Source organism: Nelusetta ayraudi, unplaced genomic scaffold (genome assembly GCF_046127955.1).
Source record: "Nelusetta ayraudi isolate G7.1 ecotype Tasmania unplaced genomic scaffold, CSIRO-AGI_Nayr_v1 ptg000083l, whole genome shotgun sequence".
NCBI lineage: Eukaryota > Metazoa > Chordata > Actinopteri > Tetraodontiformes > Monacanthidae > Nelusetta > Nelusetta ayraudi.
Genome location: NW_027466133.1, coordinates 585,437 through 719,861, shown reverse-complemented (window position 1 = coordinate 719,861; position 134,425 = coordinate 585,437). Strand labels below are relative to the sequence as shown.

At 47.0% G+C, this 134,425-nt stretch overlaps 15 protein-coding genes across 24 annotated transcripts in view; 9 read left to right on the top strand and 6 right to left on the bottom strand.

The window, feature by feature from the left end:
* The first annotated feature begins 615 nt into the window (after positions 1–615).
* mat2aa (methionine adenosyltransferase 2Aa) lies at positions 616–9,115 on the top strand. The gene is made up of 9 exons (XM_076044821.1): positions 616–992; positions 2,764–2,841; positions 4,409–4,531; positions 5,332–5,444; positions 5,529–5,672; positions 5,912–6,130; positions 6,345–6,527; positions 6,626–6,759; positions 6,988–9,115. The coding sequence occupies exons 1-9, from the start codon at positions 899–901 to the stop codon at positions 7,088–7,090; spliced, it is 1,191 nt and encodes a 396-aa protein (XP_075900936.1). The 5' UTR covers positions 616–898; the 3' UTR covers positions 7,091–9,115.
* A 497-nt stretch (positions 9,116–9,612) lies between these two features.
* sftpba (surfactant protein Ba) lies at positions 9,613–12,646 on the bottom strand. Its single transcript, XM_076044834.1, has 10 exons — positions 12,455–12,646; positions 12,315–12,370; positions 11,890–11,964; positions 11,476–11,598; positions 11,262–11,378; positions 11,101–11,181; positions 10,828–11,011; positions 10,245–10,303; positions 10,092–10,145; positions 9,613–10,018 (listed from the first exon to the last, which is right to left on the bottom strand). Exons 1-9 carry the CDS (start codon positions 12,504–12,506, stop codon positions 10,101–10,103), a joined length of 792 nt encoding a protein of 263 aa, XP_075900949.1. The 5' UTR covers positions 12,507–12,646; the 3' UTR covers positions 9,613–10,018; positions 10,092–10,100.
* Positions 12,647–17,962: 5,316 nt separating this feature from the next.
* Positions 17,963–24,180, top strand: mpx (myeloid-specific peroxidase). Its single transcript, XM_076044800.1, has 16 exons — positions 17,963–18,111; positions 18,199–18,264; positions 18,380–18,464; positions 18,592–18,767; positions 18,907–19,039; positions 19,394–19,520; positions 19,613–19,819; positions 20,170–20,536; positions 21,018–21,178; positions 21,288–21,546; positions 21,758–21,928; positions 22,015–22,252; positions 22,610–22,818; positions 22,909–22,931; positions 23,033–23,254; positions 23,776–24,180. Exons 1-16 carry the CDS (start codon positions 18,039–18,041, stop codon positions 23,785–23,787), a joined length of 2,529 nt encoding a protein of 842 aa, XP_075900915.1. The 5' UTR covers positions 17,963–18,038; the 3' UTR covers positions 23,788–24,180.
* A 4,953-nt stretch (positions 24,181–29,133) lies between these two features.
* loxa (lysyl oxidase a) lies at positions 29,134–34,447 on the top strand. Its single transcript, XM_076044802.1, has 7 exons — positions 29,134–30,026; positions 30,234–30,342; positions 31,143–31,280; positions 32,257–32,413; positions 33,384–33,479; positions 33,719–33,834; positions 33,919–34,447. The coding sequence occupies exons 1-7, from the start codon at positions 29,402–29,404 to the stop codon at positions 33,923–33,925; spliced, it is 1,248 nt and encodes a 415-aa protein (XP_075900917.1). The 5' UTR covers positions 29,134–29,401; the 3' UTR covers positions 33,926–34,447.
* An 821-nt stretch (positions 34,448–35,268) lies between these two features.
* snx24 (sorting nexin 24) lies at positions 35,269–40,377 on the top strand. Of its 3 annotated transcripts, none has more exons than XR_012928904.1 (9): positions 35,270–35,511; positions 36,649–36,732; positions 36,958–37,062; positions 37,975–38,069; positions 38,217–38,246; positions 38,447–38,511; positions 38,649–38,715; positions 38,798–39,623; positions 39,688–40,377. XR_012928904.1 is itself a non-coding variant. In XM_076044973.1 (7 exons), the coding sequence occupies exons 1-7, from the start codon at positions 35,443–35,445 to the stop codon at positions 38,717–38,719; spliced, it is 519 nt and encodes a 172-aa protein (XP_075901088.1). In that variant the 5' UTR covers positions 35,269–35,442. The 3 variants fall into 3 exon arrangements, 1 of the variants encoding a protein (XP_075901088.1); XR_012928905.1 differs by having other exon boundaries at positions 38,798–39,635; XM_076044973.1 differs by lacking the exons at positions 38,798–39,623; positions 39,688–40,377 and having other exon boundaries at positions 35,269–35,511; positions 38,649–38,719.
* Positions 40,378–40,510: 133 nt separating this feature from the next.
* Positions 40,511–45,976, bottom strand: ggcx (gamma-glutamyl carboxylase). The gene is made up of 15 exons (XM_076044906.1): positions 45,426–45,976; positions 45,085–45,291; positions 44,858–45,016; positions 44,157–44,322; positions 43,997–44,075; positions 43,812–43,918; positions 43,562–43,725; positions 42,953–43,284; positions 42,540–42,671; positions 42,271–42,422; positions 42,014–42,183; positions 41,802–41,932; positions 41,535–41,682; positions 41,215–41,407; positions 40,511–41,138 (listed from the first exon to the last, which is right to left on the bottom strand). The coding sequence occupies exons 1-15, from the start codon at positions 45,448–45,450 to the stop codon at positions 40,979–40,981; spliced, it is 2,325 nt and encodes a 774-aa protein (XP_075901021.1). The 5' UTR covers positions 45,451–45,976; the 3' UTR covers positions 40,511–40,978.
* Positions 45,977–46,429: 453 nt separating this feature from the next.
* Positions 46,430–52,719, top strand: gmcl1 (germ cell-less, spermatogenesis associated). Of its 3 annotated transcripts, XM_076044929.1 has the most exons (15): positions 46,430–47,077; positions 47,312–47,363; positions 47,741–47,921; positions 48,045–48,164; positions 48,269–48,365; positions 48,448–48,658; positions 48,770–48,835; positions 49,187–49,271; positions 49,368–49,458; positions 49,539–49,679; positions 49,868–49,937; positions 50,026–50,101; positions 50,187–50,332; positions 50,725–50,812; positions 50,905–52,719. In XM_076044929.1, the coding sequence occupies exons 3-15, from the start codon at positions 47,742–47,744 to the stop codon at positions 51,043–51,045; spliced, it is 1,512 nt and encodes a 503-aa protein (XP_075901044.1). In that variant the 5' UTR covers positions 46,430–47,077; positions 47,312–47,363; position 47,741; the 3' UTR covers positions 51,046–52,719. The 3 variants fall into 3 exon arrangements, with proteins under 3 accessions (XP_075901044.1, XP_075901045.1, XP_075901043.1); XM_076044930.1 differs by lacking the exon at positions 47,312–47,363 and having other exon boundaries at positions 47,741–47,917; positions 48,041–48,164; XM_076044928.1 differs by lacking the exon at positions 47,312–47,363 and having other exon boundaries at positions 46,431–47,077.
* Positions 52,720–53,130: 411 nt separating this feature from the next.
* Positions 53,131–54,091, bottom strand: fam136a (family with sequence similarity 136 member A). Its single transcript, XM_076044976.1, has 3 exons — positions 53,837–54,091; positions 53,611–53,751; positions 53,131–53,456 (listed from the first exon to the last, which is right to left on the bottom strand). The coding sequence occupies exons 1-3, from the start codon at positions 53,921–53,923 to the stop codon at positions 53,268–53,270; spliced, it is 417 nt and encodes a 138-aa protein (XP_075901091.1). The 5' UTR covers positions 53,924–54,091; the 3' UTR covers positions 53,131–53,267.
* Positions 54,092–54,552: 461 nt separating this feature from the next.
* On the top strand, positions 54,553–60,631 carry pcyox1 (prenylcysteine oxidase 1). The gene is made up of 7 exons (XM_076044815.1): positions 54,553–55,024; positions 55,218–55,362; positions 55,909–56,115; positions 56,201–56,375; positions 56,661–56,872; positions 57,185–57,340; positions 57,886–60,631. Exons 2-7 carry the CDS (start codon positions 55,251–55,253, stop codon positions 58,554–58,556), a joined length of 1,533 nt encoding a protein of 510 aa, XP_075900930.1. The 5' UTR covers positions 54,553–55,024; positions 55,218–55,250; the 3' UTR covers positions 58,557–60,631.
* A 1,295-nt stretch (positions 60,632–61,926) lies between these two features.
* Positions 61,927–65,727, top strand: LOC142900533 (uncharacterized). Of its 2 annotated transcripts, none has more exons than XM_076044870.1 (12): positions 61,927–62,044; positions 62,173–62,226; positions 62,330–62,356; positions 62,530–62,580; positions 62,695–62,730; positions 62,846–62,863; positions 63,396–63,428; positions 63,529–63,561; positions 63,654–63,680; positions 63,917–63,955; positions 64,048–64,080; positions 65,558–65,727. In XM_076044870.1, exons 1-12 carry the CDS (start codon positions 61,990–61,992, stop codon positions 65,569–65,571), a joined length of 420 nt encoding a protein of 139 aa, XP_075900985.1. In that variant the 5' UTR covers positions 61,927–61,989; the 3' UTR covers positions 65,572–65,727. The 2 variants fall into 2 exon arrangements, with proteins under 2 accessions (XP_075900985.1, XP_075900984.1); XM_076044869.1 differs by having other exon boundaries at positions 63,393–63,428.
* Positions 65,728–66,329: 602 nt separating this feature from the next.
* slc20a1b (solute carrier family 20 member 1b) lies at positions 66,330–78,729 on the bottom strand. The gene is made up of 11 exons (XM_076044779.1): positions 78,409–78,729; positions 76,637–77,359; positions 76,312–76,452; positions 75,669–75,754; positions 75,334–75,430; positions 71,986–72,105; positions 70,585–70,863; positions 69,494–70,127; positions 68,816–69,001; positions 68,603–68,687; positions 66,330–67,891 (listed from the first exon to the last, which is right to left on the bottom strand). The coding sequence occupies exons 2-11, from the start codon at positions 76,986–76,988 to the stop codon at positions 67,733–67,735; spliced, it is 2,139 nt and encodes a 712-aa protein (XP_075900894.1). The 5' UTR covers positions 76,989–77,359; positions 78,409–78,729; the 3' UTR covers positions 66,330–67,732.
* Positions 78,730–81,742: 3,013 nt separating this feature from the next.
* Positions 81,743–86,306, top strand: stard7 (StAR related lipid transfer domain containing 7). Its single transcript, XM_076044814.1, has 8 exons — positions 81,743–82,689; positions 82,878–83,041; positions 83,127–83,176; positions 83,601–83,711; positions 83,876–83,958; positions 84,056–84,155; positions 84,242–84,326; positions 84,507–86,306. Exons 1-8 carry the CDS (start codon positions 82,247–82,249, stop codon positions 84,686–84,688), a joined length of 1,218 nt encoding a protein of 405 aa, XP_075900929.1. The 5' UTR covers positions 81,743–82,246; the 3' UTR covers positions 84,689–86,306.
* Positions 86,307–91,985: 5,679 nt separating this feature from the next.
* On the bottom strand, positions 91,986–96,365 carry drg1 (developmentally regulated GTP binding protein 1). The gene is made up of 9 exons (XM_076044845.1): positions 96,161–96,365; positions 95,301–95,424; positions 95,011–95,186; positions 94,848–94,917; positions 94,557–94,726; positions 93,946–94,076; positions 93,256–93,423; positions 93,051–93,173; positions 91,986–92,170 (listed from the first exon to the last, which is right to left on the bottom strand). Exons 1-9 carry the CDS (start codon positions 96,197–96,199, stop codon positions 92,071–92,073), a joined length of 1,101 nt encoding a protein of 366 aa, XP_075900960.1. The 5' UTR covers positions 96,200–96,365; the 3' UTR covers positions 91,986–92,070.
* A 679-nt stretch (positions 96,366–97,044) lies between these two features.
* On the bottom strand, positions 97,045–125,698 carry kcnn2 (potassium calcium-activated channel subfamily N member 2). Of its 4 annotated transcripts, none has more exons than XM_076044914.1 (9): positions 124,436–125,698; positions 123,941–124,033; positions 110,222–110,640; positions 109,175–109,316; positions 108,977–109,087; positions 108,748–108,875; positions 102,766–102,835; positions 98,457–99,222; positions 97,045–97,918 (listed from the first exon to the last, which is right to left on the bottom strand). In XM_076044914.1, exons 1-8 carry the CDS (start codon positions 125,318–125,320, stop codon positions 98,947–98,949), a joined length of 2,124 nt encoding a protein of 707 aa, XP_075901029.1. In that variant the 5' UTR covers positions 125,321–125,698; the 3' UTR covers positions 97,045–97,918; positions 98,457–98,946. The 4 variants fall into 4 exon arrangements, with proteins under 4 accessions (XP_075901029.1, XP_075901027.1, XP_075901028.1 ...); XM_076044912.1 differs by having other exon boundaries at positions 123,941–124,036; positions 124,436–125,696; XM_076044913.1 differs by having other exon boundaries at positions 97,045–97,252; positions 123,941–124,036; positions 124,436–125,696.
* Positions 125,699–134,186: 8,488 nt separating this feature from the next.
* The window catches only part of slc2a11l (solute carrier family 2 member 11, like), a 4,802-nt gene continuing 4,563 nt past the window's right edge, over positions 134,187–134,425 (top strand). For both annotated transcript variants that reach the window (XM_076044927.1, XM_076044926.1), the window contains exon 1: positions 134,187–134,302. In XM_076044927.1, the coding sequence (XP_075901042.1) occupies positions 134,279–134,302 (24 nt within the window). In that variant the 5' untranslated portion in view covers positions 134,187–134,278. The remainder of the gene's footprint in view (positions 134,303–134,425) is intronic.

Below are 134,425 nucleotides of genomic sequence, written 5' to 3'. Positions count from 1 at the left end.
AATTAACCCCCGGGCAGAAACTAAAAAAAGATTGACTGACAAATAATATCAAAGAACTGAAAGTAATATTCTAAGCATACTCCTACCATATTTACGTTTTAACATTTTAATGGTTCTTTTAGTCAAGGGCACTGACTTGCATGAGTCCCAGGATGTTATTATTGCAGACAAGTTTAAAATAAAACCTTATTTTACACATTTACAATTTGTTTGCAGCGCTTAGATTTTGTAGTGTTCAGCAATATGCAGTTGCACTACCCCAGAAAGAAGTACACAAGAAAATGCCAAAATAACGACAATATTACTATATAATCTGAGAGTGAAATAAGCAAAATGTCAAAACGTTTATAAATAACGTTAAGCTGAAGAATGGTCTATAAATATGACATAATTGACAAAAGCATGTCAGTAACGTACCGTTTCTTATTCGTACTTTAGTTACAAGGAATTTGGGGCATCTTTTTTGGTCTTCAACTACAAATATTTTTAGTCAAATTAGTTCGTACGCTCGATAAATACGTTTGATATTTGCTTCCAATCTGGCAAATATCCGCCCTCTTTGGTATAGACCACGCCCCCTCAGCACCACATGGTCTGTGCTCAACAACAACATTGGCTGACCAGAAATGCCTGGAAGGGTCTCAAGAAGTTATCCGGGCTCATAAATACCGTTTCCCGAAGCTCGCTCAGCGTCACCCGCCGAGACGAAACCCGGAGCCGGCTGGTCGTCTCTCCTCCCCTGCCTCGCCGTGGTTGCTCAGAGATTAGCGGGCGCCGAGATCCCCGAACCACCCGCTGCCGCCACCACCGAGCTACGACATCGTCTCCGTGCCGCCTCAACCTCACCCGACCCCGGGCTAACTGACGCTAGCTCGACTGCGAACCGGATCCAGGAAGGATGAACGGCCAGCTGAACGGTTTCCTCAACAACTCGCTCTCCGAGGAGGACTGCTTCCTCTTCACGTCCGAGTCGGTGGGAGAAGGACACCCCGGTAAGTTCGGACGTGTCGTTGTCCCCAGTTTCCGCGGTGGTGAGGTTGGACAGCATCCCCAAACAAGGTCATGTGGCCCCGGCCGCGGCTTGGCGATAGCCTCAGCGGCGTGTTGTGCTCCGTCAGCCGCCCCCCACTTCCAGCCGAGACCCCGCTCACTGTTAACGAACCGTCCTGTCTTGAAAAATACCCGAACTGACCCAGCCTCGTACCAGACTCGCCCTCGGCAGTGCAAACCAAACGGGTGGCTTTTTAAAGTGATGCTAACCAGGCTAACGGCGGGTTTACCATGGCTGTTGCTGCCTGTCAATCAAACGCCGGTCTTCACGTGGTCGCCTTGACGAGACGAAATGGAAACAACCTCGAGGAAATCATGCCAACGCCCCCCTCCGTTACAAAGTCATTTTTAAGCTTCTTCGGAATTTGCCCTCTTATCACCATCAAGCAGTGCTGAATGATTAGGGAGCAAATCAGATGGACATGTGACATGTGCTCAGCAGCTGCGGGATCAGCTGCCTTGGTTCAGTCCTGGAGGAAAGTTTGGCCCCACATGTGCCCACCCCCAACCCCCGCTGTCCTAAGAGATTGTTATTGTTATCTGGGCTCATAATTATTACATTTCATAATCCCCATGTATCCTCACTGGGGATGCACATTATATATTAAGTCATTAATCGTTAATTGATTGACCTTATCATCGATTAACTATTAATTGATAGGTGGCGATTTTCCCTGAGAACCTAAATTTCACAATGAAGAATGTGTAAGTAATTATTTAACCCTTGAATAATGTTGACGGTCCAATGTGAACCATGTTTACATTAAAGAACAATAAAAGCACCCTAAACATTTATCCACTGACTTTAAGTTGACTTGTAATGGGTCACATTTCAACTTTTTTTTTTTTTTTTTTTTTAAAGTTGTTTAAAAGGAACTAGTTCTAGGTGTATTATGACTATCACAGTATCTACAGGTGAATTTCTCTTTCTTGCCACTACACTGTTATAATGATATTAACTACCCGTGTAAAAATGTTCAATTAATTGCAACTCATTTAATTGAATCAATTAAATTCTTAATCCACATTTAATCGACTAATTGTTAACATCCCTAATCCTCACAATGCTTAACATGAATTAAATGTATGGTTGGGTATTTCTGTAGTGTTGTCTTTTTCAATAATTTGTATCATAAAATAAACCGTAAATCCAAAAACGCACAGATAATTCACAATTCAGTCTTTTTAACAAAGGTTTACGTGTCATTAGATGGTGTGTGTGGGTGTGGGTGTGTGGTGTGCGCAGCTCTATTGCATCAGATAATAGGCTTACCAGCGGCCCTAAATATAGTCACTGCAGGGTCTGCCTCTTAGCTGTAGGTGCAACTTGGCACATGCTAAATTGTGGCCTACTTTGATTTTGTTTTATGACAGATTTTGATTAGCAAAACGACTGAAAACTGCCCTTTACTGTTGCGCCAGACGGAGGTTGCAAAAGCAGCGAGATCCTTACAGCGTTTCAAACAGTGGAATGTTGTCACACTCGTTCGGCAGTGTTTTGTCAACCATGTGTTTAAGGCCTGTAGATAATTGCAGATAGATTCAGTCAACCTTTATTGATATTCGTGTCATCAGTATGTCTACACAGATAAATAACAGAGGATCAGAAGATGTCTGTGACACTGAAAGAAATGTTCAAGCAAAAGTTTACACTCCAACAGCTGTATTGTGTTTGTTTTTTTGTGTTCATTAAAATTTTCTGTTGCCCTACAGACAAGATTTGTGACCAAATCAGCGACGCTGTGCTGGATGAACATCTTCGGCAGGATCCTGATGCCAAAGTGGCGTGCGGTGAGTCGTTCCACACTGTTCTCCATGGCCTTTTTTCTGTGTTTGTTTGTTTTTAATAGACTGTGGTGCTGGCAATTTTGGACAAAAATGAAAACCTGATTTTATCTATCTATCTATCTATCTATCTATCTATCTATCTATCTATCTATCTATCTATCTATCTATATATATATATATATATATATATATATATATATATATATATAAAAATTTCCCCCCACTGAAAGCTTGATTTTTATTTTATTTTTGGTAAAACTACAACAGACAATGGAATAAATGATTTTAAATGTTTCATCTTTATTTTTAAAGAAAAACAGCACATCATCAACAACACATTTGCCTATTGGGAATGAAGTGCAACTGAAATATACTGTAAATCCTCCTTGGCTTTAGTAAAATGACAACATTTACGGTCTTCTTGACCAAACAAAGACAAATCCCTTGGGATGAATGGAGTGAGAACCTCACTTTCACCAAACTTCACTTGAAAATGAACAGGTTCTTCAAAAACAACGATGAAGTCCCGTCTGTCAGATCCCACTGTGGATAAAGTGACAACCTTAACTGTCTTTCACCAAATATCACTTTAAAAGTAAAAGGTTTTTCTATCATCTTGAACAACGATGAATGAATGCAGTGCACAACTTTCACGTTCACATCAAGCCCTTGCAATAAAGAGGGATAAACTAGGCACCTGACCTTCCCTCTGATTTTGACCAGTCGCTCAGTACTTCATTGTCTCCAAACAGACGAAGCAGAGTGCAGGATGTGCCGATAAAATTGAACTGAAATCAAATCATTTCTTGCTGCACTGACGCCATAAATCACTGGGACCCATCATGCTGTAAAACCCTCAAGCACACAAATTGTTTAGCAGGAGACGTTTTATTCACTCACAATATTTGCCACATGCCATCCATGTGTGCCAGGATAAAGTGGTTGTTGTGGTTTGGTTTTTTTTGTCTCGTTAAATTCACCCAAACTTTATGACATCGGAAGAGGAGAGCCTTTAAAGCATTGAAGGTTTTATTTTTATTTTTTTTTTCTTTATGACTGTCAAACTGTAATATTGCCCCAATAACATAGGCAACGCTGATTATGCTTGACTGGCCAATGAAAGGTTGGACGGTTGGCAAATGTTTGCGCTACATAATGATTAGCAATATGCTCACAGCTGACTGTGTGGTGTTGTGTTGTGTTGCTCTGCACTGTCTTGTCTGGTTGGTCTGTCCTGCAACGTCCCGTCTTGCCATGAGTCACTTTTAAACAATGTCCAAATATGATGTAAATATTATTTTTAGATGAACAAATGTTTTGATTACCTAAGTTCTTGTGCGTTTTGGAGCCCACGGATGAATGCGTCAAATACAACTGTTCTGTGAGTGAAAGGAAGGAGGGTAAATAAGCGCTGAAGAAAGTTGGGCCCGACCAAAGCTGCAGGCTGTGCAAAATAAAGAAACAAACGGCAACAAGCACAATCATTAGCGTCTGCCTTGTAAAACTCTGTGTATTGGGAACCTGTCAGGCCGCCTCCATGCTGTTGATGGTCTTTTATTCTCCTCCTCAGAGACCGTGGCTAAGACGGGGATGATCCTGCTGGTGGGTGAGATCACGTCCACGGCCATGGTGGACTACCAGAAGGTCGTCAGGGAGGCCATCAAACAGATCGGCTACGACGACTCCTCCAAAGGTAACTCTGTGTCGGGGAGGCGGAAACGGCCTGTTTTCCCTCCCTGGGTTTTTAGTTGGGGAAATCAATGAGTGAGAAATTCTGTTTTTTTGTTTTTTTTTAATTTTTTTATTTCCATTCCATGAATAAGTATGTCATCCGATCATGAGCGTGTGGTACAGGAAGGGCCCCGAGCTCTGCACATTTCACATGCGGTGAAGCAACTCTTTCATTTTCTTAACTCCTATAAATGATTAATTTATTAATTAAAGAATGTGTCTGGATCAACCCGGAGCACACAAGGACTTATTTCCTAATGTTTAATTAACAAATGTCTGCTTTAACAAATGCCAAGTGTCCTGCCAAGATCATCTGTGCACAGTGTTGCAGCGTCGCCACCGTTGAGGTTTCCGTTTGTTTTTCGCCTCAACACACGGAGCGAATGACGCCCAGAATAAAATGAAAATTTCCCTGCGGAGAAGTGCCGTCCTGTTGGCTGCCAGATGGTTTCCAGAACTCTGCTGGAGGGCACAATTAACTTGTTATATTTTTACTAAGCCATGAAAGCTACCTTTGAAAAAAAAAAGTTGGAAAAGCAAAACTGCTCCTCTAATGCAGTTTTCTTCTATCATAGAAAGTGAAAATACCACAAAGACTTAGTAAAAAAGAAAAGAAGATGCTGCTAAACATCATACGCAACTTCCAGACGTCACTCACTCATCACATCTGCTGTACACTTGTTGCCTCGGGCTCAAGTTCAATTATGAAAGTGGCCATTTGCGGTCCCTGTCTGCCTACAACTGACTTGTCTCGATGGACAGGATTCGACTACAAGACCTGCAACGTGCTGGTGGCACTGGAGCAGCAGTCCCCCGACATCGCCCAAGGCGTCCACCTGGATCGCAAGGAGGAGGACGTCGGCGCCGGAGATCAGGTTTGGCCGCTGTCGCACAGAGTTTCGTCTTATCTGGAGTTTTTTTTTCTCTCTCTTAACGAGTTAAGCTGCCGGTTCCCGCAGGGCCTGATGTTCGGATACGCCACAGACGAGACGGACGAGTGCATGCCCCTCACCGTGGTCCTGGCCCACAAGCTCAATGAGAAGATGGCCGAGCTGCGCCGAAACGGGACGCTGCCGTGGCTCCGACCCGACTCCAAGACGCAGGTGAGATGAGGGGAAGATCGTCAATTATCCCCCGAAAAGATCTGCAACGTGTATTTAGCATCAAACGCCTGATTAAATTTGATGCTTAAGGCCATGTCAACTTTTCATATACATATTATACTATATATATATAATTATTACAACTGTACATACATTGGCTGCACCTAACAATTATTATGTCTTTTTTTTTTTCAATTCGATCAATTGCCTGCATTTGGACCCACTGCCATGGTGTCCAGGTGACCGTGCAGTACCGGCAGGACCGCGGCGCCATGGTGCCGCTGCGCGTCCACACCATCGTGGTGTCGGTGCAGCACGACGAGAACATCTGCCTGGAGGCCATGTGCCGCTGCCTGAAGGAGCAGGTGGTGAAAGCCGTGGTTCCCAGCGTCTACCTGGACGACGAGACCATCTACCACCTGCAGCCCAGCGGCCGCTTTGTGATCGGGGGGCCTCAGGTGAGTCAAGAGGCTCCTTTTTCCAAAGTTTGAATGTTGAAGCTGTTTTTTTTTTTAAATATAATATTTTTTTTTAATAATAATTCTGAATATATAATATTGTGGCTGTGTAGCTCTCTATGCAGAAAGCTGCAGGAAACCTCTCACCACCAGGGGGCAGTTGGGAGTCTTTTTTTGTTGTTGTTGGTTTTGCCTCAGCCTGATGTGTCCGCAGGGCGACGCCGGTCTGACGGGCCGTAAAATCATCGTGGACACCTACGGCGGCTGGGGCGCCCACGGGGGCGGAGCCTTCTCCGGGAAGGACTACACCAAGGTGGACCGCTCGGCCGCCTACGCCGCCCGCTGGGTGGCCAAGTCGCTGGTGAAGGCGGGTCTCTGCAGGCGTGTGCTGGTCCAGGTGGGTGCCGCAGGAGCTGCCGAGGTGGAAGCAGATCCTGCGTGTCTGCTGTAAGTTCCACCATCGGATGATCCCCTCCCCTGTTCTACCTGTCGCAGGTGGCTTACGCCATCGGAGTGGCTCATCCGCTCTCTGTGTCCATCTTCCACTACGGGACGTCCCAGAAGAGCGAACAGGAGCTGCTGAACATCGTGGCAAAGAACTTTGACCTCCGTCCGGGAGTCATCGTGAGGTATCCTGACGTTGTCAAATCTTTGTTTTTCATTCATTCCTGGACTCCAACAGCAGCCTGCTGGGCTTGTTGGGCCTTGATACTGTCTTTTTTTGTTGTTTTTGTTTTTTGCATCGCATGGGACTATGGATACAAATTATCTATGAATTCATGAATTGTTAGTTGATTTCACTAATTTGCACTTTAGGTGCAAAAGAAGAAGTCAAACTAACTGTCGTCCGCTTGCAGGGATCTGGACCTGAAGAAGCCGATCTACCGGCAGACCGCCGTCTACGGCCACTTTGGCCGCGACATCTTCTCCTGGGAGATTCCCAAAGTGCTCAAGTTCTGAGGCCCCTCCCCCTAGCCCCTCCCCACTCCCCCACTCCCAGCAGGCTTTAGCTGTTCTCTTGTCAATGGGTTCTTTTTTTTCCCCCTCTTTCTTTTTCTTCTTCTTCTTCTGTCCTTTCTTCCTCACACAAACACAGCCGCTGTCCCACAGATGAAAAGTCCCCCTCCCCTCTCCCCCCACCTCCTCAACCAATCACTGTACATGTTTGACAACTTGCACAAAACAAAACAGAGCATCTCCTGCTTTCATTTCTCGTCCACCAATCTAATAAGCGACAGAGCTCCTTTATGGCTTCTTTTTCTTGTTTTTTTTTTTTTTTTAACCAACGGTTGCATATCTGGAGAAAAAGATCTCTAGTGTTGCATAACTGGGAGCCCGGAAGCAGAGTGGCGACAGTTATCAGGCTCTGTTGCCCGGCCAAACTTCCTGTTTTATCTGAGCAAATGGAGAGGAGAGGAGGAGAGAGGAGAGGAAAAATGGAAAAAAAGCATGTGCTGACTTGTTGGTTCGTCAAAGGCACAAATGTTGATCTGCCGGTTCACTCCACACCCCCACCGATCCCCCAACAAGACCAGCCCCTCCTCCTTTCTGACGTGTTACAGAGAAGTCAGAAGCTGCTAATGAGGGTGCGGTTTTGTCGGGTGGCGCTTATTTAAACCCGTTTATTCCGAGTCATTATTATTATTATTATTATTTGTGAATGTAACCAAAAATGTGAATGTGTCGTCGTTCAACTGACCAAGACGACGAGACGAGGCAGAGGTGGGTTTTCGACTGGCGCTGGGCGTGGCTACAGAGAAGCCCAGTGTGTCAGTCGAGGACAAACGTGTACTTGAATTTTTTTTTTTTTTTCCGAAACAGTGCTGAACCACTCGTGCAATGCAAATTGTTTTTTTTGTCGCTATTTGTTTTTTTTTGGTCTGCACTGCTCACCACTGAGTCATTTCACTTTTTATTTTTTGAGGAAGTGGCAAACGGTCGGTTGTCTTGGTGAACGTGTGAATGTTGCTGCCGTCGTGTCTCTTGCTAAAAAGACGACGCAACGCGTTCATGTTGAAGTGACTCGCTGGAGTTCCGATACCCAAACAGCAAAAAAATGCTCCTGGTCCCTCAGACCGTCTCCACCTGCAGCTCTCGTCTGCATCGACCCGTTTCAGATCTTTTCCATCCCGGCATCCACTCGACCTAATCTAATCCTCGGAGAGAGATTGTTTTCCCCCAGAAAACATCACATTTAGCCCGCTGTTTGTAGCCAGTCTAAAAAAAAAAAAAAACTACTTTTTTGCTTCCTGCTAAAAGCTGATGTGAGATGTGAAGATTTGGTCATCTCAGTGGGCGGAGCCAACTCCTCGCTGGGTGTGACATCACTGGCGCCCTCATGACCTCATCAAGAGCTACACCTTTCAGCACTCTCTGAAAAGTGGAGCTTGTGGTTGAAGGGGAGGACGGACTTTTCTGATTTCTTTTTTTTTTTTTTTTTTTCGAGGCTGAGATTTTTGGGCCCGCAAAGAATTTTTGCAGCGTTTCGGGGCCTTTTCGTTTGTCCCGCGTGGCTCTTCTGTGTCTCCACCGTCGTCTGCAATGTTGTGGCTCGCCGTCTGAATTCAAACGTGACCAGTCTGCTTCCTGTTGCCCCTCTGTTCCCCCCTCACTCCACCCTCCCCCCCCTTTTTTTTGTGCATTTGCACATTTTTTTTTTTTTTTTTTTTTGTACGTGCACCTACAGCTGAGACACATGATTGGTTGGTGTTGTACAGAGAAACCAGCCTGTTTACATTTGCTCCTGTGGTGTGGTTTATATTTCTTTTTTTAACTATATATTTAAAGCGTTGTTCTTCTGTCTGAGTAGAAGTCAGTCTGTGTAAAAGTGCCTTTTCTCGCGATCGGCTCCTCCCACTTTCACCCGCGACCCCTAGGGTTTCTACCAAAGCCGCCGTCTCCAGCGACTCGCTGCCGAGGCCGACTTGTTGCTGTTGTCCAGTCTCAGTCATCACTTCAACAATAAACTGCGTTCCTCCCTGTTCACGGTGACTCTTGTCTCTTTTCCTGTGGATTCGATACAACATTGAATTCATGGTATGCTTCCCCCAGTTAAGCTGGTCTTTTATCCTGTCACCATTGTGTCAGTATGAGGCAGGGTTTGGCAACCTGAGGCTCTTCTGCGCCTCTTCAGCTAAATTTTATTTGATGGCAGATGGGGCAAGGTGGCTCTGTTGATAGTGAAGATTGCTGACCCCTGCTATACGGTTAAGATAGACATCATAAAATGGTTTTGTTGTTGTCGTTTCTCTGTGAAGGTTCTCTGTCATGCAGGTCATTTTAAGGTAGAAGGGTTGCGTTAGATTAGATTAGGTTAGTTTGGGTTCCTGATCACAGGAACAAGTCCAGTCGCCCCAACTCAACCCTTCTACTTCGGAGATGAAGGTCTCGGTCTCTCTCTCTCTCTCTCTCTCTATAGTCACGTAAAAAAGGTGAATTGAAAATCAAAGCTGTGGGATGAATATTGAAACAAGCGAGGCCTCTGCATATAAATCATTGTTTTATTCATATATGCGTAAAAGCAATTTGGTTCTGTATATAAGATTGGAGATGGGAAAACATACGAAAAAGCCTCAGTGTACAGACTCATTGTGAAACATTCTTTTCTTATCGCTCTCCACTCCTTTCATCCTTCATATCTTTACCAACATTCTTTTCTTTCCAGAAAATCAAACAATTCTCATTGTCTGCAGTTTCTGCACCCACCAAGTGGATGCAGGCAGCGACGCTACGCACAATACAAAAAGAATGATAAAAAGCAGTTGGATTCGTAATCAGCACCTGGAGCTTTTATCACGGAGAATGCAGGAAGACAAATATTTGCTTTAGGGGGTAAAAAAAAAAATGTGGGCGACCCCCAAAAGACTGGCTCGGAATTTCAGCCCCGTCCTGGAAAGAGAATTTTGGGATATTAGATAACCCTAACCCTAACCCTAAACGGTCTAGAATGGCTTCTTCCTACCTTCACACTTTACAGGCTGTCGTTCCACTCAAACTTCTGACAGTAGAACAACGTCTGCAAAGCAAAGAAAAGTTTGTTTTATTTTAGACTCAGGGTTGTTGGGCGTTCGAGGTCCCACTAAGGTGGTTGAGAAGGTGTGCAGACTCCACTCACTCCACATCTGAGGGCCGTCTTCATGTCGCTGCACCTGTACGACGGCAGGGTGCAGGGGTCTGAGGAAGAAAGAAAAAAAGGGGCCACTGATGTATAGTTGCAGTTTTTTCTGTGTTGGAATTTGGTTTTGCAATCAAAATGCAAAGAGTAAGAGAAGAAGCAGCGTCACTTCCTGGTTTATTAGACGTTCTATAGTGACGATCATATTTAGCTGCATCTAGGTCGTTATTTATCTGGATTGCAGTGCCATCAACCTTCCACTAGGGGACAGTAAAGAGACTTGCGATTATTCAGACAGTCACGATGCAAAGGTTTGACTGAAATTGTTCCTTCATAAAGTGAGCTGCGCCTGTTCTAGGCCCTAAAGTGTAAAACCTCTGGTCATTGTAAATGCATCAGTCAGGCTGCTTTCATCAGTCATGCATCAATGTTATGTTGATCTTTGACCAGTGATTTCTGACAAAACGATCTAAAGAAATAAAATTATTAAAAAATAAATAAATAAATAAATAATGTAGCTTAAAATGTTGATTAATTGTGACAAGATGATTTTCATTTTTGCACTAGGTTACTGCCGACTGACCTTCAAGAGGAGCCTCCTGCCCTCTGCACTGATGTAAGAGGGAGCAGACGGCCTGCGGCGAGGCGTAGCTCAGGATGGCGTCCAGTATCGTCTTGCTGAACATGCTGATCACTGACTCGCACTGCTTCCTGTGGGAGGGGGGCAAAATCCTGCAGATCTCCTCCAGCAGGTGGATCACGGCCTCCTGCAGAGAGAGAAGAAGAAAGATGAAGGGATAAAACTGGGAATCTTGCGTCAGTGAATGTTGGGAATCGGCTCATAGCAGCCGCAGACCTCAGTCCTGTCTTTGGGGAGGAGCTTATCCAGGGTCTTGACCAGGAAGATACAGAAGGAGCAGTGGGAGGAGGACTGACCCTGTTGACGGTGGAGGACATTAAGTCAGAAACATTGAACCAAATAAAAGAGCCGTTTGAAGTTTGTCCGGTCAAACTGACGGTCTCGGCCGTAGCGGCAGACTGGATGGCCTCCTGGACCAGGTACTGGAGCAGCTTCTCCTGCTGCCCCTCGTCGGAGCTGCACAGGCCAATCATCTTGCAGACGTCAGCAGGTTTCTGTAAGGAAGTGAGGGGAGCAGTCGGTCATCAGTGGTGGCTTCGGCCCTCGTGATGATGCAGACAGACAGAGTGTCTGGAAAAAAATAAAACTCACCATGAAGGTGGCAATGAATGTGATGGCCACTGGCAGCATCCTGTTCACATCGTCTTTGCAGGCCTTGATCAGAGATGGCGGCAGGTGGCTGCACAGTTTGTCCAGACCATCCGTGATCTTTTTCTGAAACAATCGTCGAGATTATAGGAGCTGTAATAGGGAAGTTTTGACGACTTGGCTCGTCTTTTTGAGGAAGAACGAGGTCCAAAAGCACCGTGGAAATGTGAGATATCTGTTGTTGTTGATTAAAATCAGACTAAACAGGAAGTAAGAAGTATCAAGTGTAGCCAGGCGCCTAGTTTTGTTTCTTCTTTTAATTGTCCTCAAAGAACAGGGAAGTGCTTTCGTATCAAACATGATAACTGAAGCTTCCCTACGTGCAAGTGTTTGTGTGTGTGTGCATGTGGAAGCCACCTGGAAGCTTTGTTCAGAGATCAAGTTGACGACCAGCTCGAAGATCTGCGTGCAGTCCTTGCAGACATCACCACGCTGAGGAAACAAAGACGTCAAATTAGGAGTTAAATACATCTTCGATTATTTTGTTGACTTGTAAATGTTAAACATTGCCCCCCTTAATTTAACAGTACGTTCTTTTTTTTTTAATAATAGCAACTTGTTTTAAACTGTCATATTTAATGTAAAAATGATTGAAAATGATGAAATGATAACATGTTGCAATTTCACAAATACTTCTGTGAAATGGGAAGTGAAAATCAACACGTCAAACAACATAAACCACGTACATAAACTATGTATTCATGTTTTTATATTTCCATTGATTTTGAAAAAAAAAGCCTCAAAGAGTGTATTGCTGTAATGGCTTGAGGTGATAAACTCACTGCTTGCACATCTATGACGCTGTGAAAGTCGTCGGTGAGGGTCGCAGAAGTCAGAGCTGGAAGAGGAGAAAAAAGAAACAGTTATTGGAACAGTTTGGCAATAGTTTTCCATTTTTCATTTATATAAACAACAGTCTCACCAGTAGTTTTACTACAAATAAAGAGAAGCAAAGCGATCCTGATCAAAGCCATTGTGTGTAGTTTTTCCAGGTTTGGTTGAGCGTCGTCTCTCCTGTGGTCTGTGCAGTGGAACTGTGACTTCACCTTATATTAGCCAGGGCCCGTCCACTAACCAAACCCCCCCGTTTGCTCAGAGAGAACAACCCCATGCTGACGCGATAAGATTTTTCTTTTTCTTTTTTTTTTTTTACCTGCAAAGCAGAAGTCATAAGCTAATATTAGTCCAGTTTCACATTCACATCCACGCATGGATGAAGTGAAAGCCATTTACTTCGACTGCTGACAGTCAGGTGACTCAAACTTCTCCATTTTTGGGCTATGGGGCTGCTGGACAAATTATTGAAATTGGTATTTTTTCTAAAGTCTGAACAGAACTTATTTGGGCTCTTAAAAACAACAAAACAGTTCCTTATGCACCAATTTGAAGTGAATAACTTTTTGAATTTCATCTATTTTTTAAAGACATGTTTAATTATGGGCTCTTCGTCCTGTTTGTATTAAAATAAAAGCATGTTTTGTGTATTTTATGCTTCTCAGTACACAATCAACCCACTGATTTGGATGTGGGCCTCCTTACTCTGGTGACATCTAGTGGCAGCTTTTATGTAGACGCCAAAGCTGATAGAGAACTCGTATTGAAAGACAAGCCACACACACACACACACACACACACACACACTGAACTGGTGTCACCCTGCCTTCGCCCCATATCAGCTGGAAGAGGCTTCAACAGACCCCTGAGTGCAGGAGGAAGTGGGTATAGAAAATGGATGGATGGATGGATGGATGTCCCTGTTATTAGAGATCCCATTTTGCAATGCTCACATTGCACCTTTTTATTGTTCGGCAATGACCCTGTCCATCAAAGTCCCATCATCCCTCACTTCTTTTACCTGCGTTAAAATCCTCAGTTTTGCATCGCCGCCCTTTGTGATGTCACAAAAAAGGCACTGATAGCTCATCAGATTTGCATGGATACCAGCAATGGTCGGTAAACGGCTTCTGTCCAAGTCTCCTTGTGTCTCTTTTGTTGAGGGGAAATTTTTCCTCTTCTCAATTGCCTTTACCAGCAATGGTGCCACCTTGAGTTTTACTGCCCTCTGGAGGTCAGAAGTTCACTTGACTTCGTCACACACTTTCCTCTTTTGTTCTCCTGGCATTTCCAGTAGGTGACAGAAAGCGTTTCATCTCACTGAAGGTTCGCTGCTTGAATTTGTCCTTTTGCTCTGACTGTTGGCTGTTGTCTGGGCCGCCTTACAACAGAGACTGGTATTTCCTGTTGAGCACACTGATGTTCGGACTGAGGCAAGCCGCTTCTGATTGGCTAAAACAAGCAGGAGGAAGCAGGAGGCTGAAGAAGAGCTGAGGAGGAGCTGAGGAATATCAGCAGCCGAAGCATTGTGCAGTTTGTGTTCATGAGTTGTCTCGTCTGAAAATGCTTCACTGAAAAGCTTCCAATGTGTGTGTCTGCGCATGTGTGTGTGCCCGCTTGGGTCTACACGTGTGTGAGTGAGTGATTGAGTGTCCTCAGTCTGACATCATCCCAGCTTGTAAACAGCAGTGGGAAGTACGTTACCAAGGAAAAACAGTAGCAATCATTACCCGAGGCAATAATGAAATCTTCATGAGCTCCAGGAAGAAGATCTTTGATCTGTCCTGTTGAGTGAGAGCCTGAAACAAAAACATAAAACATGTGCGTCTCTGCTCCTGTGTGCACGTGCACCATTTCTAGGTGCATCCCTGAGTGTTTGCCGTGCACATCAGGAAACAGGTGCAAATTTTGCTTGTCCGGGACAGAATCCTGCAAACGTGGGAGGAGAGCGGAGGGCATTGGAGTGGTGCCTCAGCTTTCCAGGACCAGAGGTGCTCTGACAGCATGTTGAAAGTTCTGCAAAATGAAAAAAAAAACAAAAAAACAACCTCCATACCCTTCTGCCTACTCGCTGACAGTAACTCCTGTGTTTAGTGATTCATGTAATCATCAGTCAACCGACGGCTCCAGTCGCTGTGTCAATATTTCCTTTACGCTCTGAATACAAAGGAGAAGAAAATGAGACTTAAGCGAACTTACATGCCATTAAACCAAAGAATTTCCTCGTTCCAACCAGTTGACGCAGTCTGACCTCTGACCACTGACCTCAACTAGGCCTTTCCGTCCAAGCAGCTGCCGCTAACTGGATGTTCAAACGCGCAAATAAACATTTTAGCGAGTAAATTGGTTGGTGATTCGAAATCATGAGAGGCAATTTGAAACAAATGAATGTGTGTTAAACCGATGAAGACATCCACAGTACATACAAGATCACTGACAATCTCCCTCCACCTGGGGCTCCATGCGCGATCTCACCTGGTGGGGTGCAGATGATCTTGAGAACGGTGAGGAAACAGCCCAGAACTGCACCATTATACAAATATATGCAATATTTATACAAATAAATTATTTGAAAATCATACAATGGGACTCTCACAGTTGAAGTGTACCTACGATGAACATTACGGACCTCTCACATCTTTTTAAATTGGACAACTTGCAGAATCGGTGGCTGCCAAACATTTTTTTTGCCCCACTGTAAACTACTCTTGTTGCTTGACAGATTCAGTTAAAATCCTTGCTCAAAAAATGGGGAGTGTCCAAGTGAGGTGCAGGATGATAAACTGAAAAAAATCCAAGGCAACTCTGTTGTATATAGAAAATAAAAAAAATATTTTGGCATGGCGACACAGATTAAAAATGACTGGACCTACACGTTTCAGCCTTTTGACTCCTTCAGGTTTCAGGGTTTTTCTTTCCTTACTGTTGTTTGTTTCCATGATGGGCAATCATTTGAAAACTGATAACGATAAAACAAAACAAAATAACAGGTCTGTTTCCTTCTGCACAAGAGCACCTTGATGACCTCTCCTAAACCAATGAGTCCAGATACGTGCAAGAGAAAACACATCCCCAGGAAACAGTTCACAAACATTTTTTCCCACATCCTTCTTCTTGGAAGTAGTTCAGATCTTTTTATTGTACTGGGGCGGCTTAGTCGCTTGCTTCCTTATTGCCCAAAGAACAAAACTGAGTCTTTATTGAGCTTCGCGTCATATTTGTATTAATGACTCTCGCGTCAGTGACCCAAATAGATTTATCGCTGATGCCCCATTTATCTCCAGGAGTCAAAGTCTTTGGTGAGAGCCGTGTTTGTAAACATCACAAACACGGCTCTCAGCCTGGGCCGGGTGGTCTACTGGGGGAAGTGGCAGCTCTTGGCAAATCGCAGCAGTTGACCGAAGCCGTTTCACCGCTGGCAGGCGGTTCGTGCAACCGTCCTGCCGATGGTGAAACCGCACATCGCGAAGAAGAGAGGCGAAGCCCTCGTCGCGCTGGCGGCCGCGTCGGCCAGTGAGGGTGAAAGAGAAGGGAAGAGATGTGATGCTTGCAACGATGCCCCCACTGCAAGACCCGTTGCACATCTTTCATTCTTTTTCTTCACTTTTCCTCAACTGAATTTAGTCGTGCTGGTCAGGGGAGGGCAAACCTTTTGACTGGTGGGCCACAATGGGTTCTAAAATTGGACAGAGGGGCCGGAGCAGCAGCAGATGGGTGGAGCAGATGATTGTTTCGGTGGCCCACCTCATTAGAAGAAGAAATATATCATGAGATATGGAGAAAACATGCTTTAATGTCCATTGAAAATGAACACAAGCGTTGCAAGAAAATATGGTCAAGGTCAAGGTCCAGGTTCTTTATTTGCCATTTGTGCATAAAACAGACATTCCAGGCACATTGGAAATCTTGTGCAGAGTTCAGCGAGTTGGCAGTAAAAAAGAGAAAAGGAATATAATAAGAATGTAAAAGATTTATATAAAAAAAGTAAGAAATGGGGGATATATAACATGACGAATGTACAAATATAAATATACAGTAGCCTGTATACATATATACGAGAGATTGCAGTGATGTACTAGTGCACTGTAGAGTATTTGCATTTGCATTGCACAGCGGACAGGAAAAGGAAAAAAAGAAAAAAAAATGTAAAAACTTTTTTGCACATTTGTCCCAGTTTATTGCACACAGTTAGCTGAGGTCGTGTCTGCTTGTTTTGTCAAAATGTTTTTTGTTTGTTTGCCATCAGTCTACCTGTGAGCTGTTGAAGAATCGAGTTCTGTGGGTACTGATGCTGTCCGCTCTGCTGTGCCCCAGGTTGTACCGGCAGTGGTATGTTCTCTCTTGGGCCTCATCACAATACCGGCGACAATGTGTGAAGGATTAACTCCTAGTTTGAAACATAATAAACAGACGAGGCCTTTTCTTTTGCACAACATGACCTAATACTTCACCTACTTCACCTCTCGTCGTATTTAGTCATCCATTCACGGCCACTTGGGATTTTTTTTCCGGAAAAGGAAAAAAGGCCTTTGTGTGTTCAGCAGTAGCTCCTCCACCCAAACACAGTCACGCACTGTCACCGTAAACACACAGAGTGTTTGACTCATTATTACGAGCAATTAATGTGTTCAGACAAATAAAGGAAGAGGTTGGATTGGAAAAAGAAAAAACCTGACATGACTGATTCTTGATTTTTGATTTTTCTCTGTCATGACGCATACAAACTTGCATAACAAGCACAACCTAACCCACAAACCTAGTTTACCGTCATCAATTTTCCCCCCTCATTTATGTGGAGCGTGGAGTGTTCTATTTACAGACTGTTTAATTAGTGTGACTTGTGCAGGCAGCCTAACTTTTTCAACTTTGTTTCCTCATTGATGAAAAACAGCAAAAGCCATGAATAACTTCTCAAAAGTCTGTCAGCACAATTTTTTTTTTACATTTAAGCTTTTATGCATCCCCTTAGTGTTCTTTGCTATTTTGTTAGTGGCAGTCTTCTGTCTATCCTATCTTCTATTGTAATGTTAATTTTTTGTTGTTTTCATTTGCATTTGTCATTGTATTGTTATTCCTTCTGACCTGCCAGTGACTGCAGATGGAAAGCAGCCTTTAGCTCATTCTGGTATATTTACATTTACACGTTCATTAATATGCACTGTCCCTTTTAAATAAAAAAAAAAAAAAATTTAAACAGTTTTTCTCAAAGTTTTTTAACAGTTTGTTTAAGCACAAGAACCTCTTTAAATCATTGAATATATTTCAATACTCAATATTTGATCATATCAATATGAACTTACATTAGCATCTCAGATTTCATACATTTTCATGCCTCATTGACATTTTTAAATACATTTTAAATACTTCTCTTTCTATTTCTACTTCCTTTAAACAGTACTCATTATACAATTGACAACATGTGCCAAATAAAATATGCAAATCATTCAATGACCAGACCAATAAAACGACGGTGACCTGATGACCGTGATCAGGCTGCATTTCCGCCTGTCAGCTCGCCAGAAATAATAACTGATAATAAAAATGAAAGAGCAGAGGGTGTGGGGAGGGCAGGTCGCAGGCATCCGGGAAACTCAAGAGGAGGAAGAAGGAACTAATCTTTACTCTTATCCCCCAGGTTAACCCTGGGTGGGCGGAGCCTGTCACACTATATAATGGCGACGGCACCGGCTGACTGGACACTGCGAACCTCCCAGATCTTCCAGAAGGTCTCCATCCTTCTCACAGGTAACCAACGCTCTGACCCTCCACTCATTCATCTGTTCACAGCTCCCTGGTGTGAACTCTGACCTTCGTCTTCTTTGCCTCCTCCAGAGATGCTTCTCTCCTGTCTTTTCATGCTGGGCCTCAGCCTGGCGCCAGCTCTCTCCATGCCGACAGGTAGGCTGGCGCTGCCACCCAACTGTTGCTGCTCCGTCTCCTCCTGAGGAGGTTTGTTTGTCTGTGATGCACCGCTGGATGTTCTCAAGTGTTCTGTTTGCTGCCTGTGTTGCAGACGCCGCCGGCGGGACCCTTCTTCAACGTTGCTTCCAGGACGCCAAGAAACTGGTGGACGATGCCTACCTGTTCTCCAGAGAGGAGTGAGTCCACCTTCCATCGCCCTCTCACCTCGTCATCCATACTTTTCTTAGAAAAATACACCCTAAATAAACCAACGAAAAAGAAACTTCCACTTTCTGATTTCCGACGGCTTCTGCTTCCCACCAGGAGTCTGAGGCGAGTCCGCCGGGACGTGGTGAGACCCCACGACGCCCTCCGCCTCCTGAAGCAGCCCCGCGGTGACACCCGCTCGGCCGTCCGCTCGGCCGACTACATGTGGCAAACCATGCGTCTGCTGAAGGAGAGGACGCACCATGTGCACAAGCGCTCCCTCAATGCCACAGGTCAGGCGGCAAACAGCCGGCGCTGCAGTTCAGGCCTTGCGAGTCTGTGAGACCTCATGCTCAATGCATCTCTCTCTCTCTCTTTCTCTCTCTCTCTCTCTCTCTCCCTCTCTCTTTCTCTCTCTCTCTCTCTCTCCAGATCTGCTCTCTGAAGAAGACTTGAGAGAACTTGCTGAAATCACCGGCTGTGCTGCCCGCACCCGGATGCCAGAATGCCGCACGGTGCCCAACCTCAACGTGTACCGCACCATCACCAGCGTCTGCAACAACCTGTAAGAAAATAAACTAACAAAAAAGAAACACCTGCACCGGCCAAATGGTGCCACATGTAGCATTTAGCGAGAGATCAAACCTGCTATGTAAACTGCATCTACAAATTTCCCACACAAATTCGATCTTTCCATTGTGAATTCGCTGCGGTCAGTGGTCAGTGGTCAGTGATCAGGCGGGACAGTTGGCCAACCCTCCACCTTGCAGCTGCTCCACACCTGAACTCCGCTTGACTTGTGCTTGTGAAATGCAGCGTAGTGCGTTGGGCCACACGCCAAACCGCACGAAACCGCAGGGGGGATGTGTTCACCTTCCGCCAGGTTTCTCAATCCGCCATTTCCAAATTGTGATTTCAGAAAGAACCCGCGGCTGGGCGCCTCCAACACCCCCTTCGCCCGCTGGCTGCCCGCCCAGTACGCCGATGGCATTTCCCAGCCCAAGGGCTTCAACAACCAGACGGTCAACAACTTCATCCTGCCGCTGGTGAGACCTTTGACACTCAGCCGCCTCATTTTTCTTTTAACGCCTAAAGTTAAACGGTGGCTTTCAACAAGAGAAACTACTTCCTCTCTCAGGTGCGGCAGGTGTCCAACAACATCCTGAACACGACGGACGAGGGCGTTGTCAACGACCGGGAGTTCACGCACATGGTGACGCTGTTTGGCCAGTGGAACGACCACGACCTCACCTTCACGCCCTTCTCGCCCAGCATTCGCTCCTTCAGCAACGGCGTGAACTGCGACGAGACGTGTGAGCGCACCGAGCCATGCCTGTCCATTCCGGTAGGTGTCGGACCTCAGTGCAATGACCCTAGTTTCACCAAATATGACTGAGACCTGAATTTGCATCATGTAACTATTATGTCACACCACTAGGGGGCGTGCAATGATTCTGGATATTAGAGAAAGGACTGAGATTTAAGTTGTTGCTCCAAAGTGTGAGGGGTTGAAACCATTAAGCTGGAAATTCGGCCCATTATGAGGTCACATAGGGCACTAATACTCATGCCTTGTTTTAGTCTCCTTCCAAACATATTTTTCTGCAGCTTAAAGATAACTTTTCATTTAAAGATATATGTTGTTTTTTTTGAGAGATATATCAAACTAACCAAATTTGGCTTTGTGCCGTCCAGATTCCGCCCGACGACCGCCGGTTCCCCACCAGTGGCGAAGAAAGCTGCATCCCCGCCTTCAGGTCCGCCCCCGCCTGCGGGACGGGATACTCGGCCTACAACTTTGGCGGCGAGCCCAACAAGAGGGAGCAGATCAACGCCCTGACGGCCTTCCTGGACCTCAGCCAGGTGTACGGCTCCGAGGAGAAGCTCGCCCGCTACCTGCGCAACCTGGAGAACGACGACGGCATGCTGCGCATCAACACCGAGTTCAAGGACAATGGGCGCGACCTGCTGCCCTTCCACCCGCTGCAGGTCAAAATGTGCGCCACCCGCCAGAGGGTCACCAACGACACCAATGCCCAGGAGGTGCCCTGCTTCATCGCAGGTATTGACGTTTATTAATTATCCATTTGATTGCTATAACACGCTTGTAATGACTTTAGTAGAAATAAATCTGAAACTGTTACATCTACTGATGAATGCGGTGGAAAATATTAATGGTGTGATGATTAAGATTCAGCAGCATCTAGTAGTAAGAAAGAATATTGCATTCATTGTGGTTCAACTGAATAGAAGTGGACAAGCTTTGTAAGCATAGGATAGAAATTTTCATTCTCTGACACCGCCCTCTAGGGGACGAGGAAGCAATCAAGCAACTTTACAATGAATTAGAACAATTTCGGCCGCAATGAAACCATCTTTTTGTCACCCAGTTCATGTCATGTTTTTATCATTTGTTCACCAATTGCTCTGTTTTGCTCTGTTCTTGATTATCAATGAACAGCGCAGAGCACAGCACATACTGGCTCACAAAAGCAAACGTAGAGACCAACCCCTTTCCTCTGTCTCTGCCTCCGCCGCAACAGGTGACGTCCGCGTGGACGAGAACATCGCCCTCACCTCCATCCACACGCTCTTCATGCGCGAGCACAACCGCGTGGCTCGCGAACTCAAGCGACTCAACCGGGACTGGGACGGCGAGACCATCTACCAGGAGACCCGCAAGATCATGGGCGCCTACACACAGGTAGCCTTGAAATATTCAAATTAAATCAAGTTCTCCAGGTGGCCTCCAGGTGGAGCTCCAGAGCCAGTGTGGTGACCTCCTCCTCTGTCTTCCCACCCACCACCCGCAGGTGTTTGTGTTCAGGGACTACCTGCGGCACATCGTGGGCGACGACGCCATGCGCCGCTACCTGGGCCGCTACCGCAGGTACAACCCCGACGTGGACCCCAGCATCGCCAACGTCTTCGCCACCGCCGCCTACCGCTTCGCCCACTTGGCCATCCAGCCCACGCTGTCCCGTCTGGACGCCAGCTTCCGGGAGAACAGGCAGTTCCCCAGTGTGCCGCTCTTCAAGGCCTTCGTCACGCCCTGGAGGATAATCTTTGAGGGTGGGTTGCAGCGCCGCTCCAACGCCACATGCGTTTCCTCCTCGAACAAAAGGGTCATTAAAAAGCATAAAAAGTGATTCAATAGATTTTGTGAAAAATCAGGCATGAAATGACATAAAAAGCATGAACTTTGATGTCCAGAGGTATTAAAGTTTGAAGTGGCACGAAAAAGGACACGAAAAAGCAAGCGGTGTTGTTGCGCCCCCTGCAGGTGGAATCGACCCTCTGCTTCGCGGTCTGATCTCCCGGCCAGCCAAGCTCAACACGCAGGATCACATGATGGTGGACGCGCTGAGGGACCGCCTCTTCCAGTTTGTCTTCCACATGTCTATGGACCTGGGCGCACTCAACATGGAGAGGGGACGTGATCACGGTCTTCCTGGTACAGCCTCCTCATCTGACCACATTCCTCAATTATGTTTACAAAGGAAATGTTGATCTTGACTAATGATCCTCTCTGATCTCCAGGATACAACGCCTGGCGCAAGTTCTGCGGCCTGTCGCAGCCGTCCAACCAGGCCGAGCTGGGCCGAGTGATAAACAACATCGACCTGGCCCGCCGCCTGCTGCAGCTGTACGGCACGCCCGACAACATCGACCCGTGGCTGGGCGGCCTGGCCGAGCCCTTCGTCCGCGGCGGCCGCGTGGGGCCTCTGTTCGCTTGCCTCATCGCCACCCAGTTCCAGAGGATCCGCGAGGGCGACAGGTCAGTGGGGTGGGATGAGCTGCAGAGTTCTGCAGCAATTTTACAGCACTACCGCAACCAACCACCAGGGTGGGGGTGAAACCAAAGACGACCTTTGTTTCAATCACTACATATTTGATATCCAAGTGTGGTTAAGATTCTGTGCCGTTTATCAGTGTTTTCTCCTACTTTTATTTTCCTAGAAAAGTATTATCATGTTTAAAATAAATGTTTAAAATTTGTTAGCATCATATTTCATCTGCTTACTAGGTTTACCAAAACATCCTGAACGCCAAGTGGCTTGTTCCGTCGCCGATGCATCTCGCCCTTGTTATCCGTCAGAATCGAACTTGACTTTGTCTCCTTCCGATCGTTCAGGCTGTGGTGGGAGAAACCCGGCGTCTTCACCAAGCGTCAGCAAGGTGCTCTGGCCACCGCCACCCTCAGCAGGATCATCTGCGACAACACCGCCATCAACACCGTTCCCACCGACGTGTTCCAAGTCATTTCAAACAGGAACCGGATGGTCAGCTGCTCCAGAGTCCCACGCCCAAACCTGGGTGCCTGGAGAGAGAGGCGCTGCACAGGTCGGATATCTTGGAGCATCCAGAGTGCAAAATGAGTTCTTTGAGTTTTGTGTTCTTGTAACACTGCTTCTTTTTATGTTTGTATCACAGGTAGTTACTGCAAGCGGATACAGGTCAGTAAAAATGCGGCTGAATTCTCCTCGTCAACTTATCTAAGCCAGCAAGTGGATTGGATCTAACTTCACGTTTGTTGATTTTATTTTTGGATCCACAGGAGATAGAAGATGAAGAGGAAGCAGAGGAGGCATTGGGGCTAGTGGAGGAACCGGAGGAAGTGGGAGAAGCGGGAGAAGTGGAGGAAGTGGGAGAAGCGGAGGAAGTGGGAGAAGTGGGAGAAGCGGGAGAAGCGGGAGAAGCGGAGGAAGTGGCGGCAGTGGAGAAACCCGGGATCCTCGAGACGACAGAGGAAACCATAGCAGAGCAGGAGAACAACAAGGTAGCAGACGCAGCTCTGTCGACTCTCCTCTAAACTACCAGTCAGCACAACCTCATGCACCCACCTGGGTGGAGAAAAACTAGAGGGGCTGAATTTACAGACACAGTCTTTTTTCTGACCAAATGTAGTGAAGGAGAAGCACAATGTACATCAATAATTGACTTCAGTATCTCCTAGTTTGAACCCACTTCACTGACAGCCTGAAAAAGTCCATCCTTTGCTTCTTATTCTGCTTGCTCCAGTTTTCATAGAATGTAAAACTGAAGCGCCTTGTTTTTGCTCCTTTCTAAATGCGTGGAAGGTTTTAAAAAGCAACGATTTTAGCAGGAAAAGCTGACATTTGAGCAGGAGGCTGTAAACAGAGGGCTAACTGTGTTGTGTTTCTGGTAAATTACTAGTTCTAGACTGGTTCCCTGTCCAATATGGGACCTATAAGAACTTGTTTTGTATTTATTTGCATGTCAGTTAAAAACAAAACAAAAAAAAAAAGCGCTTGCCTCACCAGTAATGTATCCCTGCAGGTGGAGCCTTAAGTCCAGAACCCCCGGATGGTCCTGCTATGACGTCATCACTCCACATAACTCCGCCCCCAAAGCCTCAGCCTGTCTCCGCCCTCTGGTCACCTCGAACGAGTGGCCGGCTTCCCTGCACCCTCATCGCCACTGCTGAAATACTGTATATCAAACAATTCTCTTTTTTTTTCTGGAATTTTCGTCAAGTAATGTGAAGAAGAAACTGTTTGCAGCACTTTTGCTAAACCCTGTTACAACTGAGCCAATTTTTTTTAATTGTTAATATGACTTAATTAGATGAGATTAGATTAGAAGTATATATGAAATATATTGTTGTGTCTTGTGCTTATCTGCACTGCTTTTAATGTTGTATTTGTTAGTTGGCTTTCAATAAAGCGAGGAAATATAAATTGACATTGTGGTGTGATTTATTAGAAAACACACACTTTGTTCTTTGTGTACTTCAACTTCTAAAGACATTACATTACATTTCTTTTGGCATTTATGCACTCAGCACCTCCTGTAGGTGGAGCCATTGATCATATCATAGAAAGAAAAGTTTCTGAAATGTCCCTCCATAGACTTTTACCTGTCACCACAGTGAAGTTAGCATCCAGACAAAAATAGAAAGTTTGCTTTGAAAAAAAAAATAAAAAATAAAAAAAAAAATCCAAGGGTTTCTGCGTGAGAAACTCTCATACATTTTCATACAGAAACCATCAATTCCACCTTCATATATCATCTTCCGCCCACTGGGCCGTTATTTCGGAGGCCAAATCTGACCTACCGCCACCAGACTGTGTTTGGCAGAACTTCCAAACAAACACGCTAACATTTACATCTGCACTCAGACAGACTGTATATTCTGCAGCCCACCTGGGCCACACATGCTAAACGCTGGCTTCCAGAGAAAACTGCTTGAATGAGGGGAAAAAAACAACCAAATCAGACATTGTGCAGGGGTGAGATTCTGAGTAACCCATCCAACAGTCTCATCATAATCGCATTTTTTCAGACGGCTCCGCTTCCAGCCGTCTCCTTGACTCTGTACAAACAGGAGGAAACGTGCTGGTTCGTCAGCTGGTTGAACTCAAATCGACGGACAAACAGGAAGGAACCTTGGCAGCTTTAATCTCTGGAATATTTTGGCTTGAGACTTTGAACAAAGTGGGCCACATCTGTCACCTCCTCTTTCACAACACTGTCAACTGTCAATGGTCCGTTGCATTGCCATTGTAGCACAACACCACATCTGTGTCGTTATTAAGACATATTTCACATAAGAATAAGAATAATAATTTCCTCAGAAATTGCTAATTACTGCTTTCCAAAGAAACTGGAAAACTCCCACTTGGAATTTTGGTAGAAACACATTTCAATGAAATCTGAGTCACGCAATACATTTCTGAGGCAACACACACTTCTGTGGCCTCCCCCGTATGACCCCAACTGTACTTGACGTCCTGGATAAATTGCTTGTTTTTCTGGTATCCTCTCAAAACGTTTTCCTTGTATGATTTATACTATTTGACACCTTATCTCTGTCCAGTGTATAAACTAAAGAGTTTCTCCCCCAAGCTCTCGCCCTCGTGGAGAGATGAGGAGAGACTCTGGCAGTGAAAGTTTTTGCAAAAAAAAAAAAGTAACATCTGCATGAATCATCACACAATGCAGAACGCTGTGTGGGTTGTGTCCTGATAAAGAGCTCCTCCTCCTGGTTGCACAGCCTGGTGCATGTGCAAAGTGCCACGTAGTCCACCGGTCTGTGTGCGTATGTGTTTGTGCGAGTGCATACGTGTGTGTGCGTGTGTGATGCAGGAGTCGGGTTTGCCAGCTGTAATGGAAACCCAACATTTATTGAAAGAGGAGAAAATATTTGAATTGTCTGTTTCTGTCTCAGAGGGTTGGTTTTTTTCTGTCTTCTTTTTTTTTTTAGCTGAACTTGACTTTATTTACACCGGCCGACTTTATTCGACCGAGGTGGCGGGGAAATCCACAAGTTGAAAAAGTAATGAGTCTAAACATGAAAGGATGAGAAAACAGGAAACAAATATTTGTTGGCCTAGACACTTTCTTGTTTTACAATGTGATAAAAGTTGGGGGGGGGGGAAGCAGATGATGTCAGAGACATCAGATCGTAATTACATGTTTGTAAATGCTCAAATTCAGAATGTTCCGTCTGATTCAGGCTTGAGTGCATGACAATTTCCTCCAATCTCCTTTAACCATTATCATTATGTTTTTTTTATAAAGGGAAACCATGTGCCTACAGTGACTATTGTTGCGTGTGTGTAATTGAAAATTGACATATTGGGGTCAAAGCTATTGAGTTGCTCTGGACAGAAACCTCAGTGCAGCAACTCCCCCTGCTGGCCAGGTATAGAATTGTATAATTTTGGTCGCCTGCCCGGCACCTGGCAGGCAACAAAAAGTATTAAAGCTTATACAAAAAAAAATTATGCTTTCAATAAAAAGACATAATGTTCTTCTCAGTTAGATGAACAAGTATTTTTTCCCAAAATTGACCTGAGTCACGCTATTTAAATTCAGCCACCAGCAGCAAAAATAAACGCAGCCCTCACGACCGGGGCAGAACACATAACGTCTGCAAGATGTTGACTCAAGAAGAGGGGAGAAGAGAAATTATTTCTCGGTTTGGTAAATTTAGCATCGTGAGAGGACGGATGGAGATCTGGGGGTCTGTTGTTTTTTCCTGCCTTCAGCCAGTGATGACGACGGCTGCAACGAGGCCCCGCCCACCATATTCAGCAACTCAGATGTGGATTTTTTTAGAAATTCTTTCGCACTTTCTCTTTCAATCCAAAAAAAAATGGGGAATGGGGATGAATTCCAGCGACGTGGACATAAGAACTCGGCTAATTCCTTGCAGATGTGGCTGCGAGCTGCGTGAGGGAACACTGAGGGAACGCTGCTGCTGCTGCTGCTCCAGAGCAACAGGGAAGGCCCCGGTGGTGGAGAGAGTTCAGTGAATTATGAGGGGAAAGTGGCTGCGGCGGTGCCGTCCCGTTACAGCTGGTTCTGACCGTCCTGCTTTCAGGAAGGAGCAGGGAGGCGACCCAAGAACACATTGTTTCCACTCACTGCAGGAACTGTTGGTATGCGCAGCACATGAGCAAGAGAGAAGCTCACAATCAGACAACTTTGGACTTGTTTTTTGTTTTGTTTTTTGGTCGGGGATGGGGTTGGATATCTGTAGTTGTTTCAGTCTGGACATAAATCCACAGAATGAAGTTGCAAGAAGCCAACACAGCAAACATTAGACATACACACTCAGGCGCACACACACAAGGGCAATTCTTCAGTTTCTGGCACACAAACGTCTCTCATCGTCCCACCGTCACTCCTGAGTCCTCAGGAAACGATTATTCACTAGACGAAAAAAACAGAGAAAAAAAAGTCAACCGTTGCTTGGCGTCGCCGTGCGGATCCTGAAGCGGCTCTGCACCGAGCGAGGCTCCAGTTTCCAGCTGCTTTTGTAACTTCACTTGGCTCCGGCTCGCCCTCGCGAGCTTACGCAAGCCGTGCGGCCGAGCTCACGTGACTCGGAGACGGCGTGCGCTCACGTCGCCCTGAGTCTTCAGACAGAGAGAGAAAAAAGGCAGACAGGGCCGTGAGTTAAAGCTGGATTAATCAGCCGACCGCCAGCCGTCCACGCAACGTTTTGGTTTTGTCTTTTATCGGCTTTTGATCTATTCTTTCTGGGCCACCGTTTGGCCAACAGAACAATAAACACTTGTGTTGAGTTGGAAATAACGGGTTGGTTTTTGGTTTGTTTTTTGACTTAAAAGTGGTGTGTTTTGAAAAGTTTCTTCTCAAGATCTGGCATCGCCGGCCCACATGTAAAGGTTGAGTTCAAAAGAACGACTGATGGACGACGCAAACACAGTGTTGTCGCGATGACGTGTGACCCTCAGACGACGGACGGACCAGGTCGTGTCTGAGCTGCATTTAAACGCCCTCATTAAAACCGCTAATCACCGACTGGCCCGCAAATTAGACCGTGGCTCGGCGAAGGAGCCGTCAGGTGTAAAAGTGTGAATGTTTGCTTTTCCCTCTGGTGACGCTGCTCTTTGTAAATAAAAGGTTTGCCTTAAAAGAAAAGAAGGAGAAGATTACTGTGCTGTGTATTTTTATTGCATATTTTATTTTGCCTGGACTCCAAAGTGCAGCTGATTTTAGACTTTCCAGCTCTGAATCATCCTGTAATCTGTCAGGCAGCATCTTTATTTCTCATCATCCTGCTTCTAACATGTTAGGGGGATAAAATGTCTTTAGTTTGTTATTTCTCACCTAAAACTTGTGAAACGTATTGCACTGTTTTGCACTATATGACTCTCTGGACTTTCTGGATTATAGTTTTTTTTTTGGTTAATTTGTAGCTTAAACGTCTCTCTCCTGCTTCCTTTGCTGCGGTTTGGTGACATTTCTGTCGATGCTGGGGGAAGAAAATCCTCTGGTTGGTTAAACAGAAGTTAATAAAAACCTTGGATTGAAGTTTTTCCCCAAAGCTTTGCATTATGGCTGCGGTGTCGGTCAGCGCAGGACAAACCACTTGGATTTATCGGACGCTGCAGCGTTGGAGGCACTGACACGACTCGGCCTGGAATCAACACGCTGGGATTTTATAGGAGGTCAGTGTGAGGTTTACACGTTGTCAGAGGAGATCCAGCAGCTTCGGCCAGAGGGGAGCTTTGTGGGAGACGGTTTCCCAGAAAAAAACAAAACAAAAAAAAAGAAAGAGGCAAGGCAGCAGCGCAGGGCCGGCTGGCCGGCCGGCCAGTGAAGGAGTCACGTTTAGGTTGTTAAGATCCTCCTATGAGAAAGTGGAGATTGAGAACTTCTGGCAGAGTGTGTTGCAATTTGGCCGGGCGCTCACCCAACACTTTGGGAGAAAAGGTATTTATCAAGACCTTCAGTGGAAGAGGAGAGAGAGACAGAGAGACAGAGAGAAAGAGAAGAGACACTTCACAGCAGTTTGCTTCATGTCAAGCAAGTTTTGTGTACTTAGATTTCTGGTTTCATTTGAGCGTCACTGGTCAAAATACTCAGCGGCTGGGGTACAAATTCTTGGCTGCGTCACTGCTGCTGCTGCTGCTGCTGCTCAAACTCATTAACCTCATTTGAACGGGGCACGCGGGGCTGCTGCTGCGCTCGGGCATCACTCCACATCACATACACATCCAGCGGTTATATGAACACCGACACCGGACTTGTATAACACTGGCTCAGGGAGAGACTACAAATGCTCAACTCCTCCTCCTCCTCCTCCTCTTCCTCCCCCTCCTCTTCCTCCCCCTTCTCCTCCTCCTCCTCCTCCTCCTCCTCCTCCTCATCATCATCACCACCACCACCAACCACCATCATCTTCCTCTCACTGGTCGTATCTGCAGCCTCGCAGGAGCGGAGAGATATGACTTCACACGGCTTCATCCACACTTAGCTTCTCCTCCTTTTCTCCTGCGTTCTGCCCGCTGCGCTCGTCTCACATTGAGATGAGGGATATTTAGTTTTCCCAGCTCGCTTCAGACACGATTTTTTTTTTTTAGAAGAAGAGGAGGAGGAGGAGGAAGAAGTGGAAGAAGTTGCGTTGCCACGTTAAACCTTCGCCTCCATCATGGGATTACGCGTATTTGGCACGCCGCTCCATGCGTACGCGTGCGTCTTCTCCCTGGTTTTCATCCTGCAGGCTGCCCACTCGCAGCGGGACCCGGCGGCGGCCCTCCGCCAGACCCTCCAGTGGTCCCACAACGGCAAGATCTTCAGCATCCTGAGCCAGGGCTCGGAGTACCAGCCGGCGAGGCGCAGGGGCGCGCAGCAGCAGCAAGTGCAGCCGCAGACCGTCACCATTGTGCGCGACGCGGAGCGCGACGCCGCCGAGCCGCCGGTGGCGCAGCAGCGGTCCTCCCGGCCGGCGGCGTCCGCCCCCCGCCTCACCCCGGCGCTGCAGAGGCTGGTGAGGGGCCACGAGCACCGCCAGCATCACCACGAGCAAGCCGAGGGAGCCACCGCCGCGCGCACGGAGGCGCACGGCAGCGCCGAAGCCAAAGCCAACGAGACCGAGCAGAAGCTCACCGTCAGCCCGGCTCCGCTGCGCAGGGCGGATATGATGGTGGGCGACGACCCCTACGACCCCTACAAGTCCATCGACGGAGACAACCCCTACTACAACCACTACGACGTCTACGACAGGCCCAGATCCCGGTCCAGGCCCGGATATGGCACCAGGAACCATCAGTACGGTGAGAGATTGTGCCCAAAATAAATCCGGTGAAAGGTGAGACTGTGTCCTGTGGATTTGGTGGCAGCAGCGGTTAAAAACTAGTCAAGTCAATCACCGCCTGGCTTTCTGTTTTTCCCACAGTCCTCTGCTTGTGCTTGTGTGGCCTCTTTGAACATTTCTGCTCACTTCCTGTTTTTATGCCAATGGATTCTGTTTGCGGCCTCAGGTCTCCCTGATCTGGTACCTGATCCGTACTCCATCCAGGCCGGCGCCTACGCTCAGAGGGTGCCCATGTACAACCTGAGATGTGCTGCTGAGGAGAACTGTCTGTCCAGGTAGGTAAGACAGTGTGTGTGTGTGTGTGTGTGTGTGTGTGTGTGTGTGTGTGTGTGTGTGTGTGTGTGTGTGTTCGTGTGTTCGTGTGTGTGTGTGTACATATGTAAAAGTATACATTTGTATATACATCTATATGTTTATATGTACGGAATATGTACACACACAAACACACACACATATATATACAAATATGTATGTGTGTGCATGTTTGTGTACATATATAAAAATATATACTGTAAATATATGTCTATATATACACACACATACATACTTATATACACATATAAACAGAACATATGTATACATACATTTATTTACATTTATATATATATACATATATGTATGTATATGTGTGTGTGTGTGTGTGTGTGTGTGCATCAGGGTATGAAGCCAAATCTGAGTGTGATTCAGAGAGCTTGGCGCCATAACAAGCACCTAAAGTGTCTCCAGAGTGTTTTTGTGGCCGGGTGTCGGATGGGTGCGTGCCGACGGCCGGTGGCTCGGCTGCAGACGGGTGGAGCAGTGGCACGTTTCTGTAAAGTTTAATCACAGTTTGTCCAAAAGAGGGAGAAAGCACATGGATGGTAAACACATTATCGGACAGCGAACCCAAACAGCTACTCAGAACTATTTCCACCCACCATTTACACTGCACACTAGGCCGCCTGCAGCCAGACAGCGTCGGTCGGTCCGGCCGCCGCTGCTGCTGCTGCTGATCTCAGATCAGTCCAGTCTTATGACCTCCTGGTCCTTATCCGACCTCCCCCCCCCCCCCCCCCCCTCTCTGCTCTCCTTCCAGCACAGCCTACACGACCAGCATGCGGGACTACGACACCCGGATGCTGCTGCGGTTCCCTCAGAGGGTGAAGAACCAGGGCACAGCTGACTTCCTGCCCAGCAGGCCACGTTACTCCTGGGAGTGGCACAGCTGCCACCAGTGAGTCTCATGCACCTCGCCACCGCAGGAGCGCCGTGTGGCCACTCCACCTCATCGCTCGCCCTCAGCCGGGTCCACATGTGCGGAAGGGTTCAGGGGACGGAATGTTTTCTGTGTGTTTTTATTTTATTATGAGATTTGATTTTTTTTTTTTCTGTTGTTGGTTTGTCCAGTGTTCTTTTGCAGACTTGAATAATGATTTTCTGACCTGTCAACACATTTAAGCAGCAACATGTGAGACTTCTTGGCACACGAGCACCCTTCCTGTGTGTCCAGCGCGTGGTATGGCGCCCCCTATTGAACAAAAATGAATATTACGTTTGACCTGCTGTCACTGTTCTGCATATTTGATGCCAGGACAAGAATCTTATTTGTGTCCTTAGAGTTTACAGGTATGCAGATAGATTTATCCTTTTTCCTGAAATGAATCTGAATGGAACATTTTTAACGGCAGCCGAACTGCACATGCAATTTTATCATTGGTCGCTTCAGACACACTAAGATCAAAGTTGTGTGACGAATGGAGCCAAAACGGGAAAACCGCAGACACGGTTCTTGTTTCTTTGCGGAGGCGAAGGAAACGTGCCCTGTTTTCCCTGCTTTGACAAAAATGCACTACCTCACTCCACAGTTATGTTATGTTTAAAGGGGGAGAAAAAAATGCAGGTCTTTTTTGGCAATCCCAGACGTTTGGCTGAGGAGCAGCCTCGATGCAGGCCAGCCTTATGGATTCGTCGAGAGTCGGCTGATGTGAAAATCCAGACTGTGATTGTTTTATCTAGTTGAACAAACGTTGCGATAAGGAAGCAGATTCACAGTTAAACTATGCAAAGTCAGTCAGTGTGTATGCAGGACTTTGGCCCCGCCAGTCGCCTGGTTAATCTCAGCTCGGATACACAGTGCCTGTCTGTCTGACTGACCCACTGACCATGTGCTGAAGATGTCAATCATCACCGCTCTGACGCTTCCTCCGCAGGCACTTCCACAGCATGGACGAGTTCAGCCACTACGAGCTGCTGGACTCCCGCACCCAGCACTCTGTGGCCGAGGGCCACAAGGCCAGCTTCTGTCTGGAGGACACGTCCTGTGACTACGGCTACTACAGACGATTTGCCTGCACTTCGCACACCCAGGTCTGAGGACACACTTTTAAAGGACCCATGGCATAGTCTTCTTCTTTGGATCTTTAATAAGGAATCTAGTGGAATAACCTGGTACTGTTTTTTATTAAAAAAAAAAACATCAGATAGTCAGAAAACAGCAGAATTTAGCCCTCTGTTTGCAGCTTCTTGCTAAAACTGGAGCTTTGTTGGACTTTCCACATGTTTGGATGGGGACGAAAACAAGGTGAGCCAACAACTGGCTGGGAATGATGTCACTAATCTGGTAGAAGTAATAATGAGGTACCCTTTGTGACATCACTGAGGGATATGTGCGTTAAAGCACACACTCTCTAAAAAAAAAGGTTAAAAACATCAATGAGGGACTTTTCTTAGAGGCACACTAACATCATGATTATTATTAGAAAACAGTGCTAAAGTGATTTGGCCAAATTTGGAGCCTTTAAAAAGCAATTTGGTAGCAGTATCCATAAATTTAACTGTCTGTAACTTATAAAGAGTTTTATGGGAGACGTATCCACAGGGCCTGAGGCCACTTCCATTTCTAGGACATGAAGTCATGATGTTGGCAGCGGTTAGTGAGCAAAAGGTCCCGCAGAGTTCACGCCTCTCAAGACACATTTACAACAGGCGGCACAGTGAGAGGATGCTGTGATGATACCACAATTCTTTCAGTGTTGTTCAAATTAAATGGATTTCGTTGTTGTTGTTTTGTTTTTTTAACATAGTGAAGCCTTAAGCAGCTGAATGGAACAGATATTGAGACGACAGGTGTTTGGCGGCCACCCACAGAGTTCAGAGCAAAGCTACCAGTTTTTAAGTTTGTCACCATTGTTATCATGATAAACGATGCTCCTCAATTTATTCCCCCTGCCGCCATTAATTTCCCTTTGTTTACCATGTATTTTACTTTTCTAAAAAAGAGAGAGAAAATGCTCCAAACACTTGAAATCAACGTCCTGCCTCGTCTTCTTCCCTGCAGGGCCTCAGCCCTGGATGTTATGATACCTACAACGCAGACATCGACTGCCAGTGGATCGACATCACAGATGTGAAACCTGGAAACTACGTCCTGAAGGTTCGTCAGAGGAAAACAGTTCAGACCCCCGAGAGGCTTCGGCCTCTGTTCTCCACCAACACGGCTTCTGCTTCTCACATTTCTCTCTGTCCTGTCTGCCTTTTATTCCCACACGGTCCAAAGATCCTTCACCTTTACATAGAATTTGTCCTCACCCCTTGTTTTACTGTTAAGGAGATTTATTTTTTTTCATCAGAATAAGTGCAATGTTCATACATTTGCCTTATTGCTCCTCACAGGTCAGTGTAAATCCCCAGTATCACGTCCCAGAGAGTGACTACAGCAACAACATTGTGCGCTGTGAAGTGCAGTACAGCGGCCACTCCGCCTACCTGTCTGGCTGTCACTTGTCCTCGTAAGTATTTTCTTGCAACAGGGTGCAAAAATGTTTTTTCTCTCTCACTGTTTTAACTGTTTCTTTTGTTCTTGTTCTTGTCAGGTATTAAGAACAAATTGCCCTCGGCATAAATGACAGTGAAGAAGACGGCGCGTTGAAAAGAAAAAGAAAATCAGCAGCAGTCGAGACATTTTTATCATCATATTGTTTGTAATTTAAAATAATCTCCATTGTGGACAAAAATAACATCCATCTGACTTTGTGGTGCCAGTTAATGGTGACTGTTTATTTGCTTTACGTGAAAACACAATCTTTTTCTCGTTGGTAGAAAAACTTTGCGAATACAAGATTGTTTTTTTTGTTTGTTTGTTTCTTATTTCTCATGCATTGTACTTTAAGCTTGAATTTTATACCGCTTGTAAAATAGTTAAAGACACTATTCATAAATAAAGGATAGAAGCTTTGAACAGCCATAATATTTAACAAAAAAAAAGCAGCTTGCTCTTATTGTTAAGACCAAACATCAAAGTAAAGTATTACTTTGATGTTGGTTTTAAGTAATAAATGTTGTATATTTATAGGCAAGGAGTAAACCCTTTCCCAAAATAATTTTGGTGAAACTTAGTCGACTGATGAAAAATGAAATAATGTTCTTCTCTGTTGACTCTGACTCTTCTTTTGTTCCCCAAGTTTTTGTCTTACTTAACTGTATCAACACACTCTTATATGGACTCCAAGACACACAACACCCTTTACAAAATGAAGGATTTTAATGGATTTTTAAAGTATGGATGCAGCATGACATTTAGTTCATGAGGGCAGCAGTCAGCAACTTGCAGCTCTGGACGCATGAACCCTTCAACTGTTTGTCTACCGGATACTGTTTCTTATTCTAGTATGTGCAGTTCCTGCATTACAAACACAACAACATGCAAAATATATGTTGGGGAAACAGTCACAAGGGGTTATTTGGGGGGATTTAATTTGGCAAAAACCTGTTTCTATCCATTATCTTTGGCTTTCGCTGTGTTTTGAGACAGTGCATAGTATAAACAAACATGTTCTTCTTAAATGGGAATAAAAAGGAAAGTCGCTGTTGCTGCAAAATGTTTCTGTCCACTGATGGGCCGCAAAATCTCACATTGTTAAATAATTAGTGGGAGTTGTTTCTGCCATCAAACTCAACTTGAGAAGCATCACCACGATCTTCTAAAAATGTCAAATGCTTTGAATTATTTTCTTGTAAAGACATATTTTTTTAATGCCAGGGTTGTTTTTTTTGTTTACAAATATATTTTAAGACCAAACAGTGACGTGACAGCAGCACAATTCTACTTTGTTGACGCTGCCACCGTAGACCCCGCATAGCTCGTGGCTTGCGTCCTCCGCTCCGCCAGGGGGCAGTGCTGAGGCTGCGGGGACGGTGTTTGACCGCCGTGATTTTTATCGGGCGGAGTGAGTGAATGACGCCGGAGAGAAACAGAAGTCAAACCACCGTCAGCCGCCCGCACCAGTGGCGGTAGCAGCAGTTTGTGTGTCCGTGTGTGTGTGTGTGTGTGTGTATGGCTGTGTGTCGGCGTGAAGCTGCAGATCGGACGTCGCTTGTGTGTCTCTCCGCTCGTCGAGATGCATCCAGTCCGAGTGTCGATACCGTCGTTCCGCTCAGAAAACAACCCGATGGAGAAAGGATTCACGGTGAGAGCCCAGCCCCCCCAAGCCCCCCACCCGCGCGTGTGTGTGTGTGTGTGTGTGTGTGTGTGTGTGTGTGTGTGTGTGTGTGTGTGTGTGTGTGTCCTCTGGACTGCTGTCATCAGCGTTTCATCAGCTCCGCACTCACTCGTGTTCTTTCGTTCTTTCTGTCTGTTTGTCTTTGCTGTCCTCTCCAAGTTCATTCATTACAGAACAAAATACGTGACGTAAAATAATTTAGAGATGGGATATATTCCTGAGCCGCCTTGGCGAGTAGTCCGAAGTCATCCAGAAACGAAACGTAACTAAAAACTTTATTTATGGAATATGTCAACATCACATTTGTCACACTAAGAAATTCAACCACAACGGATTAAACCAGGAATTTAATGCCAGTATTCGTTTGCTCATAGTCCTAGAGACTCCACTTCCCGTAATCCTTTTATTTTAGACCTCAAAGTTCTGACAGTTCTTTTATTTCTTCGGGCACCACTTTGACTGATGAAACAGCCACTGAATATTTCACATTCCCAAACTTTGACTCATGTTTATTCGCCTACTTCATTTCCCACTCCTTACCAGATTGGAACTAAATAGTTCCTAATTTCATTGACAGCTATATGACTCTGTTCAGCCTGTCAGTTCCCTGCTGTGTCAGCTATTCTGCCAAGATAAGCAGGTTGTTTTACCATGGTAGTTTCACATTTATCGTTCATGCACAATCTGATTTAAAGTTCAGTCGCAGAACTTTCTGTTAATTCCCTCTGCCTATCTCCTCACATCCAAATGGAAGTGGCACTGACTGATATGAATGAAATAAAAAAGAATAAACACAGCATTGAATGAAGACAGGAACATCATAGCTGTTTTAATAATCTTTTCATGTCAGCCGGATGTCTTGAGAAATATTTTTCCACTTGTCATCGCAAACCACAAAAAAAAACAAAAAAAATGCAGCATCTGCATTTATGAGGGAGAAATCCAACAGAAGAAACTCGGTGTCAGGATGTCAAAAGCCCTTCAGACATTTCCTGTTTGTGACACGCTGGCAGCTGCAGCCGGCTGGGAGGGGTCGTACGTGTCCTCGGGAGATAAGTGACGAGACTGTCATACACGTCAAATTCAACACTTTGCGCCTTTCAGGTCTTCAAGATTGACGTGCTGATGAACGGCCGGCAGCACACGGTGGAGAAACGCTACAGTGAATTCCACACGTTGCACAAAATGGTGAGAGTGGATCTGCTCAGAACTGTTCTGTGCATTTTCAAACATAAGACCCAGTGAGGAAATTTTCCTCTGCAATGGGCTTTTTTCCATTAGATGCTAATGTGACATTTCAAATCAAGGTCAAAATATTGACAAATTGCTTTAAACTTTCATATGCATTTTTTTCTAAAAGTTATTTTTTTTTCAATACAACTTTAATTAATTGTTAAATCTAAATCCCTCCAGTTGAAGAAGAGCATAAAGCCACCTGAGATGCCTTCCAAGCACGTCCGGAACTGGGTTCCCAAAGTTCTGGAACAGAGGCGGCAAGGCTTGGAGCTCTACCTGCAGGTACCGGTACAGTTTTACAGGCGGTCTATGGGAAAAATGCTTTTTGGGCCCATTGGATTTTATTTTGCTGCAGTACCTCGAGTGGCCACTGGGAGGAATCCGGCGCTGCCATATTGCCAGTCCGGTATCCACTTCTTATAATACATCCATGCTGTGAACACACTCACACCCACATTAGTTAGCGTGCTCATCTGCTAGCATCAGTCACATTGTATCCCAGTGTACGTCTAAGAAACCACGCTATCATAGCGCCCCCTGTAATTCCAACTGGGAGCTGCTACTTGTCTGTAAAGGAAGCTCTTATTGGTCATGAGAAGTTGAGATTTTAGTGACCCAGCTACCAGATACTGTAGATATCAAAAGTTCTGTCTGGGTTGCCCTGGGTTGCCAGGTTGGGCCCACAAGTTCCAAGTGAAGTCGGTGACTACATGACATTACACCGGTGTTGTATCGCGCTCCAGTTGTTTTGTTATTGTGCGATGAAAGAGGTTAACCCGGAAGTTAACGCGCTGAAAAGACTCATATCGCCCCCTGGTGTTGGGGAGGAGGACGCGTTCCCGTCAATAATTCGGAAACCGACATTCGGTTTTCTCAAGTGTCAACGCCCTCAAGGTTTTGTCGAGTATCATGTGTCGTGGTTGCAGCTGCTGTGAGTTCTCTCTTTGTGTGTGTGTGTGTGTGTGTGTGTGTGTTTGGGAAGTGGGGACAAGGTCACGGACGGTCCCAGATATAAACCTCCTCCGAGGTCTCTGCTGCGGCAGACTGTCAGATCGCTCCGCAGCTGCGCTGCTGCCCCCTGCTGTCCTCCACTTGTCCACCATAGAAGAAGTCTAATCTGATGTGGTCCCTGCTTTGCATTTTTTTATGCTCACGTTATAATTTTGCCTTTTTTTTTTCTTTTTTTTTTGCCAGACCATAATTATGGAAAATGGGGTTCTTCCAAAGATATTCCTGGATTTCCTGAACATCCGCCACTTCCCTTCGGTGCCAAAAACGGAGAGCTGCGGGTGAGTTGGAGCTGCGGCTCCTTTGTGAAATACAAGATGCATGCGTGGCTTGGTTTTAAAATAAAAAATGTATGTGGGCCAGTTTGTTCACTCTGTACCGTATGACTTTGTCCTGAACTTTTCCCTTTTGCCTTTTCTCTCTCTAAGGTCTTTCGACACAGAATCGGAGGAATCCAGGTGAGTTTTTTTTTTTTTATTGATTGGTGAAATCAGTGCTGGTTGATCCAGCAGGTCCAGCTTGTTTGTTCTCTCCTGGAACCAGTTAAACCTTGTCAGAGTGTTTCTCCTGCTCCGACCCCTCCCACTTTAATCCCGGTGATTGTGACGCAGCACATCGCCGCCTGTCGATTTCCCTCTGACTTCTGCTCTGCTTTCAGCAAACTGTCACACCAGCCGGTCCTGCTGTTTCTGAGGGACCCGTACCTGCTGTCGCCTGCACACGGTGAGGCCAGCCGCCTGGCAAAAGCACAGCTTATCTAGTTGCAGCGCGCCGGTTTGTTCCAGACATGAGCTTAAACTCAAAAACTCATTTTTATTTCATCAACAAATTTATTTATTTTCTTATCTCCTTGTCTCCAGACGCTTTTTCCAACGTTGTGATCGAGGGTGTGATGCACGGAGTTTTCTACCCGCACCTCCAGCCAAGGTAGAGCTGCAAACGAAAAAGTGCAAAAATTGAAGGGACGGCATCACGTTTTAACACTGAGCCTCATTTTCGTTCTCTGCAGCATAAAATAACAAAAGAAACGGCAACAGTCGGGCCCCGGCGGCCTCGGAAATCTCCAGCATTGCATTCTCGACAGTTTTCACTCTGCTGCTCTCGGTGACCCTCAGCAATACATTCAAACGACGGGAACATTTGTGGACGACAACATCACCGAAAAATGCCATCATCCAAAAATCTTTCTAAGCAGCGGATCAGCTGGAAAGCGATAGAAGAATCGTACGATTGTGCTGCCACTTGTTTTTTGACTGGCACTGTGAAGTGGCAGTGAAGGTTAGATTGCCACACACACACACACACTAGGCTTATTATGACAAAACACAGGGCTTGTTGTTGGAGCAGGATCAGGGTAGATCAGGGCGGGGCGTCTCCGAGGAGGAGCGGCGTGGCCGGCCGGCGTCCTCAGCTGCATGTTTGCGGCGAAACGCTGTGCAGCTGGATTATACTCGGCACCGCCGCAGGTCAAGGCCCTCGGCATCAAACAGTTTTAATTATACCCGACTGAGAAAGTGGCGGCACAACTGGCGACCGAGCAGAAAGATGTTTTTTTGTTTGTTTTCATGCAGGTGTTGACTCGCTGAGCTGAGCTTACAGACTCTGTTTTCCTCTCCGCGCACATTTCTCCGCTTTAAAAACCTGAAACATACATTACCCACAATGCACTGTGGGTAATGTATGTCGCAAAGGGCTGATTTATGAAGAGAAAAAGTGGAACAAGCAAAAGAAGGAAAGGATCGGTGGAAGTTTAATGTCCTAAAAGTGAATTTTGTATCATATGGGACCTAAAAGTGTGTGTGTGTGTGTGTGTGTGTGTGTGTGTGTGTGTGTGTGTGTGTGTGTGTGTGTGTGTGTGTGTGTGTGTGTGTGTGTGTGTGTGTGTGTGTGAGAAAGGAGCAAAGTGATGTGAAAGTATTTGTTGCCAACTCGCACAACTTTCTTGGCCTCTCGCCTCATTCGAGGCCCATCAGCAGATCAAAGCAGATGAGCTTTTCATTAAATCATGTGACAAACTTCATTTGTACATATAACCAGCAAGGGAATTTTAAAAGATGAAATAGAAGAACTGACACTTGCTCGGGTGTATAACACTAGTGCCAGCAGTTTTGTCTATAATGCTGAATTAACACTCAATGTTTAAAGGGACACACACACAAAAGAACAACAACTGTGTTTTGCTTTGAAACTAAAAACTTGACTGGTGATGTAAAAAACACAACAAAACAAAACAAAAAAAAAAACACCAGTGACCTCACTGTGCAATACAACCAAACCCTCAAACTGTCCTCATCTTGTTTTTTTTGTGACTGGACCTGACAGCTTGCACAACTTACACTGAATGAACTCAAACTAACTCTAAGATGGTGATTTAATGTTGTGATAGAGTGAATTGTCACCCCCCCACCCCGCCCCCCGACTCTCCCAGAGATTCGTCGTGTAGATTTCTATGTATTTATGATGTGTGATGTACAATTTGACTTGTGTGCCATAACCTCAACCTGCAGTGAACCATGAAATTTATGTGTAGCACCTTAAGATGTGTGTAGAATATTGACCAATAAAATTCACTCTTTCCACAAACCCTCATCTGTCGTTTTGGACTTGATTTGGATTCATAATTTAACCATAATTTTCAAATCTTCATAACTAATCATGTGGAACTTTTCCTTCATCATCTGTTTTGTGTTTGTTTTAAGCGCAGTATTAAGAAACCCAACAATTTTATTAACTTCATATCTTTATTAGAAAAGTAAAGTAGAAAAATTGCTTCTTGTTTTCCTGACAGTCTCGCATTTCGGGGGGCTTTATAATAAAAGTGAGCTTTATTAAATTGGAACCACTGGAATTCATGTTCAAAACGGGTTCAGTAACAAGTGTATCTCTCATTCTCTCTCAGTCAAATCAAAGCAGCAGGACAATCCAGCACGTTTACAATATGACCTTGGAGCAGGTCACATGCAGGAGGAAAATAAAAGAAATCCCAGAAAATGCGAGAAAACACCTCCAGTCCGACTGGATCTGCTGCCGTTCATTCAGAAATGTTTCAAAAGGGTATTTTAAAAAACAAGAGAACTCCAAAAATTCCAAAATCTTTAAACTCTGGACGTTCCAGTCGGAGTCCAGCAGCAGCACAACCGTCACCCAGGCAGAACCTTCTGCACTTCTGCAGCATCTTCTGGCTGCGTCTCTAAAGCTCCCCGTGGCCGACCTCGTCCTTCAGCCTCTCGTCCTGGTGGCCGTCCGCCTCGGGGGCTTTCATGTTGGCGAAGTTCACCTCCCTGGTCAGCTGCTCCAGAGGCGGGAGGCCCACGGCCAGGTTCCTCAGGGCGATGGCCGTCATCAGGAAGCTGCAGAACGGGAGAAGAAGGTGGGAGTTGAGAGTCGTGGCCATTGGAGCAGTTGCAACGTGGAACTCAAACTCACCTCCGGCGGAAGGTGTAGTACTTCTTGACGGCAAAGCGCTCAAGGCGCTCCAGCACGCCGGCCTCCCGCCTCTTCTTCACCTCCTTCATGCGGCGCTGCCTCCGGAGGAAGAGCTGGACCACGGGGTCGGTGGCGTTGACCTCGGCATCGTCGGCCACCAGAGGCTGCAGCTCTGGGGGAAGCGGTTCCGTCTCTGTCGGGTGGACGGTGGCAAGAGTTTGTGATTTTTAGGGGAAGTTGTGCTGGTGTTCTATTTGTTGTTTGTTTGTTTGTTTGTCTGTTTGTGTTTTCAGTTTGAGTGCGGTGCCCTGCTCTCTCACCCGTGCCGTTGCGAACGCGCTCCTGCAGCTCCAGCAGCTTGGTGAAGTTCTCCTGTAGCGCCACCTCCGTGGTGTTGACGTAGACGTACATGTAGCAGGACGGATCCTCGGACACGGTGTAGACTTTATGGTAGGCTCCGGCAGGAACCTGGAGCGCACACACACACACACACACATCCTGGTCAGTGCTGATGTAGATAGATGGAATACAATCAGACAACCAAAGCAGATGATTTGTGTGATTTTGTGATTTTTCCTGTGTCGTACCTGCATCTTCTCGCCCGGCCCCAGCGTGTAGTTCTTCTTCTCCTCCACCACCTCCACCTGCACTCTGCCCTGCAGCACGTGCACGCTGGTGTTGCCCAGGTCCGCGCTGACAAAGTTCTCCAGGTGGAGACCTTCAACAAGGCGACACAGAAGCAGTCAGCGCGGTGGCTTGAGGCACAAACGTTTTGTTTGGTTTTGTTTCTTTGCACGACCTGGGAAATCGGCGATGAAGACGATCTCGGTCTGGTTGTCCAGCGTGCCCTCGATCTCCTGGAACTTGGTCCTCCAGGGCGAGAGGTCCACCAGCAGGGGCATCAGCCACGGGTTTGGCTTGAAAGGTGACCAATCAGCTTTCACAATGTCCACGCGGGGATCAAAGATCCTTCCAAGAGATTCAAGAAAGAAAATTAGAAATTGCACATTACTCCTTTAAAAAAGTGTATTTTTGTGACAGGAAAAATGCCGGTACCTCTGTTGGAAACGCTCGTTGATGGACACCCAGATGTCGAAGTAGATTTCGGGCTCGGAGATTTTGTAGCGAGGGAGGAGCTGACTCAGACAGGTGGCGTACTGCTTCAGCATATCGCCGTGGTCCTTCCAGCGGCGGCTCTGCGTGAACACCTGCGACAGACGAGCACCACAAAGACCCGTCATAGCCAAACCCCATACCTTCAGCAGAGTGGAGGTTCACCCGCCCTCGCCAGCCCAACCAGCCCGGCCCAGCCCAGCCCAGCTCACCCCCGGGTTCAGGTATCCCATGTCTCCGGTTTTTCCATCTTTGTAGGTGATCTTGACGTGCTGGTGGCTGCGGGAGTGAACCATCATGTCCCAGGAGTAGCCGTACAAGCCGTTGGTCCAGTTGTTGTAGCCCTGAGCAAAATAATGATGATTGTTCATATGCACTCATTGTTTTGTGTAAAAAAAAATAAAAAGGGAAAGGGAAGTATCCACTTCAGCTGTGATTTTGTGAGCTGCCCAGCGTAGTTAAAAAAAAAAAAGCAAAAAGTTGCCTTTCTGTTTTTTGTTATACATTTATTAACTTGTTTTCTGACCAAAGTCGGCCACCTTGATCGGCTCCTCCAGGAGTCCAACTTTCCTTATTGCGTCTCGTAACTGAGCAACTCGCAAAATAAATATCCAAATAGATTCACCTGCGTGATGAAGTGGGAGTAAGGCATGAAGAGCTGTTCCAGTATGTAGACGATGGTGAAAACCGCCGCCAGCTTGTGTTTCCACCGCAGTCTGGGAGCTTTCTTGGCGACAGTTGCGGCGGTGGGGGCAGGAGGAGTCTCCTGGTTCTCCTGGGGTTCTACATTGCTGCGGCGAGCCTCGGTGTAAACGCAGGAGGAGCTGGGCTGAAGGTCTGTGGAGGTGAAGGGCAGCACCGCCTGGAGGAACGCTGGGAAGCGGCCGAAGAACCTCCTGGGCCAGTCGGGGTAGCAGAAGAGAGGGCTGGTGGCCAGCATGGTGTAGGAGAACATGCCTGAAGGAGGTGGAGGAAGAGGAGGAGATGGAGAAGGAGGAGAGGGAGGAGGAGGAGGAGGAGGAGGAGGAATAAGAGTTGGAGGAGGAGAAGATGGAGCAGAAGGAGGAGGAGGACATGGAGAAGGAAGAGGAGGAGGAGGAGGAGGGGAATAGGGAAATAACTTGGGAGGAGGAGGTGTTGGAAGAAGAGGAGGAGAAGGAGGGTTAACACCTTCAGCCAGAGGTCTTCACCTCGGGATGTTTGTGATCAGACCAGGAAGCTTCTTCACACCCACCGATGCTGAAGAGCTGGGAGTTCATGCAGTGGAAGTAGGAGACGAAGAAGAAGGCGTACGGCCGCGTGGCGTCGAAGAACAGCAGGTAGCCGGCCGTCATGTCCAGGGCCAGGCCGCCGCCGTGCACCACCAGCAGGCTCACCAGCTCCACGGGAAGCATCGCTCTGGGAAAAACACAGTCAGGACGTTCACACACCACAGCGGCCGATGCCCCGAGCCACCCGGCTGCTCTGAGTCTGACCACACCCACTTGAAAGGATCAAACAGCCAGTGATGCGCCAGGTACGACATGGAGTATCCCTCCACCCAATCAGCATCCAGCTTCTTCACTCCAGCGATAAAGTAGACGAAAAACACCTGGAGAGAATAAAGCACGGCTAAGTGTCTTGCTTGCTTTCTCAGCTGTGATGTCATCAGCTGGCTGGCACCACAAACCTGCGTTCGCAGCAGGGTGTAGTTCCACAGAGGAACATGGGCGTTTCTTATGGACGGCCGCCGTAAGCCATCCAGTGACCTGCAAGGACACAGAAAGCTTCCTGTTCAGGCAAATGAGAGTGAAAGAACAAAGAACAAACACAGGCTGACATCCTCCTACCAGTATCTGTTGCCGTCCATCAGTGTGAGCTGGAAGCCGATGAGGCCGTACAGGTACGAGTGGTTGTTCCACGCCGTCTTGTCCAGGAAGAAGATGTACCAGTAGGTGGAGATGAACATGAGGCAGGAGAGGCGGTAGAAGCAGCCCAGCATGATGCCCACGGCGCCTTGTGAGAAAAACAGAAAAACAAAAACATGCAACTTCAGACCATTTAGATGTTAGTTTTTATATGTTGTCCAAGGCTGGAAATTGTGGGAAAAAAATATATAAAATACAGATTTTTGTGTCTGTAAAAGACGAAAAGATTGGACACAAACTTTACCCTGTTTAAAGGCCCTATCTGGGTTGTCGTTTTTTTTGTTATCAGTATTGATTTATTTCTGGCTGCTGTCTTCTGCTCCTCTGTTTGCATTCTTGCACAAGTCAGAGAACAGAATGTTTGCATTAGTGGGAGAAATCCTAACGAGAGCACACGGGGGAGACCGGGGTACGGGGGAGGGACCTTACATGACACTGGCAGATCAAGGGAAGGAAAAAAAAAATTAAAGGTCTGGAGCAAGACTGTTAAACCTTCAGTACAGACGGCCCCCCGCAGTGAAAACACACTAATAAAAAATAAAAAATAAAGGCATCCTCCCCGCACTGCTCCCTCTCAGGCTTTAACCAGGAAGTTCAAGAGAGACTGGGAGACTGAGACCCACCGAGGAACATCACCACGTACACCAGATACATCCAGTCCAACGGCAGCGGCTGCAGGAAGTTGAAGAGCGGGAAACGGCACACAGGGGCCCCATCCAGATACTTGTAGTCCAGGTGGCTGAGGCCCCTCTCCTGTGTGACGTCGATGGCCATCAGCAAACCTGCGAGGAGGACACATGGTCAACTCTCTCTGACTCATCACAGAAAGTGGAGAGGTCCGTGAACTCACCAAACAGGCAGCGGAAGATGCCCAGGCCTGCAGGGTCAGTAGGCCGGTTCAGGAGGGCCACCAGGCTGCTCCAGGAGCTCAGGTCTTCCCTCTTGAAGCCAAAGATCCGCTCCATCCTGCTTCCCGTCGGCGCTTTGTCCGCCTTGGGAGACGCATCTTTTTGACTCTGCGCACTCTTTCCCTCTCCATCAGTGCCCAGGAGAGCACCTAGAAGATCGGGTTAAATGATGAGGAAGAGCCTGAGACTCAGACACCGCTTAGCAGCGCAACCCGAGGTGCTTATTAACAGGTCAAACTACCAGAAGGGAAAAATCACAACACACTTTTGACAGCTCGCTCACCTGCGGTCGCCTCTCTCGCCTCCATGCGCGACAGAAGTGGAGCAGCAGAGTTCAGTCCGGGGTTCCTGGGTGCGACACACGGGGCTCAGAACGGGCCTCTCTCCGCTGTCCCTGCCCCAGGTGGAGGTGTTCCGCTGGTCACGTCAACGGATCGGACAGACCTACGTGTCACAGTGCGCGCACGCACGTACACACACATACACCCCCCCCCACACACACACACCGTGGACGGGCAACGGCCAGGAGGGGGGAGGCAGACGTTTCGGGAGGCGTTGGAATGTTGTGAAACAGCTGCTCGTCGCCCGTTGGCTGGTTCTTCGGGAGGGACCGCCCAAATGATTGCGTCATATCCAAGCGACGACTTTGTAACGATTTTAAAGTAATAGTTCTGGGGATACAGTCATATGACTTCGAAAACAAGCATGACCGTAGAATTACCGTAAATCAAAATGTGTTTATTTGAAAAATAATTTATATTTTGCATGTACGTGGCAAATAGACATATATTTTTTTAATCAAACATAAAAAAAAAAAATTCCTTGCTCGAAAAAAGATATGACATTCTGTATGTTATTAAAAAAAAATTATCGTTGTGACTACAACTGTAATGCCATGCAGCACGGCCAGAGGGCGGGCGTGCAATTAAAGCATGTGTTTTTGACAGTCCTCTGAGTGAGAATCCTACTGTTCGTGTTGTCATGAGTCACTTCCATTCTCCACGTAGTTGAGTCTGCCTGCATTGGGGATGAATAATTAATACTCGACTGTCTTTTGAGGTTTTAAAGTGGTCAAAATGAAGAAGACGAGGGAGAGTTCCGTGAACGTGACTGCTCCCGGTGCTTTGACCTATTTCACAGAATCCAGATAATAAAGCTCGTGACTTGAAAGACAAGTGTAGGTCTTTTAATGAGTTGTGTAACTGCCACTTTCCATAATTTACCGGAGAATTGTGGGATTTTTGGCTGTTCAGTCCATATTGACGTATTATACAAAATTAATAATTAGTAATACCTTTCACCCTGTAGGAACCTTTGGACTGAAAACAAACCAAACAGGTCATGGCGGTTCACTGGCCATTTGCATTTGTTATTGTTTGTTTCTCAATTATTCTGTAAAACAATCTGTTAAACCTTAAAATGATAGAAATCCTGGGCACCGCGACTTCTAAAAATTAACCGAACCAAGCAAAATTGTTGTTGTGATTCTTACGGGCGTCGCCCCCCCAAAAACCGTGCAATATGCCCGTCGTCCAACAGATGGCGACACCTGAGCCGAGATGCCTCCTGTGAAGAGCGACGCTGCCGTGAACCAGTCGGAGAAGAAGAACCAACAAAAGCAACCACAAATCACCGGGGAAGTTACACATCACATCCTCCCTGCGCGTCCACGTCTGGCCGAGTTTGGAGAAAATGTAACTGGGGGTCATCGCATTTCTCGTTCGGGAATACGAGTCTGTGAAAGGCGAAAACTGTTACCGTGTTCAGCGCCGTATTTCCTGCGAAAATTTGGCAGCTTAGCTAGCTGAGGTTAGCTCCTCTACGCTGGTTCGCCCACCACAGACTGGCAGACCACAGATAAGCAGCTGTTGTCAACACAAACAAACAAACAAACAAGCAGGGTATCTCCTCTGCTGGCCCGGTGCACATCATCAGGTAAGTTTGTCCACATGTCGTTTTTATTTGACTGCAAATATGATGTTTCTCACGCTAAAGAACGTCGCCCCTTGCACCAGGCTGCTTTGTTGTGCACAGGTGGCGAGGGTAATGTTTAAACCACATATGTGTTTTTGACCTCTATACGATATATGAAAAAAAACCAAAGCTTTTGGGGCCTTTTCCACCTGTCTGAAATTTATACGAACAGTATCACTTTCCCATAATTACTAGCGAAGCCATTCAACAGTTTATAGGCCTTCCTGCTGAAAAGGAATATTTTAAAGTGAGTCATGTGACATTTCTGATATGTGCTCTATATCGAATATTGAAAATAGTAATCACAATACAGTGGATTTAGAATTTTTTTTATGTTTAACAATACGTTGTTGTTGTTTTTTAATAAAAGTGCATACAGACAGATTGTCCTGAAGCATGAAAGCAATCAGCAGCTACACCTAAATATCCAGTTGTTGCTCGTTGAACCGTTGACACCAGCAGAATAATGAACTGCTAGAGGAGCTTTTATCACAAAGTTGCCAAAGTCCTGATTCGTATCTGTTGTCCTGTTTCTGTTTTATATTGATTTCTGCAGCCCTGTTGCAATTCACTCCAACTGGTCTCAAACGTGTGTGCGTGTGTGTCCCTCCTTTAGAACATCAGTATGGGAGGTCTGGGAAGCAGGCTGCAGGCGCCGCCTCAAGCGCCAGAGGAGGCGGCAGAGGGCACGAGCGCCGGCCGAAAGCACGGATGCGAGTGTAAGAGGAAGAGGCGGAACATCCCGTGTGACTGTGACAGCGAGGCGGAGGACGACGACTCTGTACTAGACACACCTCGCAGGCAAGTCCACGCCACTTAAACCCCTCATATGCATAAAAACGTGAAACAACTGTCAGGAATGTTGGTTAAAGTCATTCCGTGCCGTTTGTTCTTTTTTCCTTTTTCTTTTTTGCATGTGAACAGGAAGAAGTTGAAAAGCACATCACGCTACATTTACCAGACTTTGTTCTTGAAAGGAGAGAACAGCGACATTTGCATCTGTGCACTGGGGCAGGAGTGGAACCTCCACAAAGTCTACCTCTGTCAGGTATTAGATAGATAGATAGATAGATAGATAGATAGATAGATAGATAAATACTCTGCATGGTTATTCTGACTCTTCTCTCTCACTCTGCCCTCTGCCTCCTGCAGTCAGGTTACTTCTCCAGCATGTTCAGCGGTGCCTGGAAGGAGTCCAACATGCTAGAAATCAACCTGGAAATCCCTGACCAGAACATCGACACTGAAGGTGTGGCAGAGTTCAGGTCACACAAGTGTGTTCAGTAGTTTTACTTGGCCATCCCTAACTGTTGCTGCGTCTGTGCGTGTAGCTCTCCAAGTTGTGTTTGGGTCGCTGTACCGGGACGATGTCCTGATCAAGCCCAGCCGGGTCATCAGTGTTCTGGCCGCTGCCTGCATGCTACAGCTGGACGGTTTGATCCAGCAGTGCACAGAGACCATGAAGGAAAACATCAGCGCCAAGACAGTGTGTGGATACTATGCCAGCGCCAGTATCTACGGCTTGGACTCGGTCATGAAAAAGTCAGAATTGCATCTCTTGTCAGAATTGCAACAATGCGATCTCTGTATTATTTTTTTACGCGATGAATTTGCGTCACTCCCTGTTTTTCCCTCCTTAAACTTTTTTCGCAGGTGTCACGACTGGCTTCTAAACAACCTGATGACGCACCAGAACGTGGACTTGATGAAAGAACTCGGGTATGTTTGTGCTCAGCTAACATGTGCAGCGACTAGTTCAGGAGCAAAAAAGTAAAGAAAAAAGAAAAAACAGTCGCCAAGAGGCTCACATCGATCTAACGCAAAAACAGCGGTCAACAAAAATACCTATTACTGTATTTGTGAAAAATAAACAAGAATAATAACAAGACATAACAACCAAAAACCAACCCAAAATATAAACATAAAATTACCATTCACAACTTATAAGAATAAACTCATTCCTGGCTCCAACAACATGTCAGTCTTTGTTTTAAATGATTTAGCTTGTTTCTCATCAAGCGTCAGTGTAAATACTGACGGACGTTATTCAACACCCGTCCTGTGTTGCAGAACCGAGGTGATGGAGCAGATCATCCAGTCCTCGGACCTGTTTGTCATGCAGGTGGAGATGGACGTGTACACGGCTCTGAAAAAGGTAACCTGGCAACATCCCCCTCCACCCTACCCCACCCCGGTTGAACAAACAGACCCGCTGCAGATGTTCCTGAAGAGCTCTGTTCTCTCCCCGCAGTGGATGTTCCTGCAGCTCAACCCGTCGTGGGACGGCCCCATCAAGCAGCTCCTGGCAGACGCTGACGCGTGGCTCTGCAAGCGCAGGACAGGTACCACCAGGCCGCAGCGGGGGGGGGGAGAATCTTCTTTACGAGTGTGGACATGTGGAAAAACTCGCTTTGCTCTGCAGACCTGTGTGAGAAAGAACCCTTCCTGAACACGGAGGAGGGCGCCCCCTTCCGTTCGGTGTTCAAACATGTTCGTCTGCAGTACATCATCAACGACCTGGCGTCAGCGCGCATCCTGGAGAGAGATAATATTTTGCCACCCGGTAAGACTTGGCCTAATTATGAAAATTGTCAATTTGACCTGGAGAAAATAAACTTGCAGCCACTCACTAAAACAATATTCACTTGAATGGCTCATTCCAGGACCAGTGAGTCCAGACATGGAACATTTATTCTTATTATTGTCACACTACTGTGTCTGATTGATTTCCCCCGCCCCCGTCATCCACAGATTGGTTGACGTCTGTGTACAAAAACCAGTGGTTTGCTATGTTGCGGACTGAATTCGACAACGACAACGGGTGAGCACCTGACGCAGCTCTATTGCCGGTTCATTGTTTGGTGTCATCGCACAACGTGTTTACACTGAACATGATTTTAATCCCTCAGTCCACACGACGCAAACAAGGAGGAGTTTGAGTTGAGCAGCATGAGGTGCGGCCGAAAACTGACCAAAGACGGAGATGTGAGTTCGACGACCTCACTGCCGCAGTGACTCCACCCCCCACCTGTGTAGGATGTGTATGTGATGTGGTGTTTTAACCCCACAGTACTGCTGGAGGTGGACTGGCTTCAACTTTGGCTTCGACCTGCTGGTGACCTATACAAATCGTTTCATCGTCTTCAAAAGAAATACGCTAAGTCAGCCATGTGGGGGCGCTGTGAGCCTGCAACCCCGAAGGCACTTGGCTTACAGGTCTGTGTCATGCAAGTGATGCAAACAGAAACTTCAAGATTTTATTTTTATTTTTAAACAAAAAAGAGTTCCTGTGCACAGTTCCTGTACACATGGCCAATTTGCAGAATTTAATGCGACGTCAATAAGGAAAACGACAAAAGGAATGATCCTTCCTGCAGCTAAAGCAGCACCAACATCACCAAGATACAATGGAAGCAGTTCTGATGCTTGAAAAAGGTCCAGTACCGAAACGCATTAAATTCTGCAGTTGGCCATGTGTGCACGGGAACTCTTTTTTTGTTTAATTTGGACCTAATTGTCACCTTCCGATGCACCTGCCGAGGAAATCGATGTATGAAGATTTTAGCTTTTTTTTTGTATTTTTTTAATTTTTAAAATTTTTTCTCCAGGTTGCGTCTCGCCACTTTCGACAGCCGAGGGAAACTGCTCTGCGGCCGCTCGACCAGTTACCAGCTGCTCACCCTGGAGAAAGACCAGGTCAGTCATATGGTCTATTGGTTCTTGTGTGAACGCCTCTCCCCCACCTTGCACCTTCTTCAACGTTCCTCCTCATCCTCCTCCCGCCTCAGGAGTACGTGGTGATGAACCTGGACAGCCGCCTGCTGTCGTTCCCCCTCTACGTGGGCTGCAACTTCCTGTACACGTCGCCTCACTCGGACCAGCGTCCCGATTCCCCGGAGCAGGAGAGCACGACCCAGAGCGTGTCCTGATGCCTCGGTTCCGGCTGGTTCGGACTGCCGCTGTGGTGGGCGCCGCCGCCGGGTCTCGTCGTGCGCCGGCTCGTACGCACAAACCCAGCGGCGTCGACGTGGGACGTGTCGTGTGCATGCTGTGTGAGTCTGTGAGGTGCCACGGCAAAATATTTCTGTGTCATGTGCATTCAAGTGTTTGTCGGGAAGTTTTCGGAAGCAAAGACGTTGACTTTTGCTGCGGGGAAACATCCTGGGCTGAGCCGGTGCTGCGAGCTAAGAAGGGAATGAAAACATCGCTCGCCGCAGCGCTCGGGGAACTCGTATTTATTTCACGTGGATTGTTAAAGGAGGAATCCAAATGGCAAAAACAAAAAACATTTTGAGCTATAACGTTTTTGTACCACTGCTGCTCTTTAGTTAACTGACATGGTTGAGCCCGTGCGTTGCTAAGCTTTAATCCTCGCCCTGAAGATCCATTTCCGTCCAGTGACATGTCCAACACCTCCTCAACTTCCTGGAGGAAACTAGCCGCCCCTGCAGGATTGTCGGCACTCTGGTGAAAGACATTGCTTCGGACCAATTGACCGTAAACCAGCGACGTCCAAATAGCCACTTTAGCGCTTCAGTATTTTCTTGCGCTTTGATCTCATAGACGAGGTTTGGTCAGATGAGTGTCCCAAACTTTGAATGCTCAGAATAATAATTAGTAATAATAAATAATAGATTTCTTAAATTCTACGATCCTCCCAAAGTGCCCGTTCACTGACGTTGAAATGAGCTGCTCCTCTTTTTTTCAAAGCCCTCCAACTCACTGCAACCATATTATGAAATTATCTGTTACATTTGTTGACATAAACAATTTTCAAGCATTTAATTGGTGTTTTTTGTATTTTATCAAGACCTTTTACTACACAAATGTGGATTATCAGGCTTGTGCCTCTCAGTGTGCCGTTAAAGTTTTAAGTTAAAGATTTAGTTATGCGTTGTTTTGTTTTGTTTTTTACCTCCTTTTTATGAATGTTTTTTTGAAAGAAGGTATGTTCGCGATCCTCAACAGCCGATAAAAGCTGCCCGGTGCTACCACACATTCACTTGAGTTCAGCTGCACAACTTGAAAAAACAAAACAAAAACAAAAAAATGAATTAATCATAATTAAATATTGATATTTATTTTCTGTTGAAAGTTAATGGATCTACCAATAGTTTGTGATGTACTCTGGTGCTCAACCTTTTTATCTCTCTATCGTGTTCATGGGCACATACATAGCTCATTGCATTTGAAATCAATTGTTGGATATTATTCACCATACAATCAATTGCAGCCATAAGCTGTCCATCACTTTAGCACAAATGAACAGCAACAGGTGTCTTGATGTGAACTGTTCGTGTAAGTTGAAGTCTTTTCATGTTCAAGTCATGGTTTAATAGGTTTTCCTCCTACGGTGATATTTTCTAGTTTCACTCATGGATTCACGTGTTGTCAGCTGCTTTTATTCCTCACTCTGGGTTTGTTGTTGATTCTTGTAGCAATCCGGGAAAACTAAACAAATGCAGCTATGGGTATTTTTCATTTCTAGAAAACAAAAGTGTCCTCGTTTGGATATTTTGCCCAAGTCACTTTTCACGCAATGACTCTGTTTTATCTGTATATGACGGAAAATATGCTCATTAAAAAAACTGTCCCAAAACATCGTTGACATGTCATCGTCTCGTCTTGCCTACCATTTGCCAGTACAGATGATTGTTGAATTATGGAAATAATGAAACACAACATCAAGTGCATTTGCAGCTTCTTTTTTTTTTTTTGTTAAATCCATTCACAGAATTTTTTTGTCATCTGGAGGTAAGAAAAAAAAAATCAGACATTAAAAGTACAGGCAAAAACTGCACAAGGGATGAGGCAGTTGGACAGTTTTGATGTTAAAAAAAAAAATGAAGTAGTTGTTGCATTATATAGTTCTTTCTTCTTATTTTTATTATTTGACCCTCAGATGTGTCCTGAGATGTTTCCCTAGACGCACAATAAAAAAAAAATTAACTTAAACATCCATTAACTGAAGAGACACAGCAATTCTTCGTACTCCAACCACACAAAACGTTCACAACACCAACCAGACCAGTAGAAGAAACAAGATTCTCTTCATCCAACTCTAATCCTACTGGTCTATCTGGATTTTCTGAATGCATGCCGCACACGTAGTAAGCACAGGCACTGTGGTGAAGACCACAGCCACCCAGCATCACTGCTCTATAGAGTCCAGGGTCTCCTTGAGTCTCCGGGTCATGCTGGGGATCAGGTTGACGTGGTCGTCCACGCAGCTGCCCACGCAGCGCTCCATTAGCGTGCGAACAGCCGGCTCCTTCGCTCCGGAGTCGAACAGATCCTTGGCCTTGTCGTTGCAGTGCATCGTGCATCTGGTGAGACGATCCTGGGGACAGCAAAAGACAAAAGTGGATTTAGAAATGATGAAGACACAAAGTAGGGGGAGTAATTCAAATCTGGAGGAAAACCAATCACATTTGGGAGGATGCTGGAGCAACAGTTAGAATCAAGTGCTTTTTATCTTAAAGCCAGATCGTCACCTGAAACTTCTCCAGCTCGGCAGTGACCAGACCCTGGGCTTGGGCCAGAGGAGTGTGACACCTATCGATGCACTGATGGACCTGAGACATGGAGTCCGAGCTCCGGCTGCAACAGTCCGCGCTGCAGCTGAACATGCGACCCTGTTGTGGAGACACGCCACAAGGTAAGAACCACAAACGGAGGGAGGGATACGCGAGCACCCGCGATAGCAGACGACTGCTTTACCTGCATTTTCCGGATGTGGTCCCTCTCCAGGCTTTGGACCATCTCCTCCACCTCGTTCTGCATGCGGGCCTGATGTGCCTCAGCCATCTCTGTTCTCACTCTCAGTCACTTTTAAAGTCTGTCGAACGAACCGGACCTGTGGGCCGGGGGTGGAACCTGTGCGCTTCACCTGAAATGCGTGGCTTTACTTTATTAACGCTAAGGTCACCTCCATTCAAGCATGGTCCAAGACCAGGATTACGCCACTTCCGCTTTACTTCCGTAATTTCACGAAGAAAAAAATAATCCACTTCCTGTATGTGCATTCCTGCCTCACATTGGATTTCCAGAGGGAAGAAGAGGTTAACTAAGTGTCGGTGTCGCACTATTTTTTGATGAGTCAGAAATATGATACTAATGGGATTATTGAATTAATTTGATCATTTAGAAAAAGTACTTTATCCATACACAAGCGTTTTTCCGGTGCCGATTACGATACTTTCACAATAAGACAGTGTTAAAGTTTGTTTATGCGCTGTTTCGCTCACCTTTTAAGCGTGTTGACATATATGTTCGCTGTGTTTGTTTGTTTTTATTTGTAAAAAAAATAAATAAGATAAAATAAAATAATAATAATAATGTAATAATACATTTTTTAAAAAAATCGTTTCCCAGTGACCGATTTCCCTTCATTTGTTTCAGCCTCATGTTGTGACATGTTGACGTTTGACGAGCACGGGAGAGGATATCTAACTACATTTGTATTTAGAATTTTAATTTGTTTTACGAGCCAAACTGCTGCTCATCTTTATTCTGCCAGCACAAGCTGATCCTTGGTTAATAACATTTCCCCTAAACCGAACTGAAAATTTCACATCGGAGTTAGTTTGCGCTTTTAGCAACTTTTATCACGAAATGACTGTCTCGGCGTAACCGGAAGTGCCTCAATATGCGAAGACGCTCCGGGCTGGTGTGGACGTGAATCACCAGTTTTTTCCCCAAGTTTTGTCTGACAGAATCTCCGCGCGATCCTCCTGTTGGCGTGTTAACTTTAGTTTTTTTTTTTTTTTTTTTTTTTTACAAAGACGAAGAAAGACTTCAGGAATATTCGAGACATCTCAGTTCACACCGGTGTGCCAAAGCGGAAGTTAACACTGTGGAGTTTGTATCTGGACCAGCAGCAGCCCTTCAGCCACTTTATACAAAATAGTAAGTGCACACCGGTCGGTTGAACAAATTAATTTTCAAAAGTTTTCCCGTAAAGATTATCGTCAAAGTTGTTTTTTCCCCCTGTCATGCTCTCTGCTCCAGTACTCGAGCTGTGAGCTGTGACCTTTGACCGAGGCTGTTTGAGATAAAGTTGCCTTCCAGGTGATGTGATGATGTGGTGTTGTTTTTCTAGATGCTCCTTCGTGCAGAACCTTAGACGCACACGATGAATCTACAGAGCTTTTCAGTGAATGCGTTGCTTCTCCTCGGGCTTTGGCACACCGGGAGGAGATGTCTCGCCTCGGCCCCGGAGCTGCAGGCTCAGCCCAGGAAGATCGGTGAGTTGTGTCCCGGACGGGATCCCTTTTCATAAAGCTGAAAGCTCCTTTATGATGTGATAGATAATCGTCACCGCTCCAGGTTTGTCCATGCCCTGATTTATCTCTGTGACAAGAAAACAATCTAGTTGCACACAGCAGTGCCTCCCAGAGACCAACAGGGTGCAGCAATGATGTATCTCCCTTCTACTGATCAGTGGTAGAGGCACTGTGATGTCTGTGGCCTTGATTCAAACCACAAGTATACTGTTTTGATTTGTTGAGGTATGTAAATTCTGAAGTCCTACACCAGACCAGAGTTTCAGGTTGTGGTACCTCCCCATTACAAATCAGTGAATGATTAAAGTCTTTTGAAACCCTCATTTTGAGTTTGAAAACCCACAAAGTGTTGTGCCAATATTGGTCAGATGCCACGTATTAATGTTTATGACTGTTTTCTGTCCATTGCAGTTGACTCTTTTGTCACGTGAATGAATGAATTAAATGAAAGGCATGAGTATAATTGCGAGTAAAGCCCATTGACTCGACTCTCTCGTCTCCTTGAAGCTGTGGTCGGCGCAGGTATCGGTGGCACGGCTGCGGCCTACTACCTTAGGGAGCAGTTCGGTCCCGGCGTGAAGATTGACGTGTTTGAGCCCGGCGACGTTGGTGGGCGTCTGGCCACGGTGAAGATCGGGGACCATGAGTACGAGACTGGGGGCGCGGTCATCCATCCGCTCAACCTTCACATGAAGCACTTTATGGACAGATTAGGTAAGAGGCTGATGCGTTCCAGGTCCAGAGCTCTGCGACAAAGGCACAGAATTTAAAAATTAAAAAAAATTGTCTATTGCGTCAGGAATCCCTCCACGCCGGGACGTCCCCTCCAAGATGGCCATTTTTGACGGCAAGGAGCTGGTGTTTGAGGAGAGCGACTGGTTCATCATCAACTTCCTGCGCCTGCTCTGGAGATACGGCTTCAGCTTCCTCCGCATGCAGATGTGGGTGGAGGGCATCCTGGACAAATTCATGAGGTGAGCAGGTGAAAACCACTGCGTCATCTTCTGCAAAGTCAGCTCCTGGGGGCAAAGCAGCCGCAAATCCACACACGCAGATGTCCAAGCGATTATCAAATTAGTTGGAAATGTTTTTTTTTGTCCCTGCGATGAACTGGCGACTTGTCCAGGGTGTCACCCTGCCTTCGCCCTAAGACAGCTGGGAAAGGCTCCAGCAGACCCCCGTAACCCTGAATAGGAATAAAAGCGGGTATAGAAGATGAATGAGTGAATGAATGATTTTTTTTGTTTTGTTTTGGACAGGATCTACCAGTACCAGCAGTACAGCTATTCGTTCTCCACGGTGGAGAGGCTGCTGCACGCCATGGGCGGCGACGGCTTCCTCACGCTGGTGAACCAGACGCTGGAGGAGGCCATGATGGCCGAAGGCTTCTCGCAGGTCTTCCTCAACGATGTGGTGGCGCCCATCACTCGCGTCAACTACGGCCAGAGTGTCCGCCTCAACGGCTTCGTGGGTGCGTTTTTGTTTTGTTTTTTCCTTTGGGGGTTGATGTAACTACCGCTGGTACCGTAAGTCCACGCTTCACACTGATGTCAATAGGGTGCCTTTATTTAAACAGTTCAATGAGGCACCGTGAGAACTAGAATACTAGAATACAAACATAAAGGTTTCAATAAGTACTTATTACAAACTATTTAATTAAACTTTAATTAATAATTACAATTGGATACTTAAAAATAAATCACAAATTCAAAGTTTGTTCACAGCCGAGGTTGGGCTTTGGAAGTTGGATTGACCGACTGGGGTGTACATGTGGCTCCCGCAGGCGCCGTGTCTCTGGCCGGAGCCGACTCGGGCCTGTGGGCGGTGGACGGAGGCAACAAGAGAGTGTGCATGGGACTGTTGTACAACAGCAAGAGTGAACTCGTCCCTGCCAGAGTGACCTCCATCGCCATCAAAGCACGGCCATCCAAGACGACGGGTAACTTCCTCCGTTCGGGTCCAATATTGTGAAGAATTCATCTTCAACGGTATTTTCTAAAAAAAAAAAAAAAACAAGCAACATGTGTCTCACTCCTCTGAGCCTGTGCCCAGATTTTGGTAATAAAAAGAAATCGTCTTTTACGTGATTCCATTGCTCCATTTTGGAGTGTGTGACATGGCCAGCCCTTTGTGATGTCACAAAAGGTGCTAATACAGCCACTTGGTTTATATCCCCTTCCTTCAATCTTCAGCATGGACCATCAGTGTTAACAGGAGGCTGCAAACAGAGGGCTATTGTTTTTTCTTTTTTTTTTGCCCAAGATAAAACATAAGTATCGGACTACGTTGCGTTCAGACTGCGGGCGAATCTGATTCAAATCAGATTCCTTCTCGAATCCGATTTTCAGGCCTGACTGTCCACGCTGTTATTGGATGGGCTGAAAATCAGATTTTGGCTGGCAGTCTGACCGCGGCTTAAATGTTTCATTCTTGTCGCTGTGCTGGTGTTTCATCGCAGCTTCCCTCCGTGTTCTTCCTTCCCAGGAACCACCACCAGTTTCTACGAGGTCAGCTACGTGGGCCAGTCCGGCTCGGCCCACTCGCTCTACGACATCGTGGTCATAGCGACGCCGCTCCACCAGGGCAAGTCCGACATCGCCTTCTCAGGGTTCTCGCCGTCCGTCCCCTCGCACTACCCGGGCCGCTACCACCAGACCGTCTCCACGCTGGTCCACGGCACCCTGAACACTTCCTACCTGGGCAGCACGCAGCTGCCCTCCGAGTTCACCGTGTCCGATGTGCTCACCACCGACTCCAAGGGCGCCGCCATCAGCAGCCTCAGCTCCCTCGACCCCGTGCACGTCCCGCAAGGCTACCGCCGCCCGCCGGCCAGCCGACCCAACGTCTGGAAGGTCTTCTCCCAGCAGCCGCTGTCCCAGGACCAGCTGCGGGACATGTTCCTCTCCTGGGACTCAGTGTCGGAGACCCGCTGGCTGGCGTACCCCTCGTACCGGCCGCCGCACCGCCGGACGCCGCCCTTCATCCTGCACGAGCGGCTCTACTACCTCAACGCGGTGGAGTGGGCGGCCAGCGCCATGGAGATGAGCGCCATCTCTGCCCGCAACGTGGCGCTGCTGGCCCACCACCGCTGGCACCGGCAGGCGGCTAAGATCGACCAGGAGGACCTGCACACGCGGCTGAGGGGGGAGCTGTGAGGGCAGGGCGCCGGGGGGTTGAGGAGGGGGGGGGGGGGGGGGGGAGTCCACTGACCTGCTGCACCGTCAGAACACTGTCAGGGAAAACAGCCATTGACCTCAACAAGGACCGACTCCCAGGTTGCACTTCTTCTTCTGCTTTACCAGTTGCAACTCCTCAACTTCCTGGTTATGAGCTCGCACTTGTGCAAGGACGGTGACCCCCACCAGCAACACCACCCTGGCCAAGAAAACCCTCGCAACGATTTAAAGTCAGCCCACATTTTTTAGAACAATAAAATCTCCCAAATCATCCGAAATTCTGTTAAGATTTCAACTCTTAATTTGTGCCGCACGGTCAACTTTTTAGACGGGGTGTGCCGAACACGCACATTGAAATCAACCCTTTGTGATGTCACACAGGGCACTGATTGCTCTCCCAGGTTAGAGACAGCAACTCCCAGCACAAACTGGTCAAGATATGCAAGGTCCGGCACAGCATCAGTTTCAGCTGGAATATAAAAGCCAGCATTGTTGCAGGTGGCTGTCAACAAAGGGCTAAGTATGCTGTTTGTTTTTTTGTTGTTTTTTTTTTGCCTTTTTAAACTTGCGTGGCCTCTCCCTTCTGAAGGACAAAATTGGAAAAAAAAATTTAATTAAATAATCCATATATATTCGGACCCCTTAAGATTATCCTGCCTGTACCGCAGCTCACCACTGGGGACGATCAGGGCGTTCTGGGGTCACCGTCTGGAGATCAATGGGGCAGATCCCGAAGCTGAGACCCTAAGGGCCGTCTAGTAAACTCACTGCCGTTGTAGTTTTCGAACTTGACATTTAATTTTTTCTGCACCTTTTTTTGAGTGAGAAAACAGTAACTGCTGACGTTTGAGAGAACAGCAAACATTTGCCACTGTGACAAACCAGTCGTACACTGAGTCAAACTGTCGCCTGCGTCGACGCTCCTCTCACTGTTTGGTGCCTGCTGAGACTAATTACTTCTTCTTCTCTTCTCTTTTTTTTCAGCCATGTCTCTGTGTTTTCAGACTCCACATGATAATTTGCAGACCACACTGTCATTACACTGCCCCCCCACCCACCCGGACTCTGAAATAGCGAAAAACAAACGCCAAAAAAAAACACTCCTCAATCACCCTGAAATGCCGAAATGGCCACGTTTTTGTCTTTCACCACCACAAGGCTCTTAACGACTATGATTAACGTTAAAATTTAGTGTTGTAGCGTACACACATGCACACACACACACACACACACACACTCTCTCTAACTGTTTGTTGTTGAGAAAGTGTTTTTGGGGGGTCATGTATTTTATTTTAATGTGCTCGAACATGGTACTGTCTAATCCCTGACATAAAACATGCCCTCTTGAATTCCTTTGTGAGACTGCAACACTAATTGCATGTTGCTCCGTGTCCCCTGATGTCTCGGCAGCGCCACCTCCTCAGCAGGCGGCTGAACTGCGCCAGGATTACGTATATTCTCTAGATATTTAAATCAAAATTTGTGGCCGTTGTGATCAGTCTGCGTTGACCCTGTGCCCTCCAACCAGTCGGGTAATCTTGAAAAAGAAAATTACTCGACCGCATTGATGAACAGCACGGCGTTTTAAAAGCAAAAACATTTGTGCCTTAATGATGTCAGAGAAACAACCTTGAATTCATATTTATTCATTTCTTTTCTCCCAATACTGTTTTAAAGAATCGTTCTTGTGCAACTTTTCCACTGTTGTTTTTAGTAAATTAGGAGGACGGAAAATCTGTATTTTCTATTTTTTGATCTAACAGGCGAATCTACTCGTGCTTTGGAACGTAACAAAATTTTGTATTTTCTGACTTTAACTGTTGTGCACCTTTAGAGTTTGTAACTTTCTAGATCCTTTATGTTGTCACCCACGAAGCACACGGTACAACTGCCTTTCATTCGCTAAGCTGACAATTTGGTGTATTTAGACAGAAGCCTTGTCTGTGTCAACCCAAATTGATATTTTTACGTTTAATAAAACTGTAAGACAGAAAAAATGCTGGATTAGTGTCTTTTGCACACATTTACAATTTCAATAAAGTGTTGAAGTCAAATCTGTGTCTTATTCCCTTTAAAGCATTTAAATCCTTAAACATTGCAGTTCTCTGAGCAGAAGAATACACATTTATCAACACAAAACTGGAATTGTTGCCTGCTCTGGCAAGGCAGCCAGAGGCAAAGCAGCCCGAGGCGGCGAGTGGACGTGTTTTATGAAACAAGCCGTGGGCCACTTAAAATCAGCTGGTGGGCCGCATTTGGACTTTGCTTTACTAAAATATGTCGCACTTTTGCTTTTTTGGACATTTTGATAATTTGCATTCTATCACTGTTCGTTATACTAAATTATCATGTCACATTCATTTCAGCAAGTTTCAAGAAGTGTTCATTATTTTTGCCCCCGAAAAACGACATACTAAGTCTTCTGACAGTTTAGCATAAGACAGAGTGCTAGAAAGCAAAATCCCAACATGTCCAAAATTAAATAAATAAATAAATAAATCACCTTCTATATTAATAAAAAGCTGTCCTAAGACAGCTTAGTATTAAAAAGAATGATAAAATGCAAAATGACAACATCTCTGAAAATGTGGAAAAAAGTCCTATAACGCTGTATTTTTTTGTTTGTTTTTTTGTTTTGTTTTTGTTGTTGTTGTTGTTGGGTTTTTTTTTGGGGGGGGGAGTGGAGGACCAAAAAAAGTTACAGTTCAGCTTGACATACACACTGATCTATTATAAATTGAGAGATAAAATGCCAAATGTCAACCTGTTTGAAAACTGTTTTCTTAGAGAGAAAAATTCCTATATAAGCCAGAAACACACAGGAATGACTGTTCTGAAAGCAAACAATGTGATGAATGAAAAATATGTCAGAAATGCATGTACATACAGTAAACTTACTCTCTCTCTTACTCACTGGTTTGCCCATCGCGATGAACAAGGACTCTTAAAATCGAGAGATTTGAAGTGTCCCAAGTGGAGCCAAATTGCACATGGCATCAGTCAAAGTGGTTTAGCCCACTGAGATATTTGATGAATTAGCCTATGCGCTACCACATTTGGACTCACCGGTCATATGATGAGCACGGTGCAGTGACATAACTTCCATCCTTGAAAGGAAGTAAACATTGTTTCCATTGCTTGGGCTTCCATTCTCCGGGCCAAAACCCAAACAGACCAAGTGACATCTCAAATAAAGGCCCTGTGTGACTGAGTGCCTGACAGTGGGCCCCATTGATGCTCTGAATAAGGATGCGACTGTGTGCTGATGTGAGGGACAATGGTACCAGAGCCGCCTGTCAATGGGGTTAGGTGAACATTCGTAATGTGACGGTCGATATAAAAGCCGGCGGCGGCGACAACAAAGGCATTTTCTCCAGCGACTCGTTGCGGAACTCTGACCGAGTGGATCAAGATGAGGTTCCTGATGCCGCTGTCCGTGTTCGTGGCTGTGGCAGCATTTCAGTATGGTAACCAAAGCCTGTTTATATGTTTCTCAGCGGTTAAATAAGCAGCAAATATATATACATGTATATATGTACGTACATGTGTGTATATGTTATCTATACTTTTTCTCGATTCAATTGTTAACTTTCAGCTCTCTCGGCTTCTCTGGAATCTGCAGAGAAGGGGGAAGTGCTCACTCATGACGGTAAGCAACCACTTAAACAATTGCATCAATGTCAACATAGAGGCTTCAAATATTAAATATAACACATGATGTTTACACCTAAATGTCCCATTTTCGCACGCAGATACGCTGACGAAACTCCAGAAAATAGGTATTTTTCTTGTAAAGATTCAGAATGAAGGTGTAGATTTCCCTTGGTTGACCCCAACCTAAGAGAAAAAAAAAAAAAACTCGCTAATTCCTCAATCGATGCGTTAGTTGATGAGTGTTAATGTGGAGACAAGTGTCACCTGCTGGCGTCACTGCGTCCCTCTGTCTTCTCAGATCAGGTGGAGTTTGAAGCCGCTCAGAAGGCCGAAGCTGCCCAAAAGAACGGTGGGTAAAAAATAAACAGACAGGTTTAAAAAGTACCATTCATCAATGTGTATCACTTTAAAAAATAAATGAATTATACTTACATATGTGTATTTATATGTATTTGCTCTGCAGTTACAGAGGAACACAGCGATGACACCCGCTACCTTGGTAAGACAACAATAATGCAACATTTCTTTTGATTCTCTACTGAATACGAATTACAGCGGTCGCTTCTATTGATTGAACGTTGTTGGTTTTCGTTTTAATATTTTCCATGTAAAAGCTGCTCAAGAAGAATCAGGTGGGTTTCAATTAATTACCTTATATGGATGTCAGATTTAAAAAAAAAAAAAAAAACAACACAAAAACACTTTGGATGTGGAAACAACACAAGATACTATGAAAGAGGATTAGGGCCACAATAAAATAGAGAACGAGAAAACATCACGGGAAGGAGATTTTTATTGAAGTTTTCATTTCGAGTTTTAAGTTGAAATTTCGTGAATAAAGTCGACGCAAAAAAAAATGGAAATTGGCGAGTAAACTGAGTGGATGGTGGATTAACCCAGTAAAGTAAGCCAAGTAAACTGCCGAAAACAGGTGCATCCCACAAATTTCACCTTTGACATTATTTGTGAAATGTCGATTTTATTCACGAAATTTCATCTTTTTACGTCAACTTTAATCTCAAATTGGAAACTTGGGGGGAAAAAAAAATCTTCTTTTTTTTCTCTTCTTGTGGCCCTATCCTCTTCCGTAAAGATACTAAGTCAATATTTGCAATGAGGAGCTTGAAGGTTTTTCAAAGCACCCGTGTTGTTTCCCCACAGTAGAGGAGCAAACTGAAGCTACAGGCTCTGGCAAAGGTTTGTATTCCTTACATAACGTGACCTTTCTCACCTTCTTCCCTGCTTACACTGTTTAACTGTTTCAAAAAAAAAAAAAAAAAAAAAAATCTCCCCACAGCACAAGAAGCGGCGAACTCGGACACTCGCGCAGGTAATGTAATGCCTTCCGAGGCCTGTAGGTGGCAAGAAAGAGCAATGTTAGGGTGGTGCCTGACGTTGCGTCTGTCTCGTCCTTCACCACAGAGTCAGAGTCCTCGGAGGAGGTCGGGGGTGAGTGTGTGACATCAGTGCGCTAATGACCGTCTACAAATGCACCAAAACACTGCAAATAACAGTTTGAGTCAATCAAACTTTTCCAAATTACAGTTTTGGAATGTTTACTTTAAATGGCACGAAGGTCAAAACAAAACAAGATTCCTCTTTGTGCATTTAAGGGGGAAAAAAGAAAAAAGAAAAACAAAGACATCAATCGTTTGCCCTAAAAGTCAAATTTAATGTTTCCCCAGCTCGTCAGGAGAAGAAGGCTGAGACTGTCAGCGGTGCAGGTAAGAGTGGCAATATTTTTTAAATTTAAATCTCAATCTGAATCCCTCTTGTCTGACGCTGCTGTCATTTTCCTGTTTCCTCTACGGCCCAGACAAAGACAGCCAGGACCTAACCAAGGAGCAAGGTACAAAAGTAAATAAATAAATAAATAAATAGAGACCCTGCACAAATACCACAGCGATGTGTTTATACTGTCATTACCCTGCGAGAGTCCGGAGACAGTGATGAAGATTTCCGAGGCCGACTCACAGCAGCTCAACGGGCTCTGTGCGGTTGAAATGTTTTGAGCAACTCCCGACTCCCAAAATTGTGGGTTATGCAAGGATTCGTTGAGAGTGAAAAACAGAGTGAGTCACAGCCGGCCTCAACTTGATTTATTTGAGTAAGTCATAAAAGAAAGACATAAAAAAAGACCTTTATAGGTTGGGTTTGGAAATTAGGCAATAAAGATCGCAAGTTCAATCAAACATTTACAAGTGGGTGCCTTGTAAAAAGCTCCAAAATGAGCATTTATTTTGCCTTCGCCAATTTTGACGTCTCCAAACCTTCAAAACAAACGTTTCAGAGTCTGTTGTTTTGTGGCAACACAGCTTTAAAATAATGTTGTTTTTTACTGTTGTTTTTTTATGTAACAGTGAAAAACAAACTGCTCTTACATTATTTAATCAGCGCTGATGCTTTGGTGTGGGTGTGTGAGTGTGTGTGTGGGAGGTGGTGAGTAAATTTAGGACAAGAATCCAGGGCGCTATGAGACGCAGGTCCCAGGTGCTTATTGTGCTTGATTTACACTGGACCATCTGCTGCTTCCTCTCATTTCAGTGCCAAGGATGTTGCGTCCTTGGCACTGAAGAAACAAACAAAACAAAACAAAACAAACAAAAATACGCTGAAACGGTCGTTTGAGAATCGATCCGAGGACACTGATGCAGCCGCCAGAGGTCAGAGATGGGGAAGCGTTGAGAACCCTTTCAAAATATACACACCACCAGTCAAAAGTTTGGACACACCTTCTTGTGCAATTTGTTTTGTAATCTTTACAACCTTCCACACTGCCAGTAGATAGTGAAGTCATCAAATATATGAGCGAGATATGCAATTATGCAGAAAAGAATAACACGTTAAATAACTCTGAATTAATGCTTTTTATGAAAGGTGGCTATTTTGGAAGAATTTACATATACAATGTGAGTTATTTTACACTTTTGTTGTGTCCTACATAATTCCACGTGTGTTCAAATGTAGTTTTGATGCCTTCAGTGAGAAACTGCAATGTCAACAGTCATGAGAATGAAAGAAGATATTCAGTTCTTAGGGCATGTCCAAACTTTGGATGGTTGTGTATATAAATACATAAATAAATAAATAAATAAATAAATAAAGTCCTACCTGGATGGTGGAACTACAACACCGTCCAGCCTTTGCTGTGAATCAACGGGACCTGCTCGGAAGTGAGTCAGTGAGTGAGTCATTGAGTCAGATCGCAGGCCCCGGTGGCCGTCTGTGGAAAACTACCGACCGACAGCGTGTTTGTAGAGTCAAACTGGCGTGAAGGAATCTTTCCTGTCTGTCTGTCTGTCCGTCTGTCTGCTGCCGTGTCACAGATGTGCTGGAGTGAGACGACCGAGCCGAGTGGCGGCGGTGACGGCGCGTGGATCCCGGCGCGTTCAACACCCCCGACCCAACACTGAACCCCTTCAACTACCCCCCCACCCCCCCGGTGCCTGAGCAGCACCGAGCCTAATGATAATAAAAAGGGAACCATTAAAGCGTCGCCGTGTGTCCGGTCTTCTTTGATCCTCGCACCTGTTGCTTTTACTCCATCGACTGACATCGCCGCTCGCACACTGGTGAAGTGATTTTATCGGACATTTGCGAGGCACAAAAACTATTGTTGTTGTAGTACTCCAGACTGGTCTTGGTCTCCAGAGCACTTGTTAAAGGTTTCGGTCTCGTCCCAGAGGAATTTTTACTCGGTCTTTTGCATTGCTTGATTTTTGAGTGGTCGAGACTCAGCCAACCCTACAAGGACAGATGAAAAAAGAAAAGAGGCCTTGTTTTATGAAGCCAAGTTGTTTTTCTGAAATTGTTTCAAAATAGTTGGCAAAGCAGCAAAACATTAAAAGTATTAAAAGATACCTTGCTGAAAATAGATGCTGCCGTTTCATTTAAAAGCAAACCGGAGTTTAAAAAAAAAAAAAGATACTGGTTATTTTTTTCTGTTTTGTTGTTATTTTTATTTGATATATAAAGTCTTGGTCTTGTCTCGATCTCGGCGCCCTCTCGTATTGAGAATGTCTTTGGCCTTGGTTGGTGCCGTCTTGACTACAACACTAACAAAAACACTGTCCACAACACATTTTTTTTTTCTTCACGTTTACAATTTTTATTTCAATTTTTCAAATTTAAATTCACAACTGAATTGTAGTATGTTGATGTGCATTTAAAAAAAAAAAAAAAAAAAAAAAAAAAAAAAAAAAAAAAAACTTTCTTTGGTACCTAAATAAAAATAAAACATTTAAGGCAACTATTGCATCTATAGGTCTAAAAATGCATTTAGTACTGCAGCCAAATTACCACTTTATGGTGGTGTGACTAGATCAGCCCAAGGACCAAAACCAGCAGTTGATTTCCAGTTTGACGTTCATAGCCTCACAGGGCTCAAAAAACGAAAAAGCAAAACCGAACCGGCAACTCAAACATCAGGCAGATGTCAATGTCACAGGAAAACAAACTGAGGAAGTCGCAGCTGACGCCGGGTGAACTTTGAAAAACAAAAAAGGCTGAAACAGTCCTAAAGCATTTTACCTTCAGAAACGATGCGATCAAGTTTTAGCAGGAGACTTAAGGTCTTGTCTGGGAACTGCCGTTCCTGTTAAGTTGACATTCAGCTGTTACACTTCTCAAATTCAAGTAAACGAGTCGTGTCGGGGAGACGTTTTTCTGCAGGGCGCCTCAATGGAAGTGATTATTTGGACTTTGTTATTTTCCTCCTCACACAAACACTTAAAAAAAAAAGAAAAAAAAAAAAAAAAAAAAAAAAAAAAAAAAAACTTTTCTCATACTGCAGGTGGAACACCCGTCACTTTAGACTGAGGTGCTTCGCATTACTGAAATGTGTTAAGACAGACAGTTTCCTCAACCTGTTCACACAGGTGAGAGACTGAGTTGTTGTTAATACTAGTTGTTGTTGTCTTTTGTGTGTGTGTGTGTGTGTGGGTGGGGGGTTCAAACAAAAACACACCAACAAGCTTCTTCGTCATCTAAAAAATATACTCCTCCTGCGTCGGCGCCACACTCCAGCCATGTGTTAGAGCTGGAGAGACGGAGACGCAGAAGGCTAGGTTGTTCATTTGTTGCTAACATAAAACATTAAAACAGCATGTCGTATAAACAGTACATAATGGAAAAGTCAAAGTAAAAAAAAAAAAAAAAAAAAAAAAAAAGAAGGAAAGAGAATTAGAAAAAAAACGATTCTCTTAACATGACCTCTTATACAACGGTTATGAGATATGAAATCAGGAAAGAAAACAAATACGCTTCCAAGTTTCCAACTGGAAGTCGAGCGGTCCAACTGGGACAAACCGCAAATTCTAGGGTGAAAACAATATCGCAGCCGAGAACCACGAGGCCCACGTCGCCGTCCGCTCACACGTTTCCTTCCAAAAGCTGTTGTTGGCTCGAGGTAAGCGAGAGATTTTGGCTTCCAGTCTTCACTCCTATTCTTCAGGAGCACGCCTTCCCCTCGCCCCTGCTCTCTGTGCCTCCGCCGTGTTTGCTCACAGGATGCCGCCGTAAATGAAGATGGCCATGATGGCGGCGCTGATGAGGCCCGAGATGGGCACCGTGACGAACCAGGCCATGAAGATGTTCCTGAAGAGGCGCCAGTCCACCGCCTTCCGGGAGCGCAGCCAGCCCACGGCCACCACGGAGCCCACCTGCACGCACGCACGCACACGCACAGGGCAGAGAGGTCACGCCAGGCCCCCAGAGTCCAAGATTCATCCATTCATTCATTTCAATGAAGTTGTTCACTAATGCATATGCAGAAAAAGTTTTTGACTTTGCAGTCACGTCACTTCCCATCATGTCTCTGTAACTTGCAGGATCTATTTGGCCAATCACAACCAGTCTGGAGAATGTCACTTACAGACACATCAGGACGCAGCCAATCAGAACGAGCTGAGACACACCAGCACGTACGACTTTGTGACACAACGCTGGGAATAAACTCTTTTCTGCTGATTTTCTGGCCTCTCATTTTTCACAACTAAAAAAAAACATAACTGAAAAATCTACAACAGAAAGATTTGCTATGAATCACATTTCAGTGTCAGCTTTTTTAAAAGGCATTTATTTTTGTCTTGTGGTCCATCGGAAAAATGCTTTTTGGGCCAATGGGATTTTTATTTTGCTGTAGTACCTCGAATGGCCACTGAAAAAAAAAATAGAAATTGGCATGCTGCTATATTGCCAGTCTGGTATCCAGTTCTTATAATACATCCATGGGTCTCACACACACACACAAACACACACACACACACGCCCTTAAAATTCATGACCTCAGCCTCTCCTTTATGTAATAAAGGAGAGTCTGTGTTTGTGTCCCTCAGTCTGGTCGGCAGACCGCTGTGTCTGGCCCCGCCTACCTTGCAGTGAGTGGTGGAGACGGGCAGGCCGATGTTGGAGGCGACCACCACAGTCACGGCCGAGGCCAGCTCGATGCTGAAACCACTGGAGGGCGGGGGAGGAGGAGGAGGAGAGACGACAACCGGGTTAGTGTTACTAACGTCTGGAGAGGAAGTGGTTTCAGTGGGGGTGGAGGGGCAGGGGCGCTGGTTCAGCTGTCTGGGGGCCGTTACCTAGAGGGGGTGATGGGCGTCAGGTCCCGGCCCATGGTCTGGATGACCCTGCGGCCCCACACCCACAGCCCGGCGCAGATGCCCACGCCGCCGTACAGCAGGAGCCAGATGGGCGTGGTCATGTTGGAGGTCACGCTGTTGGACGAGTAGATGAGCCACAGGGCGACGAGTGGGCCGATGGCGTTGCTGCGAGAGGAGGAGGGAATGACGGCATTCAGTATCGAGGAGGAGGGGCGGATGGTGAAGCTTAAAGGTCCACAGTTCAAAATACGGCCTGATTTATGATTTCTATATTGGTAAAAGCTTAATATGCTGCCCATAAGTACATTCATAAAAGTATATACTGGCAGCATAAAAAGTGATTTGATTTTCCCACCCTTAGAACGGTTCTCATACATCTATTGATCTAGATCAATCAAGATCTACAGAGCTAGATTGAGCTAGAACTATAGATCTAGATCTATCTATCTTCTATCTCTATATGTCTATACACATATAGATGTATAGATATACAGACTTATAGATACATATAGGGCAACAATGGTCTTGCTCCTAGTTAGCTACCATCTGTTTTTCAAAGAAGCCCGGTATTTAAGGAAGCACCTTAAAAGAATGCATACACTGGACCTTTAAATGACTAACTAACTAAATAAATTAAAACGTCCTCAGGGTGCCTACCTGACGTCGTTGCCGCCATGGGCGAAGGAGCCGAAGCAGGCGGTGAGGATCTGCAGGAACTGGAAGAGCGTGGACACCTCCTCGCGGTCCGCCTCCTTGCCGTCCTCGTCCAGCGAGCTGCGGCTGCTGCCGCCGCCTTCCTCCCCCTCCTCGCCCAGCCGGCCCACCTCCAGTGTCACGTCTTGCTCGCCCAGCTCGCCCGGCGTGCCGTGCTCCGCCACCGCGTTGCAGTAGCTGGTGTAGCTGTCCATGCGCACGCGCTTCCTTTCGGCGGCCGCGGGCGCGGTGGCGTCCTCGCCCGCCCGCAGCTCGCCCTCCTTCTGCTGCTGCTGCTGCCGGAAGTCGGCGTGCATGCCGATGATGGCCATGGTGTAGGAGGTGTAGCTGTTGTTGCGGCGGATGGGCCGCTCGCCGCCCTCGCCCATGCAGTCGCCCACCTTGGCCAGGTGCAGCTTGTGCAGCAGCTCCTTGTACAGGCCCGAGTCCTTGTGCACCGTGTGGTACGTGGTGTAGCCGTTGTTGGCGATGTGCGGCGTTGCCGCTGTGCGGCTGGCGAACTGCATCTGGTTGCTGAACTGGACCTGAGTGGTGGGGGCGCCATTGAGGCTGCTGTTGGACTGGACCTGTCGGGGAGCTGCGGCGGAGTAATGAGACAGTCAGTCTGGTTGTAGTGCATCATCATCATCATCATCATCATCAATGACTGAAAGGGATTCATTGTGTCTTCATTATTTAATATCCACAATCATTGGCATTTTTCTTCAACAACAGACTCATAATTACTGGAGACTTCAATCTTTTTTCCCACGCTGTGATTTTTCTTGTGCGTTAATTATTGGAGTTAACAAACGCAGTAGAGTCCCGGCAGCAGGAGGTGTAGCCCACCTGTCAAAGTCAGGTGGGCTACACCTCCGAGATACCAGCTGATGCAAGGGCTCCACACAACCACCCATGTGACTTTGAGGCGGACAGAAGCTACTGTGGCAACGTCAACATGTGCGAAGACGACATTTAAAGTAACGATGCGTCCGTTATAGAAGAAAAATTATAATCACTGCATCCGATGTGCAGTTTGTGCTCGTCGCGCTCACCTTCGTTCTCGGCACAGTGCTCATCGTCGCCGCCGTCCCCGATGTTAAATGCCACCTTGCGCTCCTTGTTGCCGTCCAGCTCGTCCGAGTCGCCGATGTCAAACGCCACTCGCCGCTCCTCGTGGGGGATGGGGTTGGCGGTGGCAGGGGCCTGGGCGGGGTCGCCGGGCGCCGCCGCCTCCTCCTTGCTGGTCTGCTTCAGGATTGGACAGTGGGCCTCCCGCAGCTCCCGCTTCTCCATGAGGGGGCTCTCCGAGGGGCTGGCCGACTTGAGGTCTCCTGCGGCGTGGGAGAGGTCGGAACGCGTTGACTTGGGTCGGCGCCCAGAACGGTCGCGGCGGAGAAACACGAGCGCGGAACATGTGGTACTATTAAAAATGCCGGCGCTGTGGGGGGAGTCGAACGAAATTGCATAACCCCGAGAGTCAAAAATCCTTTGTGCTATAATCCTGGTGAGGAGACCCGCTGAGTTCGCAGGATCAAATGAATGGACCCCCGACTCGCCGCCAGCGGGGCGACACACGTGGTCGCGACTGCTTGGCGAGATGCCGCGAAGCCTGCAGCTCACGTTGCATCAGCTCATATTTTTTCCCAGAAGTAACCGGACACGTCGCGCCGACGCAACGCTTCCTACGCCGATGATCCCGGGAGCGTTCCGATCAGCTGATGCCGTTGCATCATCCGAGCCGGTCCCGAGTCGCCGCTGAGGCGCGCGGCTCGGCCTGCTCGAAGCGCCACGCCGACTCCTTAAGTCAGCCGCGGGTTATTTCAGTCCAGGAGGTAAAGACCAATTAGTGGATCGCGATGACCCAATTAGTCGGCCCATCGAGGCACCTCGTCATTCCTCAGCAGATAAACCACTTAGGATTTTGTTGACAGATTTATTTGGACAAAAAAAATAATACAAATGGAGTTTTAAATTGGTAATAGGATTAAGTTAATGTTAAGAATAGTTCTGCTCTAACACACTTTGGGCTCGTGTCTTCAGCTGGACTTTTGAGTCAGCACTGTTACACTGTTCAGGCTGAACCTCTTAAGACTCTGCGGCTAATGACACAGTGCAAAGCCAAGAGCAAATGGCATTTCCAATGAATGGCAAAAAAAAAAAGCACAACACCACACAATAAGTGTGAAGTGTAAGTTAATCCAGGATTATATAGGACTAAATCATGATAATATTTTTTGAAGTGATTTTCCGACAAAGGGCTCCATTTAGCGGATTAATGAGGGCCGGCGGTGTGAAAAGGATGACACAGACACGTGCGGGACTAAAACCCACAACTGCCTGAGAAAAAAAAAAAAAAAAGCCCGTTCAGTGATTTAACTAACAATGGGGGTTCATAGAAAGAAAGAAAAATCCCATGTCATGAAGTAGCCAAGACAAACCCAAACGGAACTTACGTTCAATCTTCTTCTTGAGATGAGGGCAGACGATGAACCAAACCACGAGGGCGGTGAGCAGGGAGAAGCCCAGTGAGATGAGCAGGGTTCCCCACCACGGGAGCTTGTCAAAACCCAGCACTGAAGGTCCACCACGGGCGCAATCACACACACAGGGGGCAAATAAAGACAGGCAGTTTTTTTTAAAAAAACACACAGGTCAAGTGCCCGCCTTCACTAGCAGATGTGACTGAAGGTGGACTGAACATTTTGTTTTTGTGTACATCTGAGCAGAAACAAGTGACGACAACTAGACGGGTTGGTGGCAGCAACTGTCCTGACTGCATCGTGTCATCATGCAAGTGAAAGAAAAGAAAAGAAAAAAAAAAAGAGTGGCTGGTGTGTGGGCGTGTGTGTGTGTGTGTGTGTGTGTGTGTGTATAAATGGTTATGCAACACCTTCAAGGTTAAAGAAAAGTGTGGCTGTGACCCTGCAGCGTGCCCGGCAAGCATTGCACGTAGACAATGAGCTCCTTAGAAGGCAACAAACCTGAGGAGAAATGGGGGGAGGTGTTGGGTATGTTGGGGTGTGTGTGTGGGGAAGGGTGGTGGTGGGGGGGGGGCTGTTTGCTGTAGCAATATGGACCAACCTCCTGCCAAGACTGCAGCAAAAACTGCTGCGGCAGAGGCAGGCAGGTTTTCGCGATACAACTACTTGTGAATTTCCCCGGGGAGCCGGGTGCCCTTGGTCGCAGGGTCGGAATTCGGCAGCGTGCTTTTGTCAAAAAAAGCACACACACACGCACAAAAAAAACAAAACAAAAGCGCCGCAAGAGAAGATAGCGGCGCCTCGGCGAGAGCCGAGCAAACACAAACAATCCCACAAGTCAAAGATAAACAGGAGGAAATGGGGTCCAAGGCCGGCCGATAAGTGTCTGGGCCCGAGTCGGTACACGGGGCCAGAGTCCGCCGTGCACACTCCGAGTCACACTGCAGCATGAGACTGCAGTGTGTTTATTCAAGTTACGCAATGGAAGCTCACTCCCATCAGGACTGCCCGCGTATAGGAGGAGGAGGAGGAGGACGATAGCGGAAGAAGACTGTGGAACAGCTGAGTCCAGTGGCCTGACCCGAGCAGCACATCGGCTCACATGTCGACAGGGAGGGACAGGTGTGCCCGAGCTCAGGCGCTCCACCCACCCCACCCCACCCCCACCCCCACCCCGGATCTCATCAATAAAAAAAAAAAGCTTCCTGAGACAAACAACAGCAGCCAGCAATGATTTTTGTCACCGTGACTCGCTCACATCTCATAATGTCTAAAATGTGTCTTAAAACTGAACCCGGTCCGCGGATCCGATAAACAACCCCACACACACACAGGTGCGTTTACACCACAAGTTAACCACAGCTTAAGTTCCAAAGCCCTTCCTTAAAACCTCCGCATCCCGTGGTAGGAATCACACAACTACGCGGCTTCCAGGGATTCTTCCCCACTAATATACGTGTGTGTCTCACAACCAACCTCAGTGTGAGCAACAGCAAAATTAGCAGTTTGACTCCCTTTACAAGAAGAAAGAAGGAAAAAAAAATTATACACTTCTCTGGTTATGTTTCCCCTTCGCGGCTTGGCCTCACACTACCTCCAACCATGACAACAACAACAACACAGATCCAGTTCACAGGCGATCAAATGTGAAAATTGTATGTTGGCATTTCCAGGGGCAACCAGCACGGCCGGGTGTTTGTTTTTCAGAGGGCAACAGGGGCAAAAGAAAATTTGCAGCTGAACGCGGTGACGTTTATCAAACGACGCTGCTGCGACAGATCAAAGTGTTCTGTCAGTATGACATTGTGTGACACGATGCGCCATCCACGTGTGCAGCCAAAAAGGTCAAAAGGTGAACAGCGACTTTCAGTTGGGGGGGGTGTGTGTGTGGTGATCTGTTAACTCCAGTTTCTTCTAGTGTTTTTTTTTTTTAATGGGCCTGGTTACCAATTGTTTGAGGGAAGAAAAAAAAAAACTTATTTTTTGGGCCAACAGTGTTGAGAGCCTCATGAAGCTTCCAGGGAGCGAATGTCGTGACTTTTGCCGTCAGTGAAAGATTGACAGCTGACCCTAAAATTCTTTGGCCTATATGGCAACCCACATGCCCAATTTAGGCGCCTGGCACTGGTGAATATATCGAGTAGAGGAATGTGCAGTGGGATGCCAGGTGTCCAATCGCACCCCTGTGATGGCAGTGAAGGGGCGGGTGGGTGGGACACTGCGGAGCTCCACCACAGGAAGCTTAACACAACGGACTAAGTGGGCTGCGGACACACAAAGGGCACTGCTTTCTCCCCCTTCACACTAAAGACAACTCTGTTCCTGACTGAACAAAGACCGTCTAATTTCAGAGCTCTGACAGTGTTAGAAACTGCACAGTAAACTGCTTTTGTAGGAAGCTCACTGAATGAACCCAGACACTACAGTGACTTCACGGCCCTTTAGTTGCGGCCTTGAGGCTTGTGTGGATTCGCAGTGTCTCCTAGTCAACGCCGTGTATATGTGGGTGTGAACGGGCAACGTGTTCATGTGATTCCAAGCGGCGTCAATCCCGAGTGAAGACAGTTGTAATGACTTCTGTTGCGTGTCTGAAATGCAATTTCACACCTTTTATGCGAGGTAGCCAAGTATTGGCCCTCGCGTACAGAGTGTTGAGCTGCAAGAACTCGCACAGCTGTACAGAATGCGCCTGACTAAGCAGGGTTACGGGCTATGCTGGGACTGCACGTGATCTCCTCCCTGAGCGTGCAGCTGATGCACAGATCAGCGCACCATATCTGGTCAAACTCTGGCCTGTAGCAGCCATTTAATGGCCCAGGCCAGCTAACATCTCGAACTGTTAGGCCCTGTAGGGAAAAAGAACACAAAAAGGAGCAAAAGTTGCTCGTTTAATAAAAGCGAGTACGGTTGAAAACTCCAGTCAGTATTCAGAGCATTACTGTACAAATTTCAAGCGGCAACACAACTCTAGGCAAACAGATATGACCATGGCCATTCACAACACTCTTTACTTCTCTTTCTCCTTTATGTCTAAAAACAGGACACAGATGGTGACACCAAGAGAAAAGTGAAATCTTATTTCCAGCTCCCTGTTGTGCTCCGCATTTAAAACTTCATTCCAGCTATGACCCACATAGAACCACAAGCAAGACAGCCCCTAAAAACATGTTAAAATAAACACGGCTTGTGTGAAAGTGGTAAACAGTCTGGTTCAGTCTGGAATATGTGTGGGCATCGGGCTGTCTGAGGGGAGCAGTTTATTTTTAAGCTGTGGCTTTGGGCAGGCATGCAGAGCTAAATGACTCGAACAATGATACTCACTCGAAGCGCCAGTGTACATGATGGAGAACAGGTTAATCCCCATGGTGATGGCGTAAAAGACTGGCAAGGCCTTCAGTCCATTGGGCACCGGGTCCTTCTGCAAAGTACACAACGAAAGTGAGAATTTAAAAAAAATGAAGTTTTTATAAGCCATGTTTTTAGGGCAGCGCCCAAAAGTTACCGTTTACTGGGAAATGTAAACTCTGATCAAACATTCCCTCAATCTAAGTCAAAGCAACCACCCACTGACTCTGAAACAAATGTGCACAGTGGATTTATGAGGTTTTTCCTCTTCACATGACAAACAATTTGACGCAGCCAGCCAGACAGTTTACCTTGTGCAAGATGAACGTGCGGATCAAGTAGAAAACAGCGGCTGACATTATTCCAGACAACAGGGGGCTCAGGAACCAGGAAGCAACTGCAATTAAACACAGTGACAAACTCATTCATCATTCATTCATCTTCTACACCCGCTTATTCCTATCCAAGGTCACGGGGGTCTGCTGGAGCCTATCCCAGCTGTCTTAGGGCGAAGGCAGGGTGACATCCTGGCCACATAGAAACAAACAACCATTCACACTCGCATGCACACCTACAAACAATTTAGAGTGTTCAATTGAGCTCACATGCATGTTTTTGGACTATGGGAGGAAGCCGGAGAACCCAGAGAGAACCCACGCAGACTCAGGGAGAACATGCAAACTCCACACAGAAAGGTCCCAGGCCCGGGCCCCGGAATGGAACCCATGACCTTCTTGCTGTGAGGTGGCAGCGCTAACCACTGCGCCACCGTCTCGCCAGTGACAAACTTTAGGGCAAAAATTAAAAGCTAAAAGAAATGAACAACAAGCACATGGGGAACAATATGTACACTCTGCGTATTGCATAATACTAAGTCCGTTGTGATGCAATCAAAACACTGAAGGTATTCCTCAACAAATTTAAAAAATAAAAAAAAATAAGTGATCGACTTACCGATACGAAGAAGTTCCAGCCACCTGACTCCCTGCTGGCCCCTGGCAACCAGAGAGAAGCCGATAGTAGCACCAACAATGCAGTGTGTTCCAGAAATGGGGAGCTTAAGGAAAGAGGCGGCCAGCTGCCACACAGCAGAACCTGATGAGAATAAATCAATCAAACGAATTAGTCCAGACAGGTTGACCTCATCTCAGAGTTTCAAACAGCAAAGCGATGCATAAACACTAGGTGAACCCCATGAGTAGAGTCCACTTTGTATTTTAACAGGATCACCAGATTGATGACTCCGTCCACACAGTGAACACAAGCTGCCTGTACTCACCAAACATGGAGCTGATGGATCCAGCCATCAACGTGCTCTCCGAGCCGTTGTACATGCCCACGTCGATGATGCCTTTGCGGATGGTTTCGCTCACTTTAGCCCCGAGGAGGACCGAACCGAGGGTCTCAAACACTGTGGCCAGGATGCACGCCTGCCGCAGGGTGACCACTCCTGAGCCCACGGCCGTGCCAAACGAGTTAGCGACATCGTTGGCACCCACAGAAAAGGCCAAGATGAAGGCGATGACAAAGCCGAGGATGAGCAGCCACATGTACTCTGTGAGGGGGCCGCCTACCGCCACCCCCGCCACCGTGCTCGCCAGTATTAGCGTGGCAGCCGTTGTCGAAACCATGATTATCAACTAGAATACGGTTCCTTCAGGATCTCAAGAGAAATAATGCCTGTCAACACAGCTGTTTATGCTGTGAATAGATATATATCTAAGCAGCAACTAATAAAATAAGAGGTAAATGGCAATATAAATAACTTATATTATACAGTGACCTGTTTTTACAGGATCTGAAGTAGCAGTGCAAAACTTGTAATGTGTTTAACTGGCAGAGACCAGAAAACCAAGAAAATAAGTAAACAGGGGGAAATGTGGGCTTATTGCTATCCTGTAATTATACTGGATATGTTGCTGTTACTTTGGTGCAGAGCTATTGAGCTCAGTAAACAAACAGCCATTGTGCAAATGTCACTGCAGATGAGCAGGAGTACATTCTGGAAAGACGAGAAAGACAAAAACACAGTGTAAGGGACACCTTAATAAAAAACGTTTCTTCTAATATCAACCCAATTAGAAGAATAAAACAGTGAAAGCCGGGATTTAAACGCAAACGGAAGTAAGGAGATGCTGAAGGACACACTGAGTTGTAGTGACGGGAAGCCATTTTCGGCAATGTCGTATGAGGAAAGCGAAGGTTATGACGCAAGAGCCACCAAGTTACAAATTCAATTCAAGTGACTGTCAATATCGCAAAACTCGTCCGAATCGAGCTTTTCGCGAGCGTAGTGGTGATGCGTTAAATGTGGGCAATACATTTATCCCCCGGTGCGCACGTGTCGTCGCCCATTGATTCGTTCATTCATTCACGAGCTTCGTTTTTTCACACCGCTTCGTGTAAACGATCAACAAAACAGTCAACGACTCGTCCACAAAGAAAATTGGCGTTATAAAACGCGTGGGCTGACCAAAATACCAATTATCTAGAGTCGTCGTCGCGTTTGACGTGGGTTTCCGTAAGAGGGGTGCCGCCGGAAACGACGTAATTCGGGAGTTGCTTGCGCGAGGACACTTCGGTATCACGACCGTGGTGGTCCTGCGTTGTATTGTCATCTTAACCCACCGACGGTGGCCGGGTGGACAGAGAGGCTGCTAACGGTAGCGTGTCATTGATTGGTACGCGACAGTTTCCTCCGCACCTTTCTGGATCGCACGTTATGTAACGTGTGGTTAATTTTAAAATGTCATCAATCATGTGGCTGCCGATGTGGCAAATGATGAGTAACGAGCACAAAGGGACAAACTACACTCTTGGCGAGAACAAATGATGTGTAACACCTCCATATATACAAGCCAACCTCCCAATGTAATGAGCTGCGTGCGTAGCACAATGGTTTAATACTAGAGCTAACCTTCTTAGCATTAACTTAACCACGCCAACGCGTCAAATGGATAGCGCAAACAGCCTCAAGAGAGTTTAGCGAATACAAAACAGGAGGAAAGTAGTAGTAAGACAGTAGTAAGACCCGAAACAGCAATTACTTACCACACGTTCGTTTTAAGTCCCGCGGAGAATGGTCCGGTTAGCCTCTAAGCTAATTAAGAGGCGCGCTCTGACGACTGCGCGCGCGGGATGCTACGCTGAAAAAAACGAGCGATCTCTGTCTGAAGGAAATTGCCGCGAGGTCACAGCCACGAACTGACCACGCGACGCTACTCACGAGACAGAGAGAGTAGCGCGGTTCTGTTCGGAATCGGACCGCCCTGTTCCCGCACCACCCGAACGCGTCTGTCTTGGTTTGAATGGGGACTCCGATAACGCATGTGATGACTTGTCTAAGCCGGTGGAGGGAACATGGTGGGGCTTCCTCTTTTATTTGACTCAGGAAGTACCGCCCACATTCACTACCTCTTCTTTATTTATTTATTTTTTTTTTTTTAACGTACACACACCACTTCCCTTCCTCTTCTTCTTCTTCCACATAACATAATAAACTGACAGAACATACACTGATAGACATGGCAGCCAACCTGCACCAAACGACCCCTCTGACCACCACTCAATGTGGGTTAAGTGTGTTGATCAAGGACACAATGACAGACTGAAATGAAGCGGGATTTGAACCACCAACCTTTCAGTCACTGGACAACCAGCTCTACCTCCTGAGCTACAGTCTCCCCAGTTATTTGTCTTGACACATACGGAATACCCAGAATATATCATAAAATGAAGAACATATGCTTGCAGTTGAACTTATCTTACCTGACGACTGCTTTTCCTGTGACCATGAAACTCTCTCGTGACCCTATATCAGATGAATCATTGCAGGCCAAAAATAGACGTCACATGAACCAAAGTCAGGCTTGTATGCATCCCTCTTTTTCTGTGTAGGAAGAGATCCAGCTTTCGATGATGTGTCATTGTCACACAATCTGATGAAGAGGCCATTCCAAAACACTATGGCGTACAAACAGAACAGACAGATGAAGTGATATCGACTGCATTGCCAACGACTTGTCTTCATTCAAGTGCAGGCGACCGAAAATGATACCAACATAGACCCTCTGACAATGGCTGTTTTCTTTGGGGGACTGTTGTTTCATTTTGTCCCAGAGAGACGTGATACGCTGAATGGAAGAAGGGCTCAATAAGCAAAGCATATTATGTGTGTGTGTGTGTGTGTGTGTGTGTGTGTGTGTGTGTGTGCAAAGTGTGAAAGAGAGAGAGAGAGAGAAAGAGAGAGAGAGTGATTAATTGCTTTGTCTTACAAAACAGCAGCAAACAAACCTGTGAGAATTAACTGCCATGGTCTGGCACAGGCTTATAAAAGGGCGTACAAGACAAATATATGCTATATATTTGTATAATATACTTCATTGTAGTTAGTATTAACCTTGATCACGCACTAATGACAGCTTTCAATGGGAGCAGTGGCTGAAGCTGTTTTGAAACAAAAGTGAAGTTTTTCCTGTTAGAAATGTTAGATCATCTTACATCCTGACATCAACAGATATATTTGCAATGTAGTTAAACCAGTTGGGGAAAAAAAGACCCTTTTCTTTTCCTTGTCAGGAGATGATGGGACAATAACTGGGATGTGGCTAATTGTAGACGGTCATAACTCCTTTAAAAAGATCTTTGTTTTTCGAGATACCACATCATCAGTAATGGCAACGGTGACTTCACTTTAACACAATCAAATGCTTTTTGTCTTTGTCTACATGTGTGGTTGTGTGTGTGTGTGTTTAATGGTAGGCTACACTTAAAGTTTTGCGAAACTGGAATCAAGTCTTTGTATGTTTACACATGCTTGCCAGTGAGGCTCATTCTGATTCCCAAACCTGAACAGCAGAACATGTAGTTATTTTCGCTGACACAATGCAATACAAGTCCAAAACAAGCAATTAAGGCTATTCTTTTTTTGTTTGACAGTCTTCAGCAACTGTGATCATGCTACTGTACAATGCAAAAACAAATATTCTGAACGTTCAGACAAAGCAGTAACCCCTCGCGGCCTAAATGAGCATGTGGTTTCTCTGTTCTAACAGACAGTAAATGGCAGTTAGGGGCACATTTTTGTCCTCTTTGGCCCATCCTGCCACATAGTCTTATGATACTGAATTCCTCCATGGGCAAGACACATGTGACTTAAAGCACAATAACAAGGACAACAAGGACAGGGCCTTCAGGGTTGAACCAAGACATGTCTTGTTTATGTTTTTTTGCATTTTATCACTGGAATGGCAATGTGCTTGATTAAGAATGTTTAAATATTTATACTGTTGCTATTGCTTGTGTCGCCCTATGAAGGTTTTTGAGATGGTAAACTGAACAAAGTGGACACACACACACACACACACACACACACACAACAACTTTATTTCCAAGCTGTAGGTTCTATGCATATGTGCTGACAAGACCTCAGTTGCAGCAGGTTTCCTGGCGTCAACAACGGTTCAACACTGCCACCTGCTGTATATTGCACTGATTACATTTAGAACAGAGAGCATTACATAAACATTGTTGAATGCGTTTTAATGTGATTTCTTAACCATCTATGGATGATTTTAGAAGGCATATAATCTACATACAGTTTAAAACATCGATTTATGGCGTCTACGTCGTACTCCACCTTAATATGGAAATATGTGGAGAACAGAATTCCTGCCATTGACACAGTCTGCCCAGAGCTGGTGAGGCCTGGCACCCTCTCGCGAGAACGTCCCTGTCCATTGTGAACAGACTCGAGGTAAATAGTGTGACCACTGGCCAGCTGTGCCAACAACAAGGGTGCAATCAAGCCAGTTGACACTTCAGTCCGAAAGTGTCAGTATTACAGAGTGCCACAATAACAACGAGTATATTTGTTTAATTTTTAATGCCTTTAATTTGTCATATAATATATACCAAATGCATAACAAGGCAGAGCGCTTCAATTTAATTCGACTACTCGAATAATTCGACTAATTCAAATGTCAAAGTGGCACGTGCTATTTCCAGTAAATTATTTACCCTGAGTCCGTGCGTACCATGACATTTCTTTCCAACAAGAAAACACGTGTCGTTGAGGCGACGATTACGTGAACGCAGAGCTGTGGCTTTTATCTGCACCACTGGAGGGCGACACGTTCCCCCACCCTTCAACCAACGCTCAATTGGGTCTGGAGTCAAAACTGACCGTGGACATGTTTGACGTCTTTGCTTAACGCACACGTTTTAACGCCGCCGTCGGTCAGATGGGGTCTCACAAAACTGATCCCAGTCAAGTACGCCGGGACGGGGAGGAGGACGGAGTCATAAATCCGAGCAGGCGCACATGCTGGTGACCGAGCCGCTAAAACGGTGACGGGCTTGGGTCACGACCAACCAAATTTTCGCTTCTGTTGATGCCCTCCAATAGGCGGTCATATTTGCAGTTTGGAAGGCGGGATTTCCGGGTGGGTGTGTTAGAGACTCGAGCGAGAGGAGGTCAAATCCAGCGCATTGGGCTAAGCGAGACTGATCCCCAATAAGATGCGGAGGTGGATATTTGCAGATAATAGTCTTGTCATAGATGACATTCTTCACCGTGACCCCCAGGTCGTTTTGTTTTAGGAACTAGTGCGCCGGACTCGGTGTGTACATCGCTCGTTTCGTCTTTAAACCCGCACTTAGCACATTAGCTAACATCGTTGCTAGCACATGCGGCGTGCGCCTGCAAAATACAGCTCACGATTTTGCTTCTCCAAAGTCTACGGCTCCATCTGTTTGATGCCAATAATTATTTTACGGTCGCAGGAGACTCATTGGGCTTGCTAGCAAACTTCGGGCCAGTCGGTGGACTTGCTAATCCATATTTCGTCTCGGGGGTGGGGGTCGTAAACTTGTCACGGTCATAGCTGCCATGTTTCACTCAGTTCCGCGTCGACCAATCTGCGAGATCTGCGTCAACACCGTGACGCTGCACGGCAACAGGTCTTTCAGGAGGACCGTCGAGCAGGGCAAAGGGAAGATGGAGAAGGTCCCCTGGTTCGGCAGCGGCGTGAGCCTGCTGCTGGCCTGGCTGCAGAAGGCGAGTCCGGCAGCGGGCTCCGGGCCGAGGAGGAAGGGCTTGCTGTCGATCTTCGCCGACCACTGCAGCTTCCTGACCGGCCAGAGGCTCCGGCGTGCCTGTCAGGTAGCCGAGCTCTACTCCAACCTGTACTCGGACCGCACCAGGCGGACGCTGGTGGGCAGCATATGGCGGAGGTTTCAGAGCAAGCACGCCCCCACTGGGAGACTCGTGGCGGCCATGGCCGGCATCTTCATGTGGGACAAGGAGAAGATTCAGGATGAAGAAATTCGCAGGTTTGCATCGCAGTCGTTCACACTGAGACCTTGTGCTTTCTTCTGTTAGTTGAGGTCAAGCTCATGTTGATAGCAGACTAGTTGAGACCAGCAGACCAGTTTATGGCCTCAGACAGCACCTCACATATCAATGTGCCCATGTCAGCAGCTGAATCCTGTGCAACCTGTTCTGTTGTTCGGTCGTTAAGGTGTGGACTCGAGCTGCAAGCGCTGGAAGCTGCGAAAAGCCAAAACCCGGCGCCAGGGAAAGTGGCTGAACGGACAGAACCTGGCTGGGAAGTAGTGATGGAGAAGAAAGACTTTAAAGTGTGGCGCCGGCCCATTCCCGACAGCCACCTGTACGAATACAGAGGTCGGCCAAAGCAGTCCCATCTTGAAGTTTGTGTTTATGGTTGTTTACTAGAAACTCACTCGGTTTCCCATGCCTTGTTTTGCAGTGTTGGGCTCCTATGATGATGTCACCCCAAGACAGTTCTTCAATGTACAGGTAATACTAATTACCTAAGAATACTAAAAGATATTAATCTGTCATTAGACAATAAATCCCAATTAGGATTTGCATCCTACTTACTGCTTTTTTAGTTTGGCTTATAAAACCAACAAAAATACAATTTTATTTATTTATTTATTTATTTTTGTATGAATATATATTTTTCATTACACACATAGCATAAAGGTGGGGGACAGTTTGGACAACGTGACTTTGACGTTACTGTTGGTCTCTATGAGATGTATTTGTGGTATGTTCCCGCCAGCTCGCTCTGGTATTCAGTGCCCTTGCGCAACCAGCATGTTTGCTGTTTTTGGGTGTGCGCGTGTGTGTTTATGTGTGCGCGCACAGCACAAAGACAAGTGCAAAACCTCTATGTGCTATATTAAGCACCTTACCCTTGTGTTCCCCTTTCCCCCAGTTGGACACGGAGTACAGGAAGAAATGGGATTCTCTGGTTATCAAGCTGGAGGTGGTGGACCGGGATTCCAACACCGGCTCGGAAGTTGTGCACTGGGCTACGCACTTTCCTGTGAGTTCTGGCTTTTCGTTGTGTAAAGGGTCTGTGCGTGTGTATATATGCCATGTGTCATTGCGCTGCCATTCAGCGCTGAGCCCTTGTCATGTGACGATAAATGAATCATTTGTACTTGAAGTGTCTGTATGGTTTTAATCTGATGTAATCCCTGTTCACAGTATCCCATGTACTCCAGAGACTACGTGTACGTGCGACGACACGATGTTGATGCTGACAGCAACCTGATGGTCCTGGTTTCCAGGTGAATTTAAAAATGGCTTGTTGATTTATGATAACATGGAACATAGAGATTTAGATTTGCAATCTAAAAAAAATGCTTTCTCAACGATGCGTTCCAGAGCCGTGCAGCATCCCAGAGTCCCAGAGACTCAGGACTTTGTGAGAGTTCACTCCTACCAGTCTAAGATGGTCATCCGCCCTCACACGTCCTTCGATGAGGTTCGTGGGGAATGTTTTGCTCCGTGTATTTGCTTTCTTTCCTCTGAAGTCTCCTCTCCTAAAACTCTCTGTCTTCCCTTTAACAGAACGGTTTCGACTACCTGCTGACCTACAGCGACAACCCTCAGACCGTCTTCCCCCGATACTGTGTGAGCTGGATGGTGTCCAGCGGTGAGCTTGTTTTTTACTCTTCCATCTCACTGGCGTTTGCAATAGGGATGCAAATTATCGATGAATTCATTAGTCGTTAGTTGATTGACCTTAGTGATCGATTAACGATTAATTGATAAGCGGCAATTTTTCAAACAAGAAGAAATGCTCAATTCTGAAACCGACTGTCTGCCCTCGCAGGTATGCCTGAGTTCCTGGACAAGCTGCACAACGCCGCCCTGAGGGCCAAAAACCTGGAGGTGGGCATCCACGACTACGCAGGCGTCATCAAATCCGGCGACAGCAGCAACCGGCAGCCGAGCCAGGAGCGCCTCGCCGGGGAAAAGCCTCACAGCGGCGGCTCTGGACAGATCTACGCTTGAGCCTGAACCCCAGTCGAACCCTTCAACTAACCCCCCCCCCCCGTGCCTCCCCCGCCCCCCTTTGCCCCCCAAGACATTGCGTGAAGGAAGGAGGAGGAAGAAGTCGCAGCCTACACCTGTAGGTAGATCGAGTCCATCCATAGACTTGTTTATTCTGGTGGTAGCTGAGACTAGAACAATACAGTGCTGTGCTGACTGGAAAATTGTTGCCATGGAGACCTTCATCTGGACTGATTAGCCTGGATTTTTTTTTTTTTTGGTTGCCTACTACTACTACTAATTATTACTCGACGTGTCAGAACTTTCGGTGTGATTGAGCCAAAATAATTGCAGAGACGCTTTTGCCAAGGCACTCTCTTTATCTATCACTCTCTCCCACACACATTTAGACATGCCGAGTGCTGCACTTGTCCTGCACTTGACACATCATCAGCAACCATATCGCCATGTTTGTGTCTGCCACGGGTAAGGTTGTAGAGTTTCTGACACAGAACCTCTGGTGAACGCAGTCTCTTGAAGGTTTTTCTGCTCTGGACCGATGAGGAAAAAAAAAAAAAGACGCTTCAGCATTTAACAGATTTGAAGCAACTGGTGTCCTGTTTGCTTTGAAGGGCTGGACCATGACACGCTTGTCTCAGAGGCTCGGTGTCTCTGTGTTTGAGGAAGGCTTTGTGTTTTTTTTGCTGTGAAGGGTTCACGCTGCCGGCCATCTCCCGCCGTTTGTCACAAACTGCCAGCGTCGACCCAGCAGCCTTCTGGATACAACACCGGTCCTTTAGCTTTAGGGGCATAGTGTCTTATAACAACCACTTGAATCCTCAGCTGCAGGCGGTACTAACACGCTTTAGCATCACCACAGCCCCACGGAGGTTTTCACGAGAGGAACTTGAAGCTTTGCAATCCAGTTACATTTCATGGGGGAGGTGGGTGCGTGTTCTCTTTTCAGCGTCGGTTCCTAGTTTTTGTGGGTGTCACGACACAACACAACTCAAGTTGTGCACTATTTGGTGTTTCCTCCTGGTTACTGTAGAAGCTGTACATTTCCAAAGCCATGACCCGACCACAACTGCATCCAGCTCTGCCAACGTGTTTGTCTGTCCTATTTTATTTTTGTGGTCCCTGCTGAAACATCCTCTCAATTATAAGTGTTTGTTTTTTTTGTGCAAACCTATTTGTAAGAAGCTCCAATGAATGTATGTATGAGGACTACTGCATGTGACTGAGGAGTATATGAAATAATAAAAGTTTAGCACCGTTTACAGCCTAACAATGGAACGCAGTTATCTTGGAGTCCGTTTGAAAAGCGTCCGCATCCTGTGTTTTGTTTTTAGTCTGTTTCTAATTCCTGGTGTTTAGAAGCCAATGTGTGAGACTTGTACGAATAAAAACTGAGACTAATTCTTGCTAATTATCTTCAACAGCCTGCAACAGGCGCTGATGTTGGTACTTGTGAAAATAACATTATAATGTCACTTTTCCGACTTCTACTCCCCTCACACAGTGGTCTCAAAGTTTTGCTGCCGGCTCCCCTCCCCTTTTTAAAAAGTTTGTTTTGCGTTTGTGGTCTGCAGGCTCCTGTTCATTGGAACAGGAAAATAAACGGTGTGGATATGCGTCATTGCACTTGTAATCACCCTGTTATTTCACAAGTTTCTCACCGCAGAGAGACTTAACATGATCAAATAAAGAAGTAACAAATAAGTAAAAAAAAAAAAAAAATTGCTCTTTCTGTGTGTCCTGCTGTGTTTGGCTGCTGGGCTGCGATGACCTTGTCTTAGTGCAGCCAGGCCCGATTATCATTGTGTGTGTGCACAGGAGCAGACGCTGTGGTCCAGTCTAATGGGATCATCTGCAAACCCGCGTCTGGGTGGAAGGTCACTGGGAGGAGGCAGTGTTTACTGAAAACACACCCACAACCGGTCTGCTGAAATGAGACGTATCCGTCTTTAATGGGGGCCGGTCGGGGGCTGGAGTTTTGATAGTGAGCTGAAATGGGGACGTTTCTCTTGAAAATGAATAAGTTGAATGATGGTGTAGATGTGATTTTAATTTTTTGGGAAGATGTTTACCTTCTACGAAGGAGGATTAGGGCCACAAGAGGGGGAAAAAATATTACAGGAAGGAGATTTTTATTTAAGTTTTCATTTCAAGTTTTAAGTTGAAATTTCTTGAATAAAGGGGTTGTAAAGAAGATTACATTTCTACCCTCTAGTTGTGAGGTGACACCACTGTGTTGCCCCATATGCACTTCATTTACAACAAAATACATTTTGAATAAATATACAGTATATGGTTTGGTTGCAACATCAGAGTTAAAAAAAAAAACAACAACCAAAGAACTCAAGCTTATGAACACTGTCAGACTTCACCTTATTAAATATGGATTTATGAAGTGACTTTCTCAAAGTTGTCAGAATTTAGAAGATCGTTAGGCCGACACTTTTCACTGCAGCTGGAGTTTTTAATTTGCACCCCAAGAAAATCAGATAAAACAGAAACAAAAAGCCAAACAGGACCATGACACTCTTTTTGTTTCCCAGAAACTCAAGTACTTGAAGAATTATTGATGTTTTTGTTTGTTTCTGTTAAGCGCAAGGTATTTCTGTATTGAAATATGGTGGCATCGACTGAAGAATGCCATCACTATTTTGTGCTGAGAGTGAAAATTTTTCAAAAGAAAGTAGGAGTAGAACCAGCAAGGTCAACATTCATCATTTCAGCATCGGCAGCAAGTACTGCTTGATGCTGCAGTGAATAAATACGCTGCAGGCGACAGCCTGTGCACAGAGAAACGTTTCGCAAAGATGAGGCACATTTATTGCAACGTGACCAGGGCGCCCTCTTGGTGTACGTCATTGCTAAGATGTTCCCTCGGACGGTGATTTAAACCCAGACAACATCAACGTTTTACTGTCTGCATCATCATCTAATGGCTGCAGACACATTCGCCGAGACTCAATCAATTAAAACAGGAGCCAATAAAGAAAAGAGGAGGCTGAGTTTGTCATTTTTAATCCATGGCCAAGTTATGATCTGACAGCACAGAACGCAGCGGCAGCACTTGAATGGTGAATGGGAAACCAAACTTGTGTCAACTTATCATCGTTTCAGGTTTGATTTACTGCCGGCCGACGTGTCTGCGCTCCTAACAGGACGACCTCAGCTTGCCGGAATTATTAGCTGTAGTTAAGAGCCACTGAGCACTTAGAGTAATTGATCGATTCCACAAATCTGCCACTGTGACGCCGAGCAGGTTGTGAAGAAATTACTGTTTTATTCACACAAACGCAGAAACTCCCCACCCCTCCGAGCCAGAGCCTTTATTCAGTAGCCAAACAAAACACACACACACTGAAGGTTCAGGTGATCTTTATTAGCAACAAATTCCAACACAACCAAGCATTTCATGAGACAAAACAAGGTGACCAAGACAGTAAGCCAGATATGCATCACATTTGTTTCCCTCTAAACACGTCCCACAGTCTATTTTATTAGTCTTATTTCAATTCTCTTTTTTTTTTTGCACTCACATTTTTTAAATTTTTATTTGAAAACAGAAAGACATGGACTTACAAGGAAGTGGCTGTCGGTGAACACTTTACATGAACAAAGGGATTCACAAGAAAGCGATGCATGCGCTCACAAGCCTCCAAGGTGCTTGGCACAACCATGGACAGAAGACGCACTGCATGGTTAGATCAAGCACAATGGCGTCCTGGGCAACAAGAAAACAAGGCTCAGATTCCTCATCGCTTGGCTCAAATTTGGTGGGAGAGATCATATGTTTGCTGCTGTCTTTCACTAACTCATCCACATTGAGTTGATGAAGTATTCCTACAAAGGGAAGGAGAAAAAAAATGACAACGATTTAATTTAGAGGCTGATGTCATTGCTGTATTTGTACCTGGGCTTCTAGGGAGAACAAGGTCCAAGTTCAAGTTCTCGTCAAAAGGAAAATGGAATGGACGAGCTATCGTAACGGTGGCTGACAGAGCGACTGGGAGAAAAAGTCACAGTTAAGAACGTCTGCAATATATGTAAATATATAAATATAAAAAAAGGATTAGTCATAGGTCACACCCACTGCGGGAAAAAGGGTTGGGCACGAACTGCGTCAAAACCCCACCCACCTGCTCTTTGCGCCCAAGGGTGGGTAGCGTAGAAGCAAAAAAAACCAAAAGATTTTGCTTAATTTTTTAAAAGTAAAAGCACAAAAACACAAAAACATTTCTCTGAGGCGTAGTTTACATGTGGTGAAAGGGATCTTGGAATAAATCTGATTAGTTTTACGGTATGGAGTCGCCAACTGATCGAAGGAAAACCGAGTTTGGTGTGATTTGGTAGGTGATCTCCTTGAGACCGTAACGCGACAAAGACTACCTTCTCCTAACATTTTCAAGTATGAAGGATTTTGGATAAGAATCCCTTAGCAAAGACATTTCTTACAAAAAGACCCGATCCCACCCGGCAAAGTAGGTCTTAACCGCGTTAGCGGTGACCGAGCGGCTCAATGTCAAGAGTCACGACACGGTCGAGCCAAAGGAGCCGTTCTGCCAAGAAGCTTTGACAATCTTGTTACTTCGTTACCTCTCTGTGCTCCCCAGGGACGTCTCAGCACAATGAGACGGGCTTTTGGTGGCCATAATCAACTTAGAGCACTGACCAACTGGACCACTTTGGGTGATGATGCTACCCCCCATGACACATACTGATGACCAAGATGGGAAAGCCGGCGTTTGTCACAACCAAATGGCGCCCTGGAATGGGGGTTGACTTGGGTGGAGATGGTGGGCGTTGGCGGGAGAACCGTCCTCCTCAACGATGGGGGACGGTTGAAAAAGGTCTATGGATGGGAATGGCGGGATGATTGGATGGATGATTGTGATACATGAGTGACATTTACCTACTGCATCCGTCAACTGGAACCGGCAGACGACTCGTATCTGGAAACCAAAAATTAACAACAATGTTGTCAACAGTTATCAAATGGATTTAAGTTAAAATGGAAAAAAATGTAAACCCAATGGTTCTCAGACGTTGGGTTGCAACGACGGAACCTGACAAAGTCCCAGTTGAAAAGTCTCCAAATGTGAGACTTGACTTACTCTGTACTCACTGACAACCTTCCCGTTGCCCCCCAGCCAACCAGCCAGCCAGCCGGTTGGTCTATCCACCTCTCAGTCTTCTTCCGATCCCAAGCTGGCCGTTGGGTGGAGCGAGACGAAGCCGGGACGCTCCCAGCTCCGTCTTGGCTGGTCTTCTGGCTTGCTCTACTGGAGGCAGAGTGTCCAGGCTGCGTCCTCGGCACCCTTCAAGTCCCCGTCCTCCTGCCCCTCCTTCCAGCTAGGAGGGGTTGGCCATGTCCTCTTTGGATAGGTGCGCTGGCAAGGAGGACCTGGTCGGGCCATGATTGGTCGCGGGTTGGGGACTTTGGATAGGGAATTGGGTGGGCGGGAACCGCCCCCCCCAACACCCCCACCCACACTACTGGGTCCGCATTTCATAAATATTAATACAGAGTCCTCCCTCTCCAAATGGCTGGATTCTTTAATTTTGTTAGAGGGGGAAGTGCTTTATTCACTTAATGGCTTTTATTAGTGGCCGGTCTTCAACTCTTTCATTAGCTAAAGTGCTGCTATAATTTACAGGGTAAAAGGGGGCGGGGTGGGGGTGGGGGGGGCCAGTGCTGTCTGAGGAGGGTTGATCCTGCTGCTGCTGCTGCTGCTGCGGGACAGGCTTTAGGTTCAGCCACTGCAGCTTTGCTATTTCCCCCCGTATAAGATTGTTCTACAATACGACGCTACACAACACATTATCCTTGTTTCACATCTGAGCTACAAGTGTCTCTCCGGTTCATCCCATACTTTTTAAAAGGTCTTTTTGGGGGGGTTGTTGCGTTTAGATACAGAGGTGACGACGTAGCCGGCAATTCACTAGAGTTACACGGTTTTAAAGCCATTTTTCACTGTCAGTTTGCTTTTCGTGTATGGGTGAAGACTATCATGGGGAAAGAGTCCAAAAAGCAAATTTCTCTCCTTGATACAGGGTGGATGTATATGTACAGTTCATACACCATTACATCCGACACTGGTGCCGCATCTTCAGATAATCTGCTCATATTTTGCAAATAATAATTCAGGTTCTCCATTTTTGTCAAACTCTTTGTACTTTTAACATTCCTTTACGGCTCTTATGTCTATGAAAACTAAAAGGCACAGCTGTAATTAACTAAATTTTCCCAAACATGGATTAAAGTTCTGGTTTCTATGACTGCATATCAAAAAACATGGCATTTTTCATTTTATTAGAACAAATTCCTATAAGGCATTTTGTAGAGTGATAATTAAATTCTGTAAAGTAGCTCTTCTGAATTTAAATGTTGGTTTCATCTTACATGTGTTCAAGTACTACTACCACTAGTAGGCTTACAGCTGCAACCTGACCTAAAGGACAATCTAACAGATTCAATCTATAACAATCTTTTATCTGGTTAGTTCAAAATTCTTAAGAAAAATCATTCTGAATTGATTTCTTTTTTTAAATACACATTTTAACAAATCCGTGTATGCACTGGCGCCATCCGCTGCAATCACGGCTCAGACACAAAATGGCCGCCTCAGCCTCCCGCTGCTTCCTGCGCGCTGCAACACTAACGACGTTAGCCGGCGTCTCTGATGAAATGCTCTTTATGTCGCTGCGCGGAGCCGCCCTGTTAGCCGCGAACAGCTGGCGTATCATGTCCCCAGACTGCCACTGAGTGAATGAACTGATTAACCTGAGTGGCCGTCCCCTCGCAGAGGGAGGGGAGAAAGAGGCGGGGGAGGGGGAGTGGGAGGGTGGGGTTGAGGATAGTTGGGTGGGGTTTGGACCAGCAGCCTGAGTAACTGCCTTCATCATCAATGTCCCATAAATCAGCAGAGCTGGACGAGGCTTTCAGAGGAGGTTTCACTGCTTCTGCTGCTGCTGCTGTAATGGCGGCAGAGCCGAAGGTTTAACCATGCAACACTCTCTGTGTCGATTTTTGCATCATCTCAAAGTGCACATTGGAAACATGAGCATGTTTTCGCTCAATCATAACATCAGCTCACACATCGGTCAAAACGTCTGCACATGAGGGAAAACAAGGATTATGGTTGAGATTTTTAAAACTTTATTGCAAGCCTTAACCAGCATTCAATATGAACTATTCATGGTGTGTAGTCCTTTGGGCTCTCTTTCTCGCTTTTAATTTGACACTTACATTCCCGTCATTTTCTCGATTTCAATTGGAGTAGATTTTTTTTAATTGGGGAGGGGGGGGGGGGGGGGGCACAGGACACGGATGCTGCGGTGGATGTGATTCAGCGACACAGGCGCCAGCCATGCAGAATCGACGCTCCCTGTTACTTCTTCACCAGTTGGATCACATCTTCGTCGTCCATCACGTGGTCCTTGCCCACCTTCTGGGGGTTGTGTTTGACGGACGCTCCCCACACCAGCGCACTGAAAGAAAGGGGGAAGAGGCTCAGAGTTACCGAGGAAGGCGGCAGCAGCGTTCTGTCTCGTCGGTCTGCGGCACCGCTTCCGCAGTGACACCGCCGAGCCGAGCCGTTCTCGTCAAGTGTGAGTGTGTGTACACCAGTATGACCCGCCCGGTCCCCAGAGGACGACCAACACTCTACGGCATTAACATATCGACTGATTGATGAGCTCCCATTTGGAGATGGCGGTGCTACACGTTGTCTCAGATCTGAGCTGATGGCTGCGATTAGAGGTGGCGTGTTGCTTCAAAACGGCGGAAAACCTCGAGTAATTGAACTAGCGCGACTAAAAGGGAACTAAATTTAGTGACGATACTTCAGATAAAACGATAAAAAACAAAATCAACCGTAAAAACACCACATCTGTGGATAAATAATAAATTTTTTCAATCGCTACATGTACGTCTGCGGTGAATTCAAACACTGCGGCCAAACGTCATGCGTCCGGGCCTCGTGCACGTCCTTTTAAAGACCGTTGCAGTGTCCTCAGTAACCAGGCAGGATTACGACATGAAGACCCCCATCTCGATCGGTCCCACCCTCCCCCCCATTCCTCATGTGAACGCTGGTTAAGGTGTCCCTTTTCTCCTGAGGCTGGAGGTCATCTAGCTCTACAAATGGCTCTTCACATTAAGTGCTTTCAGACACAGACGCTAGACAGACGAGAAGGGCAAAAAAAATCCCCCAAAATGCTTTGCAAGCAAAAGGAAAGCAACAAAGACAAAAAAAAAGAAGCAGGAAGGATCAGAATAACTGAGCTGTAAAATATTCAATCAGGCTGCTGTGCAAACAAGGCACAAATCTCTTAAAAGGCCGTTTTGATGCTACTTGACAGCACTCACTATTTCAGCTCTTTGATGAGATTTTTGTGGATCTTTAAGCAGAAATCCTCCACTGAGGTCCGTCCATCAGGCAGCACGACGGGAGAGGTGTAGTCAGGGAGTTGGCCTTTGGGTTTTGTATAGCTGCAAAAAGAGAATATCAGTTAAACTCTACAACGTTTTTTTTTTAAATTTGCATTTTCATGTCGGCCTCTGCTCGTCTTACATGCGTACGAGCCTCAGGTAGTCCCAGATCCTCTCCAGCAGGTCGTCAAAGTTCCAGCGGTGGTGAGCCGAGATGGGCACACAGTGCGGCACCTTGTAGATGATGTCGAGCTCCTCGATGGAGATCTGATCGATTTTGTTCAGCACGTAGATGCAGGGGATGTAGACCCTGCGGTGACAGGAGACTGAGCGGATGCTGCACACGCCAGAGACTGCAACAGCAGCTGAAGCCCAAAGTGAGCTTTTAACGCACAATGAAAAAAAAAAGAAAAAAAAAAGAACCCGACTACTTGGAAGCGTTAAACCTAGAGAGTGGTTTTTCTTTCTGTCCTGCAGTAAAAATGTTGACCACAGTCGACAGGGAGGTAGGTGTGACAAGTATGTGGTCTAAGGCCAAGAACATAATACACACTATACTCAAGCTAGATTTACAGCATTTCCTATATATGGGGACACAGAGGAAATGTACAGCCACATAAATCACAGGCAGTAAAAAGACAAGAAATCGCAAGCTGCCTGAAAATGCACGTCCGGTCGGAGCTGCTGCGTGCGCTACGTGCACGGCATGAACAAATTGTATCCGCATTGGTGTATTAGAGAATTGAAAATGGTCACTGAAGATTTCAACACAGGCCACGCCCACCCCAGAGTGACTAAGGGCGGGGCCCGCCGCGGCGCCTCGGCAGCTCACCGATTTCCCTCCACCACGTCGATGAGGTCGTCAGCTGTGGAGTCGCTGCGCAGAGTCACGTCGGCGTTGTGGATCTTGTACTCGGACAGGATGCTCTTCACCGTGTCGCCGTCCAGCTCGGTTTGTGCGCACTGGTCAGAGAGAGCGGAGCGCGGGGTTACGACTCAACTCAAGTCAAGTCAGTGAACCAGTAAATGGCAGAAAGTGTGTTGGTCACACCGAGTCGACAGTGTGACCAGACTGAAAACAGGCCGCAAGCTATAAAGCTGAAATGAAAATATCTAAGAAAAAAAAAGATAAGCATGAATGTAATGTTCAACATATCCACTAGAGGGCGGGATTGAAAAGGGTTTCAGTTTTCAGCAGTTTTCAGCGGACTATATTTAAAGGACCAAAGAGAGACATTCAGAGTAATATACTGGCAGAAACTGGCTTATAATAAACATATTTGTACATTCAGATAATTAAAGCATATATAATCAAAATAAATAAGTGTTTGTCCAAACACAAAAAAACAAAGAGCCACAAACTGAACATCAAGCAGATAATGATGTTGACTTTATCCTGACATCACAGCCCTTGACAAGGAAGCCATGGTGCTGGAGACTCACCGTGGCTGTGAAGTTGATGCCTCCTTTGTCCTTCTTCTTAAAGCCGATGTTTGGCGGCTGCTTGTTCAGTCGGATGCCAAATCCCTCCAGCTCGTGTTCAATCAGCTTCTTGTGGCCCAGAGGTTTCAGCACATCGAGCACAATCAGCAGCAGGTTGCAAGTTCGAGCCACTAGAAGAGAAAGGCGCTAGCTGCAGGCACTGGTTGCAAATTGAGGGGACATTATCTCCAAACAAGGGGACACATTCAGCATACGTCTTTCCAACAGACAGCTCATGACTGCAAATTCTACCTGCGATGACTTGTCTGCCTCGGCCTTTTCCATCCTTGGCTCCCTCAATGATTCCCGGGAGATCAAGAAGCTGGGTGGGAAATTACAAGACGGAAAAATTAACATCCCAAAGAAAACAGTAGTGTGGCAGTGGAAAAATAAAAACTATAAACAATTCTTGTACCTGTATCTTGGCACCTTTGTACCGAATGACTCCAGGTACTGTTGTAAGTGTGGTGAACTCGTAGGCTGCGACCTCAGAGTACACGCCTGCAAGGTTGCTCAGCAGAGTGGACTTCCCCACCGAGGGGAAACCAACAAAGCCGATACGAGCATCACCGGTTTTGGCAACATCAAAACCTGAGAAATACAAGACAGCAGACGGCTTTATGGATCATTGGAATTTTTTTGTAAGTCCAAGTGTGCCATGCAGCGGATTGTGTGTTTGAGAGTTTCTTAAAAACGTGATATCACCTTCTCCGGCTGCACCGCCGGCGCCTCCTTTCGGCGTGATGAGCTCCCTCCTCAGTTTTGCAAGACGTGCTTTGAGCAGACCCAAGTGGTGAGCCGTGGCCTTGTTCTTCTGCGTCCTGGCCATCTGAACACATTAGGTGGGTTAAGGATTAGATTTTGCTTAATGTGTGATAAAATTTATGACGCCATTAGATAAAAATGTGTTGTTAATAAGGAAACAATGACATCCATTAATTTGTGAAAATTTATTGTCGGGAAACGGTCATATTTTAGGACATGCATACAATATTGATTTTATTATTCAGAATAATAAAAAACGTGATAAGCAACTGTTTCGAAATGTTTGAGACCGAAAATGGGGGAAACAGTTGATCGGTTCTTCAGGCATTTTCTAGAAAAACAGTTGCCTGAAAGTTTTTATTCGGACTTTAAGAGGAACAGACGGCGTAAATCAACGCGTATGTTGTAATGTGGCTCCATATAATACAATGATCAGTGCACAAGAGTAAAGAATAGAGGGTGAATTCAAGCCACTGTGAAGGCAGTCGTGGTCACTGCTAGTTAACCAGACTGTCAACCAACAGTCCCATGGGTCGGCGATCAACTACAGCAAACTAACTAACGAAGCAATGGCAACGCCCTACCAACACAATACTGTTTCGTTGCTCATTCTCATGTCTACTGTCAACGTGAAACCACCTCTCAGCTAACTTCCAAATCACGTAGTATAATCGCCCAAATGTGTTGCGTATCGCTGCTGGCGAAGCCCGGTGGCTAATGCTCGCTAGCACTTATCAACTAGCGGTTAGCCTAAACGTGACTGAACCATTGAATTAGCCGGGTGTCCCAATTAAACTTACCTCATTTTCAATTTCCGCGATTTTGGCAAGTATACTCATCTTGGCGGCGTTCCGGTGTCTTTTAAGTTACGTTAACGAAAGAAGGTGGAAAGATTTTGAGTGGAAGTTGGCAAAGCGCAAAGCTAGCGTGGGATTGTTAGCTAGCAAGCACCCTAGCCAACACCACGCAAGTGCCGCCGTGCTTCTGGTCTCGCTTAATCTCGCGAGAATACCGGTTCCTCTCGGAACTTTCAACCCGGAGTACTGACTGACAGGACAAGTTGATTCCCCCCCCCCCCGCGGGGTAAATAGTTGTGCAAGTGTGTCAAATATTCAACACGATCTTTTCTAAAACATAAATAAATAAATAAATGAATAAATAAATAAAATACTGCCTTGAAGGCGTGAACAGTTTTTTTTTTTTTGCCTCACTTGACTAAAACATACACGTATGTGTAAAAATAATTAGTTTTAAATCCGTTTGGATTGATAGAAATTTAATATTTTCATCAAAACAGTGAATAAACTCAAACATGTGATATGTAAATCCAATACTTCAGGCTAATCCACTTTGAAAGATCAGTGTTGACGTTGGGACCTTTGATCACAGGACTGATCAAAGGTGACCCATCCATTAATTTAAATGAGCGACTCTGTCTTGTGTTGGTGGATTGCACTGGTTTTGCACTGTGATTCTTACCCTGTGTATGATCGTTCCAGCGCTGACTCCTTCAGGCTATGAACACACATCACGTACAAATGGGTGCTTAGGGCAAAATTGCTATCAGATAATTAAATTCATGACTTAGTCTGCAGTTTAAAGAGTGAAAAATTAAGAAAAAAATGGATTATGGAACATGTGTGTGCACATATATACACACAGAAATTTGACGAATAGGACACAGGCCGGTCAAATGTATATATTTTTTTTTATTGTTTTAAGTCGCATACAGTATAATCTGTCATTGGTGTCTATGTTGCTGCTTCACTGTTGTTTCCTTGCCCGTCTCACTGGATTACTGGTTCAGGGGTGGGCTGGTTGGTCCAGGTAAGTTCTGCTGACTTCACCAGATCTCTTCTGGCCAATCATATTCTCTGTGAACCTTTAGAGGGCTGCATTTTACGAAGACAATATGTTCATATGGTAAATATTCCTATCTATAGGGTATAGCAGCCACATTTGTGGCTTTTTTTTTCCACACAGTTGATACGGAAACAGATTGTGCAATAGACCAAGGAGAATATTTCAATTAAATTTGAATGTAATAATTTGACTCTAAACAACAAAAACAAAAAAAAAACATTAGTTCTGCGCAAGGTTGTTTCAAAAACTCAACAGTGCCATCTACAGTGTTTTTGTGGAAAAGCAATGCAATCTGGGAAGACTTTTTTTTTTTAAATAAAAAACAAAAACAAAACAAAAAACAACTACAAATCTAGCATTCAACTTTAATTAACTCAAGTCCAAGACATATGCAACCTCGTGCTAGATATGTAGTCTGCCACCTCGCGCCTTCTCCTTTTGCCACGTGTCTAGTTGTCGGAGGTGTGCTTGTCCTCTTCAAAACATATAAAAATAGGCATTTTCTTTTTAAAAGGTAGATACAGTGTCGTGGAGTTCTTGTTCACCGTTTTTGCTGTGACCCAGTCGGAGTGACAGAAGCATAAAGAGCACGAGGAGCGGCGGACAGGAGGTGATGGACAGAAAAGCTAGTCGTTTCCGGTCGAGCAAAAAAAAAAAAAAAAAAAATCATCTCCGCAGGGTGGCGTTGACGCACCCTTGAGGTGATAAATTAAAAAAAAAAAACAAAAAACAAAAACAGGTCTTTGACTCGATTCATCAATCATCCCTGCCCCCATGCCCCGCCCCCAAACAGCTCAAACGTCCCGCCTTAACCGAGCATGTCATACGCCAGTCAGCATGGAAGTGCATCGATTAAAAAGGAAGTGCAAGTACAGATTTTTATGCATTCATTTTGACTAGAGGAGTAAATTATTTGCAACGTCGCCCCGCCCGCCCATTTCCTCCCCAAACAGTCATTCTACAGGGGGCTTTCTGCAAAGGAAAACTGCTATAGTTGATGCTGTTTCTAACCTAAAAGTTATAATGCTCCCCCCCCCTTCCCTTATCTCAAGCTTTCCTCATTTCTTCCTTTAAAAGTTATCTCTGAGAGACAGCGTGTCGGAGCCACTTTCCTCCTGCTTTCAGTTCGCTACAGTCCACCGAGCTCGTCGCTCCTCCTCCTCAAACAGCGCCCCCTCTGGTCTTGCACGTTCCCTGACTTAAAAAAAAAAAAAAAAAAAAAAAAAAACTCACCTCAGTCTTGAGTTTCGCTGTGTTGCTATGAGGAACGCGGCGACGGAGCCGGAAGCGCCGCGACGTGACGTGACGTCAAGGTGAGAGGCACTACTTTAGTGCAACAGTCTCACGCACGCGATCACCTCGCTATCTCTGCATAGATAGCCCCGCCCTCCCCGTGACTGACAGGCCTTATTGAGTGTTGCACGGAGGGAAGCGCCATTAATTGCGGTCGCCGTGGTGACGACGCCCTTTGTTGTTGTTGTTCTTGTCGTCGTCGTTGTCGCTGTTGTTGTTGTTGTTGTTGAGGTAATTATAAAACACGCCGCAGCATGGACTCCAACCCTTGGAAACTCGCACCGTCTCCGGCGTCTCTGATTCTGTCATCAGAATTTTGGAATAATACTTATTGAAACCATAAGGCTTTACGATATAAATGCAACTCGGCCATATGATGGCAAAAGTCTTCCCGCGTGTGGAGGCGTTTCGTCCCCGGCCCACGTCCTTCCTAGCTGCTCTCGGAGGAGGTGGGCGGGGCCGTGGAGGAGGACCGCCGCCGGGACGCCGACTGGGGGCGCTCGGGGCTGTGTTTGTCGTAAGGCTGGAGCTGCACCTCCAGGAAGTCCCGGTGCTGCTGGCTGATGACCTGGCTGATGAGCGCCGGCAGGGCCTGCAGGTTGCTCAGCAGCGTCTCCAGCTTGGTCTCCAGCAGCGCGATCCGCTTCTCCATGTCCTCGCCACGCTCGTTCAGGTCCGACACCATGTCGTACATGATGTTCTGAGTCTGCAACGGACAGAGGAGGGGACGGGGGGGGGGAGCAAGGGCGACAGAGATGTTCTCAGCGGTGGTGCGCGCGCACAAACACACTCATGCACGCACATACACACACGCGCAATAAAACTGGAGGTGGTGGTGGGGTAGGGGTTGGGGTGGGCGTCAAATACATGCACAGATGAATGTTCTCTTCATTCTGCAGGCGGAGGCCGTCACTGTTCGGGACAAAGTTAACACAACAGACAAGGACTGAAACAATTAAAGGATTGTTGCACAGAAACAATGCGAACAGGCTCCACATGCATATTGAAAGCTTCAGTGCGGTGCACGTGTCTCCTCCTCCTCCTCCTCCTGCTGGATCCTTCACTAAGGCAATTAAAGCAGAAGTGGTTGGAAGCAGAGTCCTTTCATTGCCTGAGAATTAAATCCCTTTAATTTGCCTTTTTCACTCTTCAGAGTTTGAATGCGGGAGCTGCGGATTAGAGACAATAAGCATCTGCCGGGGAAGAGAAATGCGGCCTTGTTTCAGGGTGAAAAATTAAGCAAAAATGCAGAGGTGAAGAAAAAGTTTTAGGAGGATTAATCTGATAAAGTGGAGTGTTTTTTTCTATGGTGGTGTCGTGCTGCATCTTTCAAGACGTGCCGCCGTCTTCGCGTCTCGATGCGCTCGAGCTTGAAAACAAGAACGTAAACAAAGGTCAGTGGGAAAATCAGAGCTGTCAGACTGTTTTCCAAGACCTGCCAAGAGATGTCATGTTTCCCCGAGGACCAGGGCGCATTAGCCCACGACCTTGCTATAAAACAAAGAGCCCCCCACACCCCTCCTCCACCTCAACAATCATCTGTCAAACAGGCAAAATAAAATTAATAAGGAGAGAGAAATGAGGTGTATAGGCAGCAACATTCAGCCTTGGACTTTAGTCTCTACGCAGACAGTCGATGACACGCTGGGAGAAGCGGAGGAGGTGCGGGGACGATGGCGCCTGAGGGCGGCTGCTCAGTTTCCATCCAGCCCAGGATTAATAATCCCTGGCAGCCTGGGAGCGGCGCCATCCATCACTTACCTCGTGCTCCCCTGGTTTGAGGCGGGAATGATGGGACGGGTTGTTTATGTGAATCAGCGAGGAGCTAAAGTGGCGTCGCTGTCACCCTCCTCCTCCTCCTCCTCCTTTCGCTCTTTCACTGTGTTGCGACGCTCCCGCAATCTCATCCCGCACGTCTCGCCAGCGGATTTCTTGTCATGTTCGTGGCGGTTTCCGTTTTAAAATTTTAAAGGGACGTTTCGTCTCCCGAAAACCCGACACAGCCACAGTTGATCCAATCAAGTCTGAGGTTCCATCTTTGTTTTGTTTTGTTTTGTTTTTTCCCTAAAAGTCACTCTGATGTTGGTTCTGCAACACCAGAAAAACTAGATTATAAAGCAGAACAACAACATCTTGCTCTGGGGAATCATGACCAGGTCACTCGAGGGAAGCTGCACACCTTGTTGCGAGCAGCTTTATGTGCCTGAAGCCGACACGACCAACAGCTGCAGCCGAGGGTGATGCTCTTAATATTTATCCCACTGATAATTCCTGCATGAATCTGCGCTTGTGGCTCATATCGAATGGCTGGCTTGGGATTTCTTTAATTAATCTTTGATTTTAGTTAAGGCGCCGCTCTGCTACTTTGTTTGTTTGTTGTAAAATTAGGGGGGAAAAAAAAAGCAAAGGGGAGTTTTCAATCCCCCCCCCCACTGCATGTGAGCTGATGCCGTGACATCCAAACGAACACCTCTGATTCTGCACATGTGGCGTCATATACTACGTTAAGCTCCACATGCAAAGGAGACGATGCACCAGAAAAACGCAAAAAGAGTTTGCACGCCGACCCACTGAGGACGAGTCTGGACCTCATCTGTAAATCATTAAAAGCAACAAGAGGACATTAAATTGTGATGCCATAAAACGCTGGAGAGTCAGAAATGGTTGGGAGGGGAAGTGAGGTGGAGATGGGGTGGGAGTGCTGGGGGGCAGTGGTGGTGGTGGTGGTGGTGGGGGCAGCGGCCTGTAGAACCACAAGGGAGCAAACACCATAAATAAAGGATGAAACCAATGCAGCAGGAATACAGTCCACACGCACACACACACGCAGACACACACACACACACACACACACACACGCAGACACACGTGGTTATTGCAGCTCCACTCTGACCACGGCTGACACAGCTGGGGGAGAGTGAGGCTGACAGATTTAAAGGGGACGATTCCAAACTGCAGTTCTATCTGCCAAGCGGGCGACACAGAAGTTGGAACTCTGCCCCCCGGTGGCACAACGAGTGCGGCGGCCGCGTTAAACGAGGCAACAGAAAAATGGTGAAAAGAAAAGAAAAGAAAAGCAGGTTGGAGGAGAGATAATGGCCCTGGCATGGGGAGAGGTGGGGGTGGAGGGCGGAGGGTTGGTTTGGGGGGGGACACACGACACAATGCAATTTGAGGAATTTCTCATTGCACTGCAGTGGCGTCGCAGCCACCAGTGACGACGGTCTGTTCGCTGGGTGAGTCGACTCTGCCCACCGGGGGGCGACACTGCCCTCCTACGGCGGCAGGTCTTCGTGCACCCCTCTCTCTCTCTCTCTCTCTCTGTCTCTCTCCCAATGTCACGTCCCTCACGCTGCTGTTTTTTTTTTACAGCAGGAGGCAACTGAGCTGGAGCGTCGTTAGCTGCTGCCGCACATGACGCGCCGGTCCGGCTCCGACTCGACCGCCTTGGACTTTTGAATGTCAGACCACTCTCTCTCTCCCTCTTACTCTCTCTCTCTTTCTGTCTCTCTGCCTCACTTCTGGCTGAATCATCAGATCACAGTGTGTCTCCCTTCACAGGTTACTGTTTTTCTGCTGCGTCAGGCTGGCACCCTTCCCGGTCTTTCCCTTAGGTTTGTCAACTTCTGTTTAGTGCATCTGGAGACAAACAGGAGAGAATACGGTGCAGCACCAGTGCAGCAGCGGCGGCGGCGGCAACAGCAGGAGAAAAAAAAGCACACACACACACACACACACACACACACACACACACACACACACGCTCTCACCGACACACAGGAAACAATGCAAAACACACACACACACACACACAAACTGCAGCAGATACACAGACACATGAGGGAAGTGTGTTATTTTCCAGGCGACTGCATCCTCGAGGCTAGTGGTTTACCCTGGGAGGGGGAAAGAAAATCAAATCAAAGGATAAAAAATTAGTTGTGTTTCAAACCCGAGAGGTGAGAATCTCAGGTGAGCGCAGAGAAAGCACAGCCGGCGCACACATTCACGGTTTAAACACAGCCGCGGTACTGCCTGTCTGTTTATTTGACACCTGTAGACTTTGATCAGCGTGAGAGAACACAAGTGGCTGCGTGAGTGGGGGAGGAGGGGGCGGGAGGGGGAGGGGGGGGGGTCATGCATTGGACGTCAGCCACACACAGGGAGGGAGGGAGGTAGGGAGGGAAGTTATCAGGACATCAGTGGTGCGTCTTCATGTGCAATGCAGCAGGAGACTGTGGCTCTGTCTTACCTTTGCAAGGTCCACTAGTGAGTTTGCTTGGTCATTCAGCTTGCGTTGCTCCATTTTAACACTTCTCAATCTGAACACAAGACCATCCACAACCCAGTCAATCAACGCCGTCGTCGGCACGTTTGTTTGCTTGTTCACAACTGCGTTTTTTTTTTTCTTCTTTTATTTTGCGCGACGTCGTTATTTTGTGCACACACAAGGCATCCACACGGGAGAGCACTCCTAGGACATGCACGGGGGGGGATGTGTGTCGAGAATGCAAAGGAGGAGGTCGGTGGGGGGGGCGCTCCGTTTCATTGAGCCGCATGCAAGTGAGGGGGGAGGTGTGGGAGGGGAGGAAAGGGGGAAGGTTGGACTGGGCTGGGGTGGAGGAAGGTAGGCCTGCTACCTACCTACCTACCCGCCAGCCAGCCAACCCACCCAACCAACCCACCTCGCTGGAGGAGAGTCAGGGCAGAAATGAAGCGGGAAGAACCAACGTGGAGCCGCACGGACACGTAGAGGGAGAAAAAAACAAACACAAAAAAAACACGCCCACGGCGGGGCTGCGGCTGATCTCATCAACTTTGAATAATCCCGGCGCTCACAAATCAAGGGGATAAAACGTTGGTTTAGGGAAACGTGAAAGTTACGATGAATAAACATTGGAATCGGAATCACAAACAAAACAAAACAAAAAGAATCACAGCTCACTTGCGAGTGCTTTTGTTTTTACTACTAAGAATCCAAACTGTGAAGCCTGTAAAAGGGCACAACACTTCTTCTGCTCGTTGTGCTTCAATAATTCACTCCTCCTGTTTAATTAGGCCTCTAAACTGTGTATTTTTTCCCCCTACTCCTCGTCTCCGGGGGCTCAAAAACAGCAAGTGTGCAGTATTGTAAGCATGTCGAGCGCACGTGGTTCCCAGATATTAAAAAGAGTGGAGTGGGTTTTCTCCGCCCCCCTTCTGTTTCCTTCTGCCTGAATCAGCTACGCATTTTAAATTAGAACCGAGGGGCCTGATGCAAAGACAAACAGCGCGGCAGAGTCAAGTTTGCGAGAGCATCGGCTTTAAGCGGAATACCAATTGAGAGTGGCTAAAGCCGGTGGCCGGCGGCGGCGGCGGGGTGGGGGGCGATCATTACGTCTGACGTGGATTGACGGCAAAGAAGGGCGAAGATCAGGGGGGAGGAACAGGGGGGGTTGGGGAGGAGCCTCTCGGGGTTAATGACAGTGATCTGACGATAAGCCGAGATACGGCCATTGTCATGCTGCGCAGGCCGTGTTTGCAGGCAGGCGGATGGCGAGATGACCAATAAGATGGGGAGAGATGGGGAGGTGACCAATAGAGGGCGCCGAGGGCACTGCATTTAAAAATTGACGCTTTGGCGAGGGGGCGCAAGAGAGCGGCCTGACAGCTGCACCTCGCAGAGCGAAACCCTGAAGACAAAAAAAAAACATAACGGTCAGGACGAGAAAAAAAAATGCCTCTTGTGGTGCGAGCCGTCATAGCGCAGCAGAAATCATGATTTCTGACTTTGTGCTTGTTTGTCAGAAACAACCTCCGAAGCCCCGAATTACACGTCAGGAGGTTGGAAGCAAAACCCTGATAAGAAAAGGGCCGGGTTTCTAAATCCGCTGTGGCTGCTAACACGTCCGTCTTAACAACCTCCAACAGGTGGCGTTTTCCTCTCTGTGGATTCCGACAACTGAATCAGGCTTTTTCTGTTGTCGAAAGGAAAATGAGCGACTGAAAAAAAAAAAAAAAAACCCCAGGAGAAGAACTGGAGTAGTGAGGGTTGTGGGGGGCGCCGGCCGTCACTCCTCGCAGGAAGTTCTCCTTTTTTTCACTGCGTCTACTCGCTATCCATCATGTGGGAGGGGGAAAAAAAAGACCTCGCTAAGCTTTTTCGATACCCCCACTAAACTGAAGGCAATCTCACTTAGTGCAGCTCTATATTTCAAACAGCTGCCGACTTGCCTCTCGTCTGGCCGTGACCTCCGTTTACCTCGCAGCCGAGCGAAATGCTAATTTGTCTTCGAGACTTAATGGACAGGGCAAACAGCCTCTCGTGCTTCAGCTAACTCCCCACCCCGCCCCCCCCCACCCTCTCCCACACCTCCTCCCCTTTGTTACCTTCCTCCCTCGCTCGCCCGACCTCCCTCCTCGCTCGCCACTCCCACGTCAACCTGGCCGATGGGAAGTGACGGCGTTCCCAGGGGGCCGTCTACTGAGACACTCAACCTGACACTTGTGATCGCTTCAAACGCACCGCTCGGCACGGCGGGGAACTGTACTTTCCGCTCGGCCACTACAAAAACTACTGGAAAGGCTTAAAAAAAAAAAAAAAAAAAAGAAAAAAAGCAAAAAAACTAAAGCTGAATCAACTAGAAGGAGGAGACAAACTGAGGAACTGACACATCCTGTGATAGAAAAACAGCGCCGGGCCGGCTAGCTAGCGAGCTAGCTTGGTCAACTGTCTGAACTGGAGCAACCAGCCTCATCCCAGCGGAATTACAGTTGCCAGCATAGGATTGGACGTAGGCTGTTAAAGGGGTTCATTCAACATATTTGAGCAGTTTGGTTTTAATCGGATAATCCCTTGTTTTACAAGAACACTGCCAGTCAAAAGTTTGGACACAGCCTATGAATTCAATGTCTTTTTTTTAATTGTCATGGCTATTGACATTACAATTTATTTATTTCTCTTTTTTAAATATAGGATTTTGCACAGTTGTGTTTGGGCCACCCAGGCTGCCCACCGCCCGCCTACACTGCCACCGCCGCCCTTCCCGGGTCCATCACTGGCTGCGCGCCTGCTACGACATCTGGTTGCGACACCGAATGACCTCAGAACTGGAAAACTGTCAGTTCCTCTTTGCCGCAGACGTGCATGACAGCCACGTGTCACCAGCCCCCCCCCCCCCCCCCCCCCCAACCAGTCCCCTCCCGCCGGCCTTGAACACACCAGCTACCGTGTCATCCGACGGAGGAAATGGAAGGAAATGTGGCTGCGGATGTAGTAACAGGCGTAACAGTGGTTCCGCGCGCCGACAGATGACCCAGAGCCCTGTTTTTTTTCTGCCAGCGAGACTGCTGAGCGCTCTAACGAGACGTGAGGGATATTAAAAGTCTTGTTCCTGTGTTGCTGCTGCTGCTGCTGCCGCTGCAGGTCCGTCTCAGGCTCCAGTCGTCATCCTTCGGCGCGCGGGAGCACAGCTGATTGGAGTTTAATCAGTGGCTTCCCTGATTAAAGATCAAGATTCCCATCACATCCATGCAGAAATGGGAAAAAAAACCCCACCCTCTGTCGCCGATAATTGAAATTCACTCTGTCCGACATCTGCGGGTGTGTTTGCAAAAGTGCAGCAGCGTGTATCAGTCTCCAGGCACAGAGTCGTGTCTGCGCTGGTTATTAACGAGACTGAGTGGAGGAGGCTAATGGCTGTCTGATCACACCGACATGCTCCTCAGATTAACACACACACGTGCATGTGCGCACGCACGCACAAACACACACACACACACACACACACACACACACACACACACACACACACACACACACACACACAAACACACACACCCAACAACAAAAAAACTGCTGCATCTCAGAAAGAAACGATTCACCGGCCGGTGCGAACAGACGAATGAATTTCACTTATCGAATGAGGGAGTGCCAGTCTGTTTTTTTTCCTTTCTCGTCTCTCAAAGTCACACTAGTGGGTTGGAAGGCAAGCTCTCCATGGCATGCACACACAACAGTCGCAAGGTAGAAACTACGTGTGAGGCGAAGACTTACTTTCGAGCTCTATTGTCGACACAAACAGGGGACAAAAAAAAAACAAACAAAAGAAAAAAAAACAACAGAAACAACAAAAAAACAAAGGAAACATGAAGTAGACAAATGAATTAATACAACATCAGATCAAAAACATATTTTCATGATGGCAACTGCAGCTGCTGCTCGCTCGCGTCTGGCTGCTGGAACCCTCATCGCCGCCACCTGCGCCGCCTTATCTCGCCGCTTCCTGCCGCTTTGCTCTCTGCTCGCTCTGCAAAGCTAATCCCTCGTCTTCCTCTTTTTTTTTTCGGCCTCCTCCTCCTCCTCCTCCTCTTCTTCCTCCTTTTCCTCCACGCCAGTTTGCAGCTATCGGCAAAGGCGGCAAAATCAAGACGGGCCTCCTGTTGTGTCAACACTCGCCGACACGGACAGCAGCCCAAAGCGCCTTAGCTGCTGCTTTCACACCTCCTCGTCCTTTCCAACAGACGGATGTGGAGCTGCTGCAGCGCCGAGTCTGATTCCGATTTCTTTTTTTTTTTTTTTCCCGGAACAGGTCAAGGATGGCTGAAGGCCTGTTTCTCTTTTTTTGTCTGGCTTCCTGTCCTACACTCTCCTGTACCTCCCGTTTGTCTCAACTCGGCTTCGGGGCATCGCTGTAAACTCTAGGAGACGCCCCACTTCCTGTCCGACGCCACGCTGAGCGGCCGCCCTTGCACGCTGAGCCCCAGGCCCCCCCCCGCCCCCTCCCTCCATCCCTCACTCCCCTCCTCCCCTCCTTCACTCCCACCCGCCGCCACTGAATCCTGCTCCGTATGGATTTAGCTGCTCCTCAGAGGGATTTCCATTATTCGCCTCGTCCTATAAAAGGGGTGGACACGAGGCTTTGCCCCCCCCCTCCCAGACGCCCCCCCAACCCCGACCGCAACGGCAAGGACATAATGGCTCGACAAGGCAACCGAGACAAAAAGCTCCATTAAAGGGGAACAAATCTGGATGCGGGTTGCAGCAGCAGCAGACCGGTTTGGGCGTCACTCGACCTTGTAATTAAACATCCAGGCGTCTTTACAACACAAATGTGCAGGAGGCAGAGAGATTCACGAGCAAATCATAGCTGCACACAGGAGACCATAAAGAACCATATGCATACAGGAAAGATTTAAAGGGGAAAAGAATCACATAGGAGCAAATAAACACACAGAGGGAAAGGAGGACGGTCCTCCTCCACCTTCAGACACTGGAGCATAAAAAAAAAGCCACACAAGCACAAAATCATTAGACATCTGGCTGATTGTTTTAAAAGCAGCGCTGACTTGTGGTGACTCAGAGTTCTTTTCGGTTTTTGTGTTTTTTCGTTTTTTTTTTTCAGGAGAAGCCACAGGCTGGGTGTGAGAAAAGAAAAGAGAAAAAAAACAAACGCAGAAAAACAAATCGATGCTGTCCCGGAGTTAGAAATCACTCCCTGAGGGAGCTGCTGCACGAGGCGGCAGGACCAGTGTCCCAACCAGAGGCTGGAAGAGGTTTACAAACCCAAGTGTGCTGGTTGGCATGACACACAGCCAGAGAGACACACAAAAGTCAGTCTGACTGCGAAAGTAAGAAAGGAAGGAAGAAGGAAGGAAGGAAAGCAAGAAGAGGAAGAACAGAAGGAGGAAGTAGAGGAGGAAGAGGAAGTAGGAAGTGAGATCGATCTCATTCTGCAGAGAATTTTTCATTTCCAGCGTCTCTCTGTAAAACCTTCTGGCTTCTGAACGGCCGACAACCTCAGCGGCAGTTTCTCATCCTCGCTCGGCATTTCACTCACTTTGTCTTTTTTATTTTTTCCCCCCCGACAGATAAAATAACCAATTTTCACCCAGACGATTCTGACGCTCTTCCCTAATACAGACAGAGCAGCGCAGCATCTGGTGACTCAGGGGAATCATCTGCAATCTGCATATTTTACCACCGTTTGTTTACTGACGCAGGAGCAGTGGTGGTGGTCCCGATCCCTCCCTCCCCCGCCCCTCTCCCCCCTCCTGCGCACGCTGGAAGGTCAAGAGGTCAAGTCAAGTCAACCGGCACAGACATTTGCTACAGGTGTCAAACAATTCAGATTTCCGGTTCGCCTTTTTGGTCGGCGGACGGAGCGAACGCCCTGCTGCCCGGGTGGAAAAGGGGGCGTTAGAGGGCGAGCGGGCGGCTTTGGGTGGGGTCAGAGGTCAGGTGGGCGGTACCTACTGGTGGATGGCTTGGAGGAACTTCCTCTGGTGCTTCCTGACTTTGGCGTGGTCCATCTTGCGCACCAGTTTGGTGTTCTTGTAGATGAGCCACGTCTCCCTGAGAACGTTCGCAGCTGTGTTTTTCACCTGCGGGGGACGACGTAGAGGCGAAAAGTTCACACACACACACACACACACAGACACACAACTGTCTGATTTATAAGACACAAAGCAGATCTTTATCTCACTCTTTTTGTGAGCTGGGTGTCCATCATAAAATTGTGGACGTGTTTTTCAGCTTTGGTTAGTTCCAGTTTCTTTGCCACGACGGCCACCACCAGGGCCGTGCAGCCGGCGCCCTGTCGGAGCACAAGCACAAAACGACACAAAAACAACACCTCTTTATCACATCCTCCAGCAGCGGGTCTCACTCACTCCGCTCTCACCATGATGCCGGTCAGGAGGCAAACTCCCTTCCCGCAGTACGTGTTTGGGACCATGTCCCCGTATCCGATGGTGAGGAAGGTGATGGAGATCAACCACATGGCTCCCAGGAAGTTGCTGGTTATGTCCTGGTTGTCGTGATACCTGCAAATACATTTTTAAACACAGGTTGGTTGCGTCGTACGCACGTGCGTGCACCTGTAAAGGCAACCGTGTTTTCTTCCCGCCGCCGTGTCCATGGAAACTCTGGTGACATTTAAAAGAAATTGTCAGCCTGCTGGTGAATTCAACCGGAATCCCTGTAGCAGTGGAATCCCAGCGTGGCCGTGTGTTGAAATGTTATTTAAAAAGGAAATATTAAGGGGGGAGAAGAAAACATGGTGTTGATGCAGCCATTCAACTTCACCTGAAACAGCGACGTTGGAACACTTTTTTTTTCTCGCATTTACGCGGGAGGAGATTTCACAAGAATTACATCCTTCAAGAATTCTGAAAATTCTCGGGGGACGAGACTTTACGAGAATTACGGTTTATGCGCTTCACAGAATTCAATGGAAACACCTGCAATCGCAATTGTACTTTGTCGAAATTTTAGATCACTTTTATTTTGCGAAAAACTGTCACGGAAACGCAGCTAGTGTGGGGATGAGTTTTGTATGAATTTGGCTGGCTTCCATAATATTAGCATTGGGCAAATTTTTTTCCCCTCTGCGAAATCCCAGAGCTGTTACTTGCATTTGGACCATGCCAACAGAGGATTCAAGGACGTAGCACTGAGTGGAGAACAGGTGCAACTGAATTTTTTCTTAGTTGCAAACTGCCCCAATAAAGAGTGACACACGTGAAGAAAAAGAATGAAGAGCGTTTTGAAAAACTGAAGCCGTGCTCTGACCCCGCAGATCTTCCTACCCTGCACCAACGCAAGCACGCACGTGCGTGCGCATATACAGTATGCGTGTGTGTGTGTGTACATTGTCTATTTTTAGGCCTTATCTATGTTTCATGGCGGCGTGCGGAGCAGCAAAGCGTGAGAAAAGCGATCCGGGCACCTTTCGCAGGCTCTCACAGTCCACGCGGCGATGATCCACAGCGAGATGGTGAAGACCAGCAGCACGGTGCCGGGGCAGATGGTCATGAGGGTCTTCATGACGAAGCGCGTGTTGAAGTTGATCTTGTTGAGGGCGCCGATGCTGCGCGACGAGGCGTCGGTGAAGAGCTTGCTGTGCAGCAGCATGACGCGGGCGATGAGGTACAGCCGCAGGAACATGGGGATGGACAGGATGATGTCCACGTCGGCGTCCGTCTTGGACGGCACGTAGGAGTAGGCCAGGCGCGCCGTCCAGGTGAAGGTGTAGTTGCCCGGGATGGGATGGATGGCGCACACCAGGATCTCCAGGCAGATGAAGAAGATGCGCTCGTAGGTCATGGCTATCCTCCAGTCGTCTGCTGCGTTGTCCACCATAAATAACTGCAAGGAGAGGAGCACGGTCAGGCCGGCGGAGGCTGGAAATCGCCTCACATTTCCATCAGGGTGACACAGCAATCTACAGGAAATCATTAAAGCCCATTACACAATAAGTCAGAAGGAGCCCGCCGGCTCGTTAAATCACGTTTTTGTGCCGCGTGTTTGAAGAAGGTCAGCAGCTCGCCTGATGCCTGATTCTTTTTTTTTTTTAAATCCCTCCTCCTCCGCCCATTTAAGTCAAATGATGCATCGGTACGTACGGGAGAGCGTGAGGTGCATTTTTAAGTCATTTGCAATAAAACTAAATTGATCCAGCACACAGCTGGAAGGAGGGGGAGTCATAGAAAGTCAGTGGAAAGATAATGAATAACTGTGATGATGGGAGGGGACGCAGTCACTGGCTCAGGGGTGAATCACACACACACACACACACACACACACACACACACACACACACACACACACACACACACACACACACACACACACACACACACACACACACACTTGTCCAAGGGTAAGTCTGAGGAGCCCTCATGGCCCCAAAGAGGCGACTCTGTCGGTTCACTGCTGTCATGTCCTTGCTGCCGAGATGCATTCAAAGAAAAAAAAAGAAGAAGAAAATACTCGTCGCACGGGTCTCGTCATTGAACTACGAAAGAGGATTAGGGCCACAAGAAGAGAAAAAAAATAATACAGGAAGGAGATTTCAGATTAAATTTTCATTTCAAATTTCAAGTTGAGATTTCGTGTAAAAGAAAGGTCAAAATTTTGTGAAAAAGTTGACGTAAAAAAGACAAAATTTCATGTATAAAGTCAATACTTTGTGAATAAAGTCAAAATTTTGTGAAAAAAGTTGACGTACGTCAACTTTAATCTCAAAATTTCAACGTTATTCTCGAATTGGAAACTTAGGGGGAAAAAAATTCTATCTTGATTTTTTTTTTCTCTTCTTGTGGCCCTCATCCTCTTCTGTATTGAACAGAGTGTGGATTTTAAAGGCTATGTTTCTAAATCACACACGCCAGCAAAAAAAAAAATGAGCGGGACGTCGTCCTAAATCACAGATCACATGTTGCCGCGTGCAGCACATGAATGTAAATCTAACTCGCACTTTTGCAAGCAATTACAGGCAGCGCTGTAAATCAGACTCGTCTTCTCTGCTCTGCTCTGCTCTGCTCTGCTCTGCTCTCACTGCACATTCACTATCTGCACTTTGTCACAGCTGCAGTTTGGTTCCCTTGTTTTTTGTTTCTGCTCTCTTTGGGATTTTTTTTCCTCTGGACAGTCTGGGACACTAGTGGGCACAGACAGTCGAGATTCACCACAGCGGTCAAATAAAGGTGATTGTGATTCTTCAACTCATTTGACTGTTTGAAAAAAAAAAAAAATCTCCGTTAATAACCGACTAAAACTTTCCGCTGTAGCCAGCGGCAAGATCATTTAATCACCTCCCATCAAAAACAGAGGGAGGAGGAGGAGACTCTCTGAACGCTGCTAAAAATAACGCCTTCCCCGAGTCTGTTTATCTCACCAAAAGATGCAAACGCACACATGGTCACACACACGCGCACACACACGCACACACAACAAAAAACAAAACGGCAAAAAGTTGTGACACAGGCGTCGGCGTGCACAAAGGCCCCCTTCCACCTTCAAAGCCTCGGCGCTGATGAGAGCATCTGGTGGAAGCAGAAGGTGGGACGTTCCTCCGACTCAGAGCTCACCTCTGTTCTTCCTCCTCCTCCTCCTCCTCCTCCTCCTCCCCCCCTCCTCCTCCACCGCCTCATCCTTCCTCTTCATCACTTTCAATCCCATCCATCCAGGCTTATCTTCAGCCCAGATGATTCGCTGCCCACAGCGTTCAAAAACCAAGCGTCGGCTGATTTGCTCTGATCACGTTCAAAGTCAGGAGAGATGCACAATCTCTCCCTCTTTTTTTTTTTTTTGCTCCTCTCACATGGATTTCATCTTTAAGGGGGAGTAAATGCCATCCACCTGCGCTGGCGGCTCCTACACTTGTCCAACAATACTCCCCTCCCCTCCTCCACCCCCCGCCACAGCACACACTTTTTTTTTTTTTTTTTTCATTTGGACGCAGAAGGCTGATCTCCCTGAGTGGCTGCTCCGCCTCCGACCACTAGATCACCTCCAGGTCCTGCCGCTCGTGTGCAGGCCATCGCAACCAAGGCGGTAGATATTTCACAAAGCGCTGCAGTCAGCAAACACGGCTTCCAGCTTTCCTGACGGCTGTTTTTCTGTTGCCAAGAGAGACGAAGCTGCTCCGACGGCGGCGGCAGAGGAGGAGAAAAGGTGGAGGGTGGGGGTGAGGAGGAGGTGACTGCACCTGTTTAACACTTTTGAGGGAGAGCTCTCCCAAAAACGCACGGCGACGAATCGGAGAGCGGCAGGCGACTTTGCAGGATTTGAAAAAAAAAAAGTGCATGTACCAATATGTGCAACGTGTAAGTAAGTGCGCCGCTCACAAGCTCGCATTTTTAGGCAGAGGAGCTGTGATGGAGTGCAGATTGGATTTCCACTGACTTTATTTCTCCGCTGCACATTGCTGCCAGCGAGATGGATTTAATATAGTGTATATTTTTAGGCTTAGGGACCGTATGCAAATGATTAACAAGGTTAGCTGCAGTCAGGGATATGAGTTTCTTCTGCGAGCCGGCGCCTTTCAGGTGATCCTGCAGGATTTGCTCCAAACGAAGACTAAAAATGAGCACGGAACAAAAATAACAGTGCAGCTCTGGTGCGGCAATCGTCCCAAAACGTTTTTAGGTTCTGGAACGCTGGAGTCGTTTTCCATATTTCTGGGCTATTTAAGCTCCCTGGTTTTGTGCGGCGGAGTGTTTCATGCACAATTTCCCTTTGCATTTAAATGCATCACGTGCGCTAATTCTGGAGCCACAGCACGGCTCGCTATGCTATGCAACATGACAAGTGCAACTGAGCTCCTGGTTAATTAAGTAACTGAGGAGAATAAAAACTGTAGGCACGGAGAGCAGCCGGCATGCTAAGCTAACTGAAACAATGGGGCGCTGGTCATAATAGAGATTTCGGCAAACGCTAATTCACCGCTAATTTCGTACCAAATCACCCCGGCGACAATTTGTGGTCCGAGTTGCAATTTAGAAATGAAGGAGAATCATTTGTGCGCCCTGATAATGTGCACTGCACTGGAAATGCTGCTTCATCAGGAGCCTTTTATTCCAGTGAGAAACACAAATGTTTTGAGTATTGAGCTCACACACTGCGGAAGGAACCGCGACTCACCATCTTGTCCACATTTAGTTTCATTTGATATTTCTCATTATGGCGGCAAGAAACTGTTTCCCGCTACCTGCAGGGCTAATGGGATCGGTGGCCTAGATTGTAAATTTAGCGTCGATACGTCGCCTAAATAACAACAACAAAAAAAACTACAATTGATGGAGAATCTCTCACAGGCAGAAAAAAAACCCACAAGCTTCCCGGCGAAGGTGTTCAAGGATAAAGAGGGGAGGGAGGAAAAGAAACCCCGATCAATAAACGCCGCCACTTTTCCCGCAGACGCAGCTCGGCGTCGCAGCTACTGCAGCCTGACAGCGTCCCAGGCGCCCTGACACAACCGCTTCCCTCCGACACACCGCCTGCACCGGAGCAGCTTCCCGGCCAATTATACTGCATGCCGCCACCGCCGAGGAAGCAGCAACTGTCAACAAGCTGGCGCCTCGCAAGAGGAGGAGGAGGTGAAGATAGAGGAGATAGAGTAAGAGGAGTGAGTGGAAGGGGTGGAGCAGGAGGAGGAGAAGCAGGAGGAAAAGGAGAAGGTGGTGGAGGAGGAGGGCCAGGAGGTGGTATAGGAGCAGGAGGAGAAGCAGAAGGAAGAGGAGAAGGGAGAGGAGGAGGAGGTGGAAGCAGAGGAGAAGGTAGAGGAGGAGGAGGAGAAGGAGGAGGAACAGGAGCAGGAGGAAGAGGAGAAGTTGGTGGAGGAGGAGGAGGTGGAGGAGGAAGAAGAGGAGAAGGTAGAGGAGGAGGAGGAGAAGGAGGCAGAAGGGGAGGAAGAGGAGGTGGAGCAGGAGGAGGTATAGGAGCAGAAGAAGATGCAGGAGGAAAAGAAGAAGGTAGAGGAGGAGGTATAGGAGCAGGGGAGGAGGATAAGGGGTGAAGGTAGAAGAGGAGGAGAAGGAAGAGGAGCAGGAATAGGAGGAGGAGGGTGGAGGGGGAGGAACAAGCGCAGGATGAGCAGAAGAGGGAGAAGCAGGAGGAGTAAGGGAGGGAGGTGGAGGAGGTGGAGGAGGAGGTGGAGGAGGAGGTGGAGGAGGTGGTGGAGTATCATCTAAAGAGTGACAATCAAAGTTCCGTATGAGGGTTGAAACATTTTCTCAGTTGCTCACATCAAACAGGCGGCGGCGTGCACGTGTGTCTGCCGGAGAAGCGAGCAACCCGAGCCGCCTTCCCAGGAGCCCAGGGTGTAAAGGTAGACGCGGAAACACAAGATGACGCCAACGGCCGCGACCGCAGCAGGTTTGCGTCTCTCGGCCGCGCCGTCTTACTTACAGGATTAGCGGCTAAATGTATTGTTTGCACACAAACGCCAAGCGGCGTCTAACTTTACCTGGACGACCCCCGAGCCCGGCAGTTACAGAGTTTGTTACCTTAAAACAATCCAATTAAACATTTAAACGTCGGCCGCCCGAGGAAGAGGCCCCCCGCCCATCCCACCCCACCTCCACCTCCACCTCCACCTCCGCTCGACGGGTGGGTGAAGGCAATTATGGTAATGGATGAGCTGAAACACGATCCTCAAGGGCCCTTCGGCTCCGAGCATCAAGTGTTCCGGGGGGGGCGACACCGGCGGCAACAGTTATGACGGCGAGCGAGGAGGTGCAAACTACATTGGCGGCGAAGTGAAGGAGCGAGAAAGACTTGGGGTGTCGCGTCGTTTAAAGAGGCGACGAGCGGGGTTGACGAAAGGAAGTGGCAGATTAAAAGAATTAATTGATTTTTTTTTTAAATGTAATTACTCCGTCATCACGTCCAAATCCAATTGTTTAAGAGGCAGCAGTTAATTAAATTTCAAGTGACAAAATGTGCGCAGAATCAGATCTTTTCTTTTTTTTATTCCAAACTGGCGGGGGGGAGGGGACATCCAATCATCTTTCTTCATCTGACCCTCCCGTCCTCATGACCTCATGACCTCTTTGCTCTTCCAGCTCCAACCTCAGCAACCTTCCAGTCATCATCATGGTTCACCTCTTATTTATAACTTTTTTAACATTTTAATGTTTATTGTTTTTTTTTTTCAATTTAAGCTTTAAGATTGCTTGTATATTGAGAGACTTTTCACTTTTTTTTTAAATCCGTCTTTCTCTCTTTTAAAATCGTCTGACTGCACTGAAGGGAGGAAGCTTTCCAATTTCTTTATACATTGTATGATGACAATCAAGGGCATTCTAATCCTGACTTTGTCTCCACTGGCCACAAACCACCTCGGTTCGGCTTTCTTCCACCTTCTAAACATCTGACATGGACTCCTCCTCGTTCAAGTCCTGATCCTGACCCCTTTTTAATGCGCTCGCCATCGTTAATGTGGCTGCACAAAAACCGTCTTAAACCTGCAAAACTATCAAACTATCATTTTTAATTTCACTCCAAAGGCAAATTTTTAGAGTTGCACATAAATTTTACCCCAACCGTAAACGTTGGAGAGAATAACTCCACCACCCCGTCCCGGTTGAACCTAAATTTCACAATGAAAAATGTGTAAGGAACACATTATGACCTTTATTATGACCATCACACTTTCTACAGGTGAATTGCTCTTTCCTGTCACTGCACTGTTATCATGATATTAACCACCCGTGTAAAAAAAATGTTCAATTAATTGCGATTAATTTAATTTAATCAATGAAATTCTTAATCGACAATTAATCGACAATCGCTAACTGAGACCATATATGTCTTCACACACGCTAGGCCTCTGAGTTATCAGATCTGACAAAGCAAACAGGCGTCACGCTGCCTTCATGCGGCACTTCCTCCGCAGGCTGACCACGCCCCTCCGCCTGGGGCGGCGGCGGCGGGAGTCTCACCTGCAGCACCGGCTGGGTTGGTTACCGGTTTCAACCACACTCAATATAACTAATGGAGTCCGGCTCAATATTTAATCTGTGTAATGCGGAGACGCGGAACATATATCTTGTCACCGGGAATGAAATCGCGCAATCTCATTAAGCGGACGAGGTTGAGAGGTTCAGCCCAATTAGGCATTAATGTAATACTTTATTTATGCTATCAAAGCGGGCCACTAAGAGAGCACTTTTGCCGAGTAAATCTGAGGCGGTGGGTGCTGCTGTTTTTCTTTTTTCTTTTTTCCCTTTTTCTTTTGTCCCTCCCCTGGATTTATGTCCCACGTTTGCATAAGTTCCTCCATTTAAAGGAACTAAAGCCTCCCCGTGCATTAGCATTAATCATCCCCGGCACGCGTATAAATATTCATCTTCTGATAGAAATAAATCATCCGCAGGTATGAAGTGGCGACGCCAACTTTCAAGTGAAACGCTCCCATTTAATGCTCTTTAGGATTCTAATCTGTCTCTGCAGCCGGCCGGTGGAAACAGCGAGGTCAGCAGGCTCGCAGCGGCTGTTATCGGACTCCGGCACCGAGTCTCAGGTAGGGGACAGATTTCACCCAGAGAAATGCAGAGCGTCTGCTGCAGTTACACAATATCTCCGACACACACACACACACACACACACACACACACACACACACACACACACACACACACACACACACACACACACACACACACACACACACACCACCCAGGGGCGGTCTGACAAGCGCAGCCAAGTTGGACTTTGGCCGGATTTGCTGGCTCCACTTGAACAACGCGTTGTTATTTTATCTTTTCCACAGACTGTGGACCAAGAAAAAAGAGAAAGAAAAAAAAAGGAGGCAACACCGTGCGACTGCCGAACATCTGCGCAGGCTTTTTTTCTCCCCTCCCCTCTTTGTTTGCTTCTTGATAAAAAGAAGTAGACATCAAACGCGTCGTACGGGAGCCCAAAGCGTTTTCGCATCGGTTGAAGGAAACTCAGCAGAAACTGTCTTCACACGCCGTACGACAACGCGGCTGTGGCCTCAACACAAAGGGCCCTCGGCGAAGGGAGACAGAGAGAGGGGGAAAAAAAGAGCTTTTGATGTGCGAAGTGGAGGAAAGTTTCCAAATGTCAGCGGCTGCTGAGGTGAACCCATCAAGCATTTCAGAGCCGCCGTCGCTGTGCGCTGCCGAGTGCAGCAGAGATGCTCCGAGCCCGGAACTCATATTAGAGGCTGACAATGACATATCAAAGTCGCCAGGCAGGCAGGCAGGCAGCCGCAGACCTCAGCCACTCCATTTTCACTCCTGTAATAAGTCGCTGCCGACTAAGCTGAGAAGCCAAAAGATTCCTCGGGCGGGTCACCGGCTGTCAACAAAAGGCATTAACACGACTGAATCAGGCCGGCGACGCTTCGAGGAGACGCGTGAAAAAACATCCCGAGTTGAAGCCGCCGCCGCCGCCGCCACCGCCGCCGCCACCGCCGCCGTGTATGTGTGTGTTCGCAGGCAGGCAAAACATGAATGCAAGGCAGTGTTATCTCTTCTTTTATGAAAAGAAAGAAAGAGAGAGAGAAAAAGCCTGGGATGAATCTATTTAGCGGGTCATGGACGCAATATTTCTTCCTGTCAAAGCCCAGTTGGTCAACTATCAGATAGTGCGGCGCGCCAGATGGAGGGTTTTGCCAAACGCTTTGGATTTGTCTCACGTATCCATGTGTGTGAAGAGCCCAGAGAGAAATGGTTCGGAAAGCAGAAGGCGAGACTTGGAAGGAGGCCGAGCGATTCCTTCTGTCCACCACACAGATTGACTCGACCGTTTCGGCTACTTTTGGCCGCGCCAGAACTACCGCTTGGGACGGGTGCAACATTGCCGCCATGTGGACGTGCAACTCTTGCCAAAGTGAAATCCTTTGTTCACCTCTGTGTCTTCCTGTAGCCACCTCGCTATGTTTTGCGTTGCCTGATTTAGCTAAAAGTTTGCTCACAAACTTGCTTGAGGTCAAATGAAAATTGAAAAAAAACAACAATCTTCTTTAAGGAGCAAAACCAACGCGAATTCCGATAAAAGACGGCACGACTGCAGCCTCCGAGCTAATCTCTTTAGCGGTAGCAAGGCTTGCACACGCTTCCTGTTTCCCTCCTCTTGACTTCCAGTTTTTGAGGGTCCTGGTTTGGCCACAGCCAAGTGAATGCGTGACGTTTATGGAATTGTAGTTTTAAGAGCGACTGAAAACAGACACGTGGATGAGCAGCACTCTTGAATTGAAACCGAAGAATTACTGAAAACTTCCACATGAAGAGGAAGTTTCTTCTTTCTGAGAGCCGGCGAAGAAAAAAAAAAAGACGCTGAACATCCATCTTGTCGAAAGTGACAGGTGTTTTTTTCCTTCGCATTTCAGAAGAGAGGAGGAAGTTTGTGGCTGTTGCCCCCGAAATCAGAGAGTGCAGAGTGCTCAGTGAGTTTGACAAGTAAATCAGTTTTAAAGGGGGGGTGGGTGAGGTGGGGGGGGGGCGCAGGGAGGAATTGGCGGGGAGATATTTCATCATCCTGACTCATGCCTCCACATCTGACAGGCATCTGTGAGTACACATGGATGTGCATGCATAATCTACTCCGCTGCGGGAGCCCAGGTCTCCCACGCCGAGCGCTGCACTTAAGACACGGCACTCGAGAGCACTCGACCGGCGCAGGCGCGAACTCGCAGGGTGACGCTTCGCTCTGCCGATCGCTGCGATAGAGAACGCAGCCGCGGCAGCAGATGCAGCAGGGCCGAGGTTCCACCAACCCGCTGAAGGCGACGCCTCCTCTCTCTCTGAGGCGACATATGGCACCAGATTGTTTGTTGCTCTGTTTGTCAGGTTCCGTTGGTGAAACTCTACCAGGGGTCGGACTGCAGAGTTTTTTGGGGTATTCTTTTTTCCAGGGCACGCCGCAGAGAGGAGTAAAATAATTAATTTCCTCAAAATAAATTAATAAATAAATAAAATTAAAGATACACAAGGCCAGCCATCTGTCACGGCGCCTGGTGCTTTCGTTTGTGTGTATTACTTCATCAACACTGCAGCAAATTCAAATTAAAAGCATTATGCATACATGTGTGCGCAAGTCGGGCTCACTGACACACAACTTAGACACCTACACAACAACGACAACAACAGCACAAGAAGACGAAGATAACAAATGGAAATCAGCCCCCTGCTGATGTCACAAAAGTCATTGACAACCCCCTTGCTCAAGTTTTGGCTCCGCCCTCTGAGACTGCCTTGTTTGAGCTGCCTCAGCAAACGTGGAATTTAGGCCGAAGCATGAATTTTAACAGGAGGCTGAAAACAAAGGGCTAAATATGTTGTTTTCTTGAGATCTGTGAGATTTTTTTTTTTTTTCTGGACGATTGATTGTTGTACGGCTGCTTGACTGGAATCTAGGACGAAAAATTTACATTTGCTCGTTTTTGTAAACTAAAATACAGGCCGACCTCAATGGCCGGTCTATTTTTAACCCATCATCATCATCACCACCACCACCAACTCGCAGATAAAACAACCACTGACAGTAGAAAAGAGCCTCTACAGCAGACGTCCCGACCGACCGACATAGGCGCTTCCTACAGTGTCAGCTGCATTGTGGGTAATGTATCGACCGGAAACAAGTCAATTGAGAGGAAACAAGGCAGATTACTCCTTTAATTTCATCTTTGCACGCTTCTAATGGCCGTCAAATCCTCAGGATGCACAGAGACAATAAGAGAAGCGTCAGAGTGAGTGGGCTCGTCATTAGCAGTAATTATCTGTGTGTGTGTGTGTTTATGTGTGTGTGTGTGTGTGTGTTTGTGTGTGGGAGCCGAGTCTGATTGAAAGCAGGATGGCGAAGGGACGACTGTTGTGGTGGAAGTCCGGGGAACAAACACTCGGCTGGATTTTCCCTGCAGCGGCCGACTGTTTGCTCAGAAGGGAGAGAGATGAATTACAAAAGAGCCTTTAGAATTAACTGGCACATTTTTTTGGAGAGCAGGAGACGAGGTTGAGTCAGACGGCGGCCCTGATTCATCCGCCTGGGGGGAGGAAGGAGGGGGAGGAGGAGGAGGAAGTGGACCAAACAGTCGCCTTAATAAAGTTTTCCTCGTCGGGAGCCCAGAGAGTGTCTGTCCGTCTACAGGAAGGAGGCGTCCCGGGTGGTGGAAATTGTTTTTTTCTTATTTTTTTGGAACGCCGACATGGTTTCTGAAACAACAGAGGTTGGAGAAAGTCTCTCCAGTCTCACGAATGACGTCAGAGCCGAGTGCTGCTGTGAAAGCCTCTTCAAGCTCTATGCATCATTCTATTTACGAATCCACAAGTGGCGCGATAAAAATTCATATAGGGGAAAAAAAAACTGCTGAATGATAAAAATAGGAGGTGTTGAAAGGCAGCAGCACCCAAACCTAAAATTTCAGATTCACAGACACATAAAAGGGAGTCTTGAATAAATGTCTTGCACAAGTTTGGCAGAATAATACCAGAGAGTGGGACTGGAGTGGATGGTTTAACAGTGACACTCTAACAGCTCACTCATCATCTATTGCTGCGCGCTGCTGCGAACACCTGCCGATCTTAGTGGCAGTCGGCGCTTTTCTCCAGGATGTTACAAGGAGCTGCAATCAGCAAGTCAAACGCTTCCGGGACAAAACAGTCACTGCAGCGATGACACCTCGGTGTGTGAAATAGTCATTTGGCGCCAACATATCGACATTAAAAAAAAAAAAAGAAATAAGATAGAAAACTCCTTCAAAGTACTGCACATACTGCAGTGGCTGTGCAAAAGTGCATCCTAAAAGTAGTACTTTTGTTTTTGAGCTTATCAATACTCTGTGAGTCCAGAGTGCAGACGGTAAAGTGCGACAGCGCCATCAAATAAAGCACAAGTGGATTTGAAGTACGTCTCAGTGGGACATGTCAAGGTTCAGGGACGTCGTGCCAATGAGTGGAAGAAATGCAGCGACAGTGCTTCTGGGGGTGAATATATATTTTTTATGACAACATGAGTGGTGGTGCTGACATTTTTTTCCTTTCTTCCTTTCTTCCCTTTTCACGTCAGCCGCAGCTGGTGAAGAGAATCGCGGTGAAAGGGAGACGAGGAGGAGGAGCGGCGGCGGCGGCAGCTAAACGAAGAGCCTGCGCGCTGCCGTGAAGGATGCAGCTGTGTGACGCATCCGTCGGCGTCAAGTCGAGTCGAGTCGAGTCGAGAGGTGCAAACGGAGGTCTGTGGGGCAGGGAGGCAGGCGAGGGAAGTGAAAAAAAAAACAAAAAACAAAAAAAACAATGAAGCTGTCCTGTGAGTTTGGTTCTCAGCTGCTGATTGGACCTCTGCGGCAAGACCGATGTATATGCTGTCATGCAAAAAAAAAAAAAGAACAAGAGGGAGCTTGATTGGTTTTTTTGCTGTAAATATGGCACGTCTCACTCAAGTGGGCTGAGTGGCACAGAAAGGTCCCAGGCCCGGGAATCGAACCCACGACCTTGTTGCGGCAGCGCTAACCACTGCGACACCGCGTCGCCCGAAAAAAGTACAAGCGAAGAAAATAAAAAGTCTGATAAAGCGCCCGCAAGGTTTCCCCTGCATCCTCGGCTTTTTACCGCACCCGGTTAGAGAGCCCGTCGAAAAGCATTTGAAAAGGCAGAGGGTGACGGCGAATGAATTATACATCCGTCACTTTGAAACATGCGGACCAGTCAGATTAGCTTCGTACAGCCGCCACTTCCCCTCGGTGTAAACCGCCATGTGCAGGCGTGTGTGACAGACCCAGTCAGGAGTGAATCCAGAGCGAGTTTCCCCATCGAGGAAAACCAAAGCAGCAACACACGGGGGAACCTCTGGAGTAGCCTGCCACGCTCACTTCCTGTATTTCTTCTTCTGTGGTTCCTTCAAGGTCCAATTATTCCACCCATTCACAACAGAGCAGCCTCAACACGTAAATTATCCATTTAACTCTCAATTCTGAGAGAACACAACCCTCAAAACTCTCAATTAACTAAAAGAAAAGAAAAAAAAAATCGGCAACATGTTTAGCCCTCTGTTTGCAGCCGCCGGCTAAAACTGAAGCTCAATTGACTCCGCGGCAAGTTTGGCAGGGGATCCAGACAAACGAGGCGGTTTTAGAGCTAGCGGTGCACTTTGTGACATCACGAGGGGGGGATTTATAGATCTATGTGTGTTAGAACGAGTCACCCACGCAAAAAAACAACAAAAAAACAAAAAACAAATGAAGTGAGTAGTTTTATCATTTCAGGGGGAGTTCCGTTGAGAGGCCTTTAGTTCAGCTGCTTCCTGGTTGGGTCACAACCAGGAAGCGATTGATCCAATCCGATCCCATGAAATTTTTAAGACCGGCGGAAAATGGTTTTCTATAGGAGGCTGGCAAGACGGATGAGCTGCCATGTCAGGTTACAAGCAGCAGTTTTAGGTTTGAAAGGGAACGCATTAGCGGGATTGGAAATGCTTGAAATATGCGGCGTTGCTCTTTTTCTTTCTCCAATAAACGAAAGCCTCCTTGCGTCACGGCCTCGTTAAACGTGGAGCTGCTGGAGAGACGCGAGTGGCAAGGCTCCCGAGGAGCTGTAAGTAATGCAACCATCGTCCCAGGCAAGGTCATAAAACTGTCCCAGTGTCGGAGCGAGTGAGCGGCGGCGGCGGCGTGACACTCAGCATCACGACTCCAGAATTCAAAAAAAAAAAGAAAAGAAGAAGGAGGAGGAGGAGGAGAAGCCTCTGTGGGCGAGCGTTTGCAATCGGAAGACGTCCACGGCGGAAAATGTGGGAGGAAAAAAAAAGAGAAAAAGAAAAAATAAAGTTGCTGGAGCCTCGCGCAAATCTCACGTTGGAAATATAACTTAATGGACTAATTACACTGCAGGGAAATTTAACACCTCACTTGCTCTCACAAGAGCAGAGTTATTAGCTTTTCAAAGTCAATAATCATCTCCAGCCTGCTAAATAAATGCTCCGGGCAATTTTCTGCAGAGCTCGCCTCCCCGCCTCTCAGACTCACTCAGGTGTGCGTGCATGGAAAAGGTTACATTTGATCAGATCAGGCATCTTTTTCTTTAAATGTACATTTTTGTTTTATTTCTTTATTTTCTTTATTTTTTTGCTGCTGCTGACCCCTTTAAACACGAGCGGGCAGGGAAAAGGGGGTTGGGAGAATAAAAGGTTGATGGTGGAACGTTACCTGGATCTCTCTGGCATGGTATATGATAATCAGCCCCAGGAGAATGATTGTAGAAAGGCTTATCAGGCATTTTAGAGCTAATGAATACAGGGACTCCTGGAAGAGAGCGACAACACTAAAGCCAACAGGACAACAAGAGCAATGACATTTAACAAATTTAAAAAAAGAAAGAAAGAGGAAAGAAAGAGAAAGAGAAGGAGAACTAATTAACCTGCCACTGGTGCAGAGTGAAGCGGTGAAGCTCGGACACGTGAGGTTGAGTGTTTGGGTTTTCTGAGGGGTTTCCCCTTCATGCTTGGCTGGGCCTGTTGGCCTGCATGGGACACTTTGCAGTTTCCCTCCCTCCTTTCTCTCTCTCTCTCTTTCCCCCCTAAAATATTCTACCTCTCAACACAAGTGCCATGTACAAGTTTGAAAAAGGCTTTGAAAAAGAAAAGAAAAGAGAGGAAAAAAGCTTTGCTCAATCATGCCACTGAATTGAGAAGAAAGACCTACCTTTCCATAGGCTCCCCACGAGAGTTCTGTCTCTATAACCATAACAACGATCCCAAACATCCCGAAGATTAACGCGTAGTCGCTGAGACGCTTCCTCTTCTCGAAAAGGGCCCTCCGGTGGCCGAGCTTCTCCCCAATGTTCTGGTTCTTCTTCTTGCCCGATTTGCCTCCTCCGCCGCCGCATCCCCCACCCCCTCCGCCGCCTCCGTGGCCGCAGCCTCCCCCTCCGTCCCCGGATGCGTAAGGCATCAGGGTGGTGGAATTGTTCTCCGGCTTGGACGCCAGAGTGTCCGACGCATCTGCGGCGGAGATGGGCTGCAGGGGCTGCGACTCGGAATCGAACTCGTGTATGTTTCTGCGGGACGAGCTCAAGTTGCTCAGCGGCCGCATCACGCCGCCGTTGAATCTGCAGCTGCTCATGGCTATTTCATTGTAGGAGTTACTACCTCCGTGGCTGCTGCTGCTGCTGCCCGCGCTGCCCCGCTGCCGACCGCGGCACTGCTGCTGCTGCTGCTGCTGACGGTGAGGAAGATGATGGTGCCTGCTGGAACTACCATGACTAGAGGGTGTGAGATCGCGGCAGCCTTGCCTCCACGACGCCTCCGGAGGTGTCCTCAAAGTTCCCACAGTGCTCGGCGACGTCCCGCGAGCGGCGAGGCTTGTCCTCCGCGCGTCACAGGTGCAGTTATTGCAGGTGCAGCACTGCTCGTGCTGCTGCTGCTGCTGCTGCTGCCGCTGCCGCTGCTGGTAGTGGTGGTGTTGCCGTCCCTCCCGCCCGCAGTAGTGCTCGTACTGACAGTGCTGGAGCTGCTGCTGCTGCTGCTGCTGCTGCTGCTGCTGCCGCTGTGGGAACAAATGGTTGTGCAGCTGCAGTGGGCTTTCCATGTCAGTGCTGCCGTGCGGAGCAGCAGCAGCAGCCGGGCACCTCACAGCACCCGGCGGAGGGCGTCACGGGAGGACAGGGCGGCTGCATGATGAGAGCCATGTCGGCTCCGGCAAGGAATGCGAGCGAGCGGAGCTTCCTATTGGGCGGTGGGGGGCGCGAGAGAGGTGGAGGGGGTGGGGTGGGGGGGAATCAAAACAACCGGCCCGACGTCACCAAACGAGGTCTGGCCACGCAGGTGTGAAGGCCACCCGCGTTCCGTGCCGCTTTTCCTACCTGCAACTTATCATTGCAGACGCCTCTCTCTCTCTCTCTCTCTCTCTCTCTCTCTCTCTCTCTCTCTCTCCTCCTGCAACTGCAGCAGGGAGTCAAATACAATCACCACCCCCACCCCACGCTTGCCTCCCCCTCCCCTCTTTTACGATTCTGAATCGTAACACCCGATTCATAAATCCCGCACTGACGCCCCAATTTATCGACTTCATAGCAAAACACACGCTGTCGTCGCCGCTGATTTACAAACTGCAGCCCGCTTGCAGCCCATTGGCCGCCGGACCACGTGACCACGCCAGCGACAGTCTGCCGCGGCACCTGCCTGCCTGTGAGGCCGGCCGCTGCAGCCACAGATTAATGTGACCGCTGTTGCAGTGGTGTAGTCTAGTTTATTCTAATGGGTAGACCTCTCCTCCCCCCTCAGCCTCGTACTCATCTGTCCAGCAGCAGCTGCTTTATAACAACACGAAATAATAAGCACCACCATGCTCATGAAGTATCCAGCATCCACATATAAGTGAGATCATGAAAGAGTGATTATCTGCTGTGTAAATGTTACCGTGTTGTAAGCAACACAAGATATAGAAGAGTCATTTACAGCCGGACTTTAATTAACGGACGAAAAGCAACATGACAAATTTTTTGAAGAGAAAAATGAGTAAATAATTAACACACGTGTATATAAAAAAGTAAAGTTTGAGCAATCGAGTACAAATACAAACAAATTTTCTGACGTCGTGTCAAAAAACAAAAAACAAAAAAACAAAACAGACGGATCTTTGCGCATTTTTTAGTGGTTGTACGGTAATTTGGGACCTTTTCTAGTGGTTATACGGCGTGTACCTGCGTATCACGTAGACTACACCACTGCGCTGTTGGCCGCGTTATTAATGGAGGTGGGGGGTGGTGTGGGAGAGATGGGGGTGGGGGTTAAACCGCCCGCAGGGTTCGCAGCCAAGTGGCCGAGACTGAGCATCTGTGAAGGCATAAAGAGCGAGGATGTTGGAGGGGAGGAGGAAAGTCGAAGGCAAATGGTTAAATCATTCAATGCTGATGATTAAACCGCTGGATTGTCATTTCAGCGAGATGTTCTTCTTTATGAGATGATGACCGCCCCCCCCCCTCCTCGACCACCTTATGCACACCTTTTAAAGTCCCAGCTAAGACAATTAGCAACGTAGCATCATAAGCAGCGTGAAAGTGTCCAACTCCAAAGTGTAACAAATGCACCCTGGAATGAGGACCCGTGTTGTTATGACGGGGGTTCGTGTGGCCGCCGGCTGGGAGTAACTTTCAGCACCGCGGACAGCTCCGCTCCGCTCGCCCATTGATCACCAGCGAGCCTCTAATAAAAAAAAAAAAAAAAAAAACCCTCCTGCACAGGATCGCAATGCGCACTTAGCTGGGATTGGCTGCAGCTGCCGGCCACGTGACACGCCCTCCCTACCCCACCCCACCCCACCCCACTCCTCATGCCCCCCCTTTCCCCTCACCCTGTGAGTGTGTGCGTGCGCGAGGCGGTGAATGGGAACGCTCGGCGTGCATTCACGCCACGTAAAGCAGCCGCGAGGACGGAGGAAGGGGACGTGCGTCACACTCGTCATCTTTTCCTTTCTCTCACGGGCAATTATTATCAATTTTTTTTTTCTTCATCCAAAGTGGCCAGAAATATTGCTATTATTTCGACTCCTGTGCTAATTCATCTAATAAGTGTCGACTGCGTCCCGGCTGTTGCCAACAGTTTAATCAGCAACAGAGCAAATCACCAACTCAGCGGTTTTTTTCCCCCGTTTTTTTTTCTTTTCTCTTCACCCTCGTCACGGCGCGCGGGCAGCGTTTGATGAATTTTATAAATGGACAGAAGGCCAAGGAGAGTTCTCTCCTTTTTCTCTTTCCCTCTTTCTGTCCTTCTCTTACAGTTCACCGCGTCCCTCTTTCTGTCCTTCATTCATGCCTCTTTCCTTATCTCACCCTCTTTGTCCTTCTTTTTATTCCCTCCTGTCCTGCTTTCTTTCTCCGTTTCTCTTGTCCGTTCCGTCCCTGCGCCCTTCCTTCTTTCCCTCTCCTTATCCTCGTGTCCCTCTTCCTTTACCTCTTGTCCTTATTTTATATTCTTATTCTCCTTTCTCCTCGTCTCTCTGTCACTCCTTTCATCCCTCACTTGGTCTCTCTGTCATTCAAATGTGGGAGTAGCCTGGTGCCATCATCCCCCACGAGACCCCTAAAAGACAATTATTCATCTAGTGAGTAATAGAGGTCGAGATTTATAATTGACTGAAGCACTATAATTAGTGGAGGTGCATTTATTACAGTCAGGACATTTTTCATTCATGTCCTGTAACACTGAACTGGTTATTACGCCCCCTAGTGCTAAACACAAGAGGATGGCAGAGTCTGAGGTGGACTGCTTCTTCTAAGGGGGGAAATGTGAAACCAATTCTGAAATTGTTTTCACTTCTGCTATTCATTTTGTCCGATTATTTAAGAGAAGAAGATTGATCAAAGTGGCGACGGCATCAAAGGCGGATATAAATATCCAGCAGCAGGCCGACACAAAGGAAACGCCTCCTCTTGTGTTTGTGAATAATTATCTTAGAGTCCATCCCCCTCTGATGCACCTCGGAGGGAAACTTAATACACAAACACACTGACTGACTGTCAGCGGCACAACACCGGCTCTTTTTACTCGCTGGACGGCGAGGAAGAGGAGAGGAAGAGGAAGGAAGAGACGCGATCGGCCTGCTGAGCTCGACAGAAAAGGGCGACTCGGGAGCTCGGGACTCTGTGTGTCTCAGCTCCCCGCTGACCCCATAAGAGCACCATCATCAACAACAGGCCTCCGGACTCAGTAGCTTCCGTCTCCCCTGTGGCTGTGACTTGACCTCTGCAGAACCTTTGCCAACACGAACCCTCTGTGTTGGAGTTTTACGAACAAAAGCAGCCAATTAAAAGTTGCCTTATCGTGCAAAATGTCACGTTACGATCATCTGTGTCTTGTTTTGTCTGCGAGCGACTCAGATATGAAACAAAGTCCCTCATTTTTTACTATTTTACCTTTACATCAGGTTTGGCCTTCCTGGTACAGCTTCAGCTTCAGCTTTCCTGCTTCAATATAAACATCTACAGATGGTGTTTATCTGCCAAACCTATGGACTAACTCACACCTGCTTTCTGAGTCTTTTTATTTTATTTTTTATTTTATTACACAAAAACCTCAACGTAACTAATTCTCACATTTATTATTAAAAAAAAAAGCAAAAAAAAAAATTGTTTCAGGAACATTGATTGCCTCCAAATTCCCCGGACGACGGGGGGGATAAATTGCTTTTGCGACGCCTGCTGTTATAATAAGCAAAGTTTTTCATTTGTGCTTCAGGACTTTTCAATAACTTTCAGGCCTCGGAAGACTGAGACGCCGAGGATTTGAACGAGTGATTGAGAGATTTCGGCCGTGCAAAGTGATGCCTGAAGCGATGCCTTTGCATCTTTTTCTGCGTGTCGGATTGACGACGCGAGGAGCTTTAACGCCACAGCAGGAAACAACATGATGAACAATGGAGACGACTGCTGGTCCCAGTAAAGTGTTTCAGGGAACCGCAGGCGTTTAAAACCACCACAGCGTCAGTCTGTTAGACGTCGACTAATTTAGTTGCAGACAGTGTTCATTTTGACAGCGAAATTTGATTTAGTTTTAGTCATAATTTAATCATCTAAATTGTTTTAGTTTTAGTTGACGAGACATCATAATCATTTTAGTCCTGATATCTTCACGCCACAAAATGTCAATGCACCTCGTCCTCGTTTTAGTCCTTGTGAATGAATTTTTATTTCGTTACCGTCTCGTTTTAGTCAGGAAAAAAAAGGTCGTTGACGATAACTACGACGGAAATTTGTCGTTAACAAAATTAACACTGGTTGCAGATGTAAAAGGAAAATCTTTTAAACCCCTTTTTTTTGCAGTTTTGTTTTTGCCTCTCATTCAAATAAATAGTAAATGCAAGAACAAATATTTCAGAACATAAACGGGCAAAATAAAGGGCAAACCAGGAGACAGAAGTCAGTACAGGATAAAATCTCTCACGCGGTCCTCCCTCGCTCCTCAGCGCTCACCTTAACTCCACTTGAAATGACCCCGGCTTGATTTATCTGTCCCTCGCTCTCTCTGGCTGACCTACCAGAGGTGTTTTGCGGCTGTAATTCTTACGGTGATGCCCCTCTAACATCCCCGGCACCTGAATCCAGGGGGCTTTAAGGCCTGTCACACCTCGCCGAGCAGCTATTTGTGGTTGAGCCGGAGATTTACGGGCCGATCCGGCCAAAGTGACGCGTTCAAGGCCTCATGACGGCGAATGTGCAGACGCTGCTGCAGGTTTCACGTGATATTTGGCCACTTAAATTATTGAGAGCGAGCGAGCGCCTGAGCCGGTGTTGCCGGGCGGAGAATCTCACCGCTCTGCACTGCTCTGCTCTGCTCGTCCGGTGACTTCATCCGCCCTCTGATGGCCACATGTTTCTGCTCACCTTGTAACGGAGCTTGGAACCGTTGAGGCTTCAAGTCTAACGCTGTGCACATTCGCCTTGACAGCCTCGGACAGAAAGCGTTTCTGCTGCGTGTCTTGGGACTCCATCAGCAGCAGAGCAGGAGAGAGGAGAGAGGAAGCCGCTGCTAAGAATAGGAAGAGCAATGGGGGGTAAATAAAGGAAGCAACAAGATGCCGCTAACAAGATTAGCGATTAGAAGAGGAGGGAAACTAGCAGGAGGAGGGATTGCACGGGAAATGTCTTGAAAAACTCAGCTTTGGATCGTGGACACAGGAAGCAGGAAGTGATTCCTGCAAGCAGACCTTTCAAAGCAGGCTGGAAGTGCTGTTGCGCTGAAGCAGAACCCACATTGCTGAGCTGAGTTCAGATTTTTGCCTCCTGGTTGGACTCGCAGTGATGGACTGAAGCATCGTCCAATCAGCTTCCAGTCGTCTATCCCAACTGCTTCCTGCTGGCTCTTCACCAGGCGGATGTGTGAGATAAATCCAACTGGACGTCGGAATAATTCCCTCATGTTCCCCCAGGTTTCTTTGGGGTTTTTTTTGCAGCAAAGTGACAAGTTTTAACACATTGCACACATCTGAACAACACCACTGTTATAGTTATGGTTATTATAAAGATGATGATCAGTGCAGGCGGGATTCTTTGATGAAGCTCTCTTTGTCTTCTGCCGCTGCCGTCTGCTTCCTGCCACCGGAGATTAGAAAATCGATGTGTTGTGATTGGCACTTTGAGGACAAAATTCCACAAGCCTGGCGTTTGATCTTTTTTTCCAGTTTTTTTTTTCCCCTCCTCCATGTTTTCATTTGAGTTGCGTGTGCCTGACATGTGTGTGAGTCTCTGCTGTTTGGAAGGAGGAACAAATTTGTGACTCTCTGACGGCGTCGATGCTGATGAGGGTTAAACCTGTGACACGCCTGACCCACATCCTTCACCTCTGCTGCTCTTTGATCCTCCCCGACCCGTAATCCGCCGTCGCCGGCCATCATCCACATGCAGGCCAGGTAGTTTACCGTCAGCGCGCTGCTGCAGCAGGAGGTTCATTTCGGCGCGAGAAACGGCATTCATTAAAATCTGCCTTTTCATTCTCTGTGTTAATTCATGCAAAATGATAAATGCTTGCTATGTGTGTGTGTGTATATGTATATATAATATGTTTGCATACATAAACATAATGTTTATACATTATGGTTATTTGTATAAGCCCAGCAGTCAGGAAAGTTCCTTCCTCCATGGATCTCAGCTCTTTAAATGTCTCTTTGGTTCCGGTCCACCTGACTTCAACCTTCCTAAAGAAGAAGCAGAGCTGCTTTTACACTCGACACCTGTTAATTACACAAAGTCGTGGGCAAATTAATGGCTTTATCCTCAAAAGGATGTCACCGGCTGCTCTCCTGCAGCCCTCAGTCTTCACTGAGTTTCGGGGCCTTTTCCCTTTTTCAAATTATAGCTTGATGAAAAAAAACGATTAAATGCAGGATTAGGCCGATTTTACCGGATTAATTCTCGCAGCTGATAATTACCCTGCGTGCTTTTGTGCCTTTTACCTCTTATATACATTTTAATCCATCATTCCGGCTCCCTGGAGGACGGAAGGACGACTCAACTGTTGCATTCTGGGTCGGACTCGAGCTCAGCGACGGGCCCTGACATCCCTGGGAGGTGTGTGTGGGGGGGGGGAGGTGCTGTTAAAGTGGCCCGAGTTGCCCGGGTCCAGACAGCAGATCAGCCAGATAATGAGGATTCAGTGAGTGCGAGCTGGGACTTGAAAGGCTCCTTGTAAAACGAACCCGCGAGTCCTTTATTATTCATGGCGATCAAACGTTGCCATGACTCTCCGTCTGCTCCGGGAGGACCTCTCCAGTTCGGAACGCCGTCTCTTCCTGTGGCCAGGTGCGCTCTCTCTCTCTTTCTCTCTCTCTCTCTCTCTCTCTCTCTTTCTTTCCCGGGGCGTGAAAAACAGGTTTGTAAAGTTTCAGACGCTGCGTCAAAAGTATGGAGTTTCTGACATGAAACAAACTCAAAATACACCCATTCTTTCAGATGCTCATTTTTCATCCTGGATCCTCTTGGGGTTAATCGTCCAATCAAAACCCTGCATGTTTAGCCCTCTGTTTACAGCCTCCTGCTTCCACACTGCGACAACACCGGGACAAGAAGGAGGCGGTCTCAGAGGGAGGAGCAAACACCTGGCTGGGGGTGTAGTCTCTGAAATAGGGGGAGGGGGATATTGGTGCCCTTTTGTGAGATCATACAGGGCAGATTTAAAGAAATGTGTGTATTTAGGAGGTGGGGCCAGGATAAGAGGTGTAGGATGAACTTTTCTTTGGTTAGAGATGCTGATTGTGGTAAGAAAAGGATTTTTGCACCACGTGGGAGCTTTCAGAGAAGTTGTGTCCACTTCATCACTGACCTTTGCCACACATAAACTGTGACTTTCCACTCTCATAGAACCTCTTTATCCACAATATCAAAAAACAAAAAACAAACTCCTCTAAAATCAGACAAAGAGGATTAGAACCTTTGTCGTTAAATATTCTTAGTTTGGCTTCAAAGTCACCCAGGCTCACAGCAGGTTTTCTTTGTTACTTTTTGTGTGTGTGTTTTGTGTCTGTCACACCGTGGAGCGGCACTCGTCGGTTTGCACGGCAGCTTTGGAAGAGAAGAAAGATTCCCAGTGTTTGCGCTCAGCAGCGGGGAGTCTGACAAACAGGCCTCCAGACGCTGGAAATAGCTTCAATCCAGCTTCTCTTTGTCGGTGGCTTTTACTGAACGGATCTTTATAAATAGGAGGGAAGTGTGTGTGTGTGTGTGTGTGTGTGGGGGGGGGGGGGGGGGGGGGTGTGTGGGTGTGTGTGCAGAGGGAACACAGATCCCAGTTTGGCACCTGGGTTCCAGTTTGGGGCCTCGTCTCCTCGGTGTCTGTCGGGTGAAATCTCTGCCCTGACTCCTCCTCTTCCTCTTCCTCTTCCTCCCCTCTTTCTAGTCTTTCATCGGCCTTATCGGGCACTTCCAGCACCTCCAGCACCTCCAGCAGCTTTGCACAGCCAAAAGCAAACTTAGATTTGGGAGTTACAGAATGAGTCGGTTTTCCCAAAGTAAAGCACGACTCTCTCCGCCGCTAATGAGCTGCTCGGCTGGTGGACGGACTGGTGAGGGGAAGTCGCTGCAACTCTGATCTCCCTTTGATCAGAGCAAAGAAACTGTCAGATATTTGATTTTCTCCCCCATCTTCAGCTCCATGTTTTATTCAGCGCAAGCGCCTCGGGGACGGAGAGACTGAAATATCTCAACATTTACAGGACAGAGCTCCAGGAAAACGCGTCTCTGGTTTTGAGGAAACGTCCTGAGCGATTCCTCCCTGGACCGCGGTGGAGACGTCGGCGCCGCCTACTGGCCGAACTGTGTAGACTCTGCATGGTTTTTCCTTCGGTTCCAGCAGGGGAACCTTTCCTAGGCCAGATTCCTGAATTCCTTTTTTTAATTTCCCTCAGGGGAAAACTGATCATTTCATCAGCTTTCATAATAATGCCAATTATTGTTGTTACTGTGACTATCAGCTGTTTTTTCCCTCTCACTTTGACGTTGCCCCCAGCTGGTGCCAGTGCTGCAGGACTCTCCAACAGCTCACCAATTAACACCCCCGAGACTCTGCTGCAGGCCCTTTTTGCTCAATAAACACAACACAATCCCACTGGCGCTCGACCTGTCAGGTCCCCCCCCCCCCTGCTTGTGCTTGTAATTCCACCAAAGTCACTTATAGTAGTAGTAGTAGTAGTTCAGTAGGTGAAGAAATAAACAGTGTCTGTATGTGGAAGTATGTCCATCTGTAATCTATCAAGCTGTAGTTCCTGGATTTTTGTTTTTCCTTTTGCCAAAACGTCCTCAAGTGAGTCGTGACTCAGCTTAAGTTTTAATAGGTGAAACTTTACCTGATCTATAATTACATTTGGCTGGACATTAATACGTAAACACCCCCCTTTTTAAATTTTGCATAAAAAAAAAACCCTAGATCTTCCTGAAACGTTATGTGTCCACCTGAACCTGTTAATCATCTTCGGCGCAGAGTTGAACATTTGCTGTTCCGCTGTGTAAAGGTGCAAAAGGATCTCAGATGGCTTTGGACATGACAGAGGACTTCAGCCATGGCTCACTCCCTGAAACTGCTGGTGCGTAACACAACCGAAACCTCTCACTTTGTCTCAAGTTGAACAAGATCATTTAAACTATATTATTCAATGCGTTTTCTTTTCTTCTTTTGTTGCTGTTTAAGATGCAGAAACAACAAAGCA

Bases quoted from the DNA above. Each gene is read 5' to 3' on its own strand.
- fam136a (XM_076044976.1), bottom strand. From the start codon at position 53,923: ATGGCTGAGGCACATCAGGCCCGCATGCAGAACGAGGTGGAGGAGATG. The intron at 53,752-53,836 runs GTAAAGCAGTCG...TCTCCACAACAG, and splicing joins ACCACATCCGGAAAATGCAG to GGTCGCATGTTCAGCTGCAG. The intron at 53,457-53,610 runs GTGACGATCTGG...TGCTGTCCCCAG, and splicing joins CCGAGCTGGAGAAGTTTCAG to GATCGTCTCACCAGATGCAC.
- slc20a1b (XM_076044779.1), bottom strand. From the start codon at position 76,988: ATGGTTTCGACAACGGCTGCCACGCTAATACTGGCGAGCACGGTGGCG. The intron at 70,864-71,985 runs GTAAGTTCCGTT...CCCACGCCGCAG, and splicing joins TCTCAAGAAGAAGATTGAAC to GAGACCTCAAGTCGGCCAGC. The intron at 67,892-68,602 runs GTAGGCGGGGCC...GCGTGCGTGCAG, and splicing joins TCTCCACCACTCACTGCAAG to GTGGGCTCCGTGGTGGCCGT.
- snx24 (XM_076044973.1), top strand. From the start codon at position 35,443: ATGCATCCAGTCCGAGTGTCGATACCGTCGTTCCGCTCAGAAAACAAC. The intron at 35,512-36,648 runs GTGAGAGCCCAG...TGCGCCTTTCAG, and splicing joins CGATGGAGAAAGGATTCACG to GTCTTCAAGATTGACGTGCT. The intron at 38,247-38,446 runs GTGAGTTTTTTT...CTCTGCTTTCAG, and splicing joins ACAGAATCGGAGGAATCCAG to CAAACTGTCACACCAGCCGG.
- kcnn2 (XM_076044912.1), bottom strand. From the start codon at position 125,320: ATGGAAAGCCCACTGCAGCTGCACAACCATTTGTTCCCACAGCGGCAG. The intron at 124,037-124,435 runs GTAGGTCTTTCT...GCTCTCTTCCAG, and splicing joins CGTGGGGAGCCTATGGAAAG to GAGTCCCTGTATTCATTAGC. The intron at 102,836-108,747 runs GTAGGTACCGCC...TCTTGTGTTCAG, and splicing joins TTCCTCCAAGCCATCCACCA to ATTGAGAAGTGTTAAAATGG.
- mpx (XM_076044800.1), top strand. From the start codon at position 18,039: ATGGCGACGGCACCGGCTGACTGGACACTGCGAACCTCCCAGATCTTC. The intron at 20,537-21,017 runs GTATTGACGTTT...CCGCCGCAACAG, and splicing joins GGTGCCCTGCTTCATCGCAG to GTGACGTCCGCGTGGACGAG. The intron at 22,253-22,609 runs GTCAGTGGGGTG...CCGATCGTTCAG, and splicing joins AGGATCCGCGAGGGCGACAG to GCTGTGGTGGGAGAAACCCG.
- ggcx (XM_076044906.1), bottom strand. From the start codon at position 45,450: ATGGAGGCGAGAGAGGCGACCGCAG. The intron at 42,423-42,539 runs GTGAGCTGGGCT...CGTCTGTCGCAG, and splicing joins TGGGATACCTGAACCCGGGG to GTGTTCACGCAGAGCCGCCG. The intron at 42,184-42,270 runs GTACCGGCATTT...ATCTCTTGGAAG, and splicing joins AACGAGCGTTTCCAACAGAG to GATCTTTGATCCCCGCGTGG.
- drg1 (XM_076044845.1), bottom strand. From the start codon at position 96,199: ATGAGTATACTTGCCAAAATCGCGGAAATTGAAAATGAG. The intron at 95,187-95,300 runs GTGATATCACGT...TGTATTTCTCAG, and splicing joins CGGCGGTGCAGCCGGAGAAG to GTTTTGATGTTGCCAAAACC. The intron at 94,727-94,847 runs GTAGAATTTGCA...TTTCTCTTCTAG, and splicing joins AGGCAGACAAGTCATCGCAG to TGGCTCGAACTTGCAACCTG.
- loxa (XM_076044802.1), top strand. From the start codon at position 29,402: ATGGGATTACGCGTATTTGGCACGCCGCTCCATGCGTACGCGTGCGTC. The intron at 30,027-30,233 runs GTGAGAGATTGT...TTGCGGCCTCAG, and splicing joins CACCAGGAACCATCAGTACG to GTCTCCCTGATCTGGTACCT. The intron at 31,281-32,256 runs GTGAGTCTCATG...CTTCCTCCGCAG, and splicing joins GAGTGGCACAGCTGCCACCA to GCACTTCCACAGCATGGACG.
- pcyox1 (XM_076044815.1), top strand. From the start codon at position 55,251: ATGAATCTACAGAGCTTTTCAGTGAATGCGTTGCTTCTCCTCGGGCTT. The intron at 55,363-55,908 runs GTGAGTTGTGTC...GTCTCCTTGAAG, and splicing joins GGCTCAGCCCAGGAAGATCG to CTGTGGTCGGCGCAGGTATC. The intron at 56,376-56,660 runs GTGAGCAGGTGA...TGTTTTGGACAG, and splicing joins ATCCTGGACAAATTCATGAG to GATCTACCAGTACCAGCAGT.
- mat2aa (XM_076044821.1), top strand. From the start codon at position 899: ATGAACGGCCAGCTGAACGGTTTCCTCAACAACTCGCTCTCCGAGGAG. The intron at 6,131-6,344 runs GTGAGTCAAGAG...ATGTGTCCGCAG, and splicing joins TTGTGATCGGGGGGCCTCAG to GGCGACGCCGGTCTGACGGG. The intron at 6,528-6,625 runs GTGGGTGCCGCA...TACCTGTCGCAG, and splicing joins GCAGGCGTGTGCTGGTCCAG to GTGGCTTACGCCATCGGAGT.
- gmcl1 (XM_076044930.1), top strand. From the start codon at position 47,742: ATGGGAGGTCTGGGAAGCAGGCTGCAGGCGCCGCCTCAAGCGCCAGAG. The intron at 49,272-49,367 runs GTAACCTGGCAA...CTCTCCCCGCAG, and splicing joins TGTACACGGCTCTGAAAAAG to TGGATGTTCCTGCAGCTCAA. The intron at 49,459-49,538 runs GTACCACCAGGC...TTTGCTCTGCAG, and splicing joins GCTCTGCAAGCGCAGGACAG to ACCTGTGTGAGAAAGAACCC.
- LOC142900533 (XM_076044869.1), top strand. From the start codon at position 61,990: ATGAGGTTCCTGATGCCGCTGTCCGTGTTCGTGGCTGTGGCAGCATTT. The intron at 62,581-62,694 runs GTGGGTAAAAAA...TTTGCTCTGCAG, and splicing joins CGAAGCTGCCCAAAAGAACG to TTACAGAGGAACACAGCGAT. The intron at 63,956-64,047 runs GTAAGAGTGGCA...TCTACGGCCCAG, and splicing joins TGAGACTGTCAGCGGTGCAG to ACAAAGACAGCCAGGACCTA.
- sftpba (XM_076044834.1), bottom strand. From the start codon at position 12,506: ATGGCTTTGATCAGGATCGCTTTGCTTCTCTTTATTTGTAGTAAAACT. The intron at 11,599-11,889 runs GTGGCTTCCACA...CGATTGTTTCAG, and splicing joins TCTCTGAACAAAGCTTCCAG to AAAAAGATCACGGATGGTCT. The intron at 11,379-11,475 runs GTGAGTTTTATT...ACTTCCTTACAG, and splicing joins CATTCATTGCCACCTTCATG to AAACCTGCTGACGTCTGCAA.
- stard7 (XM_076044814.1), top strand. From the start codon at position 82,247: ATGTTTCACTCAGTTCCGCGTCGACCAATCTGCGAGATCTGCGTCAAC. The intron at 84,156-84,241 runs GTTCGTGGGGAA...TCCCTTTAACAG, and splicing joins CTCACACGTCCTTCGATGAG to AACGGTTTCGACTACCTGCT. The intron at 84,327-84,506 runs GTGAGCTTGTTT...CTGCCCTCGCAG, and splicing joins GAGCTGGATGGTGTCCAGCG to GTATGCCTGAGTTCCTGGAC.